Genomic DNA, 144,179 nt, shown 5'->3' with positions numbered 1-144,179 from the left:
CCGTATCAATCGATACTAAAAAAATGTATGGGTTCTGTATAGTAATAATTATTGTGTTATATAGTATTACATAGTGTTATATATTAATTATATAGTTGTAGCGTACTTATGGTTCCAATACTCTCCAGAGTATCAATTGATACTAAATAAAAAAATTATTTTTAACAGTGTATAAATGTATTAATAAATGTGTCGTCAATTTAGCCTGCTAATATGCAGGGAAAAGGGAATGATATACTGACAAACAATTCTGAAGGAAAATTTCCTCACAACCCCCTTCCTCTTTTCCTCCCCTTCTTATCCACCCCTCTTCAGTTATATAAAAAAAAACAAGATATACACCCAGCTAACTTCCAAAGGTTTCGTGATTTTTTTGTGGAATTGATTGTTACAATAGCCAGGCCTGGCTAATATGGACCTCATTTTTTGGTCAATTTCTTTATCCAGTAGGAGGGGAGGGGATGAGTAATAGGGGTGTAAGGGAGTATTGTTATTTTAGCCAGCTGCGAATATCCATTATAAGAATACATGAAAATTTGGTGCAACATCCAAGTAATAATGTATCGATTGTATAAAATTAATTATTCTTACCTTGGCTGAAGAACTATTTCTGACAGAGGAGGTAGAACTGGCGGAACCGACAACTCTGTAAATAATTACTATATGAATATAATATTTTTAATAGTTTCTAAAATTATAAATTTTAAGTACTTTGATGAAAAAAGGTTTAAAAATCATGTACTACTTTTGCTAGGTCACATTTTCAAAGACGAATTCAAATAAGATTAGGAATTCTATGTAAAAAGATTATAGACAATAAATTTTAAGAATCTTCAATAATGTAATAAACAAAATTGAAATTCTCCTAAAGATTAGAATTATTTGTGGAAAAGTTTTACACTTCTAGTTTAAACCAACCAATCAATGTCTTATAAAAATAATTCAAAGAATAAGAAATTAAATGTATAAAATTTAGGGGGCAATTATAATTTACAGTCCAACCTCACCCCCCCCCCCCTTCCCTCGGTGTACAAAACTTCCTTGCCTTGTAAAACTGCCTACCTTGTTGATTCCAGAAGTTGTCTGGTCAAAGCCAGAGTCCTTGATCTGATTACTGTTGTGGCCATTTTTATCTTTAAAGGTTTTGGGAATAAATTCTACAAATATGTAAAATAAAACAAAGATGATAAAATCCATGTAAGTGAAGCTCATATAATCAGAATGTCAGACAGTCGAACATTAACAAATGTAAAGTAACAGCGCATTCAATATTTAAAACTATTAAAAAATATGAACAGAATTCTGTACAAATATATCCAAAAATTATTTAAATACAAGATGTTTAACATGGACATACTTACATTTTAAGACTTTAATTTAGAATAGTTACACTTCAATTCTAAAGTACAATCCATAAAATAACCTCTGAAGAAAACTGAAAGTACAAATATCAAAAGTGAAACTTATGTTTGGGTTTGCAATATCATAAATATCAAGGCATTCAAGAATCAAATTTTTTTTATTCTTATGACTTATTTAGTAAATAATTTTATAAAGCTTATATAAATGTATCACTTGGACCGCACTCAGAATTAAATTCAAGCATGTTAACATTTGCTTTAACACATAAAGTTTGTAGGCCTGTAGGGAGATAAATCTTATAATACAGGTTTTATTGGAGGGGATACGAATTAAACAACTTATTATAGTATCGTGTACTTTTATACAAATTAAATAATCTATTAAGAGGTTATGGAAGGATGGGAGGGAGGGCATATTGGAATGTAAATTATACTTATTTTATAAAAACATTATCTCATTCGTTAGCAAAAAATTAAAGAGGGCTTTTATTACATCTTGATTGGGTTGTACAAACTAGCAGTGTTTCAACTTTTCCACAAAAGATTTTTTTACGGAGAGGGTATTTTTATTTATCATAATTTGGATTGTTCATCAATTTATCGTCAATTGGCTTTTGTCTTAAGATTACTGAGTTTTAGACAGTAGACCGTGGTCACAAAAAAAGTATATCATTTCCATCAATTCATAAGGAGTTTTGTCTCATACAATTGTCCAATTAAGAAGTATTGTATCGACAGACTCTTGCAGATTTAGGATTAAGAAGTAAAGGGCGTTATCCTCTTAGAACAACTATTTTAGGTTAGGTTAGGTTTTAGGCTAGGGAGCCGAGCGCTGCGGCTAGGCAGGCAAGGGGGCCGAGCGCTGCGGCTAGGCAGGCTAGGGAGCCGAGCGCTGCGGCTAGGCAGGTTAGGGAGCCGAGCGCTGCGGCCAAAAGTTAATAGCTCCCTGTCGGGGGGGGGGGGGGGGGGGTTACTCAAATTTTCAATATTGAAAAAAAAATTCTAAGAGGATAATACCGTAAAGAAGCTATGGCTGACATATTATTAGCATGCAATTATTTTAATGCTTTAATTTTGATATCATTTTGTCCCGATAGGACAAAATCACCTTTTTGTAACCCCACTGCACTGGTTTCCTCAAACCGGGCGGGGGTAGGAAAATAGTCGGTAGGAATCATTCCACAATTAAAAAAATCACGAGGTTAATTATGGAAAAGTTTTTGTCAACCCGGCTTTCTTATCATCTTATCGCGCTTATTTCAATTTGACCATGGGAAGGAGTATTAAGTTTAAGGTTAAGAATTAAGAGAATAATACTTGAAGATTGTGAGTTATAATGATTTCACTAGGGGTTGCGTGAAGCGAACACGAAAATATAGTCACGCACCCCAATTAAATATAAGGGGGTTGTAAATATTTATGGAAGTGTAGACCTTTGACAATTGGAGTGCAGGGAGGTGTTGGGGGGAGAGGGTGTATCCAACCCCCTTAATATTCAATGCTGATACATAATGTTTTATAAAAGTGTTCTACAATGCGTTGGCTTTAAACTATTTAATTTTTGATTGGTTGGTTCAAGCTAAAAGTATCCAAACTTTGCAACCAAAAATTTCAATCTACAGAAGGGGTAACTTTGTCAATGATGTGGAACGTAATATCAATTTATCATCCATTGTCTTTTACCTCAAGATCCTTGGTCATAATAAAATCTAATAAGCTATACAAGATGACATACTTAAGGATTATTTACAATGTCAAAAAAGAGCTTGCTATACATTAATCAATCATTATCTTATGAACACAATAGTCCTTGTTTTTTTCTAAACCGTGCGTCGGAGTATATAATATTTTGTAACTTTTATTTGATATTCTTTGTTCAGATAACATTTTTGCTTTTGTATATAAAATCAGTTTTTTGAAGTGTTATGTAATCACTACAGTGCAGGCTTAACCCATAGCTTACAGCCAAGAAATCCCATGTCATTAAGCCTTTACCAAACCCTAGAGCAACTTCCCCTGTAATATAGTTGACCTACAAGTAAAGCCGCTTATTCTATCTTAGACTACATACGGAAAAAATATGCAGCATTAGCCACTAACTGGGACATTTGAAGACGAAAAATTAATCTAAATTAATTAAATCGCTAACCACTGAACCGATCGGGTTCTCCTTAACAGGGTATCTTCTCATAGGTCCCGGATAGGTTTACAACTATTTTGGGGGAGGGTACCGCCACCCTCCCAAGAGAAATAAAAAAAATCGAAAAAATTAAATATTAGAGAGACTTGAACGAAACTTAAAGAGATATCGTAGAATTTGAAAGCAATAAAGAGGTATCGTAGAGACTTGAACGAAAAAACATTTAAAGTGCCACTAGAGGCCTCTAAAGGCGTAGCCGCTAGTCCTAAATAAATTGATAAACTAATTATACATTCATATTTATTACAATAATAACGAAGGAAAATTTTTGTACATTTTAAATGAAGTTTTACATAAAAAATATACAATAGGTATTTAATTAAAACTTAAATTTCATAATTAATATACATAACTACCAAAGAAGAAAATAATTTAATATTAACCCGTTTATAATGTGAAAAAGATTTTGGAGAAAAAAATAATTATAATTTAATTTTACCTAATTTTATCTAATTTATCTATAAGTAATAGATGCAATGAATTGGCAGTAATGAATGGATGAAGATAATTTACAGATCGAAGGGTAGCTCCACGAAAAGGGTTCATGTCCTGTATAGTTTTTAAAAGCGAAGCTTTTCAATAATTAGGGTTGGTCCGTCCGTACGTCACAGTTATTAATATATATATGTGAGTTAAAAGGGAATGTGATTCTGACAAACAATTTTAATTTAAAATGTCCCCACAAGCCCCATCCCTTTTCCTCCCCCTTCTTACCAACTCCCCTTCAGTTCAATGAAAAAACAAGTTTTACGCCAACAAAATATTTAATTTTAAGCAATTTCAAATGGAATTCTTGACTGTAAAATAATATTCTAAAATTCAACATAAAATGTAATTTTAACAATTAAAAAATTATTCTATAATTATCATTCATCTGAGTTATATTTAAAGTAATGAAAAACACTTTCAAACAGCTTAATTTGATAAAAAAAAAAACAATATAGAACTACCCTTTAATTAAAAGCAGGCATTTGTTTCCTATAAATGTAATATTTGTATTATATGAAACATGTTACAATATTCTATTTTTGGCATAAATAGTTTTATAACTTTTAATTTAAACTATTGAATTTCATATTACAGGTTTTGGATAAAAATATCTTTTTATATTTTTCCTTAAATTTAATTAATTAATTAAAGCATTCATTGCTTTTCCTAATTTCTTATTAAGTCTTTTATTTTTTATTTTTTATATTTTATAACTTCTTAATCACTTTAAATTTTCACAATTTTTAAGGCAATATATATATTTGGTTTATGTCTTTCTTATTTGGTTTCTGTTGATATTAATGAATATTTTCTTTGGTATTATTTTGCTATTGTCATTTTTCTTCTTTGGTTTTTATATTTTCGAGATAATTTCATCAAATTTTTCTAATTTTAAATTTGTTGAAATTGTGCCAGTTTCATCCGAACTCACAGACATAGTTCTGTTTGAGGGTGCACATCTTATTTTTCCACGAGAAATCTGGGTAACAGAAGTCAACACACGAGGCTCGAGACCTGAAAATAAATAAACGATTTTAAGATTAACATTAAAGAAATTATCTTAGGCCAAATTAAAAATTAAATAATGGGCCTGTTTAAGATTTAAGAAACACCAATTCCTAGTTTTGCCTAAAAATTTTTAAATTATTTGGCCCTATGATTAGCAATTAAGATTTATTTATCTTTTTAGAGTTGAGCAATACAGCTCAAGACAGCATTTATAAACTATTCTCATATACTGTACAGGTCATTAATATAATAATTGAGGATCTCATTTTGCACAGACATAATGGCATATAATGTCGTGGTTATAGAGTAGATCCTAATAAAACAAGGATGACAACATCCATAAAAACGAAGCACTGAAATGGTAGGACAAACAGACATTAACACTTGTATAGTGTCAGAACTGAATAATCAGAAAATAAAGAGTCGAAGCGAAATTGTAAGTAATTTTTTTGAAAACTGCTTGACACAGGATAATGTTTATGGACATACTTAAATTTTTAGAACTTGATTTTAGAGTTGCTTCGCTTATAATATTGTACTTTGTTGTCCTAGGAATCAATATACCAAAAATCAGATCAATCGGATAATTAGATCAAATAAAAATTTGTTGTTAATAAAGTAAAAAAAATCAACATGTTTAAAATGGACATATGGACATTCTGGTAATGATTATAGAGTTGCTATGCTTTCTAAATCGTACCTAACTACTAAATTAACTACCATGCAAAGTTTGAAATCGATAGGACAATTCTTACATGCCTAAATTAACGAAAAAAGCTATCAGTTCCGGACGTTCGGACGGACCGTGTAATGATAGAAAAGCTTCGCTTTTAAAAAGTAACATTGAAATTGAAAGTTATAACTTTTAATGTTTCCTAACAAGGAGGTGGAAGGAGGTGAACAGAGGGGGGGGGGGATATAAATTGTTGATTCTGCGAAATAAAAATGGCAAAATTATATTTGTGCAAGGTGTGCCTTAGTCTCCGCGATTTTTTTCACATTATCATAAGCACCGTAAATTTTCATTACAAATTCCCCCTTTCACAATTTAAAACAGCAGGAAAGAAGGGAACATTTGAATACAAATTATACTGATACCCATGGTTTTTTTAACCTCTTAGTCTTAATCGTTAATATTACTTTTTTTTTGCATTTTTGTCTATTTGCGAAATCAAATGCACACCCATCTGCAAAAGGTTAGAAAGGTGCATTTAGTTTTGAGGATCAAGGGTATCATTCTAAAAAGCTACAAAAACTTTCGACTATAAGAGGCTATTATAGACAGAATTTTAGGTATAAGTAGTATAGTTATACTTATCTTTTAATATTAGTTAACTTATATTTTGGGAAGAAGACGGTGGCGTGCATGCAAATTTTCAAAGAGGATGTAAGCCTCGAAATGACAAAAAATGGCAGGCCCATTATATTTTACGGGGGGTCAACTACTCGCCTGCACAAGGAAATAATAAATCCATATTTTATATCATGTGCCTAAATCTCAATATTTTGTATTCTGTAGGTAAATAATCCTGTAGCTAGTTGCATTTTGCCCTAATGCAATTAATTGTTTTAAATATCCGTTTCATTGACCACTAATACAGACAGGTAATCAGAAATCTTAATCCATTTGGATCATATAATATGAATATTTGTAGTTTATTTTCAGGGATAAAAAAGGACAGGACAATAGGCGATAAATTGATGTACATCCCCAATGATGATACACAAAATAACCCCTTCTGTAGATTACAATAAGTAATTAAACCGTCTAGGCACTCAACTCAATGAACCAACCAATTAAAATAGAATAAAAGACCTTAAAGTTAAGCCAACAGAAAAGAAAACTTCATAAATAAAAATTTTGGGAGTAGTGCAATAAACAACCCAACGTCCCCTCCCTTCCTGTCTATTTTCCACTTTTCCAACCTTCATTTTGTTTTATAATTGAAAAAAATACCTTTCCTAAAGATCTAATTTAACACAAATTAAAATGACTGAATATCTTTCCCAATCTGTGAAACCAACTTTCAGTTTATATTATAGAGAAACATCAATACTTTGGGGTTATAACAAAGCAACCATTTTTTTAACCAAGTAAAGCAAAGATGCTGGAAGATTATAACTGCTTATTTTCATAAAGTTCTCTATTAGAGGATGGTTTGAAGTCCTCATACCCCACTTAGAAAATACCATAAAACTAGCCCATACCAAAAATCATTTTTTAAAATATGATTCTTATTCAAAAATAATTCTTTGTGATCTACTTTTTATTATAGTCAAATTACCTAATTTTGTTAAACTCATATAATGGAAAGTAATTAATTAAGTATAAATGGATTGTTTTTCATTAAACTTGTTAACAACAAATTTATCCGTTTTTTTAAGAACACTATCCCATTTTTGCATTGTTTTTGACACAGTTTTTCTTTTTTACCTCTCCCCCCCCCCCCCTAAATTTGGTTATGAAATACTCATTATTCAATTGATTCTATTTGAAACTTTTGCAATGTTACCAATGAATTTAGACAAAGTTTGGCAGTTAAAAACTACTGGAATTTGAAAAAGCTTATAAACGCCTTTAAAAAAAACAATATTATTGTTTGAAAATCATTAGGGGTGTTCATAATATAAACTAACCCCCTATAAAACCTTTAAGTAATGCAAATGATAGAGTTATGTGAATGGTTGTTTCAAAGACAGAATCAGAAAATCAAACTATACTTAACTATAATTTTTAAGTCACATATGTATTTAGTATAAGACATCCGTGGTACCTAACTATACCTAATCTAAAGATAACCCTATTATCCTTATCCCTGGTAATTGTGGTGTGTACTACTGTGGTATCTAACATTACCTAATCTAAAGTAACCCTATTATCCTTATCCCTGGTAATTGTGGTGTGTACTACTGTGGTATCTAACATTACCTAATCTAAAGTTAACCCTATTATCCTTATCCCTGGTATTAGTGGTGTGTACTACTAAGGTATCTAACATTACCTAATCTAAAGTTAACCCTATTATCCTTATCCCTAGTATTTATGGTGTGTACTACTATGGTATCTAACTATACCTAATCTAAAGATAACCCTATTATCCTTATCCCTAGTATTTGTGGTGTGTACTTCTATGGTATCTAACCTTACCTAATCTAAAGTTAACTCTATTATCCTTATCCCTAGTATTTGTGGTGTGTACTTCTATGGTATCTAACCTTACCTAATCTAAAGTTAACTCTATTATCCTTATCCCTAGTATTTGTGGTGTGTACTACTATGGTATCTAACCTTACCTAATCTAAAGATAATCCTATTATCCTTATCCCTAGTATTTATGGTGTGTACTACTATGGTATCTAACCTTACCTAATCTAAAGATAATCCTATTATCCTTATCCCTAGTATTTATGGTGTGTACTACTGTGGTATCTAACATTACCTGATCTAAAGTTAACCCTATTATCCTTATCCCTGGTAATTGTAGTGTGTACTACTGTGGTATCTAACCTTACCTAATCTAAAGTTAACCCTTTTATCCTTATCCCTAGTATTTGTGGTGTGTACTACTGTGGTATCTAACCTTACCTAATCTAAAGTTAACCCTATTATCGAAAATAACTTTGTGCCAGCCCTCCCCCCCCCCCCCATCTCCCCTCCCCTTCCAGATAAATTGCATAATTTTGTGGTATTTATGCCGCTACCACAAAACACAAAACTGCAATTCTTGATTCTTACAAATCACGAGAAACCACAGTACAAGGATTCATTCTTAAGGGAAATGAAATACCATTTTACATATATAAATAATACTTTAAAGAGATAGGTTAATTATAGATAGAAAAATATCTATTTTGATTTTTTTCTCAGAGGACTTTTAAGGCATAAGGGGTTGCGCAAACTTTAAACTCTCTTAATGAAACAAACCTTTAACTATGATCCTTTTCCGGGTATAGTCCCTTTCGTGGCAACGCTCCTTCGTTTTTTTCACAGTAAATTTTCTCCTATTTCTAGCCCCTGCGGGGCCAATTGTCTAACCCTGTGGGGCAATCACATAACCCAATATAACCTAACCTAAAAATACGACGAATCGCCCCTTAAGTGGCGTTGCCAAGAAAGGGACTATCCCCCCTTTTCCTTAAAAGCCTACTTCGTTAGGATTTTATTTTTATGATAATGATTAAGTGAATAAAGATAATAAAATAAAGTTCTCATTGTTCCAGTATGTCTTTGTAACTGATTAATGTCCTCTGGATTAAAACCGGTTCTCAGCTATAATGAAAGATAATGTATAATATCTTATTTCAGACTATTTTCCACAAATAAAAAAAAAATTGATTAGGATAGGTTTTCGGACCCTCAAAACTGGTTGTAAGCTTATAATATTCATTTTTGTATCGTCAGATAGCTGTCTATAATATGAATAACTATTACCTGTTTTTCGGATACCCAGACTCCCACTCTGTGAAGTATTGGCTCATTACAATATTTGATACATTCCATCTAAACGTCATGTCTGACATATCACTCTGAAATAGAAAATTTGTTAATGAAATTTTATAAAACATTATTTAATTAAATGGATATATTATTACTTGGATCTTACACCAGATTTTAATGTTCATAAAGATAAACTTGTAGAGGTCCAAAATAACAATTCCCCCTTCAAACCCTTTACCTCCCATGAATGAACGAAAGACCAATAAACATGGCAGATGTTAGCAAGTTAAATAGACGACAACTTTCCACGTGTAATAATATCTACGTCAACTACTCATAGGTTTTTAAATAGTTAATTTTAAAACATTTTCAAGAAACTTTTGTCAGCAGCATTTTTTTTTATCAATTTCCAGAAATGTTGCTCTAATTTTGTTTAATGGCTAAGGTGCACTGATTTTAATCAATTAAAGTTAAGCAATATCTGCCTAAAATGAAAATCTATCTGGTATCCTCCCACCCAGAAACAGACAGGACTATGTCCACCAGAAGTATAAATCCTACATGGCATCCTCCCACCCAGAAACAGGCAGGACTATGTCCACTAGAAGTATAAATCCTACCTGGTATCCTCCCACCCAGAAACAGACAGGACTATGTCCACCAGAAGTATAAATCAAACATGGCATCCACCTACCCAGAAACAGGCAGGACTATGTCCACCAGAAGTATAAATCCTACCTGGTATCCTCCCACCAAGAAACAGGCAGGACTATGTCCACCAGAAGTATAAATCCTACCTGGTATCCTCCCACCAAGAAACAGGCAGGACTATGTCCACCAGAAGTATAAATCCTACCTGGTATCCTCCCACCCAGAAACAGGCAGGACTATGTCCACCAGAAGTATAAAGGCCTACAACATCAGTCTGCTTATCAAAACCTGTAAATAAAACTATATTATTACAATATCTATTTGCACATTTTGAATTATACAATGTTTTTTATTATTAGGGGGGGGGGGGGTATTTTTGAAAGGGTGGACAAACCTTCCCCCTGAAGTGTTAAAATTCCTTCCCTGGACCTATGAGAAGCTTCACCCCCCCCCCTCCCTTTGCTACTGTTTTTGGTAAAATAGCTACTTAAAAAATTGGCATTCCAATTCTATAATGAAAACTGAACTTATGACTAACTTAAATCTACTAATTCTATTAATCATAAACTCTGTGTTTTTTCCTTGAGATATAGGACAAATCAATTTATCAAAAATCTATGAGTCAACACAATAAAAATGTCTGATTTTCAATCAAAGATATTTTACGTAAAGTTGAGAAATAATAGCAGAAATAAACAAACAAAAAATACTTCTTTAATATTACACTGGGCTAAAATCTAATATTAAATTCATATTGAAAAAACGTTAATCTAACTCTTACATACAAAAGTAAAAATTATTAAGTTATCAATCATAGTTTGCTTTTTCTGCTTTTATTCTGGCCTTTAATTTAACTTTTTTCTAATTAAACAATTCTAAAACGTAGATAGCACAATGGGCATTATAATCGAATTCATGAAATTAGATAACCTTTTAATAAATCTTCACTAAAGCTCATAGTATTGGAGTAATTACTATTTTAAAACCTTTAGTTAACTATCCTAAATCGTCAAAATACAAGCAGTATAATTCATGGAGGGAGCTATATAATGAACAGAAATTGGTCTTCAACATAAGCCAGGAATAAAACGAATTAACAGTCAAAAATAATCTTTCTACTGATAACAATATAAGATTTCTTTAAAAAGTAGTACAATATAGAATAAAAGGAGAATTTGTCGTCAATTTAGGTTGCTAATATGGAACTCATTAATGATAATATGCTAATATGGTCAGTTCGTTTATCTAGTAGAAGGGAATGGGGTAGGCGTACAGGGCGTTGTTTGGGGGTATTGTTATTTTAGCCAGCTGTGTGTATCACTTTATTAGAGGACATGAAAATCTGGTGTAAGATCCAAGTGATAATATATCGATTTAGTAGTAGAAACATGTTATTTCTTCTGGTTTTAATGAGTAAATTTAATAAGGAAATAGTCTAATCACTAATAGACTTTATATTAAAAACATATACAACATATGTATATGTTTATAAATGTTTTAGATAGAAATTTTTTATCAGATCGTATTATAGACAGCTTTCCTCGGATATTAAAATGAAAAATTATAAGATAAAAAGCAGTTTGGTTAGTAGCTTTTTATTATAATATTCGTGGAAAATTGTCTGTTATGGGATGCAGTACATGCTTTTTCAGTGTGACCGAGAGCCGGTTCTAATCCAGCAGATATTGAGCGGATTCGAGCTATACTGGAAATGATTTTCTTCAGTTGTACTATCCATCCTATTCTAGGTTCGGGAACCTTGAGTAGAGGATTGTTTACAACTTCAGGTAATACAATTGTAAGTTCAAGGTTCTTCCGACATGGAATCCAGGTAATATACAAGGTTCAACAATTTACAAATTGTCAGATTACAACACATACACCAATATGTTATATCATTTTATCCAATTACCTAAGAAGACATTTAGTACACAACTAATACAACTATTAAAAATGCATTTTTTAGATACCATCCAGATATATTAAAAGGTTCTTGCCTTAAGACACTTTCAAGAAATAACTCTGGTTTTAGAGCTAGGTTTATAATAATAACAGACTTTTTGCATCTATAACAAAAGTTTGCCCGTTTCACTGTATATTCTTGTATATTACATTGTTAACAAAGTACATCGCTCTCAATGCATTCCCATTGTTTGACTATTATCAAATATATTCAAATTGCTGTTTATGATCATTAGAGCTTCCAATTAGCTGCCATTTTCTATATATGGTAACCTATCCATATAAAAAAATTTAAAAGAAAGTTTAATTTAGCTATTGGCTGATCTTTTTAAAATCCAAAACACCAATCATTGGCCTTATAAAGTGATTTATTTAATAATATTGAAAATCAGAACAAAACTAGTAATTTTCCAATTATAGAAAGTTGGAGTTTTATGATTAGTATAACCTTGATAGTCTTGCTTATAGTTATAATATAACCAGGGAGGGAGGGGATATTGATAATTAAATATTTTTCACTAAATACAGTGTGTTTTTTTATGAGCACTTTTTTGAAAGCAATTTTACCCCACTTATAGTTATCAGAATTTAATGATTAATGGCTTATTTTCTTCGTTTTTAAAGGGAAATTATGAAACAACCAAAAAAAATTACAGTTTTTGTTGAAAAAGTACAGTAAAGTTGAAAATTAAAAACTTAGGTGTCAACATCTAAAAATGGTTTTAGCGCATTTTTCTTATGTTCAAATATTCTACCTTTTGCAAGAATGGCTGCAAAACGCTTCAAAGTTGAGATATAGAGCTATAAATTTATACAGATACTATTGGGGACATGTACTAGAATAGGTCAAAGTTTGAAGGCCATATCTCAATCAGGGAGAAAGTACTGGCCCCCCGAAGTCGACTACTGAAAATCCAATTTTGAGCATAAGAAAAATGCGCTAAAACCATTTTTAGATGTTGTCACCTAAGTTTTTAATTTTAAACTTTACTGTACTTTTTCAACAAAAACTGTAATTTTTGTTGGTTGTTTCATAATTTCCCTTTAAAAACGAAGAAAATAAGCCATTAATCATTAAATTCTGATAACTATAAGTGGGGTAAAATTGCTTTCAAAAAAGTGCTCATAAAAAAACACTTAATGTATTTGAAGCCTAAAATTAGAATCATTCAGGAACTTTATGGGAAGATAAATTTGTACTGCATTGTTCATTCCTGTATCCCTGACTAAAACACAGCGTCATAGCACCAATCTTTTATTCCCCCGCATTTTTGAAAATTACATTGTGTACCTACTACAACCAATTTTGTAAAATGTTGCACATAAATTACAACAATCAAATCAAAATGTGCTAATTTAGTTCGATCAGTATTTATGTTTTTTTCTAGTTTAGCCAGGGAGGTAGGGGACATTACATTTTAAATTGTGCTGGCTCCCCAAGTTCAATTAACCAGGGAGAGATGGGACATTGGGCTGTTTATTGCAATAGTCCCCAAAGTTTTAGAAGAATGTTTTCTTAATCGTTGATTAAAGAACTTTTGAAACTTTTATTGGTTGGTTCGATAAGTCAAATGTTTAAAATTTCAACCTTTAATTCTAAAGGAATATTTAGTTTATCAATTTATCAGCCATTGTCATATCCTTTCAGATCTCGGTCAATAAGCACTGCTTGTTAAAATAAAACTTTGGGTACTTATACTAATTTTACTAAACTAAGCAACTGAAAATTAGATCCGAGCCATATCTTGAAATAAAGGTTTTTCTAAAATTCTTATTTTTTCAATTGAAGATTTGTGATAAATTGTGAATCGTTCTCAATTTTCAATTGTTTTGTCATGTTTTAAATTTACTATTAATCATTTCTTGAAAAAAATCAATGGTAGAAGATGATAATATTAAATGGCTACTAAATGTAATATTTTCTACATGGTTTAACATTTAGATGGTATACAGAGTTTATTATACAAAAGTTAATTTTTAAAAATACAAAATAACTTTACTTATCACCATTTTAGGGTAGTGCGGGGTTATTCCGGTCAATTTTTTGCTTCAACTTAAAAAAAATCATACTTCCCAAAAACTTTTTCCGGTTTTTAAGAGTGCAAATGAACGATATGGCAATAACGAAGAAGCCTGTCTTGGTCCCATTAAGATCTCGCAACTAGAAGTCGGTCAAAAATCGGTTTTAAGGGCGGCGGTTGGCCTATACCGGAATAACCCCACCGGTGGGGCTATTTCGGTCAGTTGACTTTGGGGGGGTGGAACACACCCCGTAAAATATTTTTTTTTTAACATTTTAAACTATGAGTAGAAAGCTGAGGTCATTAGCTTTCTAACGGTACTAGTCGCATGCAGATCAGACAATTTTTTGACCACATTTTGCCCATTTTAAAAAAGTCGGTAAAATCGCAAAAAAAACATCGATATTTTTCATGCAAACTTTAAAAAAAAAATCATACTTTTTATTATATGATTAGGTTTTTTTAAGCTTTATACATAAATTAGAGGCAATTTCTGATTCGCAGGTCTTGGAATTTCTTGAAAAAAGTGATTTTTTTCCCAAAAAATTTTTAATTTTAAAAATCCTGCCAGTTTTGACAGCAGTTTTTGATACATTTTTTCTTGTCTCAAATTGGCTAGGATTGACCTACAAGGGTGGTTAAGGTGTCTAAAGATGCAAAATTACATGCCTGACAATTAACTCGAAATGATATGGGGTCTAACTCTAATATTTCAACACATTTTATGCAACAGGAATTTTGAAAATGCAAAATCTTGAATATGTACTCTAAATCTTGGAGACAGAACCCATATCCTGGGGAGCTTTTGTTAGGACATGCAAAGAGCTTTCTATAGACACCTTAAACACCTTTCTAGCTTAATCCTAGCCGATTTGACATAAAAAATCCAAACCGCGCAAAAATCGCAAACATCCTCTTATACGAAAAAGATGCAAGGGTTTCATATGGAATTTTAAATCTTCTAGCAGTCTTTCTAATAGACCCCTTCTTACAGCAGCTGATACATCTTCAGGAAAAAATTTAAGGCGTTCCTTTGGGTGATATACTCTTCCCATTACTATAAAAATGTGTCTGAAAAATTTTTAATGTCTTTACAAATTGAAAAGCTTAGGCAACAAAACATGACATAATACAAGCAGTAAAATGACTAGTAATGTACATCACACAACAGGCAAGGCAATTATTAAAGCTTAGGTCATGCATTTAGGTTGTTTATGCTTCCAGATCACCTAAATAAAACATTAGGGTATTATACAGTTATAAATACAGTAATAAAAAAAGTAAAAAAAGTGACCGGAATAGACCCTTTTTTTGAGACGAAAAAAAAATTATGAAAAAATCAAGTTAGAACAACGCCTCCAATTGCAAACGATAAATGAATGCCATATCTTTCATTTTACAAAAACCCGGGGGTCGATAGGACTTACCATTTTTCACAATTTTAGATTGAACATGGCCTATTTTGAAATTTTTTTTTTGCAAATTTTTTGCAACTTTTTGAGGGCAAAAAAATCATAGAAGGAGTGATCTGACAAAAATTTGCTGAAGTAAACGTTTAGAACACCGTTAAAAAACGGTTTTAAAAAAGTTGGTCGAGTGACTGGAATTAGACCCCCCTACCGCATTAACCCCGCACTACCCTAGTATTGATAGAAATGTTCTATAGATTACAAACCTTGAATAAAATATATAATTCTTCTATTAATGATTTAAGAAGCGTAGCAACTCTATAGGTCAGGATATCCGTATTACAAATTGATGTACATCCTCAATCGTGATAAACAAAATTACCCATACTCTGATTTTGAAAAAGGTCATAAAAGTTGTTGAGCTAAAAAAGAGAATGTGCTTATAAGATTCTTGGTGCAAGTATAATTTTAAGTTCAATGCCCCCCCCCCCCCTGGGTATTTGCAATATTTTACTTTACCGATAGGCATGTTATAAGCAAAGCGCATACATATCTTGAATTATAAGCAATTTTAAAACAAACCAATAATAAATAAAATCACTTTTGATAACAACTTTGATCCTAAGTAATTATTACGTGTGTAATAAAAAATGATCTTGTCATGCCAATTATGTTCAACCAGTGCTACCAAGCATACCAGGGATATAGGGGTAAATATAATATGTTATTGTCATGCCAATTATGTTCAACCAGTGCTACCAAACATACCAGGGATGAAGGGGTAAAAATAATATGTTATTGTCATACCAATTATGTTCAAACAGTGGTACCAAACATACCAGGGATATAGGGGTAAATATAATATGTTACTGTTATACCAATTATGTTCAACCAGTGGTACCAAACATACCAGGGATATAGGGGTAAATATAATATGTTATTGTTATACCAATTATGTTCAACCAGTGGTACCAAACATACCAGGGATATAGGGGTAAATATAATATGTTATTGTTATACCAATTATGTTCAACCAGAACTACCAAACATACCAGGGATATAGGGGTAAATATAATATGTTATTGTCATACCAATTATGTTCAACCAGTGCTACCAAACATACCAAGGATATAGGGATAAATATAATATGTTATTGATATACCAATTATGTTCAACCAGTGCTACCAAACATACCAGGGATATAGTGGTAAATATAATATGTTATTGTCATACCAATTATGTTCAACCAGTGCTACCAAACATACCAGGGATATGGGGGTAAATATAATATGTTATTGTCATACCAATTATGTTCAACCAGTGCTACCAAACATACCAGGGGTATAGGGGTGAATGTAATATAATATTGTTATACCAATTATGTTCAACCAGTGCTACCAAACATACCAGGGGTATAGGGGTGAATGTAATATAATATTGTTATACCAATTATGTTCAACCAGTGCTACCAAACATACCAGGGATATAGGGGTAAATATAATATGTTATTGTTATACCAATTATGTTCAACCAGTGCTACCAAACATACCAGGGATATAGGGGTAAATATAATATGGTATTGTTATACCAATTATGTTTAAACAGTGCTACCAAACATACCAGGGATATAGGGGTAAATATAATATGGTATTGTTATACCAATTATGTTTAAACAGTGCTACCAAACATACCAGGGATATAGGGGTAAATATAATATGTTATTGTCATACCAATTATGTTTAACCAGTGCTACCAAACATACCAGGGATATAGGGGTAAATATAATATGTTATTGTCATACCAATTATGTTCAACCAGTGGTACCAAACATACCAGGGATATAGGGGTAAATATAATATGTTATTGTTATACCAATTATGTTTAAACAGTGCTACCAAACATACCAGGGATATAGGGGTAAATATAATATGGTATTGTTATACCAATTATGTTTAAACAGTGCTACCAAACATACCAGGGATATAGGGGTAAATATAATATGTTATTGTCATACCAATTATGTTTAACCAGTGCTACCAAACATACCAGGGATATAGGGGTAAATATAATATGTTATTGTCATACCAATTATGTTCAACCAGTGGTACCAAACATACCAGGGATATAGGGGTAAATATAGTTTGTTATTGTCATGCCAATTATGTTCAACCAGTGGTACCAAACATATCAGGGATATAGGGGTAAATATAGTTTGTTATTGTCATGTCAATTATGTTCAACCAGTGCTACCAAACATATCAGGGATATAGGGGTAAATATAGTTTGTTATTGTCATGCCAATTTGAATTATGTTTAACCAGTGCAGTGGTACCAACATACCAGGAATATAGGGGTAAATATAATATCATATTACCATACCAATTGTGTTCAACTAGTGCTACATACAAACATATCAGGGATAAAGGGGTAAATATATTATGTTATTGTCATGCTAATTATGTTCAACCAGTGCTACCAAACAGGATAAAGAATGTAAGCAAAATGCATACTATTTTTGTAGATTTTGTTAATTGAATAACTATGTATATGCTAACTGTTTTTATTTAAAAGATGAAAAGGGTCATCTTAAGACATTTATTCAAATTATATATCAGAAAACCCGTTGATGGCTTTTTAGCAGCTTTTAGTTTTGTTTTGTTCCATTCCTTCAGTCACCCAGTAATTTTCTGTCTACTTTGATTTTATTGCAGCCAATAAAAAAATTATAACTTCTTTTTTGTGCTCTAACCCTGTAGGGCTAACCAGTACACAACAATATAACCCAAAATAATAAACAACAAACAAAAAACAACCATTATCTCAAAATAGGGAAGAGGAGGGCGCGAGTTCTGTAATCGACAAGGTACTTTAAGGAAAACTACAGTCCTTTCTTGACTGATTGTAACTATTCTAAAATTAACCCTTAACGGTTGGGGGGGGGGCGTTGAACGCCCCCCCATCCGGTTTTTTCTATCTCATTTTCTGTGTGTGAAAGATAAAGAGCCCAAACTGCTTGACTTTTTAAGTATGGGTATGACACATAACTGAGAGTTGGAATTTTTTGAATATCTCCATCCTGGCGGGCACAGGATGCCAGCAAACCTGGAAGGGTCATCCAGGTAAAGAGCAAAAATATTTTTTTGACTAAAACAAAGCATTTTATCATACCAAAATACTAAAAAATCCTCTAGTAGTACATCCCTATATGAAATACAGGTGTTTAAGTCCCTTTCAGGTTCCAGGTATGATCCTGCAGGTCCTGATCCTCCAGGTCTCCAGAAATCTTTAAAAGGCTCCTGTGGCTGCAATTTTTAACTTAGAGACTTTAAATTTTAAACTTAAGCTTTTCTTACATGTCTACATAACGTATTAAAATTTCATGAAGATCCGCCGCCGTTTTCCCGCCGACCGCCGACTGCGGCGGCTGGCAGCTGCCAAGTACAGCTGCGGCTGCTGAAATTTATAGTTTGATATTTCTAATGTAAAATTTACATAAAGATAAACATTTTCTGGAAAAAAATTTTTCTTCTAGCTTCAAAAATAAGAAAATTACAGCTGTTTGAAATTTTTAAGTAAAAAAAGACCTAAAAACAAAGGTTGTTAAATAAAAGGGTGAAGGAAGCGAAAATTGACTTAGACTTATAAAAGGTCGGAAATTCTTTATCAAACAGGGGACTTGCACAAAAAAATTTAGCCCTCTAGCTCTAATAGGAACTGAGATAATAAGGGGGGGCGTTGAACGCCCCCCCCCCCCGACCGATTAAGGTGCGGCAAGGGGCCCGACCGTAAAGGGTTAAGTTAAACTTATTTACCCCTCCCTTTATGCCTGAAAACAAGGAGCATAAAAAAGGCGATAAAAACTCGCATTTAAAAAGATTTTTATGTTTTAGTCAAAAATTTTGAAATACCTTTTTTGCAGGTGTATTTAGCATATTTTTATAGCAAAAAGTTTGACTTTGCCGTTACAGTATTTTGTATTTTATTTTCAAGGCCGTTTTAATATCATAAATTTAAATACATTAAAATAAAAAAAAAAAATGATCCGGTTAAAATCGTTACATCGATTTCTAACTTTACATGATTCTTTTAACAATAAGGTACAACACATAAAGCGTAGCAACTATGTACATGAAAATTAAAACATTTTGACTCTTACACTCTAGTGAAACATATTTTTCACATGATAAACTTATCTCATCCATTTTGGAATGGCAATTCATATAATGATAAGGCACAATAATAAATGCGAACCATCTTTATTACTATGTATCTTAATAAGTATGTCCTAAAGGCTAATTACTTCTATTAAAAGGGCTAAAGCTGTTAATGTTTGTTTGTCGAACTGTTTTATTTGCTTCGAATTTCGAATGAAGCTTCGAATTTAAGTATGTTGTCATTCTTGTTTAATTTTAATATAAAGATATTGTGACACTATTAAGTTTTAATCTAGAGCAGGGACAAATCTTCATTAAGAAAAGTTATTTCTATTGCTAAATTAACAAATATTTACATTGACATTATGCCCAACATTAATCATAAGTATTCATGATTGTAACATTGAACATAATGCTATTGTTATTATTAAATATACAAATATAATATGATTTCTCGTATTCATTCGAATCCGGTGAATAGGAACCGGTTCTCATCCATACGAAAAAACTATGTCTAGCATCGTATTATATTCAGCTTTCTACGAATATAAAAATATCTGAATAAAAATCCCTTTCTCTGACAACTTGTGGCTCCTTATTTGAATATTCCAACCCTTCTACAAAATTTATGTAAGATAGATAGATAGTAATGAATAACTAGATAGATTATTTAAATATTCCACCCCTTTTATAAATTTTATATTCGTGGGAAATCTAGGGTAAGTCCAGTGTAGCCTTTACTTATTACCATAAAATTTTAATCCAACAAAAATATTTTCTTTACATGACAAATGTTCTCTAAAGTTCTTAGTTTTCCCCACCCTGCTATCCACAAGTATTTACTTTTTGTCTACACTCTACAGTTTGTGTATATCTTTAAATTATCAAATATTGCAATTTAGTAAGGCAAAATTAAGTTTAATGTATATAACATTTAATAATTGTGTATATCATCGCATTATATACAGCTTTCCGAAAATTAAATTGAAATTATAAGATTAAAACCAGTTTTGTTAGCCCCGAGGGGCGAAGTCAAGGGCTAACAAAACTGGTATTTATTTATTTGTCTATATTAAAAATAGCGGTCTCAAAAATTCAATTTTCCCCATAGCCTTTTGGGTGACAAAGTGAATTGTGTACTAGCTTCAATGTCAAAAAAAATAGGGCAATTATTTTTTAAATTTTAATTTTGATTATTTTAGGTGTTCCTAGTAGGTTAATAAGACTTTAACGTAATTTTAAATATTTATGTTATGTTATGGTTCCAAAATAAAAAGGGTTCTCCCCTCCGAGAGGATTCTACTACAACACAACTTTATTTCATGGCTTTATATTTGTCCTAGAGAATTTAGAATGTGGGAAATTATTAAATATATGCTACGCCAAGTGTCACGCGATAAACAGAATGGCCAGGGAGGGAGTGAACATTTGAGTAAAAATGATGCATGTTCTCTCATTCGTAGGCTTAAAACCTTTGGGAACTTTCTAAAAATATTGAATGGTTAGTAAGTAAAAATAGCAGAGTCCAAACTTTTCAATAATAAATTTAATCTACAGAAGGTTTAATTTCATTTATTATAATTGTGGATGTACATCAAATTATTGCCCATTATCTTATTCCATAAGAATAAAATAAAATAAAAAAAAGTAAGAATTTTACATAAATGAAAAGGGGGAAAGAACAAATTATCCTTCATTGTCATATTCCTAGATCTCTGAAAGATAAAATTAGTTTTTGCCAACCCCTTATGATAATTTAATGTTTCTTAATTATTCATAAACAAAAAAAATTTAAATCTATAGAGAATTATATTTAATTATGAAAACAAGGATGACAACATCCATTAAAGGGAAGCTCTAAAATCAGATGAAAGGACAAACGAGCAATACCTATTGTAGAATGTCAAAAAGATAATAATTAGAATATTAATTTAAAGGTAAAAACAAAATAATTGTATCAAATCCTTGAAATACGGACTGACCGACCCTATTTATAGATCAGCTTCGCTTTTAAAAAGACAGTTTCTGATATTGTAATTGATATAAATCTTGTAATGTTTTTGTTTGTGTAATAAGTTCTTCCCTACATCCTACTTATTACACTCTCATCTTTATTTATAAAGTTCCTAAATCAATGAGTTTTAGTTCTAATCATTAATAAGATCTTTTTTTCGCCTCCAACATTTTCGCTAGTCAAAATTACGAGTTCCTCTTGATAATCAAATACAGCATATATTTGTATATAAATTATCACTGGTTAATTATTGGAAGTTCATTAGATTAATCATTTCTAGATATTTCAAATTTTTTTTAAAATATGATTTCTTTACAAATTGATTGAATGCATGTCTAAAAACATTATTTTCTAAATTATTGTCGTGTTTATAGTTTTTAAGAAACCAAAAAACAAGCCACAAACATTTACTTTCATGTTTTTTATTAGACTGTATAAGGAAAAATTAATACATTAATTCGCGAAAACTTATTTTATGAGGGGAGATAGCAATGATGATTAAATTTAACTACAATCTAATTCTACATTCCCTTCTTTTCTCCAATTTATTACAGAGGCTACAAATACTTTAATTTGTACCAGAATTAGGAGGATAATAAGATCGCCATGATATTTAATGTCATTGGAACTAAAAATAGAGAAATTTCAACCTTTAAAGAATTTAAAATAATTTCAAATGTAAAAATAACAAAGAAAATTTGTGAACCTAAAAAATATAAATAAGTCAACCCTTGAAAATTGACAATACAGAAAATACAAAAGCCAAGCTCTACTCATTATAAAGTATTCTGTGGTGATAATTAATCTAAACTGTCACAGAAGCAAATAAAAACTTTTTTCTTCATCAAGTTAAAAGTGCATAAAAATAACCACAGCCGAGAAAAAGTAAAAGATACAATAAAACATGGATAAAGGAACATGTTCATTGGTATAATCTGATTTTTTAAATATTCCTCAATAAATCACTTTGTCCGTTCGTCTGTCCTTAACTTTATCGTTGCAATTTGATTTCTGTAGGGGTAATTTGATATACTCTACTGCACTATGAGATAGGCTTCTAAGACTACTTGTTAATAATCCCCTGACCAATAAGCATCTACTCTATGGCTCACTTTGTGCGCCCGTCTAAAAATAACATTGTAGGTGTAATCAGACTTCGAATAAAAACCAAAACTGCAATAGACTAAGTATGAATGTAATGAATGCATAGTTTTATTATTGATACAGCCAGATATTATTTAACTTGGTAACATTCATGAAATACTTTTGTACTTTTAATTAGAACATTAATAATAAATAATTTTAAAAAAAACATTCATACTTCAATTAAATATATTCTAGCCATCTTCTTGGTATATCCTATTGTAGGGGGACAAAGCGTCTAAAAAAATCAGCCATGTGACGCATAAATATGAGAGATTATTCATCTCTTTTTTAGGGGTTTTCTTTCACACTTCTCCTCACTTATCTAACATCTTTATAACTATATCTGACAATAATCTAAATATCTCCCATGAATCTTCACTTACATCTAGCTATCCTTAAGCTCTCTATCTATCCTCTGGAATAACATATCTCAGGCTAACTACCTACTAGCTATCTGGAGTCTTGACGTACCTGCTAGCTCAGCTAACCGGCCACCTCTCTCCTTGCACAGCAATTGTGCTTCCTCCCAACTTTTCTTGTCCTAAAAATATTTTAACGTTATTTGATACTATGGGGAGCAGAAAAATGGATTAAAACCATTCCAAAACTTAAATCTATTTTAAGAATAACATAAACATCTCCTCGTATCTATATCATGCCTTTCTAAAGTAGAGAACTAAATCGGTATACGTATAGAAGTTAGAAAGATACTTCACTACAAACAAAAAACTTACTCCTGTATATAGTATAATGAAAGTTTTGCTCAAGAATAAGTAATATGGTATCCTATGGAAAACTATTTTACGCCAACGCTACGCCTTAACAATATTATGTGGATTTCTGCATCTTATTGCACAATATTATGTTGTAAGTTTTTCTTAAAGTGTCCTATCCCTTGTCTATATATAGAAGCGAGCTACAATAACAAGGTTGGACATTTAAAGAAGTATTCTTTATTAAAACTCTAATTAAACTGCTAAACAAAACGTGTTATAAAAAAGACAATTTTATTTATTTTTTTTGCGTTGTTTGTTTGTTATGTAACATTTGGTTCCCAGAGATAGAATCTTTTTTTTTTAGAATTAAAACAAATTCTTGTTGCAATTTACACTTTCTCAACTTTAATTTTCTACAAAAAAATCTAACATAATTTCAATAATTATTTTGGCCTTGATTATCAGTGATATAAAAGGGTAAGACAATAAATTGATGAACATCCCAAATGATCATCCAAAAAGTTACCACAATCAAAATTCCACAAGAGCTTCCCAAAGTTGTTAAGCCAACGAATAAGAAACGATATTATAAATCTTTGGGGACCAGTGTAATAAACAACCAAATGTCCCCTGCCCCCCTGCTTGTTTATGCAGAGTAAATGAAAATCTGGTGCAACATCCCAGTGAAAATTACCTGAAAGAACTGATAGCATCCAGTCTCTAATCTGGTCCACGGACAATAATCTAAATAATTTATATTCATTCACTCGTTCCATAGTCATTTGGATTCAAGAATGCAAATTATCCTTGATTATAATGTACAAAATAGCAAGATTCAAACATTTCCTCAAATATTTATAATAGTTTTATGGTGTAATTTGTTAATCTTGGGTATTATCGTCCAATATCATATGCCTCAATTAGGATTCATCAAAGAAGGTGAAAAATCAGCTCGATTAGAACCGGTTTTCAGCCATTTTAAAAATCATGTATAGCATCTTATTGGAGACAATTTACACGAATAACAAGACTTGTAGAGTACCTATGTAACCCCAAAATAAAAAAAGAACTTACTCATCAATATTAGAAAATAGTATACTACAAAGAATATGGCTGCTCCAAGTCCTAAAAATAAACAAGATTAATTGTCACATACATTTTAGTTTTTGCAGCAATTATTAATTGCTTGACGTGGGCTTTCTCTCAAACTGCCTATTAAGCACTGAATCCTCCCAACTATTCTTATTTTTTAAGTAAAATAATAAATAGGGGAAGGTAGAAGGTTCATTAATCGACTAGTCACTTTGAATAAAATCGCCGAAAATCATTATCTGAACAACTATGATTATTAATTGACAAAAGTAGGAGAGATCTTAAGTATAAAATAGTGTTTAAATGACTTTTTTTTGTTCTTGTTTTTAAATGATTAGAGAAAAGTGACAATAAAAAAGCATTTGTATTTCAATCAAAAACCAAAAATAATGCGTGTCTTTGCTACAGCAATTATTTGCAAATATTTGCAGTTAAGACTATTTCAAGTGCTATTTTTTTGCGGATATAAATTAACACCCCAAAACAAAATAATTTTGTATTTTTGTAAATTATGTTATTAGGTTAATAAATATGCTGAAAACGGAAATGAAAATTCATGTTATCATACTAATTATGTAATTTCCCTTTAACAAATACCATGTTATTTTAGTAAATTAATTAGTTTTGTTACAAAATGGGTCAAACCAATCGACCAATTTAAAATTAACAGCTCTGTGCAAAAGACATTTAATAAGCGATTCTATTCATTTCTTGTAAAGATTTTTCTGACAAATAGCATCTCATCTATAATTCACGGTATACGTCCGTCGGTGATTTTGTTTGTTTCAGTGCTTTGCAAAGAAGATAAATGGTGCTTTGCTACTTATGGATGTTGTCAACCTTGTTTTTAATGTTTACCTAATGCTATAAGAACAGCTAGTACTACTGTAGGAATTACACATCTGAAAAAAAATAAAATTAATTAATAGTAGTTATTTATCGCATTGTATTATAGACAGCTTTTTGCGGATATTAAAATAAAAACTTTAAACCAGTTTTAAAACAAATCTATATTAGCATTATCTTTAAACAACTCTTTAATATAAAATTGAGTGGCTTACTATTGGGAATATTTACTAGACTATATTCCAAAAATTAAAAGAAATACCAATAAACCAACTTGCATATTGTTATTGGGGGAGGGATATTGTATCAAAAGAAAAGTATTTAACTCAATGACTTTTTTAATAAAGATAAAATAATTAGTGTTAAGATCAACAACTGTTTTTCTACAACAATTCTAAGAGAATTAATTTTGGTACAACATTGAATTGAAATTGTTTATTTGTTATTAAAAATTATAAGGTAGCATAATAACTTTTTTAGTATGGCTTCGAAAACGATTATATCCGCTGGATTAGAACCAGTTCTCAGCCAGATGTAAAAATTATGTATAGCATCGTATTAAGACATTTTTCTTCGAATGCTAAAATGAAAATCATATAATTAATACGAGTATTGTTAACACGGGTCTTCGGCCTCTCAGGTCTAACAAAACAGGTTTTAATTAATATCCGCAGAAAGCTGTCTATACGATGCATTAAATAACATCTTCAGTCCAGTATCCTACCCCTGATTTATACCAATAAACCAACTTGCATATTATTACCCAATGAATATTTGAAATTCAATTGCAAGCGAAGAAAACAAATATTTCCTGCCCTGCCATTCCTTTCTTGCTTCTATAATGCTTAAACAATTGAATGGTTCAGAGATAAAATAATTGGTATTTGAGCAATTAAAGCATTTAAAAATAAACGACAATTATTTGAATGATATAGTTGAATTGCAAAACTATAACTATAAAAGAATTGAATAAGCAATAACTGGTTGGTTTTAAACTAGTAGTGACCAAACTTTTAACCAATGATCTAACTCTACAGAATGGGTAATTTTTTTTCTCGTATTCATTTGAATCCGGTGGATAGGAACCGGTTCTCATGAATACGAAAAAACTATGTCTAGCATCGTATTATATCCAGTTTTCTACGAATATAGAAATGTACAATCATAAGATTAAAACTAGTTTTTTTAGCCGGTGCCTTCGGCACCACGGGGCTAAAAAAACTAGTTTTAATCTTATAATTGTACATTCTATATCCGCGGAAAGCCGTTTATAATACGATACGATAAATAACTATTCTCACTATTGAGGCTGTGCATCAATTTATCGTCCACTGCCTTATTCCTGACTTTGCAATAAGTAACATAATATGAATTATTTAACATACAGAGTGATTCAGAATAAACTGAGTTTTCCGATTTTCTGATACAACCAGAAGGAATACAGAAAAAATAATTATACATCCTTGATCTCTATAAAAAAATACATCAAACTTAGAAAAGGTCTTATTCAATATCTCTGAAAATAACGGTGCATTTTAGAGCATAAATATTTCAAAAGGTGCATATAATGCTTTTTTTCTGGTACAATTTTGTGCTTTAGGGTTGGTTTTCAAAAATTATTTACTTATAAACAACATCTTAACATGGCCAATAAAATATTCTACCAATTACACTAAAAATTTTATTTTAAATTCCCTCATTGAAAACAAATATTCAATTTTTCTTTTTGTATACCTAATAAACATAACCTTAAAAATTGCTTTTGTTATACCGTGTATAATTTTTGTAAAATAATTACATAAAATGCTATGATATGATTTAAAACCTCTTTACTTATTATAAATTCCTAAGAGTTTAAATTTCTTAGGTAATCAATGATATTTCTATTTCTGGTCACGCTTTTGCACAACTTTCAATAAGTCAAACTGATTTTTTAAAAATACATTCCTTCCAATCGACAGTTGATTACATAAACCTCCCCCCCCCCCCCAAAAAAAAAAACCCAAACAAACAGTATGTGTGTCTGTATGTGTGTTTGTATTGATAGATCTGGCTATTAACCTAATCGATATGGTTCTCCTTTACAGTGAAACTTTTTATCGATTATGGATTATAAACGCCCCAAAGATTATTCGCCTCTAGAAAATATCTTCACAACCTCTGTAATTTAGACATTAAAATTTAAAGTATAAGGTAGACCTCCCCATCCACCCACCTCTTAAAAGTACTGCTGAAGGTTTTTTGTTAGTTAAGACCTCGCTAACAACCACTGAACTGAACCGATTGAATTATCTATTCTATGAAAGCTTTACATAGCTCCTTGGGTGGTTGTAGGGTTTCTTTCACTTTAAAAAAAAGAGCCTCTAGATACTAGGTGTAAAGATGCAAGTTTTCAAAATAAATATCACAAGTGGGGAGGGGGTATGAGTGCTATACTCTTGCCTTAGAAGGATATTGTCGTTTCTTACTCGATTATGAAGTTGCAAAAAAATGTGGAAAAAAACATTTTGTAAGTAAGAACAACAACAAAATCAAATCCATAACAAATTTAACAATTAAAATTTGAAATTTGTTGGTTGAATATGAATTTTGACAGACGGATAAGTATGAGCAATGACAAGCTTGGTTAAGTTTTAAATAATCAAAAGAATATTTGATAAATTCTTTGAGATATGTTTAAATTTTGCATTTGATTTCTAATATGCTTTCACTTGTACTTCGATACAATGGTTTTACACAGAGATTATTCAAGGGAATGTTTTTAGGCATCAAAGTAAAAGAATAAAGGGGTCACGCAAAAGCTATTTATAACTCTATTTACGGGGTGCCGTGCCGACTTTCAATTGGGTCTTTGAATATTATCTTAATTTTTTTTTACCAAAGATAACTCTGCTTTTTGCACGTAAAATGACTTAAAAATATGAAAAATTTAGGACTGTTAAATTTGAAAACAGTTATGGAAAAATGCCCTAAAGCAAGATAACCTATTAAATAATATTATTAAACAATAAGTTATATGTAGATACTTTAACAATGAAGATGAAAATATTATTGCATTGTCAAGTATTTGTGGTTTTTGATATTTCTCACCAGGGATTAATATTAATCATAAAATTTAATTTTAGATTAATCTGTAGATTATAATGACTAAAATAAAAAATATAATTCCTATTTAACAAAGCCACAAACTTAATGTAATTTGAAGGTGCATCGATGAAGATCTTTTATTCACTGGTATATCTCTAACTAGCGGCTACGCCACTAGAGTCTCTTTTCAAGTCACTACGATACCTAGCAATGTTGCGCTGAAGTCCACGAATATTTAAATATTTTTCGATTTTTTTGTGATTTCTCTTGGGAGAGGGTGGTACCATCCTACAAAATAGTTATAAATCTTCCCCGGACCTATGAGAAGCTACTCTGTTAAAGAGAACCCTCTCGGTCCAGCGGTTAGCCTTCGGTACAAACACACAGACATGTTACTTTAGATACACAAAGAAATAACTTTTAATTCTTGGTATACTTACATATATGTCCTATAATCTGTTTAGACTTGTAAATTTCTTTGCTTCCATTATATTTTAAAGCTCCATGTATCTTAAAATTGATTTAACTTACTATGTTCCAAATAGCTGGTCAGTTTTTATGAAAATAGTCCTTATTTTTACTCTGAAAACCAGGTACATGAAATAAAATCTTACCGTCTGCTAAAGGCATTACTAGAGGTAACATCCACTAAATTTTGTGACGGCTGTTTGCCCGCCGACTCTGGCCGGCTGTTGGCTGCTGGCAGCACCTTTTCAGGTGTGTTGTTGGCCTCCACGTCCTGCCGACTCTCACGGCGGCTGCGGCGGGCCTCGCGGTCTCGTTTCTCTGACATCTCACCGTCTTTAGGCTTTTCTCTGTCCTACAACAAATATGATAGTTAAAAACCAATCAAAATTAAAATTATTGATGGAAAAGTTTGAACACTGCAGTTTTCCAACCCAACTAACATTTAATAGAAATTCCGAAAATTTTGAAAACAGCGAATGACAGACCATGTTTATAAAACTTTCTAGTCCACATCAATACTACATACATAAGAAAATATAAAAGAAAAAGTTAAAACTAATTACTATTTAGATAAAAAAAGGCTTTCTAATTTTGATGTCTGGTTTTTATCAGAAATTAAAATTATCAATAATCATTAGAAATGACAACTTTAACCCGAAATTACTGCCGAGTTCTTTAATCACTTATATTGATTTTATCTCTATTCGCCTTTTTAAAAACTAGTAAAGAAGACTAAAATTGCAAAGCTATTCTATAATACAATTTGTCAGTTCGTCCTTTAGTAAATTTATATGAAAAATCATGGGTTTTTTTTAAGATACCCTTTACCAATTTCAGTACATATTTAATTGTCTGTCTGTCGGTCATGCTTTATAAACCACTTGTTTTTAAGTTTTTGTGATTTTCTATGAATTATTGCATTTTCAATCTCTTAATTTTTTATGACAACTGAACAACTGCTCTGTAACTCATTTTGTCTGTTTGTCCATCAACGAATATTTTTTAAAATTTAAATGACACAGTAATCTATTTTCTCGTATTCATTCGAATCCGGTGGATAGGAACCGGTTCTCATCCATACGAAAAAACTATGTCTAGCATCGTATTATATCCAGCTTTCTACAAATATAAAAATGTACAATCAAAAGATTGAAACCAGTTTTTTTAGCCGGTGCCTTCGGCACCACGGGGCTAAAAAAACTAGTTTTAATCTTATAATTGTACATTCTATATCCGCAGAAAGCCGTTTATAATACGATGCGAGAAATAACTATTACTTAATGAACATAGTTTGATAAGATTAGCTCTTTTCCTTTAACAACAGTTAAAAACTAAATTTCTCACATAATTATCTTTATCCTTTACAGTTTATCTTAAAAGTTTGAATATTTCTATGAATATTATAACGATTAACACATTTATTTATTTTAGAGCATTTAATACTAACATATTTTTTGGTATTTTTCAATTACATGTAAGTAATGATTGATTATAGATTTAAACTATACCCTCACATAGAAAGAAAAATGCACACAAGCAACCCTTCAAAAAAGCGTCCATTGTCTAAAAGGTCTTGTGACAAGTTTCAATTCCTTCCATCCACATCTTGGAATTCTCTATGCTATGGCTAGATTAATTTTAGGTATATAAAATAGCAGCATTAGGTGCAATTTTTACAAAGAAGATAAAGTATAGAATAGAATCCAGGTAGAAGATTCTGCCTGGCTAGCCTGAAATAAAATTGGAACTTTTGAAAGCCCTAAATGGCTACAAGGCTTGTAGTAAAATCATATGATTTCAGATATTATCGAGAAATGATATGAAAAATAAATGCCTTTTTTAATAGTATACTAAAAGCCATACAGCCAATCGTCCAGCCATATTTGTCCTATTCACAATAGATTAAAACCTTATAGTATTAGCAAAACTTTAAACAAAAATTCATTTCAACATGAATTTAGTAAAAAAAATGACTTTAGAAATATTTGGTTAAGAAATAATGATCACGGCATTTGTATTAGGGTTGCGCATGAATTTGTTTACAAAAAATCCTTAGCAGCTGATTTTTAATTCTTTCAAGATCTGAGAGTAAAAGATGTTTATATCCAATTATATATTTTTAAGTATTTTAATTTCAATTATCATAAATTATTTTATTAATTGTTGAGTTATACGCAAGTTACGTTTACATTTCGTAATCGAGTGATTACGCAAGTTGCGTCATAAAGTACATTGACAGTGGTGAAATGTAAACAATATTAGATAAACTTAAATTTAATTTCTATGCAGTAGAGACATAAAGTTAGAGGAAAAATCTAATACTTTTCGATATATTTTTATTAAAAAGATATTATTTCAGTTTTGTCCCAACTTGACATGTGTACCATTCAAGTTTCATATTATGTTTTTATTGCGCATGCGCAACTTTTCTTCAATATTCCCTAAAATATTTCAAGACAATATTCCCTAAAAGATTTCAAGACAAACTGGAAGGTAAGAATAGAAGAGTAGCTGCGCAGATGCTACTAAAAACTTTACCTTACTATCTCTGTCACCTCTGTCCCTGTCCCGATCCCGTTCTCTCCGCCTCCTTCGGCGCTCATCATCCTGGGCACTCCATCAAACCAATCAATCAATCACTCACACACAGTATAGATCAAGATCACGTGACCAAAAGCCCGGGAAAATCAATAAGTCTTTTAACTTCAATTTAGAAAATGTCACGTGGCATTAGGCGGGAAATTTGGCAGGATCAAATCTATTTATTTATTTTGTGAAATAATTTGAATTAATCACATTCATTCAACTTAATGCACCAACCAATGAAAATTCAATGAAAGTCCCCAAAGTTAGTAAGCCATTATAAAACTTTGAGGAATAGTGCAATAAACAGCCCAAGCCCTACCTCCCTAATCTGCAGGTCCAGACATTAATTATTGACATACATTTTCACTGTTTCAGCACCAAAACATACAATATAACTTTACATACGATAGCCGATGTAGATTTTGCTAACATGCGTTAGTTCATACATACGATAGACGTGCGGATATAATATATTCATATAGTAGCTGTGTTACAAAAAATGAATGAAACAAATTGTAACACTTGTTGTTGACATTAATAAAATTAAGAAAATTATAATTTTTTGCATGACCACTCAAGCTTCAAGCAGAGTTGGGGGTCGGGGGTTGGTTGGTCGGTAGTGATCGGAGTGGGGTGGGGTGGTCGGTAGTGGCCATGATGACCTGTGGCTTGCGGTTTATACTTTAAACATTTGGATTGGGGTATGATTAAATTAGCTTTAAATTGATTATTGATAAAAGCAATTGTGATTTTTAAAATGATATTACCAACAAGGACAATTATGATGATTCGATGCGCAACAAAGACAAAAAAGAATAATGTAGCTGAATTATAGCAGTGAATGAAATTCGCAGGATTAGAACTTGTTCTTATCAAAACAGAATAATAATGTATAGCATCGTATTTCAGACAATTTTCCACAAATATTAAAATATTTGGAACCTGAGGGCTAATAAACTGGTTTTAATATTTTTCATTTTAATATTCGCAGAGGTTGTCTATAATACGATGCTAAAAATAACTATTAGGCTAATACTGTTCCTTTCACCCATGAGGAAACAGTATATAGTGATAACAAGTTTACAAATAAATGTCATAATGCCAGATTATTAAAACAGAATTTATGCAATTATCAATTAATTATAGTTCAGAGCAGGGGACACATTTTCATTATTTTTGATTGACTTAAATAATGTAATGTAAATATAAAAATAAACGGATAAATATGTGTATGGTAAAAATTTAGACCAGTATGCTGGTCCCTAGTGACCCCCCTCCCCCTTAGAAATAATTTTTGGGATATCTCTGATCTGCTAAATCAAATTAAATCCCCCCCCCCCCCCAAGAAAAAAGTTGCTCCAATATGCATTACCCACTAAATTTAAAAATTTTTACACCACAAAAAATAAAAAATTAATAACTTTAAAATTTGTCTCTATTCTTGACAATGTGTAACTATATGCTAATAAGATATTTACCAAATAAATCAATCACTACAAAGGTCATTATGATAAGGTCAAATAAGAATTGAATCATTATAATACGTAATAAGAATCATAAAAGTAGATAAATTCTTTCATTTCCAAGTAACGAAGCTACTCTATAATTTCCTTTAACGCTATGGGGGGATAGTTATTTTCTCGGCTGATAAATTCAAAATTCCCCAAAAAAAATTCATCCAATTCCGTAAGACTTTTCGAAATATTGTCATAAAATGCAGGGAGTGAGGGGACATTGGATGTTTTTTACACAAGTCACCAAAGTCTTATTAAATGTTTCTTATTCGTTGGCTTGGCAACCTTTGGGACTTTTTAAAAAAATATTGATTGGCTGGTTTATTTAGTTGAGTGTCCGAATGTTTCAACAACTAATTGTAATCTACAGAAGGGGTTATTTTGTGTATCATCATTGGGGATGTACATTAATTTATCGGTCATTGCCTTAAATGTAATTATGAGTTTTTGTTTCCAAATAAACTATGGTATACAAAGAATGTAATGAATGTATGACATGCTATTTTATATAAACCATTCTATGCTCTTGTTCAATCAGAGATAGAGGGAAAGCCAATGAATAAAAAAATGTGAACATTTTAATGAATAACTGTTTAATAAAGGTAGAGAGGGTTTAGTTTATTATTTTACAAATCTTAAATTTTATCATATCCCATGTAGCTAAAATTATGTCCCTGGCAGCAGCTACTATAAAGCTATTTATTCACATTATTCAGGTAAGTCCACAAACAAATATCTGTTCACTGCTTAAGGTAATGTATAATATTAATTTTCTTCATTATAGGTTTTTTTTTCAATCTCGTTATTACGTTTTTATAAAAATTAACGCTTCATTAGTTATGATTGTTGGTCGAAAAGTTTGGACACTGCAAATCTTAACCAACAAATTAATTGTGTTATTAAAAGTAAATTAGTTTTTTAGCCACTGAATGAGAGAGAACGTATGTTTATACATGTACAGTCTCACATGAGTTTTTAACTTATATACTTAAATAATTTCTTGTTTAGTGTTTACATAAAATTCGTCTAGTAAACAGTAATGTGTTTGTGACTCTAACAATCATTCTTGTTGCTAAAATTGGTTTATGACACTTTTCCACGCCATAATAATAAAATTCTTTGTTTGTTCAAACTCGTAATTTATATTTAGAACATTCATATTTCAAATGTTTTTATATGCAAAGCTTTTCTACATTTAGGGGGCGTTATTGCGTCTAAATGTCCGTCCGTCGGTCTGTAAGAAAGGTCATATATCAAATTCAAACAAATTAGAATCGTTTTTTCGATTTTAAAGTTTAAAGAATGTTCCAATAACCATACGGAATAAATTATGCCTAAAGATTTTTAAAAAATTGATGTTTGATGATTGATTCCCATAACATTTAGGCATAAAGTTTCAAATAATTTAATTCTGTATGTATGTACAAGGAAGGTATATATATTTTGGGGTTGGACAAAATAAATTACCCCTGAAAATATGACCCCACACCAAATTTAAAGAAGAAGATCGACCCCCCCCCTCTCCATCTCTTTCAAGTGCCCCTAGAGGCCTCTAGAGGCGTATCCACTTGTAAATAAAAAAATAATAATGAATATTTATGATTATTATTAGCATAATAATCAATTATCCTTGCTAAACAAATGTTATTCAAAATTCCCTTTGGAAAAAAACTTTTTCGATTCCCTCATTTTTTCGCCTTTGTAAATTTTTCAATATTCAGCCCAAACATTTAGCTGTGTCAAAACGGTTTTGAATACTTAATTTATCCAATAAAACGAATCAGGACATGTGTGTTTAAAAGTGGTGCAAGATCAGTATATTTAGGATCAATTATACTGCTTCTTTATAACTAAGTCTGTACTTCCTTTCTTCTATCTGTTTAAGTATTTTAAGAATCCTTTCCAAAAAATAAAAATCAATCGATTAGAAATGATTTAGAAAGATTTCTAATTTCTTTTAATTTGGGACTGATAATTAATAAAAGTTATTAGTTATTGCATTGCATGAGTAAAAACTTTGTTATAACGATAATCTAAGAATAATCGTCTAAAACTTTTAGCAATATATGGTTCTTTGTAGGGATAGAGGGATAGATAATAGAAGAAATATGTATCTTTTCTCTATGATAATAATTACCAAATATTTTTAATCTACCACAATTAAATAATAAAAATTCTGCCGACCATTTGACATTAAATAACCTAATAGGGACTAAATTTGGAGAGTTAGATTAGATTATCTTCCATTGTTCCATCCCTGTATTACTGATTGCTTGTTTGATCAAACTTACTCCAACTTAAAGATTGTTCTATTTTCTTTGAACATTAATATGCAGCAATAAACATTTATGCATTCTTTTAATTATTTGTAGCAACGCTACTCTATATCAAAGATATGTCTTAAAGACCGTCCGTCCTTCTACATGAGTAAGTTGACCTACATGAGATTTTCTAGACCGTTTCATAAGATAAGTGTCTGCTTTTATTACTGTAGAAACAACATTAAGATTGGGTCTTTTATTTTTTGTTTTTGTTTTTGTGTGAATTTCTGAAGAAAAACAATAGTTAATTTGTCCCTGATTTAATTACTTAATATTCATTTTATTTTACGCCATAATGATAAATTTTTTTTTTTTGAGGCATTACAATTTGAAAAACTTTTACATTTTTTTACCAATGTTAGCAATATCCATGAAATAAATGATAATACTTTAAAAGCAAGGACTCTAAAATGTCCCCTTTGCATCTTATATTATTTTAAAAATAGTTCAAAATACTTTTGAAGTTTTGACTATATTTTACAACAAAAATGATATCATGAAAATTGATTAAATGGCTACAGGGCAATAATCCATACAACAACAAGTGGATAATTAGAGGATGTTACAAATAAAAAAAAAGCATGTAGAAAAATCAACATTGGATAATTATTGATAAAACTACGTATTTTTAGCAGTGCAGCTAATGTATGTATTATATTTGTATGTCGGTACGTCCATCTGTACCTCTAAGTCGCTTAAGGTTGAGTCTATAACACAGTAAATCGCTCTAATTCCATTCTGTAAACTCAAGCTTTTATTCATAGAATTACATATCTTTAAAAGTGTAAAAAAGAAGATAAAATTGATCATCTGAATTACAGTTCACTAGTCTTTTTAAAAGCGAAGCTTTTCGATAATCAGGTACGTCCGTCCGTTTGTACGTCCGTGACGGATAGCTTTTTTTTGTTTATATAGGCACATTAGAATTGTTCTATCAACTTATAATTTTGCATGGTGATCCCTGTAGTAGTTAGGTACAATTTAGAAAGCGTAGCAACTCTATAATTGATACCAGAATGTCCGTACGTCCATTTTCAACATGTTGATTTTTTAACTTTTTTTGACTACAAATTTTTATATGATCTAATTAACCGATTGATCTGATTTTTGGTATACTGATATCTGGGACAACAAAGTACAATATTATAGGCGAAGCAACTCTATAATTATGTCCTAAAAATGTAATTTAATCCTTAAACATTATCCTCCATCAAGCAATTTTTCAACAAATTTACTTACAATTTTGCTTGACAGTGAAGAAGAATTATTTTTCAGCTCATTGTTGCCACGCTACTCATGGACATAATTGTTCCTTGCATTTTTCTCTTAATCTTCGGTCCTGCCTTTTTAGGGGAAGAACTGGGAGGACAAATAGCCTAAAACCATCTAAAGGCCTTAATTTAGAAATAAAAACTATCCTAACCATACGATGCTATGAGGCTATGTTGAGAACTCAATCGGTTTAGCGATCAGCGAGATCTTAACAAACCAAATAACTTAACATTTTATATAATAGGATTTAGATAAATTAAAACAAAACTTGATGTTATGCATGACAATAATTAAAAATGATACAGATTTTTAATATATTTTTCACGCAATTGTGGTAAAAACAAAACCTAAATATGGAACACATACACAGCCACATTTATTTTTGCAATCATGCTATCTACAATAAAAATTATTTCACAAAATTTCCTGATTTGTAAGGTTGAAAATTACAGTGTACGCAAAAGGTTAAAAATCCGCGAAAAAAGTTGTCTTTTACACTTTTGCCATGAAATGGTATTATTACAACTAGAGGGATTTCATGATTCTGTATACAACAAGCATATCATAACCATGAGAAGGGGACCATAATAAGGGGTCGTGGGACTAACAGGGGGGGTTGGGTAAAGGGTAAACTATGATGGAAGGCTTAAAGGGAAAGTGAGAGTATGGCGGGGGGGGGGGGGGGATCAGGGGCTAAATTCCCGTTCGTCTTGAAAATTCATCCAAAATTTTCCCCCTCACTAGTACACACTTTTTCAATGACAGGGGGGAAATTAGCGGATGATATAAACAGCAATGTTGAAAAAAAAAGAAAAAATGTTGGAATGGAAAGGATATTATAATAGGTAAAGAAAGGAGCTGGGTTCAATGTTGCACAAGTAAAAAGGAAAATTTTGGACAATAAAGATTGTGTTAACCAGTAATGAAGGAGTAGGTAATAAAGTTTGATAAGCAAAGATTAAATAAAAATAATTATTTAAAATCTGAAAATGAAATTGATATATTATGACACAGTTAAAACAAGGTAAAACATTCTAGACCTACAAAAAGTAAGTTATATTAAAGTAATGATAAAAAAGTTACAAAATATCCGGTAAAAGCTGTTTTTAACCAGAAATTTTGGACTTTTGAATAGTTACTTAAAAGCTGTCTCGATATGAATCTTTATTTTAAAGTGATAATATTTACTGTTTGGATAGTTAATAATATTAAATCATTAAATAACAATCTACAACATCTTATAGCTGTATGAAAAACAATGATTAACCATCTACCAGTTCCTTTATCTTTGAAGTTACTTCTTTCAGGGAAGGTAAGAAAAGGGAAAGCTTAGAGAAAGGGAACGGTGAAATCAAAAGTGCTTTATTCAGGGAACAGGGATAGAGGAATGGATGAAAAAATTATTTCCACCCAATTCTTTATTGTTAAATTATTTGGTAACAGGTCGATAATTGTATTTTATTTTACACGTCATTATCACCTCCATCCCTGGCTTTACTATACTACTACAAACCAAGGAACCTGAGTTTTGGGTGCAAAAATAAATCCACGAGTGTAGAAATTGCAAAAAATAAATCCGCAAGGGGTAGAAATGCAAAGTTTGGGTAATTTATTAATACTTATGTCAACAGAAATTGAAACAAGATTAGTATTCTTGTGCCTTTATTTTACAACCATAAAAATAGCTTAAAACCATACATGGACATATGTGAAGCTTGCATAAAATAGACAACTCAATCGATTTAGAAGTTATTAAAAACTCAAGCTACAAACAAAAAAACATTACTGCTTTATATAACAGGATATATAAAATCAATGGGATGACTAAACATTTTTTTAAGCCTGTTTCGTTATAAAAAAAAAGTTAAAAGGTGAAAAGACATACCAAATTTTTAATAGCGAAGAATGCATTGACTTTTTTCTGTTTAACTTATTCTAAATAAATTTGACTGATATTTCTTGTGAACATTAACACGAACACTGTAATATATTCACTTAGTTATTTTATTCGCTTTTATGCACTTTGTCATTCTTAGTTTGATAAAATTTGCGCACATATAAACGGACGGTTATAATTATTTTTGTAATTGGCGAAAAAGTTAACACAATATGCCTTTCCAAAGGCACAAAAAAGACATTTGCATATCTTTGTTGGTTTTCTAGTGCATTTGTTTGAAACATTATTGACAAAATGAAGGGGGAAAATTGATTTGAATATCTAAAAATTGTGTCATTCTTGTCTGACTCATAAATAGATCACTGGTAAAATTATTTGATCATTGTTTTATTTTATTTAAAATTTGAAATGTTCTACTATACTTTAACAATTAAGCAGTTTCGGAGATCTTTTTTACAAACAGGCGTAGACAAAAAGATAAACAATATATTTTTTTTTGATATATATTACATGCAGACTAAACTACATAATCATATCAAATTGCTAAACTATTAAAAAGAGGCCTTAGCTGCTGATCGATTTCATAAAGCAGCTCAACTTCAACTAACACCTTTTCTTAATGTTGGCTGTAAATTTAAACAAGGATGACAAAATCCATAAAAGCGAAGCTCTGAAACGATATGACAGACGAACATTAACTCTTGTGTAGAGTGTCAGAACTAAATATACAAAATATGAATATATAAGTTTTGACAAAATTATACGTAAATCTGTTGCAAAACTTCCTAAATACAGAATTCTGTTTAAGGACATACTGACATTTTAAGGACTTGATTAAAGAGATGCTTCGCACGAAATATTGTACCTTATTGTAATAGGAATCAGTAATCCGAAAATCAGATCAATCGGATATTTTATCACATAAAAAATTGTTAATAAAAAAGTTAAAAAATGAAAATGTTTTAAATGGACGTACGGACATTCTAGTAACGATTATAGATCTGCTACGCCTTCTAAATCTTACCTAACTAAGTTTTAAATCGATAGGACGATTCTAACATGCCTAAATTAATGAAAAAAGCTATCTGTTAGGGACGGACGGACCGACACTAATTAATAAATTAATGTACATCCCATATGATAATTATCCATAAAATTATAATTATTGGTTGAAAAGTTTGACATTGCTAGCTATGGTTTTGATGAAAGCCAACGAATTAGAGAACGTGATTATACAACTTTTTAGTACAATGTCGCTATTTATTTCTATTACGAACCAATTAGAATTGGTAATTAACCATAAAAAAGTGGCTGCACATTTAAAAATCGCCAGGCAGCTACGAATTCGGCTTTAAATCATTTTTTGAAGTGTATAACAGATATAATTAAAACATGATCAATATACAGAAAAGAACTCACTCATACATACCAAGAAGGTAGGGGACATTTGGCTGTTAATTACACTAGTCCCCAAAGTTTTTAAAATAACGTTTTCTTATTCGTTGATTTAACAACTTTTGGGACTTTTATTGAATTTAATTGATTGGTTTATAAGGTTGAGTGTTTGAATTATTATCTTCAGATGGAGTACTTTTGTGCATCATCTTTGGGGATGTACATTTATTTATCGGCCATTGTCTTATCCCTTTAGATCCTTGCGTAAAAGTACTTCCTCCAATATACAATATGTAGACAGTAAACAAAACTTTTATAATTAAAAACAATTTAACTTTAGGCAATGCATTTAAATCTATTATACAACTCTCCAACACGAGTCCCTACATGAGTGGAAACAAAAAAATGTATTTCATTATGCAATATCTGTTGTTAGTTTGCAGTACTTTATGATCAAGTACACTATGGTAGGTACAAGTTGGTTTACTTCAGGGATACAAGGAGTGGTAAATTTGTTATAAATCAATCTTATTTCCAGTTAAAAAGGAAGATTTTATGCATTTAACTGCTTTAATTCAATCTTCCTAAACAAACAAAAAAAAACTTGTGTTTGAAGAGATAAAAATAATCGGGTATAGTCCCTTTCGTAACATCGCACCTTATGGGGCGATTCTTCGTATTTTTCACAGTAGATTTTCTCCTATTTCTAGCCCCTGCGGGGGGCTCTAACCCTGCGGGGCCAATTACCTAACACTGAGGGGGCAATCACCTAACCTAACCTAAATAACCTATAAAAAGCCATTTTAAAAATACGACGAATCGCCCCTTATGGGGCGATGTTACGAAAGGGACTATTCCCAAATAATCTAATTTGATGTATCCCTGTATGGGTATCTATTTAAGACATTGTATGATATTGAAAGTATAGAGAACATGATTTTTGGTCTATGATTAAAATACTCAATTCTTCCCGCCAAATCGAATATAAAAAAGACTTCCTAAACAAGCTCTGAAACTCCACTGATTTTTAAATAAATTGGAAATAATGGGGGAGGGTAGTTTTTAAGGTAGGTCAGGATCTGTTAGGATTTAGTGTGTACTTGATAGCCCCACAGGGGTTAGGCAAAGGGGAAAAAAAGAAATCTCAGCCCTTATTTCAAATTGTTTTTAAAATATATGGGGAGCAGTTTTATTGCTTGACAGGAAAAGTGAGGGAAAGCACAAAAAAAAAATTATTCCAATTTTTTAAATTGTTGTAAAATTGATCAATAAGATATAACTATCACTGCATCCCTGGATATTTTTGAGGAGGTTTCCGTGAGGGTAAGGATAATAGAGGCGTGGCCTGCAGGGATCTAAAGGGATAAGACATTGGCCCAAAACTTGATGTACATTCCTAATGATGATACACAAAGTTACCCCTTCTTTAGATTATTATTAGTGGATGTAACGTTTGGACACTCAACTTACTTAACCAAACAATCAAAATTCAATTAAAGTCAACGAATAAGAAAATGTTATTACAAAACTTTGGAGTCTAGTATGATAACCAGCCACTTTTCCCCTCCCTCCCTGCGTGGCGTGTACCTCTAAAATTGGCAAAGACAAACAAAGTTTGCAGAAATTATTTTTGACTTGTGCTGTCTGCTTTTATAAGTACTAGTATTATCCAGAGATTCAGGGATATCACAATGGATTATAGATCCGCTTATTCTCAAAGTCTTTTGGGTGGAACTCTACCTTTGGTAGCTAATAACATTTAGGAGAAGAGAGGGCTTTAAATTGATAAATTAGACTATATATTATTAACACATCAAGGAGAGTAATACCAACATGCAAATTATTATCCACCCAATCAATAAGGTGTTTTCAACACTAATAGGTACCAGTAAAAGTTACAGTCAAATGTCCCTTCCCTACCTCTTTGGTAAATATATAAAGAAAATGCCAAAAATCTAATAAAAGTAAAATAACAAGAAGTCAATAAAAATTTAATTTTTCTACAATCTTTCTAAATATTTACCATTAACCAAAGGCATAATTTCGCATTTGGAATTGGGCGAATGATCAATTTATCACTCATTGTCCTCTGCCTGTATCCCTGGACCAAAATACTGCAACATTGGTATAGAAATTTGCTGTGTTTATAAAAAGTTCTTGTAGTGCAAATTACATAAACTGTCCTCTCCTCCCAGGGATCCTAAGGGATAAGACAAAAAGGATATACTTTTGTACTTCCCCAAAAATGATAAACCAAATTATCCCTCCTTTATATTAAGATTATTGGTTTAAAAGTTTTTGCACTTCAAGTTTGTAACTAACAAATCAAAATTCAATAAAAGTACCCAAAGTTTTGAGCAAATGAATAAGTTCATGTCGTTATGCAACTTATGTTACCAGTGTAATTTGAAGTCTAATGTTCCTTCCCTGGCTTTTTCCTCAGTGTCCTGTCTTGCATTTCAATTTAATATTTAGGTACATAATAAAAGATAAAAACTTTATTTTGTTTGTTTTTAAAAAATTAAATGATATATACTTTGAAGTTTTTCTCAAAAAGCCTAGTCGAGCGGATAAATAAACCCCGATCCCCCTATTTTTGGAATAAATTAAAAATAAGAGGGGAGGGAGGGGGGGGGGGGCAGCATAATTGTTTTAAAATTCAACTATAAATCTTGGCAAAAACTGTTTTTTCCCTACCTTTTTAACTTAACAAAAACAACCGCTCAACCTCATCTCTATTTTTTTTTTACAAATGTCATATGTATTATGTAGAATGGGGTTAGTATGTAATAAAAATTGTTTCATCATACAATTAAACAGATTAAAATAAAAACTCATAGCTTATCTTTGACTGCGATAGAGGTTTGGAAAGATGTCGTTCAATTACACACATTACTTATGGAGTAGCTTCGCAGAAAAAATAAAAATTTTTGATAAGTTACTTTTTTATTTGGTTTTCTTGTTTTGTTTTGCATGTAAATTTGATAATATGAAACCGCGGCGAATAACATTGAAACCGCAAAATTCGTGACATAGGCCTAAACTTTATATGAAGTGTCACAGGGGGTGAATTCTGAAATAATAATGAGATAATTTCTAAATATAAATATAAATTCTTTGCTATTCTATTATTAAAACAACCAAAAAGAAAAGTAAAATTAAACTGTAAAGTATAGTACCAAAAGACTGCCAAAGTTGGAATAATTTGTTTAGTTGCTCCAAACCAAATTCACAATGATGCACTTACAATTTCTATATATTATACCTGGCGCTAGCTTGAGCCCTAACACATTCCCGACATCTAGCGAATCTTTAGAATCTAATTCCATGATTAAGCATGAAATTGTTGTCCTTTTTAAGCATTCTATTTTAATTCATATTTCGCAAATCTTGTTAGAACTATCAGGGACAGTGGTAGATATTCAGCTGTTTTAATCGGTTGAGTTTTTTATAGCAATTTCCGTAAACCCTTTCAACATTTCTTAATTTTTTTTAGAGCAAAATTTTCAATACACATAAAAATTAAACTACTCTTAATTTTACCATCTATCTTATTTGCAATAACCTATACTATACATTTGTAAGGTTTTTTTGTCTGTAGCTAAAGTTCTTGGAAGTGGCTGTTTTTAGGTTTAGGTTGTGCTTTGCTCGGAACCATTAAATACATTGGTATGGTTCTAGGCTATTTTTCTGACATATCTCATCCCCTAAAGTAGAAGGGCGAAGCAGATATTACTTATTCATCACTTACTACTTAACGAATATCACAGTAGTCCTAAATGTTCATGTTTGTGCAAAATAAATGGTAATTCTTTTTTTAACAAACCAATTAAAATGTTGAATTTTTGTTAACACTATTTGTATACATGGTTAGAAATGAGAAAATTAATCGACCTTGCTCAGATTAAAACTCCATCTTTCAAAAGTGATAATCTAGGCTACCCATATTTCTCTAAGATGCCATATTACTTACATTCTTATATAAAAGAAAAAGGATTCGTGTCTGTCTGTCTTTCTGTCTGTACCGAAGGATCTCTGTTATCTCTGAACTGATATTTACAACATAGCTCCTCATAGGTTCTAAGAAGGTTTGTACTATTTTTAGGGAGTGCACTACCACCCTCCTGAGAGAAATCGTCCCTAGAAAAATGCCTTCCAAGAAACATTTTTTGAATTTCCAATTGTAAACAGTGTACAAACATATTACTATGCTTGCTTAGCGTGAAAAGGCTTCTCATGATATCCTAACCTAGTAAATTTACATTTTTAATTTTAATTTTATAATCATATACCATAAGATGTACTTTATGACAAATATAAAAAGAAGCCACAGGGCTCTGAATTATACAGGTATTAGGTAACCAAAGTTTCATGAATACTTTAGTTGGCTTTAAAAAATTTTTAGGACTTTTACACCATCTTTTGTGATTCGTTAAAACTTGAGTGTCTAAACTTTGAAGTCAAACATTTGAGTCTACAGAACGGATAAATTTTGTTTATTATCAGTGTGAATGTATCATTTATCGTTCATTGTCTAAACCTTAAAGATTATTGGAAATTAGACAATTAAGAAATAAAAAGTAAAACACCAAACCTCTCATTGAGACAAAATAAAAAGAAATTTATACAAATGAGTAGGAGTAAAACATATAAATGTAATACTACCCAATAATCATCACTGACAGCCGCCAAATAAGCCTCACTTTTAGCTGCGAGGCCATCCCCTGTAGTAGCAACCGTCAGCCTATGCCACCCTTAGTAGCAGCGTCATTCGGCTATAGCCGCCCTTAGCCGCAGCCACAACCATTTCTTAGGCCAAAACTGCAGATTTTTGTAAATATAATCTATACGAAGATATTTTAATTTTACTAAAAGCCATTAGTTTGTTTAATTATTAGCTTAGACTGAAATTCAAATATTGATATCATCAAAGAATTATATTTTAGAAGACATATCATTCTTTAATACTGCCTTTGGTATCGAAATTCATATTGAGGACACAGTTCTTATTTCAAATATATCAGAGAAAGTATAATGTTTTTATCTGACTTTTTTATCCAAATCCAAAAATAAAAAGGGGGGGGGGGTGGTTACGTTTGAGTGTTTATTTCTTTATTATTACTTAATTATTTCATGTAAGGTTAGGTTATAATTGGTAATAGGTATTCCAACACGGTTGGGGCCTCCCAGTTATAACCCTACAGGGTTAGACCCCACGCAGGGGTTATGCGAGAAAAAAAACTAACCCAATTTAGTCAAAAATAGGAGGGAATGGGAAAGTTTAGAGATCGAAAGAGAATTTGAGAGAAAGAACCATTTATTGAAATTTCTGAATTCTTTAAAATTAATGATATGGTTTGATGGGTACCTCATTGTTGCTTGGTAACCAAACTCACAAAACTAAAATGTTCTTTTTTGTCACTATTTAAATCATTCACATATTATTTTAATTAATCAATGTTCTTAGCATTATTAAGTTTTCACTTATAATTTATTTTTAGTCACTTTACATTTTGAGTTTTATTTATATAGAATCTGAAACAAAAAGTTGTTTTATTAGTTTGGATTCATTAAGATATTTCTTTGTTAAAACTGAATTCTAAACTGAACGACGTTAACTATTTAAATGTTTGTAACAGACGAGTGGACAACGTATTTTGAGAACTTTTTTTATCTAATGGCATGAAAAGGCAATATGACAAATAGATAGAGAGGTAGATCGACCGACAGACAAAGTAAAATATAGAGCAGCAGTAGAAAATGTAATAACTTGATATTTTTTTTATCTTATGTTTACTATGAAAAATCAAAAAAAAATCTAATTAAAACAAAATTATTCACACCAATAGTGTTAAAAATTCACACAAAAATTCAACAATTCATACTTACATGTGACAAGCACCTGTAGCACCTGTATGTATGTTATTGTTTAACTAAAATATAATGATCGCAGTTACAAACATAGCTATTCTTCTATTCAAATATTCACATCACACAAACAATGAAGATACAGGGATATGACAACTATGGAAAAAATGATTTGCCATTTGTACATCAATATGGCTTGACCCCTGCACAATAATTTTTGGCAACGCTCAAAAATATGAAAGTATGAAGAACTGACAATAAAGGTAAGTAGCAAAACTAACAGAGATACAAACATAACTTGATGTATGGATGATTCACACAAATAATTATCGGTCTATCTTAGATAACAGCTGAGAAAACACATACTTTCTATTAAGATTTGGTGTATTCCATAGACTGACGGACAAAGTGATAAATAGAGTAGGTTAGTAATTAGGATATCATTTTTTAGAACATACAAAAATTTAAATTTTCACAAAAAATTATTAATTTGACTGTAGTAAGCATTTGTATAAAAATACTTTCGTTTTATTCAGACGCACTAGCCCTCCAAACCTTGATAAACACTAGAAGCACTTTATTGCCATGCTGCCTAATTCACACTTATTCTAAAGCCACCATATATAAATGTGTATTGTTTAAAAGTTCTCTTGGTGCTTACAGCTAAGCAGATCAATTACGACTGATAAAAAATTCATGAAAATTAAATGGTTGCATAAGTTTTCTGTAGTAAAACTTTGGTTATCCCTTTAATACCTCTTTGTATAAATACGAGGGGATTGAATTGAAATTATGGGGTGTCTGTGTGGTTGTGGGGATATTTAGTGCAATTAAAGTATCTATTCTAGTGTTGTAGGTATGCATTTTCTTTCACTGGGAACAAGCAACAAGTGGGTTCTTCATAGAGAATGAGAGAGAGAGAGAGGGAGAGAGAGAGAGAGAGAGAGAGAGAGGGAGAGAGAGAGAGAGAGAGAGATAGAGAGAGAGGGAGAGAGTGAGAGAGAAAAAAGAGAGAGAGGAGAAGGAAAGAAGAGAAGAGGAGAGAGCAAAAAAAAGATTATTCGACCAGAAAATTAAAACACAAAAAAATATTCAAATATATGTGAGGTCCAGAAAATATTTTTAAAAATATTAAAGATATTCGGCGATTTTAATGGGTTTTAAAAAAACATTTTTCAGCGGACTTTTCTTTATAAGCAAGGATTTGGAATCAAAACATAAACAAGGACAATTTTATCCACAATTAAGACAGCAGAAAAAAACCCTATCATCGTTTTTGATCAAAAAAATGTTTACAAGCATAGAAAAAGAAACTATTTTAAAGTCTAGTAATTTTACTAAACATTAGTTGACCGTCAGTCTGTTGGAACCCCTAAGTTATAGAGTAGCTGCACCGATTACATTTAAAATATTAAAATTAAAAACGAAGAAAATCTATGGATATTGAATAACTATCCTCTTTTTGAAGAAAAAAAATGTATTCTTTCTAGAAATAAAGAGAAAAAGCAAAATATCTAAACTATACAAGGATGATAACGTCCATAAAGGCATAAAAGATAAAAAAAGGAATTATATAAGAAGTGTGACACAATAAAAAGGTTAATTTGTTTCAGCTTTTCCACGGCCAAATGAATATGAAACAACGACAAAGATATAATACTTAGTTTAACAGATCTAAAAACTATTTTACTTATTCTTAAATCTAATTAATTTGCTTAAAATGAAGAATATAAAACTAAGAGATGCCTCTGTGTGTCATACAATAGTAGAGATACACAAAAGGACTGTCTGCTATTTAAAAAACAAACATATAACATGAATTTGTATTAGATATAAATTTTTTAAAAATACTTTAAAGTACGTGAAAAATTATTAATTAACAAGGATGAAAACATCCATAAAATCGAAGCGCTGAAACGGTAGGACAAAAGGACATTAACACTTGTATAGTGTCAGAACTGAATTATCAGAATATAAATGTATAAGAGTCGATGCAAAATTGTAAGTAAATTTGTTGAAAAACTGCTTATACAGAATAATGTTTATGTACATACTTACATTTTTAAGATTAATTATAGAGTTGCTTCGCTCACAATATTGTACTTTATTCTCCCAGAAATCAATATACTAAAAAACAGATCAATCGGATAATTTTATCACATAAAAATTTGTTGTTAAAAAAGTAAAAAATCAACATGTTTAAAATGGACGTACGGACATTTTGGTGATGATTATAGAGTTGCTACGCTTTTTAAATCGTACCTAATTCACCATGCAAAGTTTGAAATCGATAGGACAATTCTAACATGCCTAAATTAACGAAAAAAGCTATCCGTTACGGACGGACGTACGGACGGACCGACCCTAATTATAGAAAAGCTTCGCTTTTAAAAAGCAAGGGGTATTAATCCCTATTTAGCTTAGTTGACCATACCCCGTACCAAAACCTCCCCAATTAATTAAAACTTTTGATATGCTAATAAAACCCCTATTTAACCTAACCTAACCAAAAAAGAATAAAAACTAAGTTTTGAATACTGAATATTGAAACAAAAGAATACTATTAATGTTAAAATGGTGTTATAAAAACTTTACTGTCAGAAAAGTAACAATTAGCAAAAAGAATAAAACAATAAGAAAGCAAAAAATGTTCTCAATAAAAAGACTTACAGAGCAGTCTTTTTACAACAAACAATGCGCGTGAGATTTATGGAAGCTTTTTTTATACTCTTAAAATCGATGCTTTTCTACAATTAAGATGTGTCCGTTATTACGTCCGTACATGAAAGTGTATCAACTTTAATCATTGCCAGAATGTGTCTTTTGAAAGCTAATTAAATGTGTTTTAAAATAATTTAACATAACAGAATTTGTCTTTGAATTGAAGATTCTTATGACGATTAGGATTATTTTTTAAGAGTTCCATCTCTATAATTACTAATTTAAAGATTGTACGTCGTAAACATTGAACTTTCAAAGCAATTTAAATTTGATGGACAACTCATTTTTGTTCTGACTTTACCTATATTAATTAGCTTCTTCGCTTTTGTGGATGTTGTCTTCCTTGTTTATTCATTGGAATCATTTCTCTGTTTAGTGTTAGATTGTTAGATTCTGCTTATTTGAATGTCAAAAATTTCAAGAAAGCAAATTACTTAAGCTGTAAAAATTTCAAAGTACATAAATTAATTTTAGGTGTAAATTGTTTGTAAATGGTATAAAGAACATTTCAACTAATTTTTTCCTATCATTGTCATAAATCACTAAATATATCATTTTCGTTGTTAAAAATTCTGATTTATAAAATGTATCAAATGTTTATTAACAAAAAATAAATTAATAATATAGTCTTTTTGTAAGTGTTGTTCACGTCCAGACGGACAAAATAGCTTTAGAACAAGCCCCTTTATAGAGGAGCTTTTATGCTTTTGCATTGAATACTTTTTCCTTTTACTACTGAAAGATTTTCTAATAACACACAATAGCTTTGTCCATTTATTAAATTTCCTCATAAACTTTGAAGTAACATAATTGATTTTCTTGGAATAATTCATCCTTTGTCTTAAACATGTAAAGCCAATAATATATAAAATTTAAAATTTCTTTTTCTGAAGGAAATAACATTATTAGAAGGAACAAAGTAAAAATATTTCATTTAGAATCGGTCCTCAGCCACACTGAAAAATTAGGTCTAGCATCGTATCATATCCAGTTTTCTACGAATATAAAAATGTAAAATCACAAGATTAAAACCAGTTTTTTAGGCTGTGCCTGGACATATTTATATCCGCGGAAAGCTGTTTATAATACGATGCGAGAAATAACTATTCCTTACTTATTGTTAAATAATACGCTTAATAGTTATTTAACGCACCGTATTATAGACAGCTTTCCACGGATATTAAATTGAAAAATTATAAGATTTTTATTACTCGCCCTGTAGGCCCGCCATGATAAAACTGGTATCAATATTATGATTTTTATTTAATGTTCAAGGAAAATTTTCTGTAATACTAAGCTAAACGTGATTTTCAGTATGGCTGAGAACCAGTTCTAATATATTAATCGGTTTCGAAGACATGCTAAAAAATATTCTAATAAAATTATTAAAGAAAAAAAGTTTTTAAAGCATATTAAGTTTTGGGTCAATACAATCTATTAAAAGTACAAGTAAAAAAATACGCTTTTATTCTTTTAATCTAAGAAAATTGTAATTATAAAGGTCTGGGTTAATGTCTAGTTTAGCAGAAACTATGCATTTGTACAACACAAGAAATGCCAAAGTAACATTAGCAAATTATTGGCAAAATTATGAATAGATTGTTTGATATCGAGAAATAAATGCAAAGAATTATAGTTTTATGCATTTTATAGACAAGATAAAGTGGCTGTATCAAAATGCAAAATATTATAATTTTTTAGATTTGTATCTTTTAAAACGTGCTATTCAATTTTCCATAGCGTAGCTACTCTATAAATAAAGTCTATTTTCCCTTATGACAAATAATAGAACATTTTTCTTATAATCATACCTTTTCAAAAATATTTTTCCCCCCTCAAATTAGCTATTGAGCACAGAAACCCTGTCCTTATTTTTAAAATAAACTCAAAATAGGGGGTAGGTGTAGTTTTTTCTATGACTAACCCATCTGGTGAACTCTAACCCTGTTAGGCTACCTAGTACCTAATAAAACAATATCTAACTAACAAACTAACAAAAACTATTCACAATTCCCTTATTTTCAGTTTATGTCAAAATGATGGGGGTGTATAATATGCTCGACTAGACACTTTGCGGTAAACTGCCACTTTTACTTTTATAAATCTATTCCAAAAGATTATTACACCAAAACATAATTGTAATAACAAAAACAGATAACTGAATTTAGAAAAGTACCAAATTTTAAAAAATACTTTCTTATCCAACAACAAATGAAAGGTACAAGATAAATATTTTCTAACAACGTAAATCCGTGGTTGCACTTTCATTTATTTATCCGATTAAAATCGAAAAATATTTCAAGTTAGACTTTACAGTACTTTAGATATGAAATTGAATTGTTACATTTAGCAAAGTTTCTTTAGTATGAAGTTAATACTATTTTTGTTTTAAATTTGAAACAACCAAAAAATCCTTTTATTTTGTCTATCATAAACTAGTTCTAGGGTTATTTCTTTTTTGGAGGGTAGAGATACCCTCCACAAAAATAGTCATAAACCTTTCCTGGACATATAAAACGATTCACTGAAAAGGAGAAACAAATCAGTTCAGCGGTTATCGTTATCCTTCACTACAGACAAAAAAAGCTTACTACTTTATATAATAGGATTCAGATTATGTATATAGCATGTTCAAAGCACTAAATAAGAATGACAAATAATTAATTTTACCAAGGTTATAACAACCATCCTTGATCACACTAAAGGACACAGGAATGGAACAATGGATAATAAATTAGTCTTCCCTCAAATTCTCAGTAATAACTTTTGACTCCTGTTAGTGAATGCTATTGGGGGAAGCCAGAGATGTGCATTAACTTAACCTCCATTGCCCTCCCCCTCCCCTGGTCACACTAAACACAATCACAAATGGTTATCAATGTTTATTGAATAATCCTGCACTGGTTATCAAGGTTAGAGTTATACTACAACTTTTGTATTGGTCATACTATCATTACTATGGTCCTATTGCATGAATAAAAAAAACTATGAATATACAATTAAATAGTGAGAAAAAAGGGAAAGGTAGGATGGCAATAAAGGGGAGTGATTTTGATAATAAAGTTAAAGGCTATAGAGGGACAATGATAAAAAACCTTTATTGCAGTAACCCGAAAAAAAACTGTTAAATAAAGTGATATAGGGAATTGTATAGATTCAAAACGGCTTTCATTTAATTTTTTAGTCTTTCAAACTGTCTCGGTAATAATTTATCATTACCATTTTTTTACTTTGCATATATTTTTATTTTCTTCTGCTATAAAAGGTTAATTGTATATACCAAAAATACTTTATTTATGTGCATCTATTCTCATATATCTATTATTGTGCTCAACAATTGTGCTGTGTGCTTCTCTTTTATTCTTTTTTAAAACTTTGTATAATTAGATTTTCAGGGCTTTTTAGGCCAAAAGTTTATTTTAATGAGATCATAAATAAATCTATGGAACTTGGACATTTCAGGGGATTTCTTTTTGAAATTATATTTTTTGTTTAATTTTGTTGTTGTTGATATTAAGCCCTGATTCATTGGAACAATTATCCAATGTGAGGAATAAGATTGTGCTGCTATTTTTATTGTAAATAATCAATCATTGATTTATTTCATACTTGCCATGACTCCCCTACTCTCTCTAACCATGTAGGAATCTTAAGGGATAAGACAATAGATGATAAATTTATGACGTACCCAACTATTGTTTATAAGGTCTGGTGACTGCTACTTTGAACTAGCCAATCAAGATAGTTCCCAAAGTTTTTAAGTTGACGAATAAGTTATGAAATTTTGGGTAATAGTATCAATCACAGTTCAACGTTCACTTCCTTCCTACTTATTGCACAAAATTATGTAAGTTCATTGAAAAATTTAATTGATAAAAAAATAAATCTATTGCCAAATGTTGTAAAGAGTCAATTAATCCAACTAAAATTTGTATAATTCTGAGAATAAGAGTCGCTTTGCTCAAGATATTGTTGTTTTGACACAGAGACTTAATTAAGCAACTCTATAGCTCATTATTTCCTTCCTATTTACCTGAATAATATCAAAATATGTCTTTAGGAAAAGTGGAGTTTTTTAAAATGATTAATTACAGAAGTATCAGAGTACAATTTCTATTCTAGCATATCAAAAATGTTGAACCAACCAAAATAATCTTGTTTAGTTCATTTTCAACATCATACCTTGCTGGTGTTTGTATAGATTATTTTCAGTAACCTTGGTCTGCTTGAAGAGTAACTTTTCAGCGGCATTGTGCACAAGTACCCCAAAGTCTTAAAAATTATTCAAAAGTTTCTATTTTCAAAAACAAATGACAACCACAAGAATGAATTCTAGAAACATCATCACATCTCTACATCCCTGTATTTTTTCAATATAGAAATGGTATATAAAAAAAACTTGCTGTAACAATAAAATGGTGCATAAAACATTTAGTGATAATTAATTCTTATTATATATACATTATACATAAATTATTAGTGCTTAAATGATATAAAGTTTAGTAGATAGAATGAAAATTATAAAAATGCACATATTTGCCTATTAGCCTACTTTCTTTGTCATTCACTTCACGGAATGACGGATAAGTAACTAACTCATAGAAATCAAAACGCATTAAAAATAAAAAGTTTAATAAGATTAATTAGAATGAATTTGAAGCTAATTTTATAAGTCTCTAAAATATTTTCTAGATAAGCAAACAATTTTTTTGCAATTATTATTGCACCATGTACGATTACGGCCGATAGTTGATAAGGGTTTTGGTTATAAGCAAAACATAATGGAGTACATGAAAATATAAGAGAGAGGGAGCAATAAAGAAAAAAAAATGAAAAATTTAAATGATTAGTGATATGAAAATCAGGCCAGGCTAGTTCTAGGGAAATAAAAACAGCTACTAAATACTTATAGAGTAGCTTTGCTACTAAAAAGGGATATAATATGAATGAGGTGATTATGGTGTATTTTTCCTTAATTTAAATATAAATCAATTACATATCCTTTAATCCGTGTGAACTCTACTATGATTTGTCCAAAAACTTTGTTTGTTTACAAAACTTAGGAAATCTATTAGCATAATTCTATGTAATTCCCTGTATTTCACTATAAAAAAGTAATAAAAAAATCAATGACATATAAACACTTTTATTCACTCTTAAAAATCAAAACATTTTAGCAATTTCCCTTTATCTAAAAACTAAAAGTACTCTGTTCTAATAGATATATTATTAGTTGGATCTTATACCAGATTTTTATGTTCTCTAATACAGTGAAACACATATCGAGCTAAAATAACGATTCCCCCTTACACCACATTTACCCACAGCCCCTCCCCTCATACTTAATGAATGAACTGACCAACAAAGAAGTTCCGTGTTAGCAAGCTAAATTGAAGACAATTTTCTTTCTGTCATAATAACCATTTAATTTGAGAGTGCTTAAATAAGCTGCAGAATATTGAAAAATGGCGGAAGGCTTGTAGATTGTTCATTTACTGGAGGCTTGAAAACTGCTCCATAGTTTTATATTTTCATATGAAATGTAGGAAATATTTATCTAATGATTCATTATTAATTTTGTTGAAAAGTTGTAATTATCAAAAAATTTACAATTTCCCAATTCTTGGAATAATAACAAGCTTCGTTGATCTACAAACCACGTAGATGACATCTTAGAGTTTTTTATACATTCAACTTCTTTTTAGCTTTCATTTAAAAGTAACAGGATGTCTGTTTGTCTGTAGCAAAGGATCTCGTTAAACGCTGTACTGATATATTTCTCCTTTAGAATGAAGTTTGAATAGTTCAAGCTGTATAACTTTTTTGGGGAGGGTACCTCCACCCTTCCAAAAAAATAACTCTGGAAAAAAAACTCTTGAATTTTTTCTTTAAAAAAACTAAAATTTTAATTGTAGTTTGGAGGATTATTTGACCCCTGTGAATCCTTATATAAAATCCTTATTGGGGGATGGTATAGAAAATATCTCAAAGTACCGCAAATCTGCTGTATGACTTACTAGAATTCCCTTAATACAATGGTGTCCAGTCTTTTCCTTTAAAAAACAAAATCTAAAGTTGTGGGGTCCACTTTCACCCATCATCCTTCAACTTCCCATTCCCTAGAGACCTCTTGTATTATTATATAATATATATGAACATCTCCTAGATAAGGTACTGTGCATGCACCTGTCTTGTTTTGATATCAGCCATGAGTTATCATTAGTCAGAATGCAAAAGAAAAAAAAAGAAGAATAATAAGAAATCATGTCACTGGAGTCTTACAAATATTTTAATGCCAATTCATTAAGGCAAACCCACACCCTAAGCATTGTAAGTGAATGAATTGCCAAACTGTGATTCATTATTTTTTCTTTTCTAATAATTGTTGTTTAAAATTCACCGTCATCAGAAAGTGCAATAATAATCTATATTTTGGTGTAATTTTAATAGAATGGTCTGTCGGTAATGCTTTAGCTCATGACGTCACACAAAATTAATGCTGCCTAATAGTATAGCCCTTCCAAACAGTTTTAGCCAGGACTCGGCAGCCGTAGCAGTTCCCTCTAATCATTAAATTATTTTTAGCTGAAGCGGTGTGTATCAACAAAAAAGCTTCAATTTTAGTAAAACCAACTTATAAATAAAATATAAAAGTAACATGATCTCTGTCTGTACCAGTGGATCTTGCTGACCGCTAAACCGATATGGTTATCCCTTTCAATATAGCTTCTAATAATTCCAGGGGGTTACTTACCACCCCACCACCCACCAAAAAAAATAGGGGGAGATTTTACCTTTCTTTTTGAAACCAAAATAAAAAAGGTGATCGAATTCCACCGTCTGCCACCTTAAGTGCCCCTAGAGGCCTCTAGTAAAGATACAATAGGAAGCTTTAAAAAATATTCTTTGAAGGATATAAAACAGTAATAACGGTCAGTAGTGGAAATATTCAAATTAAAAAGTTTTTATTAATTACTCTCAATTACTTTTCTTTTTAAACTTTATGAAATTCAGGAATATAAGATTAAGTAAATCATCTAAACAAATTACTAAGTTAAATATTCCACTGAATGACCTGATATCTAATCTTATATATCAGAAAATAACACCCCCTAATTTTTTGGCCCCTCGTCAGCCGTCAAAGTTTTAATTTTCAAAAGAACGCACATATTGACTAAAATAAAAGTCCTAACTATGTTTAAAGCATTTTAATTCCTAGAATATTTTCCTATTTCTATATCCTAGGTCACAATAAAGTAATGATCTTGAATTTCAATGTTAATGATGAATAATGATGAAGTCACCTATTTTTATTTTTAAACTAATTAAAGCACAATTAAATATGGGGTAATTTTGTTACATCATCAGCATATTTTGCACTGTGTCACATACTCTTCAAGTTTATTGCTATTTTAAAGGGTCTGGAGGTAAGTCGATGCAAAATTTCGGGAAGAAATAAAACCCCTCTAATTGTGACTTTTTTTCTCATTTATGAAATTATTTTATAAATTTCAAAATAGAAGGATTATATCAAGTTAAATATATCGTTTCAAATACTCTTAAACTTTGCCTCTCCTTGATTAATCAATCCAATTAATTTTGCTTTCATGGTTGTTGTCATTCTTGTTTAGGACATGAATATTGAATAATATCACTAATAAACCATTTTTATAACTTAAATCTTTAGTTTTAACTGATATATTTTATTATACCAATGTTATAAAAAGACTAAATGTTCAAATATTCATCAAAAATGAGATACTTTTTGCATAATTTTAAAATTAAGGGGAAGGTTGTGATGAAAGAAAAAAGGGGAGGAGTAGTATTAAGGAGATATTCAGAGAAGGGATAAATTTCAGTGGCGTAGCTAGGTAATATTTCAGCTGTTACTAACAATTGAATTAATTAGAAAAAAATTAGATTACTCCAAGCAAACATTTTGTTTTTCAAGGAATAGAAAATTTTTCAAAATTGAATAAAAATCCTAAGAGGATGATACAAAATGCTTAGGCAATGATCTTTGATAACTAAAATTATTTTGAAAACATGGAGGATGTTTACTCCGAGCTGGCTGCGCATATTTTCAACAAGATAGATTAGAAATGCACTGGTAGTTTTCCTTGAATTCTCAACTTGGGCCCACTAAATCTGACCTCAGCCTACCTGTAGATAAGATAGACTTATAAAACTTGCAGATACATAAGCAAGACACTAGAAAAGACTCTATCACAGTTAGCTCCGCCATAGTACTGCAGCAAAGTGAAACTTAGATAGATAGGTAGATTTGGAGATGTTAAAAATCCTCAGTTATAAGGGATATGAAACCTGGCCATTAATTAGATCCCGGCCTAATTTTCAAAGGGATAATGCAACTTTTACCATTTCCTAATTAAATGACATCAGTGGCGGACGGCTCCTATTGGCTACCGCCCTAAACCAATAGTGTTTGGTAATTTGTGCTTGTTTTGTACCAACCAATAGGCAATTGGCGGATGGCAATATAAAAATGGGGCAAAGTGCACATCATAGATCAATTTCAAAACATAAACAAATTTCCGCTTCTAAAATAATAATACTAAAACATAAACAAGTGATGTTTGATCACAACAGCTTATTTGCAATCCTGCTTAGAGTTACAAAATCAGAAAAATAACCCATAGAAAAAAACAAAATAGGAGGAATTATTTTTTTAGAATGTAAGTATCTAAGAATTTTAATTTAGTAGTTTATAAAGTAACTGTTGTATTTGGTCCATTCAAATTTTAAAAATTTCATGCAGAAATGATAACCCCCCTTAAATGAATACAAACACAAAACTAGTTCTGTATATAAATAAAAGTGTAATTAAATTCAAAATTGTTTTTATATTATTTTTATTAATTTTGTTATTATTTATTACACAGTTATTTAGGTATTTCTGTTTATTTTAAATGTAAAATTAAGTTTTTGAAGATAAAATTTAGTTATGTCTAATCTTGACATGGAACAGTTAATTTATAGAATGTTACAGAGGTACTTTTTCACTTAGACTTTATTTAATTATTTTCGACTTTAAATTTTATTAAGCAATGATAACAAAATGTTTTTAAATTCTATCTTACTCATAAATAAATTGCAAACAACACCCTAAAATTTGTTTCAGGCCAATAAGTCGTCTAAAATATTCAAATTAGTACAGTAAACAATATGAATTTTTTTTATGAGATAATACCATAATTGAAATAAAAGCCATTGACATATTTGTTCTATAAAAAGTTCTATTTTTACTTTAGACTAGCTACCTAAATTTTATTCTATACTTTATATTCTTAAGGCTTATTTAGCTATTTCATTAGAGTTGATAACAAACTAATGCACCATCCCATAACTGGTTTTTTAGGCCTAGGCTTGAAATAGGCCTGAAATAATATTTTCCTATGTTTCCCATCCCTTGTCCCTGAAAATCCTAAAAATCTGGTTTTTGACTTCATGGGCCTGTAATGAATTTTGAAACAAGTTGTCCTTGTCCTTCCATTTCAAATTCTTCTTGTACTTTTGATATTAATATTTGTTCAAAAATAATTGAGCTTGATTTTATTTGTTCTGCAAATTGGATTTAAGTATTTGTTGAAAAGAAATTTGATAAAATTAATCTTGACTTTTTTTTATTTATATATTTCCAAAGAAAAAAATGATAAAGCTTAATTTTTTGCGGCAAATTGGATTAATGTGTTTGTCATAAAGAAATTCAATAAAATTAATCCATAGAACAAATATTGTATTATTAATGTGAGGCTTTCAATGTAGACCTTACTTAAATTAAAAGTACAATGTAGATTATAAAACTGAACCTTTAACAGTCAGGCCCCTTACAGACCTTACCTCTATATTTCACATACAGAAAATAAGACAGATAAATCTGCAACTTACCCCCCCCCCCCCCTACACAGAGTTACAAATTAAATAATTATTATTTTTTTTTGTCTAGAATCATATCAAATGGCTCTTAGAATTTACCATTGTAACTTTTTTTCCAAAAAATTGTTATAGTAGTTTTTCTTTGAGTGAAGACACATAGGGAAGTTTGTCCACCACTCTTAATGTTGAATGATCTCTAAGTGGCTTGGTTTTGCTCCAGGTTCAAGACTTCTCTTAATGTTGGAAACAACACCCTACTACACAACTCTATTAAAACTCTATCTGTTTATTTAACAGAGTCTTAAAAAAAATACTTTTAGTTTAATTGTGTTTGAGCCTTTCACCAATTTAGACTTGCCTTTTAAATATGAAGTTGGGAAAAATTGTTCAATATCTTGTTGTTTCAAAGACATGGCCAGTAAAAGTATGTGCAGATGGAAAACTGAAATCAAACATTCTAAATCCTGTAACTTTAGTAATCAATATGCTATATATAGTTGCTATTATTGCTGTTATTTACTTCAGTGCAATAAATGAGATTAGGTTTGAAAAGTTAAGCCATGTGATTGACTCATTTGTAATGCCAATCTTTAGTGGCTTTGGAGTGTTTCCATTTTTCCAAGCCTTTCTGACTGTAAGTGTAAGCAGATTGGAAACGAATATATTAAACTCAACAGCTAACTTTTCAACATGCTCACTAATGACTGTGTTTTTGGTTCTATTTCTCTTCTCAGCAAGTATGATAAGTTTTCAAATTAGACTAGTTAAGTTTAAGACTGATCTAACAGATGCTGAACAACTTTTTGCCTGGATTGGTTTAATCTTTGTGGATTGTTTTCACATTTACATAGAGTTTGGGTTATTGTTTTTCTTCACTCTGTGCTGTACTTTGTTAAAAGATAAATTGGTTGAAGTTAATAGTCAAAATTCACTGAACCAGGGTGATCTAAAGAGCATAACACATTGTGCTAACCTTGTAAATGCAGCATTAGACTTGACCTGTCCCCCTATATTCTTTGTCCTTCAAGTTGCCATCATATCTGCTATGTACTTAGTAATTGTTAACATGAAAGTTTCATTTCCTTTCTCCTCAGTTATATTTTGCCTATGCCTACTGATATTTGTCAATGACTTCTTGAACAAACTTGATGAATGTTACATACTTGCTGGAAGTATTTCCTGCAGAGCTAAAGAAGAATTAGCTGGTTGCAAAAGTATGTCAGAGGTGTTGGCAATGCAGGCAGCTATCACCGAATTGGAATCATGTTTCCCATTTACTGCTATGAGATACTTTTCCCTTGAAAGAAGCACTCTGATTTCATTAGCAGCTAACACACTTACCTATATCATTGTTCTTGTTCAATTTGGAATGGAGTAAGAATACCCATGTTGACCTAGCCCTTTACACTTTTATGTTATTCTATATGTTATTGTTGTAATTGCTTTTACTATTATATAGACACATTTGTTTAAATACCTTTGTAATTTTTTTATTCTGATATTTATATTCATAATATTTTTGTTTTGTTTTTTCTTCAATTAATCTAAAATACTTGTTTTAAAATAGAGATGGTTTTATATGTATATATCTGTTCATTTATTGAATTTTTATGACCTAACTAGTAGAAGTCAACCAATTTTGGTATTTAACTGTTCATAAGTTTAATTCATAATTGACCTGTTTGCTATATATTATATAAATATGTGGATATTATGAGAGATTCTAGCGCATCCTGTTAAAATATTTATCTGAGCCAGCTAATTTAACGTTCCCTACCCCTGTTTCCTCACATGATTATGGAGAAATGTATTTACCAATATCCGATACCTATATTAGCAACCTAAATTAAAGACAGAAACTCCAGTACAAAAAATCCAAATGGTCTATATCCCATAAAAAAAATGGACCTTCAGACTTATAGGGGATTGTATTAGTAAAATAGATATTGAACGTCCTGTATAATAATTGCAACTACGCCCTTGTGACAAGTTAGTTGGTGCGGCGTGTGTGTGCCCAACAGACCAAACAATTTATAACAACAGGTGATGGATGTTTTTTTTAAAAATATTTAGCACGAAAACTTTTTACCACATTATCATTATTATACGTAGTTTTTTTACATTTACGCAAAAATGTTTTGATTTACACAATTCTTTGTTGGTTAAATATGATTATATACGCAAAAAGTACAAACAAATTTTATTTATTTGTTAGTACAAAATTATTTCAAAGTAAAAACATAAATGACTAATAATCGAACTAGCACCCCAACTAATATACAAATCTCAATGAAACCTGATGGAACTATGTAAAACGTTAATTTATCTAATCCCTAAAACATAAATAACTCCAACGTCTGAAAAAGTTTTGATTGTCAACCAGAGATTATTCTGCATATTATTAATTCCTGAGACTATTAGGATCATTTTTCTCGTATTCATTCGAATCCGGTGGATAGGAACCGGTTCTCATCAATACGAAATAATTATGTCTAGCATCGTATTATATCCAATCCAGCTTTCTACTAATATAAAAATGTACAACATAAGATTAAAACCAGTTTTTTTAGCCCCGAGGTGCGGATGTATAATTGTACATTCTGTATCCGCGGAAAGCGGTTTATAATACGATGAAAGTAATAACTATTATAAGCTCTAAAATCAAGTCTAACAAGGATGACAACATCCAAAAGTAGCGAAGATAAAACAAGTATGGATGGATAGGCATGCGGAAAAAAATGAGCAATTGAGCAATGTCATAAAAAAAAACATCGAAAAACCTTTGAAAACTTACTATAACGTGAAAACTTAGGACTCGATCTAAATTTATGTATGTATGATTAATTTGAAGCATCCCATATTCAATTATTTTTTATACTATTAAATATTGTTAAATTCATCAAATGCATTGACACTTTAGATTTGTTCGGATATGGGCTGTCATCCATGTTTTATCTTAGGCCTTGTTTTAGCTGTATTCAGGTAAGCTATTTATTACCTGTTGAGAGATATTAACCGTATGAGGTCTTAAGGTAGGTTAATATGATGACTTGACACTAATTGTGCTCTTGTTGAACTTTTACAACGGTCGCCATGACTCACTTATAATATTTTTTCGATGTAATGATTAGTTATTTTATCGCACATAGTATTATAGATAGCTTTCCGCATATATTAAAATGATATATTATAAGATTAAAACCAGTTTTGCTAGACCCGAGGGGCCAAAGCAGTGACATTAATTTTAAGATTTTAAAATATAAGTAAAAAATTGTCTGTAATACAATGCTGTACATGATTTTTCAGTATGGCTGAGAATATTTTCCGTGAAGGAAGTAGGGTAAAATTACAATTCTGAGATACACTACTTTAATCTGTGTGTATAGATGTCTGAATTAGGGCTTTGCGACCAAACATTGTCAAAAATATTTGCAATATTTTTCTGGTTGATTCAGTTTTGAAAGTTATGATATGGAAAGATGTCTGAATACACTGCATACTAGAACAGAAAACAACATTCTCATTCATATACAACTAGCAGATTGCCCCTAGAGGCCTCTATTATGGGCACTTGAAAAATGGGGGTGGAGGTGTCGACCTTTCACTATATATCTTAGTTTTAAAAGAAAAGTACATTTTGTTTTGAATGGGGGGCTATTTTTCTTTCTAGGATGAGTTGAGGCACTTTCCCCCAAAATAGTTGAAATTCTTGCCTAATCATGAAAGAAGCTTTATTGTAAAGGAAAACCATATAAGTTAATCGGTTAGCGAAATTGTACCTAACTATTATAGTAATTACCATGATAAGTTTAAATTCGATAGGACAATACTAACGTGCATGAATTAACAATAAGGGCTAATTGTTACGGACGGACCGACCCTGATTATAGCAATACTACGCCTTTAAAAATATTTATAACATTTAAGACATATATTTAAAACATACACACTAAATATAAACAGATAGAAAAACAGTAAAAAATATATTATCACAAGTAATATGAAGCAGTGAAAATTTTACTATTGTAGTAGCGCAGTTATTCTACAACTAGGACATGCTATGTCATACCAAATGACAGTTTCAGTAAATTAAATTTTTATTTAGGTAGCTTTTCAAAATTGAAAAAAAAGATAAATTGCTTAAATATATTACAATGCATAATCATATGCTACGAAATCGTTTCGATGAATTGACAATAATTTTAAGAATTCTGAGAAAAATATATTGTTATTGCTGTACTAATACTTGTTATTAACATAGACGTTCTAGTTAAATATTTCAACTCAGAGTTTTATAATATTTTTTTCTTATTGTAGATAGATGATAAATTTATCTTACAAGCTAACATTAACAAACAGGGATACAGGGATGGGATAAGGAGCAGTTAATTCAATTTCAGATTTATCTAGAAAAATTGTCTGCTAGTAATTTGTGTTGATTATGTTCAGTAAAATGTGCCAGCTTTCTATGCGCCAGTCCACAAAGTCTTGAAAACTAGCCGAAATAAGAAAAGTTGTATTGTTTCGAGTACCCAAAGACCAGGACAGCCAGCAATATGAATTTTAGATCCATTGGCCAATCCCTAAACCCCCAAATTCAGCCAGAACCAAATTAAGATGTTAAGCATCTAAATTCTACACATTGTGTTTCACTATACAATTGTTAATATGTTAACTTTAAATATTTATACTTTTTGGGTCAAGTACGGTTGACGATAAAATGTTACTGGTAACGAATACCTCCAAAAATGTATGAACTTTAAAGGCTGCTAAAGGCCAAACAGAGGAACGTATAGATTTTTAATAGACAAAATAAAGCCTACAAATAATATAGATTAGTCATTAATGAAAAATGCACAGTTATCACGAAAAAGTGAATGCACGAAAAAGACTTAATTTACACGTTTTTTCTTGAGTTAAGCTTTCATTGTGCATGATTGGATCTTGGCCATTCGATATTATTTGTAGGCCTTCTTATGCCGCTCACCACGGTGTGCTGGCATGTCATGTACGTTCAGCCGTTAAAATCCATAGATTTTTGGAGATATTCGTTACCACTAACATTTTACCCTGAACTGCAGTAGATCCATACTTTTTAAATAAAATCATGTCAAAATATTCATTTTCTTATGCCTTGAGACAATAAATTATTAAATAATAATCACAAGATTAAGTAAAAAAACATTAAAGTTTTAAGCCAATGAATGTGAGAATGTGTTTGTAACATTGGATAGTGTAATTTTTTTATTTTTATTTTAATATTTATGGAAAGTTGTTTGTAATACGATACAGTACATGATTTTGTAGTATTGATTAGAACCGGTTATAATCAAGAGGACAATAAACGGTTTCGAAGCCATACTTGGAAAATATTTCTGCTGGTTTTCACCTTCATAACAAATAAATTATTTCTATTAACATTGCTCTTGATATTGAGATGGTATAATCAATAAATCTGCAAAGTTGCCTCTTCTAATCCCATTCACTGAAATATAAATTTTGTTTCATTTGTTCATGTGAAAAGGAGTAGAGCTATAGATGATAAAAAAACTACCACTTTGGTTGTATAAAATTTGGAACTACAAGTTTTAAACCAAGAAATCAAAAATGAAAAAAAAATCAAATTGGATACCAGTGTAATTTACAATTGATTATCTCCTTTCTCCCCAAGTAAAACGAAAAACTATGTCCTAATGAATGGGGGATTAGTTAAAAGATTGGATTTATTATTACCTGGATCTTACACCAGATTATCATTGTACTCTAATAAATTAAAAGTTGTAGCCGACTAAAATAACGATTCCTTTCCCTTCTACTAGATAAAAGAACTTACTAATAAATGATGTCAATGTTAGCACCCTAAATTGACGACAATTTTTCCCTTGTCAATATATCCACGTGTATCCTATATCCTTTATTATTATAACTAAAATATTTACCCTGGAGGAATGTCGTCTTCACTGGCCTCGTCTCCAGCCTCCCCGTGGGCTCCATCGACCACCTGAAGCAAATACAAATTTAGCAGATTTTCATAAATTCATGGCTTTAAAGGTGATTTTAAGGGATAGACGTACAATTGTGGAGGTAAAGAAGTGTTCCCGTCCCCTAAAACTTTGAAACCCTTCATTTCAACCTCCTAAAACTTTTTTAAAAATACATTAGATTACCCCCCTTAAACGTTTAAAATCTCTTATTCTACCCCTCTAAAAATATTAAGCTTGGACGTTCATGCTTAAGGGAATAAACAATGGACGATAAATTGAACATTTAACTGCAGATTAGATTTATTAGTGGAAAGTTTGGACATAAGATTAATAAAATCCTTAAAGTTATTTTAGTCAACGAGTAAAAGAACGTGTTGATTAAATTTTACGGACGAGTATGACTTTTAGTCCAGTGACTCCTTTATATACTTTACAGTTTTTAATAAAATGTGTAATTTAAGCAGTCTTATTCTTGTTCTTTTTTCCTATCAGCTTTTATTAATGAAACAGGGTATCTATAAATAAGTTTATCTGTAAAAAACAAGCTTGCTTAGCACTCTATACGGTGAAAAATAGTTCCTGGAAAAAGCCATCGAGGTAGCACCGCTATTTTACGAAATGTAATTTCAAGATAATTTTTACCCCTTTTTCACCACAGAGGAGTGAGAAAAACGTGCATTTAATAAAGTATAAATATATTCATAAATTATAGAACACATACTAAAAAGTCACAAGATTATGTAATCTTAAAAAAAAATATTTATCTACCTCAATATTTCCAAGTAAATCTCTTAGGGCACCGACAAGACTCTGAACAGAGTTGCGGAGGTCCACACCTCCCTCAGCCCCGCCCTGTGCCTCCCCGGGAGGGGGCAGGGGCTCCTCAGGGTTGAAGTTGGGCAACAGTGACCGGAAAAACAGACGCAGCGAGCTGGGATCATCTAAAAGATAAAATATTCTTTCATTTCTAAGTTTGATATCGCAGAGTTTCATCAATTATAAAAAGTATTGATTTTTTGTCTTAAGCTAAAGATCTCGTATTGCTGGTCTGAAAGGTTTGGGCTTCTAGGTGAAGCTTTAACAATGTCTTGGATCTTCCTGAACATCAAACCCTCATCTAGATGGTATTTGAGAAGCAACTATTTAACTTCAATAATGTATTCCGTATTCCTAAAATTTTTAATATCTGTGGTTGACTGAAACACAGACGGTCAGAAAATTTTACTTTTACTTTTTTAATAATTGGCGGAAAAAAGTTTAAACAATAAGCCTATAAACAAAAAGAAGTAAAAATTACCCAGAACAGTCTGTTGCCTGGGTGGCGCAGTGTATGTGTTGATGCTATCCACTGGAGGAACAGGGTCCCAGGATGTGGCCGCTGCTCTGGTAAGGTTGCCAGGTAGAGCAGACACCACGCTGGGAAATTCAGACATAATCACATGTCTAAAAGAGAAAATTGATAAGTTGTTTAATAAGATTACATACAAGGAAAATTATGTTGATAAACTGCACAGCAAATATATCAACAAAATGAAAACTGTAAGATAAAGAATCCTTTCATTGCTTAATTTACCCATCAAAAAAAGAAAGTTTTATGGCAATATCAATAAGTTAGTAAGAAAATAGATGTAGAATATACGTGGATATTAAGTCTAGGGAAAAATTATCATCAATTTAGATTGTTAACATGCGAGGTCTTGCATTGGACAGTTCGTTCATCTAGTAGGAGGGGAAGGGGTAAAAGGGTGAAGTGGAAATCGTTATTTTAGCCCGAGGCGTGTATCACTTTATGAGGAAACATGAAAATCTAGTGTAAAATACAATCATCCTAGTAATAAAATATCCATTACTAAGAATGGTATTTTATGAATAAGTATGATTTATTTATTACATTTTATAATCAGCCAATAAACATAATTATATTACCTATGAATATTTCTTGGAAGTCCCTGGTATCTTATCCTTCTATGTTCTATACTTTGTGTCACCCTCTCAACCTAAAAATAAAAAATATAAAGCTCAGGTATTAATTTTAGGTCCGTAAAAGGTCCAAAATGATTAACCATTTGCAATGAAGGATAATAATATTCGTGTAAATTAAGTAACAGATTAAAAAGTAAAATAAAAATTTGGCGGCTTAAAGTGCCTAGTCAAGCACAGAACCCTTATTTTTAAATAAATTGGGAATAAGAGGGAGAGCCTGGTAGTTTTACGTTTGTTTGTTTATTACATATTAGGTCAGGTAATATTCGTTACTGGGAGTGGGTAGCCCCATAAGGTTAAGGCCTCCCTAGTCGGTTTAGCATAAAGAAAAAAAATATCTCCCCTAGTTCTCAATCTATTTCAACAATAGTTGGGAACAGTGATCGATATGCACTTGGAGGGAAAGCATGAAAAACTTCCAAATTAAAATAATTAATGAAAGTGTTACCTTCTTATCAATAAGGCTTATAACAGCAGTACAATTTCTTTCTAACCAAGGCAAAACCTAGAATACAAAATAAAAGGTTAAAAAGGATAAGTAATTTCTGTTTATCATGAAATTTTACAGTGGCCAATTTTATTAATTTAATCAAAGAAATACTAATATAAGATAATAATATCTTAATCTAAACTAAGAATCCTTATTTTGGTTTGGTAATTCAACATTTTCAAAAAAAAACTTAGTTACAATTCTTTAGTTTGAACATGATGCATCCCTTTCTTTACTCCTTTAGATTTAAATTATTTGTTTAAAAGTTTGGCCATTGATGTTTGCACAACTAATGAAGATTTAATTAAAGTACACAAAGATATTAACTTAACAATACAATTTAAAACCTGGATACAAGGATAAAGTCAGGATATACCAATGTCCCCAAAATCACTTCAACATTAATTACACTAGTTCCCAAAGTTTTAAATTAACGTTTTCTTATTCGTTGGCTTGGAAACTTTTGGGAACTTTCACTAACTTGATTGGTTGTTTTTTTCAGTTGAGTGTTCAAACGTTTCGACTACTTATTTTATTTCACAGAAGGGGTAATTTTGTGTGTCATCATTGGGGATGTACATCAATTTACCGGCCATTGTCTTATCCCTTTAGATCCCTGATTTCCATGTCTCACCTCTGGTTCTTTCCAGCAGTGATAAGTCCTGTGGACATACAGGGAGCATAGTGTAGCCAGAGCCGCGGGGGTTGATCTTGTGTCCATGAAGTAGGTGTGAGTGCACACGTTCATGGGCACGTCGATACTGCATTTGTCTGTAAAGAACAAGGATAACAACATCAATAAAATTGAAGTTTAATTAATCAGTCAGACAAGAACGATAAACGAACATTAATAAAGAGTAGGTAACGACTCATTTAAAAGTTTAAAATTACTCAAAGTAAAGGGCGCTTCATTTGAAAACAATTAAAGACTTGATTATAGAGGTACTTCGCATAATACCGAGTGGTGTTCCTAGGAATCAATATTCCAAATATCAAGAATTATTATATAGCATGAAATATTTCGTTTAAAAAAGCATAAAATCTAATTCTGACGTGCCGAAATTGATAAGAGCTATCCGTTACGGACGTACGAAGTAACCCTAATTATAAAAAAAGCTTTACCTTTATATAGATTCAAAGGGATTGTAAATGGGGGTGTTTATACTATCCAAAATAAATAAGAAAACACATAAAAATTTATTTTGCCATTCTTACTAAAATGGTATCTTTTCCATAATTCATACCTAGCAGAGGGAGAAGAACATCAGGAAAGCTGATAAGAGCATCCTGTAACAGCTTATCAGCTGTTTCTAACAGCTTATCATCAGCCAGCGACAGCTGGAAGGTGGCGAGGGCAAGGCTGTACACCAGATTTGGGAGCTGATTCAAGTTTCTAAATAAAGTTGTAATTGATTAGATTCAATCTTTATTAATGAATAGTTTTGTCAATTATTGAATCTTATTTAATTCGTACTTTTTGCTGTACTTTGTTTGATTATTGATAGTTAGGTCTTTCGTAGCTTATCTTACAACTACCGGCTACGCCCCTAGAGGCCTCTAGGGGCACTTGAGGAGGAGAGAGTCGAATTTAATAATTCAATTTCTTATTTTAGATTTTAAAAGAAAAAGTTAAAAAAAATTTACGTTTGACGTTTATTTTTCGTTGAACTCTCTTTCTAAAATTGAGAAATTTAAAAAAAATTTAATTTCTCTAGGGAGGGTGGTGGTACCCTCCCCCAAAATAGTTATAAACCTTCCCGGGACATATGAGAATCTACCCTGTTAAGGAGAACCCGATCGGTTCAGCGATTAGCGAGATCCTTCGGTACAAACATACAAACACACAGACAAACATCCTGTTACTTTATTATAAGGATTTCCAAAAAGCGTAGCTCCATATTTAAATAAGTTAGCTTCACTCTTATTGGATGTTTCTCTCCTATGTCAAGATTTTAAAGAAAGCAAAGTGTTTCATCTCATTAATCTATAGACAACAACCCATTTGACTTGAGGGCAACCAAACTAAGTCTGGAAATTTAACTGAATAGGTTTTATTTGTTGTTATTACTGCTATGCCATACATCTGACAAAGTGACGTAGATAGGGCACAATGTGTTACGTGTATAATTAATGTTATGGCTCTGTTTTTTAGAAGATTCGAACCAATTAACAGATGTTAAAAATATTATTGAACCAACCTCTTCTTTTCAAGAAGGGTATAAAAATCTCTGAGCCACTGGTATTCTCTTGCCCTGAGAGCAAAGAAATCCACCATCAATATTCCAGCCATAGGGTCCTCTTTTGGGTCAAGATTTAATAAAATCTAGAGAAAAAACAACTATTTTTATGTATTTTAATTATTTTTTTTAGAGCAAAATAACAAATTAAAGATAGTATATAGGTGCTAACGACTTTTTTGTTCTAAAGCTTGTAATAACTTGTAAATTTGCTTTGCCAAAGAGATTGGTGTTATTGTAAACTTAAAGTTCTCAAAATAGCCTAAAACCTGCCATTAAGCTTCCCTGAAAATTGTTATACAGTATTAGCCTCAGTTTTTAGATCTTAGCGTAAATACAATTACAGAAAATATAACAGCAGTTCTATAGCATGCTCTGGAAGATACAAAACTGATGTGATGGAACTGGTCTAACCTTTGTTAGTTCTAGGGCAGTTCTGTAGCATGCTCTGGAAGATAAGAAACCGATGTGATGGAACTGGTCTTACCTTTGTTAGTTCTAGGGCAGTTCTGTAGCATGCTCTGGAAGATACAAAACCGATGTGATGGAACTGGTCTTACCTTTGTTAGTTCTAGGGCAGTTCTGTAGCATGCTCTGGAAGATACACAACTGATGTGATGGAACAGGGCTTACCTTTGTTAGTTCCAGTGCAGTTCTATAGCATGCTCTGGAAGATACAAAGCTGATGTGACGGAACAGAGCAATGAAAAATGATCGGTTTTCTTGACGCCTAAAGAAATTTTAATTTAGTTTTCTTGAAAGCAAGTTTTAAAAGCAAATGAACAAACTTCCTAATTCTATAATATTCCAGTAATATGGCAAATTAAAATACAATGACTCGTATGAATAAGAATTATTAAAACATAAAATCATAAATGAAATTATCATTTGGCAGTGTTTTTCAAGTTTTCTATCATAATCAGTTAAATAAAAACAAACAAAATAAAAGTTAAATAGCACAGTTATTTTCAAATCAACAAATTGTAAGATACTTTAGATTTATATGCTAACAAGGATTGGTAAGAACTTGAGGTATTATCCTCTAAGAAATATTTTTTTTTCTCAATTTTTTTGCCTGCCTAGCCTCAGCGCTCGACCCCTTGCCTGCCTAGCCGCAGCGCTCAGCCCTCTACCCTGCCTAGCCGCGGGCGCTCGGCTCCCTAGCCTATAACCTAACCGAAACTAATTGTAAAAAAATTGTTTTTCTCAAAATTGAAAAAGAGATAACGCCGAACTTGATAAAAAATGTAAGTAGATATGCTTTAGATTATTCTTGACTTCAACAAGATTATAAAAATTAAAATATAAAACTTACTTATAATCTAGATGACAATTAGTGTTGGCTAGTGAAAATGAAAAATGGAACGATGACTCCAGGACGTATAATGTTCTCTCTGAAAATAAAATTGATTCAAAATAAATAAATATTTATTAATTCTTGTATATATATTTTATGAAAGCTTCTCTAAGATTTCAGTATTTCCACCGCTTAGGAACGCTTTAATCTGTTTAATGCACTAATTCTGAACCATATCTCTTACATTTCTCTTTTCAATTAGGCTCAGTAATTTTTGTCATAAAAGCTACGTTTGTCATTAAGGTACATTTGTCATGAAAGGTACAATAAGAGAATCTTACCTATTAATTCAGCCGCCATAGCCGAATCTTCTCCCATCTTACAAATCTCTGAAAGCTGAAGCATGCTGTCTATGTGCATAGGGTTCTTGTTCAGTATGTTCATGATCCGCCTGTGGTCCATACTCTCAACAGCTGATAGAAACTCCATCTGTACAGTCTTTACAAAAAAATGAAAAGAATTAAGTATTGAAATATTTGTTTTAAAAGAGTTTAATACTACTAAAATTTAATTTATTAAATTCATTCTGTTGGGTAATAGAAATGACAATGCCAATGAAGATTAGGCATACTGTGCTAAGCAAACTTACCGATATCTGTCTTAAGGTCTGTAAAACATGAACATAGACAAAAAAGGTCACATTTGTACCTGGTACTGTGGTGAATGGTCCCAGGTAAACCAGTTTCCATCCTGGTCACTTTCTATATTCCTCATGGATACTCTAGAGTTATTGTTCTTAGTATATAGTATACTAACCTGGTACTGTGGTGAATGGTCCCAGGTAAACCAGTTTCCATCCTGGTCACTTTCTATGTTCCTCATTGAGAGTCCAGTTCTAAAGCAAATATTAACATGAGAGTAGGTAATGAATTTGCGAATGCAGCATTTATTTTTGTTTGATTAATTATCAATATATCACACTAGTTTCTGAGCCCAGGCATCTAGGGGCTCTGTATTCAAATAGATAGAAAAGGGCAAAAACAGCCTAGAAGAGGCTAGAACCATTCCAAAATAAAATGGCCTAAAACCATCCCTAGACCTAAGTCAAGCTTCCCTAGAATGGAGAACTCAATAAGTTTAGTAGTTATTAAAATCTTATGCTACAGCCAAAAAATCTTAACTACTTTGCATAATAGAATATGTTGCTAGTTGAAGTAAAACTATCTTGGTTGTATTTTTATCAAGAATAAATTAACTTACTTTGGGTTTGGCCAAGAGGGCTTTGGTGTCACAAGAACAGATCCACGTTGAAGGGTTCGAGCACCTAAAATCAATGATTAATATTAAGATTTCTATTAAGAATGTTTGTCATTTTAAAGTATTTAAATAGGGAGGGCGGATGTGCCACTTTTAGAAACCAAAAGTAAAACGCGCATGATCTCAGCCCATAAAAGAGTTACAGCTTTAAAACTCGGCACAGCTGTTGCTTTTGTGGAGAACAATATGGAACTATGAAGAAACGGCGACGTAACCGCCGCTCCCGCCGAAAACAGCCGTTTCCCACCGAATTTTTTTTATGCCTTTACTCGCCATAATAGACAATTTTCAATTATCTGAGATAAACTTTTTTTTCATAAAAAATTCCCTTATATTTTCTCTTGACACTTGAAAGATTTTACACTTTACATTTTTTTTCTCATAATTTTTAATTTGAAATATTACAAGTGTCACGTGAAAATAAAAGGGAATTTTTATGAGAAAAAAAGTTTATCTTAGATGATTGAGAACTGTATAATTTGGCAAAAAAGGCAAAAAAAATTCAGCGGGAAACGGCGGCATTCGACGGGAGCGGCGGTTCCGTTTCTTCACAGTTCCATATTGTTCTCCACAAAAGCAACTGCCGTGCCGAATTTTAGAGCTATAAATAAGTCTTTTATGCACTGAGATCTTGCGCATTTTACTTTTGGTTTAAATAAGTGGCACATCCGCCCCCCCCCCCCCCCCTAGATATACCACACTTTTCTGGGATCTTGCCAGATCAAGTATCAACTGTGGGGAATATCAAAGGATGACTCCATGCAAAATTTGAGCCTGATCCGGCCAAAACCGGCCGTGATTTTTATAAAAAACCGGTTTTTTCCCGGTTTTTAGAGGGTATCTGTAGATCGATTCAGCTGGAGCAAAACCGGTTAAAGATACAAAAAATTTTACTTCACATGAAATTTAGCCAATGCAATTGCCTACAAAAATGTACTTCATCATCAACTTGATTTGACAACTCTTTCCCCTCCTAAATGTCCATTAAAACCTCGGAAACGGCAAAAATCGCCAACAATCACGCCTTCGGCGGTGAATAACGGCTAAACGGTCAGCCTGAGGCGAATCAAACATAAGTAAAGAAATGTCCGCCTCAAAAAGTTGTTCAACATTAAAGAGATGCTTGAAGTCTCTAAAACGACTCCTTCCCCTCCTTTAAGGGGAAAAACTGAAAAAACGGGATTTTCAAAAGTATGACCACTTCATGGGTGTGGGGGGCACTTAACCCGTCACCCCAGGGTCACCAAATATAAAGTCTAGGCGGCCCACAATGCTGAATTTTCACCAAGTGAAAGTCTTGTGTCATTATCTCTTATGAGAAAAAAGTTATTAATTAATTAAAATTTCAAATTGTGATTTTTTGATGGATTTCTTTGATGAAATGACAGGCCTGTCAATTTTTAGGCCATTTTTTGCGGTTTTTGGCCTGTCACGCCCAAACGGTTTGATATAATCTCACGGGACCTTTTGCCCAACCTAAGTCTGGTTATTTGTGAGGTCTAGGGAAAAAAATCAGACTTACGCAAAAGATTATAATAATAATCTTTACACAGAAAAATGGCACAAGGTGAGGGTTTCAGGGGGCAAAATGAGCCGACCAGCGATTTTTGACGGTGCGCAGCAACGTCGTGCTTCATCCAATCCAGGATTTTTTTTTCTTAGACCTCACAAATAACCAGACTTAGGTTGGGCAAAAGGTCCCGTGAGATTATCTCAAACCGTTTAGGCGTGACAGGCCAAAAACCGCAAAAAATGGCCTAAAAATTGACCGGCCTGTCATTTCATCAAAGAAATCCATCAAAAAATCACAATTTGAAATTTTAATTAATTAATAACTTTTTTCTCATAAGAGATAATGACACAAGACTTTCACTTGGTGAAAATTCAGCATTGTGGGCCGCCTAGACTTTATATTTGGTGACCCTGGGGTGACGGGTTCAGTGCCCCCCACACCCACGAAGTGGTCATACTTTTGAAAATCATGTTTTTTCAGTTTTTCCCCTTAAAGGAGGGGAAGGAGTCGTTTTAGAGCCTTCAAGCATCTCTTTAATGTTGAACAACTTTTTGAGGCGGACATTTCTTTACTTATGTTTGATTCGCCTCAGGCTGACCGTTTAGCCGTTATTCGCCGCCGAAGGCGTGATTTTTGGCGATTTTTGCAGTTTCCGAGGTTTTAATGGACATTTAGGAGGGGAAAGAGTTGTCCAATCAAGTTGATGATGAAGTACATTTTTGTAGGCAATTGTATTGGCTAAATTTCATGTGAAGTAAAATTTTTTATATCTTTAACCGGTTTTGCTCCAGCTGAATCGATCTACAGATACCCTCTAAAAACCGGAAAAAACCGGTTTTTTATAAAAATCACGGCCGGTTTTGGCCGGATCAGGCTCAAATTTTGCATGGAGTCATCCTTTGATATTCCCCACAGTTGATACTTGATCTGGCAAGATCCCAGAAAAGTGTGGTATATCTACCCCCCCCCCCCATCTTTAAAATGAAGTGTTTAAATCCTACCTAATCAAGTAGAAAACCACTGCTCTTTTAATAACCTTTTTTTATTGGGTATCTAACCGTTTGCCTTCTCTTAATCTCCCTTTCTGTATTACATATCATTATGATTTATTTAAACAAATAAACTAACAACCATCCTTGAGCCCATTTTAAGCTTCTTTAAAAGTTCTGTAATTCTTAACGGAGAGACAATAAACTTTACCACTTTTTCTCTCCAAGATTTTGTTGCTGCACATCTTTTAGATATTGCCATTCTAGTTATTAATAAAGTTTCACCTCTTTGTTTCCTTGAACGATTATTTTCTGACTGAACAACTCTAAAACAAAAAAATAAAAATCAACATTTAACATTCCGTTTCATCAAAGTTTCATTCTAAGGTTAATAACATTAAAGGAAAGCAAGTTATTACATCTCATATATGATTTTGCAATGCTCCTATGCCCTAATATCTCCGATTGAAAATTACCCGTACAAATCATAATGTACATCAAGTCTAATACTATTTTGTCCTCTCATAAAAAAATATGGATGAAATTGTGTTTTTACAGGGAAAATGTAATTTTCTAAGCTGCTATAAGATATGGTGATTCTTTTCACTGCTTGGCGTCAACTCTGTAAATTACTTTGTCCGTCTATAATGCGGCCTTGAGGCTTCATATCTATGCTTTAATACTTATGTATGACGGAATCCTTGATGTAAAAATATAAGTACAAAATCTTGCTAGTTAAAATTTAAAATGGATGTAGAATATAAGTGGTTAGTTATTATAACAAGGGAAAAATTGTCGTCAATTTATGTTGCTAACATGGAACTAATTCATTGGCCAGTTCGTTTATCCATTAGAGGGAAGCGATGGGGTAACGGGGGTCGAAAGAAAAATCGTTATTTCAGCCCACTGCGAGTTTCACTTTATAAATTATAAGAGTATATAAAATGTTTGGTGTAAGATCCAAGCTATGTTATATCAATTGTAAAAGACCTACCTGGACCCAAATATTCTCTTCATTTCATTCTCCGGATTAAGAAACTTATTCTCAACTCTGAGAAGATTTGTAATAAGATTATCGTCCTTAGTTTCATAGCTATCTCTCTGTTGCACTATAAAATAAAAGTTCATTAGTATTTGATTTAGGCAAGAAACTAAAGGGATAGATAAGACAATGGTCGATAAATTGTTGTACATCCACAATAATGATACATTCTGTAGATAAAGCGTTTGGACACCCAACTTAATGAACCAATATCAGAATCCCCCAAAGTGGTTAATTCAACAAATAAGAAATCGTTAATAAAACTTTGGGGACTAGTGTAATAAATAGACCATTGTTCCCTCCCTTCATCACTGGATTTTATATTTTTATTTATAGTAATAGGATATTCATTTGTTGCATCAATTTCTACCGGATTCAAACAGGTTTTCGAAAAGAAAAGTCTCATCGCTTTATTTGTAAGGTGTCTAAAAAACGCAGATAAATGATAATAACTTTCACAGTATTTCTCCCCTTTAGCTCTACTTTTATCATTAAGATTACCTTCATTAGCTACTGGTCCTAATGTGCTTTCCACCCATCTTACACTTGCTTCAACCTAAATAAAATATTTTCTCGTTTTCATTCTAATCCGGTGGATAGGAACCGGTTCTCATCCATACGAAAAAACTATGTCCAGCATCGTATTATATCCAGCTATCTACGAATAAAAAAATGTACAATCATAAGATTAAAACCAGTTTGTTTAGCCCGTTCTTTCGTCACCTTGTAGTTAAAAAAAAATGTTTTAATCTTATAATTGTACATTCTATATCCGCGGAAAACTGTTTATAATACGATGAAAGATATAACTATTATTATTCTTCAGTTTGACTTTAATAAAGAGGAGTTTTTTAATGCAGCAGCAACCATCTCGTAATCAGTGAGCAAATGGCACTTAGAATTCGAATTTCGATCTGAACTTTTGCATGAGTAATCCTTGTTAGGTCTATTTTCCCTAAATTAAACAAAAAGTTGGAAAAGTAACGGCTGGCGGCTCAGCCGTTTTTTGCCTATTTTCAGGGTAAATCCATCATCAATTACGTAGGAATTAACTTTTTAAAACATATTTTTAGTTTAATTCATGTTAAATGATAGCAATAACCATTTTTAAAAATTCAAGTACCAACAGCTACCGTCTAGAACCGTTTGATAGCGTTTTGGAGTGGCAAAGAGTATTATGTGGAGATAGGTTTCGTGACAAATTTCCACTATATAGATACAAAAAAATGGCAAAACGGCTGAGCTGCCAGCCGTTACTTTTTCAACTTTATGTTCGATTAAGGGAAAATAGACCTACAAAGGATTACTTATGCAAAATTTCAGATGGAAATTCGAATTCTAAGTACCATTTGCTCACTGATTACGAGATGGTTGCATTAACCCCCCCCCCCCCCTCCAAAGAGTTGATTGAAAATCATGCAAGTATTCTTTTGCTTACCTTGTCATTCTTTATTTAATTTCACTTTGAATTTTGAGATATACAAGTTTAGATAGTGAAAAAATCAATTTCTCAAGTAAAGAGTTAGCTTAAGTTTAGTAAGGTAAGGTTTATTTTAGTTATTAGTTAGATTGGAAATTGGATATCACCATGCCTTGATTGTCTATTTCTGTCCAATGTACATAAACTTTCAATAAAATATAGTATCTGTTTACCTCATCTAAATCCAGATTATCTTCACTACTCCTGGCTCCAATACCCTTCTTGCCAGGAGGCTTTTTCTTCCTACGCTTCTTTATCTTTCTAAAAATACAAAAAGAAATTAAATATCTACCTACCTAGATAAGAGTTAACACAAAACACAATTAAACTTGAATAAGGTTTTAGAGGAAGATTAGTAAGTTTAAATAATCTTAATTCTGCAAATCTGGATTAATAAATCTCTTTTGTTGTTCAAACTAACAGTATTCAAAATTTTCCAGTAATAATTCTTGTCTAAAAAGCAGTGTTTCGGAGCTGGCGCCGGGAGCCGCCATATTTTGCTGGAGCCGGAGCCGTAATTTTCGTTAAAAAACGGCTCCGGACTAGATAAATAAAGAGATTTTTTATAAATCATAATTTGGTAACTCTGTTTTGTCATGTGCAAATGCCCTTTTTAAGTTTTTCAAGTCTATTTTTATCAAAAATTGAACTTTTAAAACCTTCAAAAGTCAAAAATAAAAAAATATTTTTTATGGGGAAAAAAAATATGTCGAGTTTTTCTTGATTTTAGGTCGGAGCCGGAGCCGCACCAAAATCAAACGGCTCCGAAACGCTACTTAAAAGGGATAATTTTGTATATTTTAATTTCATCAATAAACTTTAAGATTCCTCTGTTTATACCACATCTTTTGCGCGCAACGGAAAACCTTTACACAAACGAAGCTACTCTATAAGACTTTAAAAAATGTAAGTGCTTACTTTGTTGTCTCTTGTTCTGTTTCATGCCTCGAACTTTCATCTCCGTCGTCTTCCTTCACCTCCGTATCGGAACAGGAAGCTCCAAGCAACTGAACAGTAAAAGAAAAGTTAATGAACTAAAGCTTTTCCTTCTGCTCCTTTCAAATCATATTCGTAACACTAAAGTTTTCTATTAACCATTTAACACTCTTTTGGAAGGTATCAAACTTGCTTCTAATTTTACCGACATCTTTTATTTTTACTAGCTTAATAAAGCATTAAAATCAGGGTTGGCATATTGAGGACTTTTTTCGATAACGGGCCGCCCGATTGCCCAAAAGGGTTTGGAGCGGGTTTTGGACTAATGTCGTAAAAAGCATAAAAAAAAGATATAAAATAGCCTAAAACAAAACAGAGACTTATTATTAGAAATAAAATAGCCTAAAACCGTCTCAGGACCTATAAAAGCTCCACTGGAAAGGAGAACCATCGGTTTAGCGGTTAGCAAAATCCTAGATACAAAAAAGCTCTTTTTTACCCCCCCCCCCCCTCCCCTAAACGGGGGGTGCCCAAATCTGCCCAAAAGGACCGATAAATGGCGGCCAAAAACCGCCCGCCCGATATGCCAACCCTGATAAAAATGTTTTCTCCTACTTGTAGATAATGATTTTTCTACCTAATTTCATCCAGTGTACTATTTACTGTAAATTTGTATTTCAATCATTTTGCAAAAAAAAACTTTATTATTAGGTAGGTATGGTTCAAAATCGCAAAATTTTATTTTAAAAACTCAAGTATCTAACATATAATATTTTATTTACCAATGAAAATGCATTTCTGGGGGCATTAAAAGTCCTTTGAGGGACAACATCATCCTCGCCCTCATCATCAACCTCAGGGGTGGGGAGGCCTAGCCCACCCAACCCCTGGGCCTCCTGCAACCTTCGCATGGCCCGACTAGACATTTTAGTGCATTTTTTTACCCTGAAAAAAAATTTAAAAATAACAATACATATCTATAACGTTTCAGTTATAGGATCTTTATCATCTTCAAGTAGTTCAACAATTCCAGTTTTGTCCATATGGCTATAAAAATCTATTGAAGTATCACAGTCGATGCTGTCTATGTTTAGTTGCAGTGATGTTGGTGTAAAGTGACGCTTCTTTGTCTTGATAGCGCTGGGAGGAAGGATGGGAGGGTTGAAGGCCATATTGTCCATGGAAAAGTTTTCTAAGATTTCTTGGTGTGGCTTCTTTAGATCCTGAAAGTAGAAAAATGGTCAATTTCTTATTAATATATAAAGAAAATATTTTCCATAAAAACTTAGGTAAAGTATTGTTTATTAAAAAAAGTCATCGCTAAAAGTCCGAAAACAAGGCAATGATACAACAAAATGGAGGGGATTTTGTTATGATCTTGATATCCAAATAAATAAGGGGGGGGGGGGGAAGTTTTGCCACTTTCGCTTACTCCGTGATTATTGGGCTAGGTATTAAAGTTAGACTATAGGTTATTTGGGATAAAAGTTTACTTTTGGGTAGTAGCTCACGTATTTTTAATCATTTTTTGGATAACCCCACCCCCTAGCCCCCCGGGGCTCAAAAACCCACTAAAAATGAACCTAACCTTAATTTTCTCAGGAACAATTTGACCAATAGAGATGATTTTTTAAACTTAAGCTTTTATGCTTATAAACTAACTTCTAGTTTAAAAGTCACCCCCCTGCCGCCAACCCCTAGCCCTCTGGGGCTCCAAAAAACCCTAAAAATGAACCTAACCTTAATTTTCTCAGGAACCATTTGACCAATAGAGATGATTTTTTAAACTTAAGCTTTTATGCTTATAAACTAACTTCTAGTTTAGAAGTCACCCCCCTGCCGCCAACCCCTAGCCCTCCGGGGCTCCAAAAAACCCTAAAAATGAACCTAACCTTAATTTCTCAGGAACCATTTGACCAATGATTTTTTAAACTTAAGCTTTTATGCTTATAAACTAACTTCTAGTTTAGAAGTCATCCCCCTGCCGCCAACCCCTAGCCCTCCGGGGCTCCAAAAAACCCTAAAAATGAACCTAACCTTAATTTTTTCAGGAACCACTTGACTAATAGAGATGATTTCTTAAACTTAAGCTTTTATGGTTATAAACTAACTTTAAGTTTAGAAGTCGCCGCCAACCTCTAGCCCCCCGGGGCTCAAAAAAAACCCTAAAAATGAACCTAACCTTAATTAAAATTTCTTATTTGAAGAGTTAGAGGTACATTTATTAAACCAAATATGCTTATTTTTGGATGTTATTGACATATTTGCTAAAAAAATTAGAATCAGCCTCCAGGTTCAGGTGCTGCAGGCCTCCAGGTCCAATCTGGAGACAGGTAAAATTAAAATTTCTTATTTGAAGAGTTAGAGGTACACTTATTAAACAAAATATGCATCTTTTTGGATGTTATTGACATATCTGCTGAAAAAATTAGAATCGGCCTCCAGGTTCAGATGCTGCAGGCCTCCAGGTCCACTCTGGAGACAGGTAAAAATTAAAATTTCTTATTTGAAGAGTTAGAGGTACACTTATTTACAGGGCGACCACCGCCTTTTTGATATTAATAATGAAAATAACGTACTACAAAAAAATTACAATGAACAAAATAACGTACATTTTTTTAAAAATAACGTACAATAACGTACCATAAAACACATATACATCTATAATACAAAGTAGTATGATGTCTGTCTGTCTGAAGCTTAAGATCTCAGTAACCACTGAACCGATTGGGCTCTACTCTTCAGGGAATATACCTACTGGTCTTGGGATGGTTTTAAGTTATTTTCTTGGGGGGTGGGACACCCCCAACCCCCCCCCCCCCAAAAAAAAAATACCCCCCCTAAAAAAATTTATTTTTAAAACTGTAATCAAAAAACGTAGATTAAGTTTGACTATCCTGCCTCCCCCCCCCCTCCCAAAAAAAAATTTCCTCCCCCCCCAATTTTTTAAAAACATTTACTTTATAAATCTAAGTAAAAATATGGGAAGACATAATTGAAAGTTTATGTAAATTACATGAAATCTTTAAAATGCGCGCGAAGCGCGCTGAAAATTTTTCTACCCCCTGAAATCTGTTTTGGGTGTTAACTACCCCCCCTTAATTACCTCCCCTAAAAAAATTTACCTGAAATAGTACCAACTAATAATGAGGTTTATATTCATTTATTTAAGTACGATTAAATATTCCAGCATCTTCGCCCCTAGCCTCTAGGGGCATCACCAAAAGAGGTATTGTAAAGTTTTTTTTAAAGGGAGTTTCCCCACCTCACTTACTTGTTATATTTTACAAAAAGAAAAAGAATATTTTTTTGGAGGGGGGGATTCTTTACCTAAAACCACAACAGGACCAGTAGGTATATTACCTGAAGAGTAGAACCCAATTGGTTCAGCGGTTACCGAGATCTTAAGCTTAAGAAAGACGGATAGACAGACATTGTTCTACTTTGTGTTATAAAGAGTAGTATCTCATTCCTGTAAGTACAAGAAAACATAAATATAAACTAAAAATTATCTTGCTAACTGATGAACAAATATGACACTCTTTTAAAGTGTAACTTCTTATATGTCATAAGGTTTGTTATTGGTTTAGAGGAATTTTTTTTTTATATTTACTGAAATGCTTGATTGTTTTTATTTTATTTTATGAAAGCTTTACTATGACGTCATAAATCCCAGGATAAATTGGAAAATTTAATGATTACTAATACTAATCATACATTACAGAAAACGTACAATAACGTATGCTGAAATGTTCATATTGTACACAAAAATCAATAACGAACAAAAACGTACCAAAAACCTAAAAGTGGTGTTCAATATGAACATATTGAACATAACGTACATAGTGGTCACCCTGTATTTAACCAAACATGCTTCTTTTTGGATGTTATTGACATATCTGCTTTAAAAAATTTAAATCGGCCTCCAGGTTCGGGTCCTACAGGCCTCCAGGTAGACACTGGATAGGTAAAAATAAAATTTCTTATTTGGAGAATTAGAGGTTAACTTATAAAACAAACTATGCATTGTTTTTGATGTTAATAACATACTTGAAGATAAAATTTAGATTGGCCTCCAAGTTCAGGTGCTGCAGGCCTCCAGGTCCACTCCTGAGGCAGGTAAAATTTTAAATTCTTATTTGAAGAGTTACGAGGGCAACTTATAAAACAGAATATGGATCTTTTGGCTGTTATTACTATTTCTGGAGAAAAATATTAATTTGGCTCCAAGTTCAGATATTCACCTGGCCAGCTGCAACCATCGGTCACCAAGACGCAGGTAAAAGTGTCCATATCAAAAAGTATCAATGAATATGATACCTAACATGTCTTAAAAAACTGAAAAAAAAAACAGCGAAAATATCTGAAAATACCCCCAAAAAGCCATCTGGAAGCCTGCAGTACCTTGAGGCCGATTTTATTTTTTTCTTTAAATATGGTAATATTATCCAACAAGATGCTTATTTTCTTGTGAATTGACCTCTAACTCTTAAATTAAAAATTTAAATTTTTTCATGTCTAGTGTTGAACTGGAGGCCTACAGCACCTGAACTTGGAGGCCGATTTAAATTTTATCTTCAAGTATGTTATTAACATCAAAAACAATGCATAGTTTGTTTTAAAAGTTAACCTCTAACTCTCCAAATAAGAAAATTTATTTTTACCTATCCAGTGTCCACCTGGAGGCCTGTAGGACCCGAACCTGGAGGCCGATTTAAATTTTTTCAGCAGATATGCCAATAACATCCAAAAAGAAGCATATTTGGTTAAATAAGTGTACCTCTAACTCTTCAAATAAGAAATTTTAATTTTCACCTGTCGAGAGTGGACCTGGAGGCCTGCAGCACCTGAACCTGGAGGCCGATTCTAATTTTTTCATCAGATATGTCAATAAAATCCAAAAAGATGCATATTTGGTTTAATAAGTGTACCTATAACTCTTCAAATAAGAAATTTTAATTTTTGCCTGTCTCCAGAGTGGACCTGGAGGCCTGCAGCACCTGAACCTGGCGGCCGATTCTTATTTTTTCAGCAGATATGTCAATAACATCCAACAAGATGCATATTTTGTTTAATAAGTGTACCTCTAACTCTTCAAATAAGAAATTTTAATTAAGGTTAGGTTCATTTTTAGGTTTTTTTTTAGCCCCAAGGGGCTAGAGGATGGCGGCAGGGGGCGTCTTCTAAACTTAAAGTTAGTTTATAACCTTAAAAGCTTAAGTTTAAGAAATCATCTCTATTAGTCAAGTGGTTCCTGAGAAAATTAAGGTTAGGTTCATTTTTAGGGTTTTTTGGAGCCCCGGAGGGCTAGGGGTTGGCGGCAGGGGGATGACTTCTAAACTAGAAGTTAGTTTATAAGCATAAAAGCTTAAGTTTTAAAAATCATCTCTATTGGTCAAATGGTTCCTGAGAAAATTAAGGTTAGGTTCATATTTAGGTTTTTTGGAGCCCCGGAGGACTAAGGGTTGGCGGCAGGGGGGTGACTTTTTAACTAGAAGTTAGTTTATAAGCATAAAAGCTTAAGTTTAAAAAATCATGTCTATTGGTCAAATGGTTCCTGAGAAAATTAAGGTTAGGTTCATTTTTAGGGTTTTTTTGAGCCCCGGAGGGCTAGGGGTTGGCAGCAGGTGGGTGACTTCTAAACTAGAAGTTAGTTTATAAGCATAAAAGCTTAAGTTTAAAAAACGTCTCTATTGGTCAAATGGTTCCTGAGAAAATTAAGGTTAGGTTCATTTTTAGGGTTTTTTGGAGCCCCGGAGGGCTAGGGGTTGGCGGCAGGGGGGTGACTTCTAAACTAGAAGTTAGTTTATAAGCATAATAGCTTAAGTTTAAAAAATCATCTCTATTGGTCAAATTGTTCCTGAGAAAATTAAGGTTAGGTTCATTTTTAGGGGGTTTTGAGCCCCGGGGGGCTAGGGGGTGGGGTTATCCAAAAAATGATTAAAAATACGTGAGCTACTACCCAAAAGTAAACTTTTATCCCAAATAACCTATAGTCTAACTTTAATACCTAGCCCAATAATCACGGAGTAAGCGAAAGTGGCAAAACTTCCCCCCCCCCTTATAGGAAGCTAAAAATGACGATATGGTCTTCATTTCTAGGTTATAAATTTTTCTCATTTATTACATTCAAATGTAATTTGTATATGTCTCGATTTTGTATTAGGCCTTTAAAATCAGCTAATAGTGCGTGTCGGATATATAAACATTCGAGAACACAGACAAAAATTGTCTCCACCACTTTGGTCAGGTACTTTATTATACATCTATACTTAAACACTTATTATCACTATCTACTATTTTTTTCCGAATCTGTTTGAAAAATAAGACATAACCAATATCCTTTACACCAGGATGTCGCTGCCAGAGGTACAGCCACTAACCTTATAACGATCTTTTAACCAAATTGGCTACGGGTGGCCACGCCTATTTGTGATCTTTAAACCACAACCATTTTTGAATTTTAAGTAAAAATATGAAATAAAATAATAATAATACCTAATACGTAAAAACTTCAAAAATTTTAAAAATCCGTGTTTTATTGGCAGCACTGGCAGTGGCTACGGAAACGGATACAACTACGGAAACTGATACATATTTAAAGATCCAGCGCCGCGCTGGTATAAAAATTGCATAAAACTTACCAAGGGAAGTGCCGCCACACCTGTTACTGGACACATGGAGGCAATATGATCTGCCAGCCTGGAATAAACAAGAGTTTTCATAAAAACTGATGAATTTTTAAAATGAATACAGATTACTGTCCTATTGTATAGACATACAAGTCCATCAATATCTAATATAGTTATTTATCATCGTATTAGACAGCTTTTCGTGGGTATAAAAATTAGAGTTGGCAATCCGAATACGTAATCCGCCCAATTTTTGGACCCATTTTTGATCCAAAATCCGAATCCGCAATTGAAATTGCAAATTCGGATTGTTAATTTTTATGACTTTTGTAGCACTTAAAATATTTTTTTAAAATGTGGCAGAAAAAAACAAAAAAAAAAGTATTTTATTGTTTGTTAACTTCAGATAGAATGGTGGGTAGCATTCAATGTTTTATTTTTACAGTAGCTTTTCATGCTTATTTTAGGCTAGGTTAGGTTAAGTAAGGGTTAGAAAATGGCCACTGTAGGGGCTAGAATTTTTTTATTTAAAAAGACCTTTAAAAATATTGCTAGAATCTGCAATCCACAATCCGAAAATCCGCAAACCACGGGTTAATCCTTTTTAGGCCTTTTTTTCAAATGGCACAAAAATATTACATTAGTTTTCTTGTAACTTGTAGCCCTGCTTATATTCAAGGAAAAATACACTCATAAGTAGCGAGGCAATAACAAGCAAGAAAGTTTTGTTAAAAACAAGCAATGAAGTATTAAAAATAAAATTTATTCATGTCTTCAAATGACAATTTTTAAAATTTTGTCAGTTGAATAAGGGGGAGGGGGGGAAGTTCTGACACTTTTGCGTAAACAGTGATTATTGGCTTTGTCTTTGGACTGAGAGGATAGGCTATTAGGGATAAAATCATTCTTATATGATGAATTTCCCCCAGATTTAAGATTTTTTGGATAGGCCTCCAGGTTCCGGAGCTCCAGGCCTCCAGGTGGTCTCTGTACAGGTAAAAATTAAAAATAAGATTTTTTTTTTGAAGAGTTAGAAGTTAACTTATAAAACAAAATATACTTCTTTTTGATTGTTATTCACATATTTGAAGAAAAAACATACATATTTTGTCTCATAAGCTGACATCTAACCCTTAAAAATTTTTTTTTTTTCATTTTTACCTGTAGAGAGACAACCTGGAGGCCTGGAGCTCCGGAACCTGGAGGCCTATTCAAAAAATCTTAAATCTGGGGGAAATTCATCATATAAGAATGATTTTATCCCTAATAACCTATCCTCTCAGTCCAAAGACAAAGCCTATAATCACCGTTTACGCAAAAGTGTCAGAACTTCCCCCCCCCCCCTTAGCTTCCTATGTATTAAATTCTAAGTCCGCTAATAAATAAGGAATTAAAATAGGCACCTTTTTGTTGGTTGATGATAATGATCGTGTAGCAATGACAACTCCCAGGCAGTTGTGTTGCTAGCACTACAGTGTTCAGGGTTATCCACGTACGGGTCAAATACCCCAGAGCCAACCTAAATAGAAGACAAGATTACTTTTAATGAAAATAATGCTTTTTTTGGTGGAGCCTGAGCCGTATTTTTCGTTAAAAACGGCTCCGGCTCCAGATTAGCTAAAAATGATTTTTTAAAGTAATATTATAATTTGGCAACGGTCTATTTCCATATAATAAACTGAAAAACTATTGTTACTTAACAATTAGACACACATCCTTTTACTTTTATATAGCTTTAATCAAATAAAAGCAAAATATTTTTTATTACTATTTATTTTATTTTATCAAATTCAATAATGAACAGAAATTGATATATAAATTTTAAGGTAGGAGCCGGAGCAGGAGCCGGAGCCGTATTTCCAGATACGGCTCCGCGGAGCCGGATCAAAATTAAACGGCTCCGACACGCTGCTATACATTATTGCGATTTTGTTTGTGTACCGAAGGATCTCGCAAATCACTGAACCGATATGGTTCTCCTTTACATAATAGCTTCTCAAAGATCCTGAGGTTTTTAACTATTTTGGGAGAGGGTACCACAACCCTCCTAAGAAAATTAACCCAATAATAGTTTTTCTAACTTCTTTTTTCAAAAAGTACATTGGAAAGTTGGTTAGTCGACTTTCACCTTACCTCAATGGCCCCAAGAGGCCTCTAAGGGCGTAGCCGCAAATATGATAAACAGTAATACAAACATTGGATGCTTTAGTATATTCTTTATTATTAAAAGATCCTCACCACTTGGGCCAGGTAGTTGTCTGGATTATATATCTGTGACACTTAAACATTTATTGTCAGTCCTTCAACAAAGTATTTACCTCATGTTCACTATCGAGCAGTTGTTGGACGCTCGCGTGATTGTTGCTTATCTCTCTAACCAGGGCCAAAGCACTGGCTGACCCGTTGTGCAGCATCTGTAGTGACATGGTGCACAGCCGCTTGGCAATGGCCAGGACCCGGCCCTTCGACACTCGCGACTTGCGCTTGATGACCATGTCGGAGATTGTGTTCAACGCTATTGGTAGGTCGTTGTAGCTCCTGAAATTATTAGCTACCTATATATTTTTCTTATGGTCAATGTCATCTTTTTTTAAAGAAAAGCAAACCTTTTACAAGATTTATCTAGGGTTATACTTTTGAAACGAAACTGAAATGGTTTAGCATCTTAGAGAATATACCTTGGTCTTATTGTGCTTTTAAGCTTTTTTTCTCTAACACTACAAAATAAATTGCAAGAGAATCCTCACTCCATCACTAAAGAGGGGCGACGCCACTGATTATCCTATTTTAATACTGAACGGATTGGCTTCTTCATTTTAAAAGGAAGCTTTACATAAGCCCTTGGGTAGTTTAGGCTATTTTAATCTTAGATTCAAGTATTGGTTTGGTTATTTTCTGTTATCTCTTTCCCTTTCGAATACAGAGCCCCTAGATGCCACTAGCGCATCCGCTAATATTTTATGCAAACCAACCTGATATAATCAATGCTGAACAATGTTTTGTACATGTGTGTGTAGAAAGATGATGGATCAATATTCAAAATTTCTCCCTGTCCGGTCAGAATTTGAAACACCGTATTCACCAACAAAAATCCGTCTCTGAAAATATAATATATTATATGAGACAAGGATGATAGATGCGAAGCTCTGAATGGTAGGACAAACGAACATTAGAGTGCCAGATTTAAAAAGCAGAATAAAAATATAATAGTATAAGTCTAAAACATAATTGCTGCAAAACTACTTAAATACAGGACACTGTTACATACATTTTCAGGAATTGATTAGAAATGCTTTGCTTGTAAGATTGTACATTGTTGTAACAAGGATCAGTATCTTACCTGTTAGTAAGAAAGTCTGCTTCAAGTAAATGGTTGAATACATTAACCAAATCACCAAAGAATTCTATGTTGATCAAATGGGCAAATTTAGCCAAGCCTTCTAGTACAGCTCCTAAATAAACAATATTAATATTGAGAGATAGTTTACTACGGATAAGCATTTAAAATCATATTCTTATAATAAAGTAAAAGGATCTCTGCTTGTCTGTGTGTGTACCGAAGGATCTCGCTAACCACTAAGCCGATACGATTCTCCATTACAGTATACTTATAGGTCCTGGGCAGGTTTAAAACTATTTTGAGGAAGGTAAAACCATCCTCCCAAGAGAAAATCTTACCCATGAGACTACTTCTGGGGAAAGACTTGAGAACCCTGAAGAAGATGGTAAAGACAATCTTGGTGGCGTCGGTGAAGTACATCTCCTTCTGCTGCTTGCTCTCCTCGCCCTTGGCTTCCAACAACTCTTTGTCAAGGTCTGCCAGCTTCTTCTTATGCTTCTTTTCCTTCCTGTTCACAACAAAGCAGTTGAATTATTGGAAAAAAATAACAATGACAACATCCAATAACGCAAAGTTCAAGAAATCAAAAAGGACCAACGAGTAATGAAATCACTTGAATTTGAAGAAAAGTTATATGTTAGATAATTGGTTTGATGTAAAGGGCTGTCTTGGTGTATAACTTACAGACAAAGGCAAGACAATCAAAAAGTTGGTTGTCTTTTATGTATACTTAGAGTTGTACACTTTTTATCAAAGCCACCTCAAGCTTTAAGTTAATTTTGTCTTAATATCTTGTGAGAGCTCCCAGTTATTACCCGCACATTTTTTTGCGATTAATACCTTTAGGCACAGTTAATAATAACGTAGGGCCAAACCTTTATAGTTCGCCCCTGAGTTGAGTTGCATCTATTTTGGGACAAGAAATTCCCCCTATTCCTACTATTAATGACGATCTGACATACAGTAGGTGTACAATTTTTAACGGTTTGTTAGGTATGCTGCAGTTTGGTCGGGATTCGAACTGTACTAAATAGAAATTATGAAATAAAAATAATAATTCAACCATTCCTTGATAGTGTTGCTCTTTGAATGAGAGCCCGCTTCCGGTTCTCCATTTTCTTATTCTCTATTTCACGTTCTTTCTCCATGTCAAGGTTAACATCTTTAATCCTAAAAATTCATAATCAATAAAAGAATTACCTGGGTTAATCATCGGATACTTTCTATGCAAATAACAATAATATAATCTGAATTAATCTTTAATATTATCAAGATACACCTTAATAATATTAAAGATTAATTCAGATTATTAACGTATAGAGAATAAGAAAATGGAGAAACCTTGTATTTGGAAGGGAAATGGCAGAAAAATAGCCTTAAGGCATCCGAGGACTTTAAATAAAATATCTAGCCAAAATCTAGGTAACTATTTGAAGCTTTAAAATGGAGAATTTGATCGGTTCAGTGCAGATGTTAACGAGATCTTAATACTAATAGACAGACAAAAACTCTTAAAGGATAAGACCAAAAATGAAAACTTTACCTCAAAGCCCTGAGGACATCAATAGCTTCAACATTAACCTCATGCTTCCTACTCTTGACAAGATGATTGATTAATCTGGTCGCCTCCTTAGATATCTGCCCTCTCATATCACCCTACAAATAAATAAATAACTATTATCGCATCGTATCATAGACTGCTTTCAGCGGATATTTAAAAAAAATTCTAAAATTAAACCAAGTTTTGTTGCCCTGGAGTGCCGAAGGCCCGGGCTAACAAAACTTTAAAACTTTTATAAAGGGGGAAGTAGGTTGTGTTAAAATTCCGTAAAGGTGTGAGTTTTAAGGCTTAAAAACAGTAGTCGAACGATAATATTCACTATATTGTAGACAAATATTTTTTTTAAAAAGTTAAAATAAATTTTATCGTTCTACTACCTACTGTTTTTAAGCCTTAATACTCACACCTTTACGGAATTTAAGCACAACCTACGTTGATATAAATGATTTTTCAGTATGGCTGAAAACCAGTTCTAATCCAGTGGATATTAATCGTTTTCTAAGCCATAATGGAAAATCATTTCCAAAATCAAATTTGTAGCTCACATCGTGAATTTTGGTATGGAGAAAGTATCCTTTCGATATAAAACTGAAGTCTATCACGAAAGGATTATTCTAATGATTTTATGATTGAAATGATAATAGTATTTCGACTATACTCGATATTTGAAGTGTGTGCAAAGAATGAAAGCTTCAGGTTCAAATATTTTACTATTTTTTTATATTTTTTGAAATCGTTCTATAGATCTGACATTGCATCAAAAGCAATGCATAGGTACTATTTATCATTTTGAGCTTCACTTTAAGGGATGTACTCATTCTTGTATTAACTACCTACTAACCTTAAAAATCTGCTCAATGGCGTTTTTGACAATAAGCCTGGCATTTGGTATGCTCGAGTCGAGGACGGGGGTGATGGCGTGCAGGATGTTGAAGCTGTAGTTGAAGGTGGGATGGGCCACGAGGAGCTCGCACATGTAGGTCAGGAAATATTCGGCCTGCTTCAAAACCAGCTCGTCCTTGGGCATCTTCCTCTTTCCCACTGAAATGATAAGGTTAAGAATGAATTAATAACTGTCTCATCTCCCGAACCGGCAATTGCCCGATAATGCCACCATGATCTTGTTCGATCAAAGACTTAAAGGATATAAAAGAGAATAGACTTCAAAATTACGTAAGAAAACTATTTTTTTATTTTTTATTAACAAGACTAACGGCCCGGTTGCGTACCTTTGATCAGATGAAATCTGAAATGAAAGAGATAGACAGAAATATAACCTAAAACTATTTCATTCAATACATAAAAAAATATCCCAAAAAATTGTGTCTAATCTCTTCACGACATGGTTCAAAGTCCTTAGTTTTTACATATCAGGGATAATCTTTTTTTTTTTGGGGGGGGGGAAGGAGGGGAGCTTTTGAAACTAAGTATCCCTCCCCCCCCCCTAAAAAAAAACACCAAAAAAGCTAGACCGTCCTTATAGTAGTAAATACGTTATAAAAATAAACGACTTACATTTCAAGTAATTAACATACTTCTCCAGTTTGAGCAGATATGCTTTGTAGTGCTTGAGTAAACCATTTTCATAATCTTGCAGTGCTATGGTTTCTTTTTTCTGCCTTTTCTCAGCCGTCTACAAAAAAAATATTATAGCAGAATAGTCAAACTTAGTCGAGACATTTTTACATAATGTTAAGCTAAGTTAAGTTAGCTGACATAGAGTTATGTAGGGAGGGGACTTTTGGCTGTTTATTTCAATGGTTCCCAAAGTTTTATAATATCGTTTTCTTAATCGTTAAATTTACAACTTTGGGTACTTCTAAGGAATTTTAAATGGTTGGTTCTTTCAGTCGAGTGTTTAATACTACCATCATTGGGAATGTAATTGTACATCAATTTATCGGCCATTGTCTTATCCCTTTAGATAGATCCCGGCATAAAGTTACCTGATGAAAAATCCTGTATTGCGGTGTAACATCCTTGAGACATTCACACACACTCGCTGCCGCCAATCTTTGCACACTTATCTAAATCAGATGAATAGGATATTTTTTATATCATACAAGAACTTGTTAAAAAAGGTAAAATCAGCATGTTTCACTTTCTGGTAACGATTATAGAGTTGCTACGGTCCTTAATCGTAACCAACTATTATAGGAATCATCATGCAAAGTTTGAAATCTATAGGACAATTCTAACATGTAAAAATTAACGCAAAGAGCTCCCCGTTAGGGACGGACCCTAATTATAGAAAAGCTTCGCAATTAAAATTAACATTATTATTTATTTTTACTTAAATAAATATACCTATTAAAAGTAACTGGGTAATTTTATGCACTAAATTTGTACAATTTCTATCCAGTAACGGGGTCGGATTAATGTTACTCTATGTTACTTATAGGTCCATTTAAATTGATCATCTAATCTTGATATATCTATTATCTAACCTGAATAGAATCTGCCTGTGGCATATCCACCAGTTTAACAAGCTTCTCCAGGTGAGATATCTTGGTATGCGGCTCTTCCAGGAAAGTTGCGGCCAGTGAGCCGATTTTTATCTTCATCTCACGTAACATTTCTTTTCGTCTAAGAATTTAAACACAGATTGTTTCAAATTATACCTCATTAAAGGAACGTCCATGCCAAATTTTAGCGTTGTAATCAGTCTTAAAACACATAACTTAACAGCAAATTTAAAAGGCAAAAGCGAACCCACCCCCCTACAAATCTTATTAGATGTATTTTAGAGTAACCAAGATGGGGGGAAGTTTTGACACATTTGTGTAAACAGTGAATATAGGCTTTATCTCTGGACTGAGAGGATAAGTTATTAAAGATTAAATCATTCTTATATGAAGTTTTAATATTTTTTGGATAGGCCTCCAGGTTTAGGAGCTGCAGACCTCTAGGCTCAGGAGCTGCAGGCCTCCAATTAGTCAATGGATAGGTAAAAATTAAAAATTAAATTTTTTAAGATTTAGAGGCCAACTTATGAAACAAAATATGCATCTTTTTGAATGTTATCTAAATATTTGAAGAAAAAAGATGCATAGGTATTTTTTTCTTAAAGATAACCTTTATCTCTTAAAAAAAATATTTTAATTCTTATTTTTTCTGTACAGAGACCACCTGGAGGCCTGCAGCTCCGGAACCTGGAGGCCTATACAAAAAAATCTTAAATCTTGGGAAAATTATTCATAAAAAAATGATTTTATCTTTTATAACCTATCCTCTCAATCCAAAGATAAAGCCTATAATCACTGTTCACGCAAATGTGTAAAAACTCCCCCCCCCCCTCTTGATATCAATTTTAGTGTTTCAGGCATGCAGATGCAGTAGTTAAAAATAAAAAAGTATCAGAATGTATCTCTGTCTGTATCGAAATATTTCGCAGGATATACATCTTATAGTGATTCTTTTATTGCCTAAATTACTTTTTTAAAGCGAAGCTTTTGTGATAGGTCTGTCCGTTCATACAGAACGGTTAGATTTATTCGTTAATCTTAACAAATTAGAAATGTCCTATCGATTTCAACTTTGCATGATGATTCTTGCACGATTTAGCGTAGTAAGGGGGGGGGAAGTTCTGACACATTTGCGTAAACCTGGTGTATAGGCTTTATCTTTGGACTGAGAGGATAGGTTATTAGGGATAAAATCATTCTTATATGATAAATTTCCCCCAGATTTAAGCTTTTTTGGATAGGCCTCCAGGTCCCGGAGCTCCAGGCCTCCAGGTGGTCTCTGTACAGGTAAAAATTAAAAATAAGATTTTTTTTTGAAGAGTTAGAGGTTAACTTATAAAACAAAATATGCTTCTTTTTGATTGTTATTCACATATTTGAAGAAAAAACATACATATTTTGTCTCATAAGCTGACATCTAACTCTTAAAAAAAAATCTTTTTTTCATTTTTACCTGTAGAGAGACCACCTGGAGGCCTGGAGCTCCGGAACCTGGAGGCCTATCCAAAAAATCTTAAATCTGGGGGAAATTCATCATATAAGAATGATTTTATCCCTAATAACCTATCCTCTCAGTCTAAAGATGAAGCCTATACACCAGGTTTACGCAAATGTGTCAGAACTTCCCCCCCCCTTATTTACCTACTCTGATTATAAAAAAGATTAGCTTTTAAAAAGGTATCAAATTCAATATTATTTTATTTCAAAAAAATAGAATCAAAGAAAAAACTTACTTTGCGTATAATTCAACGACAGAAATTTTATCCCCGGCAGAAATATCCTCTGTGACTTGATCTCTTATTTCTTCTTCCTTCTCCTGATCAGATCCGCCACCATTCTCTTCTCCTTCTGTCATAGTACATTTTGAATGGAAGTTGGAAAATTAAAGTAAAAGAATAGAGAGGGGACATGAGCTTTAAGTAACTCTTCCCTCAAGTTCGTTGATCATGTCCCGATTTTTTTATAGGGTTTTTGAAATAAGATAATTGCGTTGGAAAATATCAGGGATAAGGGATGGGAAACGTAGGAAAATATTATTTCAGGCCTATTTCAAGCCTAGGCCTATTTCTAGCCTAATAAACCAGTTTTGGGATAGCGCAGTGGTTCGTATAAAATGCTAATGAAAAAGCTGTGTGTGTGTGTGTAGATAAAGTATAGAATCAAATTCAGGTAGCTAGTTTAAAGTAAAAAACATAACTTTTTATAAACCTATATATTAATGGCTTTTGTTAAAATGAAGTTTTTTCTCTCCCAAAATTTTTTATCTTTTACTTTGGTAATTTGAACTGTCAGAAAGCTATCGTTGGGTTTCCCTCAGACAGATTTTAGTTTGTATTATTTGCATTTTTATTAATGAGTAAAAATTTTATTTGAAAATTTCATTGCTAATTAAAATTCAAAATAAATAAATAAATATGCACTTGGGTAACATTCTATCAAGTTCTTTGGATACTATACTGGATATAATGTAATGATATATCTGTACTGTGTTGTATTGTACAAAAATTAGGGTGAAGGTGTTGTTTCAATTCCGTAATAAATTTTTAAAATTCAAAATACAACATCTAATTTATCAACTACCAAATGAAAATTCGTAGCTACCTTCTTTCCAAAAAAATAATCCCGTTATTTTTGTTTTTTCTATGTGGCCCTTTTTTAATGTTTAACTCTAAGCAGATTTAATAATTAAACTAATGTGATCTAACACCATTTATATTTATTTTTTCGTAGCAGACGAAATCATTATTTTTTCTATAATTGTCTGCTTCTAAAATTTCCGCCATCTGTGATTTGGGCTTGTTTTGTACAAAACAAGCCCAAATCACAGAACACTATTGGTTTAGAGCGGTAGCCAATATGAGCCGTCCGCCAGTAAGGTCATTAAATTAGGCAAATGGTAAAAGTTGCATGATCCCTTTCAAACCCAGGCCGAGACCTAATTTATGGCCAGGTTTCCTATCCCTTATCCCTGGAAAATATAAACACAGCCGAGTCCCTACTAAGAACAGAAAGCAATTTGCTAGCAGACGAAAAGGGTCTCCACCAACCACTTAGGAAAGGTAGTTGTCTATACTGTACATCTCTATTTTTTTACATTTATTTTTGGAATAAAGCAAAAATATCGACGTTGAGGTTTCTCACGACCTGTGTCAAAATCAGGAAAGTATTTTTTTCACAAAATCGGATAATGGTTTTATGCGGACTGTCAACATATATTGGATAAATACTATAACGGAGAAGATTCCGAAAGAATCGCAGCTAAAAAATTCAGCTTTCACGTATTGAACTTATTTTTTACCATATAGCTTCGAAACCGATTGCTATCTACTAGATTCAGACCAGTTCTCAGACATACTGAAAAATTATGTATATCATCGTATCATATCAAGTTTTCTACGAATATAAAAATGTAAAACCCTAAGATTAAAACCAGTTTCATTTTATATTTGTACATTTTTATGTCCGCGGAAGCTGTTTATAATACGATGCGATAAATAACTATTACAGTATGGCTTTGAAACCGATTGTTAACCGCTGGGTTAGAACCAATACTAAGCAATACTGAAAAATCATGTATACCATCGTATTATAGGCAAATTTTCATGTCCGCGGAGAAATAACTATTATTAACTTCCGTTTCAGATCTACTGTGCCTTCATATTCATCCTCCTCTGGTTCAGATTCTTCAGCAGGCTTACCCTCCACTTTTACACTACGATCCTTCCAGCCAGCCTTTGTCTTGATAGGCAGCATGAACTGTACATTTTCTTGGCCACTAAAAAAGGATATATTATACGTGGATATTTTGACAGGGGAAAAATTGTCGTTGATTTAGGTTGCTAATATGGAAATCATTTATAGGTCAGTTCTTTCATCCAGTTTGAGGGGGGATTGGGTAAAGGTTGAGAATGAAGGATATCGTTATTTTATCTAAGTTTCATTTTATTAGAATACATGATAATCTGGTCAAAGATCCAAGAAATAATAAATCCATTACATTTAAGCTTATCCAATTTTAATTTTCAAAATCCAAAAAAAGTGAATATTAAGAAATAACTAGCAATAGCCAAGATTTTCAACAAATAATTTTAACTTACAGAGGGAATTAATTTGTCTGTCATCATTTGGGATGTATAAATGTACGAACAGATATTCCTTTGTAACTGCTACACGAAGAATAGTTATTTATAGCATCGTATTATAGACAGCTTTCTGCGGATATTAAAATGAAAATTTTAATATTAAACCAGTGAGCTCTGTTAGTTGACTTTTAATTTTTTTTGTGGAAAATTGTCTGTAATATGATGCTATATATGCTTTTTTTATTATGGCTGAGAACCGGTTCTAATCCAGCGAATATTAATCGGGTTGGAAGCCATACTGAAAATCAAACTAAAACCTACTTCTTTTCTTCCTCTATCTGAGCATGAATCCTCTTGAGAGCTCCTTCCTCCAAGTCAGATCCTTCATCGTCGTACGATCTTTTGCTAAATTAATTCAAATGGGTTATTCCTCTTTTATACTGTTTTTAGTAGCAAAACTACTCTATAATTCACTTTATCTGTATAGCCGTAACGCAATGGGGTAAATGTGATATACGGCTGACTTTCTTTATAAAGATTTCCTATACCAAAGAGCATCCAGTATGTCATTCATGCAATAAAATATAGGGGGGGGGGGGGTTAATGCCACCATCTCGTAATCAATGAGTAAATGGTCAAATTCATCATTAAGGGGGGGGGGGGAAGTTTGTACACTTATAGGAAATGAATTTCAGTACCAAAGTTTGGGAGGGTCGTATGGGCTTGTTTTTAAAGTTATCAACCTAATTCTTTTTGTAGGCTCTCTTATATGACTTGATATACACGTATTTCTTTGAAAATTGAATTTCGGTACTTTCCTTCTAGGGGCTTGTGGAGCAAAAGACCCCCCAAAACACTAAAAATATGAGTTCTGACCTTATTTTTAAAGATATCGACCTTATTTTTTCTTTATAATACTTTTTTAACATACCCCAATCAACGAACCATTACAGATTTCATTTTGGGACTTTCCTTCTAGGGGCTTGTGGAGCAAGAGACCCCCAAAACACAAAAATATGAGTACTGGGCTTATTTTTGAAGATATCGACCTGATTTTTTTTATAATACTTTTTTAACTTAACTGAATTTACGAACCATTACAGATTTCATTTCGGGACTTTCCTCTTAGGGGCTTTTGGAGCAAGAGACCCCCCAATACACAAAAATATGAGTACTGGGCTTATTTTTGAAGATATCAACCTGCTTTTTTTTTATAAAAAATAATATTTAAACATAACCGAATCTACGAACCATTACAGATTTCTTTTTGGGACTTTCCTTCTAGGGGCTTGTGGAGCAAGAGACCCCCAAAAATCATAAAAATATGAGATGTGGGCTTCTTTTTTAAGATATCAACCTGATTTTTTATATAAAAATACTATTTTAACATAACCGAATCTACGAACCATTACAGATTTCATTTTGGGACTTTCCTTCTAGGGGCTTGTGGAGCAAAAGACCCCAAAAACACTAAAAATATGAGTACTGGGCTTATTTTTAAGGATATCAACCTGCTTTTTTTTATATAAAAATAATATTTTAACATAACCGAATCTACGAACCATTACAGATTTCATTTTGGGACTTTCCTTCTAGGGGCTTGTGGAGCAAATGACCCTAAAAACACTAAAAATATGAGTTCTGACCTTATTTTTAAGTTTATCAACCTGATTTTTTTAGGAACACTTTTTTTAACATAACCGAACTAAGAAACCATTACAGATTTCATTTTGGGACTTTCCTTCTAGAAGCTAGTGGGGCAAAAGACCCCCAAAAAATATTTTTAGAGATATTGAGCTGATTTTTTTCATGAAAACTTTTTTCACATGTTTGAATTAGGTAGCCACTAATAATTTCATTTTGGCACTTTCCTTTTAGGAGAAAGTAGGGTAAAACACCTTCAAAATAAATTGAGTTCTCAGGTTATCTTAAAAAATATGCTCAGAACTCATATTTTTAGTGTTTTGGGGGTCTTTTGCTCCACAAGCCCCTAGAAGGAAAGTCCCAAAATGAAATCCTTAATTGTTCCTTAGTTCGGTTATGTTAAAAAAGTATTATTTTAAAAAGATCAGGTTGATATCTTAAAAAAAACGCACAGAACTCATATTTTTAGTGGTTTTGGAATCTTTGCTCCACTAGCCCCTAGAAGGAAAGTCCCAAAATGAAATCTGTAATGTTTTCTTAATTTGGTTATGTTAAAACAGTATTTATTTTTAAAAATCAGGTTGATTTCTTAAAAATAAGCCCAGAACTCATATTTTTAGTGTTTTTGGGGTCTTTTGCTCCACAAGCCCGTAGAAGGAAAGTCCCAAAATGAAATCTGTAATGGTTCGTAGATTCGGTTATATTAAAATAGTATTTTTATATAAAAAATCAGGTTGATATCTTAAAAAAGAAGCCCACAACTCATATTTTTATGATTTTTGGGGGTCTCTTGCTCCACAAGCCCCTAGAAGGAAAGTCCCAAAGTGAAATCTGTAATGGTTCGTAGATTCGGTTATGTTTAAATATTATTTTTATATAAAAAAAAAGCAGGTTGATATTCTTAAAAATAAGCCCAGTACTCATATTTTTAGTGTTTTTGGGGTCTTTTGCTCCACAAGCCCGTAGAAGGAAAGTCCCAAAATGAAATCTGTAATGGTTCGTAGATTCGGTTATATTAAAATAGTATTTTTATATAAAAAATCAGGTTGATATCTTAAAAAAGAAGCCCACAACTCATATTTTTATGATTTTTGGGGGTCTCTTGCTCCACAAGCCCCTAGAAGGAAAGTCCCAAAATGAAATCTGTAATGGTTCGTAGATTCGGTTATATTAAAATAGTATTTTTATATAAAAAATCAGGTTGATATCTTAAAAAAGAAGCCCACAACTCATATTTTTATGATTTTTGGGGGTCTCTTGCTCCACAAGCCCCTAGAAGGAAAGTCCCAAAATGAAATCTGTAATGGTTCGTAGATTCGGTTATGTTTAAATATTATTTTTTTTATAAAAAAGCAGGTTGATATCTTCAAAAATAAGCCCAGTACTCATATTTTTGTGTTTTGGGGGTCTCTTGCTCCAAAAGCCCCTAAGAGGAAAGTCCCGAAATTAAATCTGTAATGGTTCGTTAATTCAGTTAAGTTAAAAAAGTATTATAAAAAAAATCAGGTCGATATCTTCAAAAATAAGCCCAGTACTCATATTTTTGTGTTTTGGGGGTCTCTTGCTCCACAAGCCCCTAGAAGGAAAGTCCCAAAATGAAATCTGTAATGGTTCGTTGATTGGGGTATGTTAAAAAAGTATTATAAAGAAAAAATAAGGTCGATATCTTTAAAAATAAGGTCAGAACTCATATTTTTAGTGTTTTGGGGGGTCTTTTGCTCCACAAGCCCCTAGAAGGAAAGTACCGAAATTCAATTTTCAAAGAAATACGTGTATATCAAGTCATATAAGAGAGCCTACAAAAAGAATTAGGTTGATAACTTTAAAAACAAGCCCATACGACCCTCCCAAACTTTGGTACTGAATTTCATTTCCTATAAGTGTACAAACTTCCCTTATTATAAAAAAAATCAGGTCGATATCTTCAAAAATAAGCCCAGTACTCATATTTTTGTGTTTTGGGGGTCTCTTGCTCCACAAGCCCCTAGAAGGAAAGTCCCAAAATGAAATCTGTAATGGTTCGTTGATTGGGGTATGTTAAAAAAGTATTATAAAGAAAAAATAAGGTCGATATCTTTAAAAATAAGGTCAGAACTCATATTTTTAGTGTTTTGGGGGGTCTTTTGCTCCACAAGCCCCTAGAAGGAAAGTACCGAAATTCAATTTTCAAAGAAATACGTGTATATCAAGTCATATAAGAGAGCCTACAAAAAGAATTAGGTTGATAACTTTAAAAACAAGCCCATACGACCCTCCCAAACTTTGGTACTGAATTTCATTTCCTATAAGTGTACAAACTTCCCCCCCCCCTTATGTAGGAATCAACTTTTACAACATATTTTTGGTTTAATTCAAGTTAAATGATAGCAATAACCATTTTTTTTAAAATTTCTAGTACCAACAGCTACCGGCTAGAACCGTTTGATAACGTTTAGGAGCGGCAGAGAGTATTATGTGGAGATAGGTTTCGTGACTAATATGCCCTGAAGATAGCCAAAAATGGCAAATCGGCTGAGCCGCCAGCCTTTAGCCGTTACTTTTCCAACTTTTTGTTCGATTTAGGGAAAATAGACCTACCAAGACCTACTCATGCAATTTCAGATGGAAATTCGAATTCTAAGTGACATTTACTCATTGATTACGAGACGGTTGCATTAACCTCCCCCCCCTTATAAACAAGTCATAAAGGTTTTGTGATAATTTTCTCCAATATATTGATTTTAACAAATTATAAAATGCAATTTAAATCCTCTTGTGTGTATTCCCATCCATGATTGTTATGTGCTTCGCTACCTATAAATGTTGTCATTCTTGTTACCTCAAAGGAAAGTGCAATGTCAGGTTTAACAACAAAGGATAAATAAGGGAAACGATATCTAAACACCCGGGTATAATGTAACACCCAACCAAACCTTCGATTGAATGACATTTTTAAAAATAATCCAAACAAGAAATCAAAATTCACACGGATTTCGGATTGCCACGCTGCCCTTTTACAATGACTTACTTGCTTTTGCCTGCCATCTGTCTGATATATTGTAGGTCCTCCTGATCCATGTTCTCAACAAGCTCGTCGTATGCTTCATCGGCATCCTCATCAAGACGAGATTGTTTTTCTTTCTCAGTTTCTAAGCAAACGGATATATTATAACTTGGATGTTAAACAAGTTTTTTATGTTCTCTTAAAAAGTGAAACTTGTAGCTGGCTAAGATAACGATTAAATTAGTTCATCTAAATCTTAAGCTACAGCGAAGAACAAACTGTTAATTCTTTATATAATACTAGCGAGCCTTGTCCTTAGCATCTAGGGTTTCTGTATTCAAAGGTGTAAGAAGGATCATAAACATCACCCCAAGGCCTAAATCGGAAAATATAACAGCCGAAAACCTAGGATGCATGAGAAGCTCTTCAACAACAAAAAGTAGATCTCAACCAGTTTAATAGCTTTTGAAATCTTAAGCTTCAAACAGAAATACCTTATTACTTTAGATAATAGGATAAGATAGGATATACTAATTAAATTTACCCTGTAAGCGATCTTTGTTCCTCTCCATAATTTGCATCTTCTTCTTGTAGGCTCTAGAAGTTGGCCTCTCCCATTTAGCCCCAGGCATAAGTGCTTTCCCTCTCTTAACATCCTTGTTTAGGGTGATAGTCTTCTTCTTTGTCTGAATAGTAAAGTTATGCATTAATAGATATATTATTACTTGGATATTGCACCAGAATTCCATGTACTCAAAAGTGATGCTCGCAGCTGACTAAAATAAAGATTACCCCCATCAACACCCTACCCTCCTACTTGATAAACGAACTGACCAATTAATGAAGTCCATATTAGCAAGCTAAATAGATGAAAAATTTTCTCCTGTTAATATATCCCCGTATTATATCCTATGTCCATTATTTCATTGTAATTTTAGTATTAAGGGGGACTTATGCATTAACAGGAGCAAGGCATTTTGGCATGTAGATGAGAGGAGAAGTAGCTTTTTGCTGATTTTTCAAATATTTTTTCACATCTATAGGTAGTGTTTTTGGTACGATTTTTTCTGGAAAAATGTATCAGCTACTATTTTCAAAAGGGTTAGCAATCCGTATCCGAGGCCGAATCCGCCCAATTTTTGGTCAATTTTGGAATCTGAATCCGGAATCCGTTTTTTAATAGCGGATTCGGATTCTTAATTGGTAGGCTAAAATTAGCGGCTTCAGTTTTTTCTTTCAACTTCCCCTTTTTGAAGGCAAAGATTATCATCATCATATATATAATCTTTTAAAATCTGGTTCGATTCTCGGAAGTGAATTATAGAAAACACCAAGAACATTAATTTTTAGGACATATGTAGCACTTAAATTTAAAAAAAAGGCCTTTTAATATACTGCTAGAATCCGGAATCCGAATCCGCCAAAAATAAGAATCCAGAATCCGCCATTTTTTTATGACGGATTCTTGTAAAAATCCGAATCCGGTCCAAAAAATTGACGGATTGCCATCCCTAATTTTGAATACACTTAATTTCCTCCAATAGTACTTACATGAGAAAGTTTATGTGTCTTCTTAGTAGATGTTTGTGCTTTCTTCCCCATTTTGTCAACTTTTTATACCATGAATATCTCTGAAAGAACATGTTTGATTAGAAAACAAAAACTCCTCTAATACACAATGCAATTTTTTCATAATTTTTTTCTTCAAAACATAATAAAGAATGTTATTAGTTGACTGCAGGGATCGAGGGATAGGTAAAAGATCTAAAAAAAGAAAATAATTCCCCGATTTTTTAAAAAAGAACAATTTAAAAAACAATAATCTAAGAAAATACAACTACAAATTTGTATCCATAGTCCATTGTCTTTGGAAATGAATATTATATAAATAATACATCTTTTTTCATTCATTTACTCATCCCTGGATCCCTGATTGACTGCGTCCAAGTTAACAATGCAAATTGAATCACTTTTACAAATATCGCTAGAGAGATAGGTTCACTGTGTTTCATTCAATCATGCAAATCTTAAAATTCACAATTACAGCAATTTTTTTTATTCAATAGGTAGGTACTTAGATTATTAAGCTGTACAAAACTAAGGCAAAATTCTTATTTTGGGTATGGCACAAAATTTTTATTATAGTAACAATATATGATTGCATTTGAAGAAATGCACAATTAGATGAAACGCAGTGTAGAACGTTGATAGGGGGGTAGTTAGTTAGTTTACAGAAAGCAGAGAAACAAGGGACTTTGAGAGGCTTTTGGTTATTTATTCCTATATTAAATATTCTATTTTAGGTAGGTAATACAACATTGTATACCATTTTGGACAAGAATTTAAAAATAATTTCAAATTTTAACGACTAAACAAAATGACTAAATTTTCAGTGTTATAAAAGTTTTATGTAGTGTATATTATAAAACAAGCAAAAATGTAGAACTTTAAGTAGAAAAATTACATTATTTTTTAACAATTAACAATTTGATTTATTTTATTTTTTTTAAAACCTATGTCATTAAAATGTTACCCATATATTTTAACAAATCTCTTTATAACAAAAAATAATCATGATATATTAATATTATTAACACAATTATGACATAGGCTTATTATTTTGATATAAAATCTACACCTAACATTAATACCAAAGCCATAACTTATCTTAGAGATTTAATAATGCCAAAAGAAAAATAACCAAAATTAAATATACGACCTCTTTAAAAACCTACTAACATTTCTGATTTCATAAAGAAAAATTCTGTAATAACAAGACACTAAAAACAAAAAAAGCCCTAAAAATTTCAATACATATGAGAGCAAAAATAATGAAATCGGTGAACTGAAAAAAAACATCCGAAGCGCGCTCCTTCTCCAAAATTTACACTCGCAGGAAGAATACACTGCCATGTTACTCTACGTCAAGCTCAAGGCTGCTGGCAGCTGCTTTGTCAGATGCGCCGGCCCCGGCCATCAAGTTTGACATCAGTGAGGCAGACGCGTGGCGCCGTACTCGGTTTTGTGCTTCCTGAAAATTTAAATCCTGTTACATGAATTAGTAAGTTTTTTTTTGCCTGAAGCTTAAGATCTCAATAGCTACTGAACCGATTGAGTTCACTTGTTTAGATAAGCTTTTACATAGCTCCTGTGATGGTTTTAGGCCATTATATGTTCAGATTAAGTCTTGAGATGTTTTTTGGCTATTTTTCTAGCCCCCCTCTGCCTCTTAGAATACATAGCCCCTAGAGGAAATGGGCTTAGCCGCTAGTATGTCATATAACGCCAGAAAGGCAGGAGATAAGGGACTGTAATGCAAATTATACTGTTAAACAACGTTTTAGAGACAGAAACACGTTAAATCATTCGTTGGATTAGACACTTTAATTTTACTTTCATTTCATCTTAGGTGGATTGTGCAATGTAACAAAGAACAAATTTACAGGTTTATAATCAGGGGCGTCCAAGCTTTTTTTTTGGGGGGGGGTAAAAAATTTTAGGGGGGGGGGGGGTAATTCGTGTTTGGGGGGGGTAAAATGGCGCGCGAAGCGCGCCGAAATTTTTTTTTACCCCCCCCAAAATTTTTACCCCGGGGGTAAAATTTGATTGGGGGGGGTAATTACCCCCCCTAAAGTCTGTTGGGGGGGGTAAATACTCCCCCCAAATCTGTTGGGGGGGGTAATTACCCCCCCCAAACTAATTTACCCCGGGGGTAAAATTTTTGGGGGGGGTAATTTAATAATGTAAAAAAAGCACCTACCTAATCTATTAAGTTAATAAGTACTATCCTATAACATAAAGTAGTAAGTAAGGTTTATTTGACTAGGGTAACACGGGGTAAATGCGGTAGGGGGGTCTAATTCCGGTCACTCGACCAACTTTTTTAAAACCGTTTTTTAACGGTGTTCTAAACGTTTGCGAGAGATCTTCAGAAAAGCAAAGTTGTAGTTTATTGCCTATACTTTCATTTCTTACTTCAGCAAATTTTTGTCAGATCACTCCTTCTATGATTTTTTTGCCCTCAAAAAGTTGCAAAAAATTTGCAAAAAAAAAATTTCAAAATAGGCCATGTTCAATCTAAAATTGTGAAAAAATGGTAAGTCCTATTGACCCGCGGGTTTTTGTAAAATGAAAGATATGGCATTGATTTATCGTTTGCAATTGGAGGCGTTGTTCTAACTTGATTTTTTCATAATTTTTTTTTCGTCTCAAAAATATGGTCTATTCCGGTCACTTTTTTTACTTTTTTTTTATTACTGTATTTATAAAGGGAGGGGGCGAAAGTGACACTTTTTGAAACCAAAACTAAAAGTTAAAGGAACTCAACTAAAAAAAGAGTTACAGGTCTGACATTTTGCATGGCAGTTGCTTTTTAGGGGTACAATATGGAACTGTAAAGAAACGGCGTCGCAACCGCCGAAAACCGCCGAGAAAAGGCAAAAAAAAATTCGGCGGGAAACGGCGGTTTTTGGCGGTTGCGCCGCCGTTTCTTCGCAGTTCCATATTTTACCCCTATAAAGCAACTGCCATGCAAAATCTCAGACCTGTAACTCTTTTTTTTAGTTGAGTTCCTTTGTTTACTTTTAGTTTTGGTTTCAAAAAGTGTCACTTTCGCCTCCCCCCTTTATAATACCCTAACTTTTTTTTCAGGTGATCTGGAAGCATGAACAACCTCAATGCATGACAAAGGCTTTAACCTTCCCTTGCCTGTTGTTAGATGTACATTATTAGTCATTTTACTGCTTGTATTATGTCATGTTTTGATGCCTAAGCTTTTCAAATTGTAAAGACATTTAAAATTTTTCAGACACATTTTTATAGTAATGGGAAGAGTATATCACCCAAAGGAACGCCTTAAATATTTGCCTGAAGATGTATCAGCTGCATTGGCTCATGTAAGAAGGGGTATGTCTAATAGAAAGACCGCTAGAAGATTTTAAATTCCATATGAAACTCTTGCATCTTTTTCGTATAAGAGGGTGTTCGCGATTTTTGCGCGGTTTGGATTTTTTATGTCAAATCGGCTAGGATTAAGCTAGAAAGGTGTTTAAGGTGTCTATAGAAAGCTCTTTGCATGTCCTAACAAAAACTCCCCAGGATATGGGTTCTATCTCCAAGATTTAGAGTACAAAATTTTCAAAATTCCTGTTGCATAAAATGTGTTGAAATATTAGAGTTAGACCCCATATCATTTTGAGTTAATTGTCAGGCATGTAATTTTGCATCTTTAGACACCTTAACCACCCTTGTAGGTCAATCCTAGCCAATTTGAGACAAGAAAAATTGTATCAAAAACTGCTGTCAAAACTGGCAGGATTTTTAAAATTAAAATTTTTTTTGGAAAAAATCACTTTTTTCAAGAAATTCCAAGACCTGCGAATCAGAAATTGCCTCTAATTTATGTATAAAGCTTAAAAAAACCTAAGCATATAATAAAAAGTATGATTTTTTTTTAAAAGTTTGCATGAAAAAAATTGATGTTTTTTTTTGCGATTTTACCGACTTTTTTAAAATGGGGAAAATGTTGTCAAAAAATTTTCTGATCTGCATGCGACTAGTACTGTTAGAAAGCTAATGACCTCAGCTTTCTACTCATAGTTTAAAATTTAAAAAAAAAATATTTTAAGGGGGTGTTCCACCCCCCCAAAGTCAACTGACCGAAATAGCCCCACCGGTGGGGCTATTCCGGTATAGGCCAACCGCCGCCCTTTAAACCGATTTTTGACCGACTTCTAGTTGCGAGATCTTAATGGGACCAAGACAGGCTTCTTCGTTATTGCCATATCGTTCATTTGCACTCTTAAAAACCGGAAAAAGTTTTTGGGAAGTATGTTTTTTTTTAAGTTGAAGAAAAAAATTGACCGGAATTACCCCGCGTTACCCTATAGCTTCAGATTTCATTACTTTTAATACTGAGTTCTCCTTTTTAGGAAAGCTTCACATAGATCCCATGATGGTTCCACACTATTATAGGTCAATCCTTTGAGTGGTTTTAGGCTATTTTTCTCCTCCCTTTTTACCCTTTAGAAAACACGAGTTCTTAGATGCTAAGGGCGCCACTACTATTCAAATATATAGTAGTATCTCATTCTTTAGAACATAAAAATACAATAATTAACTCACTAACCAATGAACTAATATGATTATACTTTAAAGTGAAGCGTCTTATAGGTCCTGGTAAGTTTTATAACTAGTTTTGAGACACCCTGACATCCTCCCAAAAGAAATCGCCTATAGAAATTCTTTTTCATTATTTAATGAAATATTTAATTTAGTTAGGTATCTATTTTATGGAATCTTCAGTGCTTTACAATTACATCATAGATCCCCGGGATGGTTTTAGCCCTTATAAAGGCCCAAGCAAATAAAACATGATCAAACTATTAAATTTTTTGTTATCATGGTTAAGAACTGTTTTAACTGGTTGGACTATATTGGGGTATAGTCCCTTTTGTGGCAACGCTCTTTAAGGGGCGTTTCTTTGTTTTTTTCACACAAGCTTCTCTCCTATTTCTAGCCCCTGCGGGGGGCCAATTGCTTAACCATGTGGGGCAATCACCTAAACCAATATAACCTATCCTAAAATAAACCATCAAAAGCCATTTAGGATAAACTTTTCATTAACTATTAGGAGACCAAACGAGGAACATAAAATATATTACACCTCAAGGCTCGAGTCACACTATGACTTTTTTTAGGGGGGGGGGGGGGGGAAGGCGGGGATTACTCCCTCCCCCCCCCAAAAAAAATTTTCAGTAAAATTTTTTTTTAAGAACATTCAATTTGGGGGGGGTAAATACCCCCCCCAAAAAATTTTTTTTAAAGAACATTTATTTTGGGGGGGGTAATTACCCCCCCCAAAATGGTTTGGGGGGGTAAATACCCCCCCCAAAATCGTTGGGGGTGCCTACGGCACCCCCAAGGTAGGGGTAATTTTTTTTTGGGGGGGGTATTGTTCACAAAATTTTGGGGGTGCCTACGGCACCCCCAAAATCGTTTGGGGGTGCCAAATGGCCCATTACCCCCCCCCTTGGACGCCTATGTTTATAATAGTTATTTATTGCAGCGTATTATAGACAGATTTACGAGGATTACTAATAAATTAAAAATTATAAGATTAAGACCAGTTCTGTTAGCCCCGATTATGTGATTTTTATTTTATTTTTCATGGAAAAACGTTTGTTATACGATGCTTTATTTGTTTTTCAGTATGGCTCAGAACCGGTTCTAATCCAGCGAACATGAATTGGTTTTTAAGCCATACTGGAAATCTATGTAAGTTTACCTCAAGATTCTGTAAGAGTAGATGATAAATCTGTGGAGGTAGAGTGCTCTGGAACACGCCCAGTAAATTATGAGGCTGACCGCACACGGCTACGGCTAGGGCTAGGTGCTCCACGCCGTTTTGAATGTCTCCTGTGGCCAACATTTCCTCGCCAGTTTGGACGGTCTGTAAATAAATTAAATATTTCTTACTTTTTTAGGATTGGGGTTATAAAAATGTTAACAATATGCCCACAAAAAAAAACAATAACTTAATTCTAATTTTATTGTAGCAAGTACAGTAAAAGTTTTTATATAGGTACATACTTAACTATCATTTGAAGTACCAAACTGTCATTAATAGGTAGACTTTCTTGAGAAAAAAAGATCAGTTGAACTTAAAAACAAAACTTTCTTATTACTACTAAAAACTACACTACATCAAAACTACCTGGAAGAAAAATCTTTGCACAGCCTCGTTATCAGTGAGGTCAGGTAGGGCAGGTCCAGAGCCGGTCTTGCCGACCTTGTTGGCAGCTTTCCTCTTCTCACGAAGCTTGCGCTTGAAATCTGGGTGGGACCTACAATTATGCATTACAGATTTACTTTTCAGCTTTATAATTCTAAATGCTATTATATAAAGTAGTACGGTTTCTTGTCCATAACTTAAGATTTTGAACTAGTGAACTAATTGAGTTCTGCATTTTATGTAAGCTTCTTATAGGTTCCTGAATGATTTTAGGGTATATAATTCGTATATCTTAGTCTGATTTTAGGCTATTTTCCTGCTTTTGTTAACCCCCTCAAATATAGATCTCCTAGATGCTAGGGGCGCAGCCGCTAATAAAATTTTAAATTCATATGGACTCCACGATCGTCAGAAAATTCTATACATTAAGATAAAATTTAAAAAATCTATTAGGTATGTAAATTATTGGGGCAGAAATGGCACAAAAATATTGTTTGCCCAACTCTTATTGCCCAGCGTCATGCTTTGAGTATCGATTAGTATCTTTAAACGGTAGGTTACTATTAGTGCTGGAACTTGTTCAGACAGACACATATAAAAAGGGAAGCTACAATCAAATCAAAATGTAACTCACCTCCTTTTCTTATCAAAATAAATGCAGTATCCTAGGAAGGCGGCAGTGCCCAGACCAGCCCACAGACCAATAGACCTGCTCGTCAACTCCATCATTGTGCTCTGAAATATGCAAGATTTTCTTTGATTTATTGCCATAAAGGACAGGGGATTGGACATCTGAAAAATAACTTAATTATGTAAATTTTCGCCAGTTCAAAATATCATAATATAAAAGCAAAGAGGCAGTAATTTCTCAGTAGTGCAAATAAGACAATATGAAAATAAAGTTTGCTGGTGGTAAGTTTTCCTTTGGGTGTTATATCATCCTCTGCCCTATTTATGATAGTAATTTTTAAAAGGAAGTATTTATAGGTAAGAGATATTCAATTCAACCAAAATTAACCAAATAACAGACTATGTGGAATTTTTCATGAATAATCCCCTTGATGACCAATACAATTATACTAGAATGTCAGTCTTAGTTTCTGACAACACAATTGAACATATGATATAATACAACATGTATAATATGTCAGGGATCTTAAGGGATAAGACAATGGACGATAAATTGATGTACATTCCCACAATCATAACAATTATTGGTTGAAAAATTGGCCAATTAGCCAAGGAAAGAGATAATAAAACTAAGAGAATCAGTGTAATTTTATTTACAGTCCAATGTCCTCTATCTATCTGATTATATGTACAGAAATAGATAGATAGGTATGATATTTTTGATATTTTCACAGCCATTACTATAGTATTAGCACCAATAGATTTACAGCTATATGTGTTTTTTCTTCACCAGAATTATTTCATCTAATTTATATATCTAGGTACTAAATTTATTTTTTGGCCTGCAAAGCTCTTCCAACTTTGGACATTGTCTGTCTGCCCAACTGATCAGATATAAATTTCCCAGCTTCTGCTACTTTGTTAAGATCCACACCAGTCTTCATGCCCAGACCGTGTAACATATAAACTACGTCTTCTGTGGCAACGTTTCCTGAAAATATTTTTAATAACATAGAAGTTCCAACGGTGTATATTTTCCCACAAAGTTCAATTTCATCCTCCCACTTCCCATTTTTTTCCTAGTTTATTTCATGAAAAAAAGGTAAATATTCATAGTCATACTAAAAATTTTTCCTCCCCTCGTGATTATGGAAGATACAAACCCCTGTTTAGAAAAATAACCTTAAAGAAAAGGTTCTGTGATAGGAAAAAGACTTTAAATTTATTGGTCATTAACGCATAATCGCATACTTTAACAATTTGGGATGGAAAATTCATTATATTTCAATGGTCTATCACTTTATGTTCTATCTTAAGTTAATTATCACCATTGGTTGTGGTTGTTAATGACCAAAGCCTTGAAGAATCCGTGCCATTTATACCTGAAGCTCCTTTAGCATAAGGACAACCACCAAGCCCGGCCGTACTGGCATCCACCACACGGACACCAAGCTCTAGGGAGGCCAGGATGTTTGCCAGTGCCTGTTTTCAAACATGCATTACTTCTTGATTGTTAAAACTTAAGAAAATTCAGAAGCCAATTCTACAAAGAGAAGAAAATTTTATATTTCTCCACAATAATATCCAATTCAACTCACAATGGCATAGACTCGAATAAAGTATTACCAAACTTTACCAATAAACTGTAAACAAATATGATAAATATACAAGCAAAATAACAAGTTAATGTTGAATTTCAATTCCTTCTCGTCCCTTCTTAAGCATAAAATAAATTTGAAAATTTTGAAAATAGATTTTAATTTCCTTATAAGGGTGTTGTTTTTATATGTCGTCTTTATGACAGGTAAATATTTTATAAATATATTTCTTAAATTATATATAAAAGAAAATATTATACAATAATATCAAATTAAATCAAAAGTATTTCAACTTGTTTTATTTTTTTTGGTACTAAACTCATCCCTGACTTGAATGAGAGAAAAAGTTTGTTTTGAATCAGATTGCAGAAAGAACATAATATTAAAATACACAATATTCTCTTTGTGAGTTTAAATTTATAACATTATTTTTTGTTAATGAATTAATAAAAATTATTTTGTTTAAAATTTGACTAAATGACATCTCGTATAATATACTTTACATTCCATCTTAAAAATAAATCTGTAAGGTGTATAGTATATATATGTTTAGATATCTGTAAACCACCAATTTATGACTATTGATTTTTGATCAGCTGTAGGTTTCAATACTAGATGTTTTTTAAGTAGCGCAGCTACTCTAAATCTAGAGAATAAATCTAATTTTGCTTAGAATTTACTTTTAGGTGTTTTGAACATTGTAAATTAAAGATTTTATATTAATAATTAATATTTTACAACAATATCTTCTAAAAACTGTGAGGAAGTTTGATAGAATTACGTTTATTTTGCAAGCTTGTTTGAAAATATTTCATTATTTTTATAATTCTGACAAAATAGATTTTCTGTTTAAATAAATAACATAGCCACAAAAAGGTTTAAGTAGTTATTGAAATATTTTATTACTATTCTTGCTAATTAAATATTCGTTAACTATGTTTAATTTGCATTTTTAAAATAGACAAGAAAAATATCCTACTTAAATGCTAATTTTATGAAGTTATCTTAAACCTTTTCCAAAAGTTTGTTTTATAAAACTTTTTTTATTTTTCATTGATTTTATTGATTATATAGGTTAAAAATATCAAAAGTATTTTTCAAAGGCTATAGATAAATTTTGATTAATTTCGATTTTTGATTTTTTAAATTTTTTTAAAATCTGCAAGAATATGCATGTCTTTTCAAAGAATAGATTATATAAAAAACAAAATTAAACATTGATATTCAGGCTATCAAAAAGCAAAAAATATTCTTTTTTACCATTAAATCGCAAATATTTAAAATCATTAGATTTTAAGCTTATTTTGCATGGAAACACATTCTTTCAGTTATTTTTTCTCAACAATGGATCTTAAATGATTATTACTGAAAACTTTTATGAAAATGTTATTATCCAAAACTAAAAATAAAGGAAATAATTGCCGTTTGCGAAAATGTGTGCAAAAAGTTGCCAATATCTCGTTAAAGGGGACTTAATGGATTTAAATTCTTACTGCTTACGAGTTAGTGGACTATAAACTATTAGAAAAGTATCACTTTAAGGTGAAATTTTGAGGGTCAACTTTTTTTCTTTTAAAATTCGCAGTGAACTATCGAGTTATTCAGCAGATTTTCAATGATCCTGTGCCGTGTAATTCGGACATTAATCTTTAATATCAATCAAGAAAATCAAGCTTCAACAAGGTTATTTTTTAAATTGGAAAAAAATATAAGATTAAGCAAGCATGTTTTCCTGTCCGTATGTATCATGACAATGTACCGCCAAGTTCTGGACAGGTACAGCCTGTTGTACAGCTGCCAACATCTGGCGGAAGGAGCCAGGGGTGCCAACACCGATAGTGTCACCCAGTGAGATTTCATAACAACCCATAGAATACATTTCTGCGGCAACCTCGGCCACTTTCTCGGGTTTTATAGGGCCTAAAATAGGAAGGAATTAGAAAAATATTATTAGAAAAGATAATCTTCAAAATTTCCAATATTCTAATCATTTTTGATTACAATTTTCCAAAACTCGAAAAATGTTCAATAACAATGAATAACAGTGTTTTTCATTATTTCATTTTTTCCAGGGAAAAGGGAATGTGATTCTGACAAACAATTCTAAAGGAAATTTTCCCCACAACCTGCCTCTCTTTTTTTCTCTCCCTTTCTTACCCACTCCCCTTCAGTTACGGATAAAAAAAATTACTCCAACTTTACTCCAACAAAATATAAAATTTTGCTGCATTTTCAATTGGCTGAATAGCAGCCCCTACCTGCATTATTTCAAATAGAGTATGCTATTGCAAGCTAATTTGAAAATGCAGTAAAAACAGTTAATTTTAAGGTGCCATATGACCAAATAAAAACATTAATTTGACATCTTTGTCATAAATATTTGTATTATAGAATATGCTTATTTATTATATTTATCGCATCAATTTTAGATAGCTTACCGTGGCTCTTCCAGTTTTTTGATATTTCAAAATTGCTGAGAACCGGCTATAATGCAGCGGATATTAAACAGTTTCTAAGCCATACTGGAATAGCTTTTACTGAACTTACCTTCATACGGACAGCCAACCACACAGGACACGTACCCACGAACTTTAACATTATTATTCTTTGCAGCTTCCATAACATCACTAAATCTCTTCAAACTAAACCAATTGTAATGTGTTGTTTGACTTTTTAATATGGATTACTAGGGATCTAAAGAGATAAGACAACGGCCGATAAATTAATGTACATCCCATTCCCCAATGATGATACACAAAATAAGATTACAATTAGAAGTTAAAAAGTTTGTACATTCAACTGAATAAACCAACAAAACAAAATTAATAAAAGTCCCCACAATTTTTAAGCGAATAAGAAAACGTTATTATAAGACTTTGGGGACTAGTGTAATATACAACCCAATTTCCCCTTCCTCCCCGATGGATTTCAGATAAAATAAAATGGATTTTGTTGTTATATATTGACAGATCGTTTAGACTTAAAGGGATGAGATGAACTAAAAGTAGTAAATAAATGCATTAGGAACACATTATAAAAGCATATCATTCACATTTTAATAAGATTTGACAAAATATCACAAAATAACTGTATTTAAAGCAAAGTACATGTAAAGACTGTCAAGTTTAGGTAAATTGAGTGCATGTTAAACTATCTCTAAGCCAGAACTAATGCATTATTTTGTTTAAAATGTACTCAAAGAATGAAAATCATGTCAGAGACAAGGATAAAGAATCTGAACAATTTAAGCAAATAAGGTAGTTTCAATACCAAGAAAAAATCCCTTAGCCAAAAGAACCAACATACCAGAGAAAAAAGTATGGGTTTTTAAGCATGTCATAGTAATGTCTGAATAAATATGTAAAATTCATATATTTTGTTTGTAAATTAACCTCTTAAATATTTTTATTTCTATGCATAGGTAATATTTTATTTTTAATACAATAGGTTTATTAGGTATGAATTATTTATCAATCTAATATTAATGGATTTATTATTTCTTGGAACTTACACCAGATTTTCACTACTCTAATAAAGTGAAACTTGTAGCTGGCTAAATAACGCCCCCCCAGCCCATCCATTTACCCCATCCGCTTCCTTACAACTGGATAAAAGAACCGACTAATATGAGATGTCCAAGTTAGCAAGCTAAATTGACGACAATCTTTCCCCTGTGTAATAGCCACTATATTCTATATCCATTCTAATATTTTGTTTTTGACTAACTTTGTCTCCATGCACGTTTAAAATCTTGTAAACAACGACACTTTCCTTTCCGCTATGCTACAATTAATATTTTTCCGGCTGAAACTCTCCGAGGCCGCCCCGAAGATGGCTATTTCTTTGACCCCCAGGCTGAGGGCAGACTGAAAACCTTGACAGCTCGAGTATTCAGATCTTATTTATAGCATTCTTTACGCGTATATAAATTGCTTCAAAAATTTATAAAGGATTAATACTTAAAAAAGGGAAAATACTGTCCATAAGTATCGCAGCAAACAACATTCACAAAAAAAAGACATATTCTTTTCTAACAAACCCAGGATGAAAGTTGACAATAGACTATAAATCATACTAGTCCCATAAGTTTTATAAACACATTATATAATTTGTTGGCTTAAAACTTTGGAGACTTATTTCAAATATTGATTGGGTGGTACAAACCAAAATTATCCACGATAAATTATGATCTACAGAAGGGTTAATTTTTGTTATTATTGAAGGTGTAGTACATCAATTATTGTCTATAGTCTTATCCCTTAAGATCCCTGGGACTTATGTAGTGCTTATCATTTTTATAACTAGGGACATACGGAAGATCAAGTTAGTTAAAGAGTATATAAACAACAAAAGGGGGGAGGCGGATGTGCCACTTTTTGAAACCAAAACTAAAAGTCAAAGGAACTCAACTAAAAAAAAGAGTTACAGGTCTGAGATTTTGCATGGCAGTTGCTTTATAGGGTTACAATATGGAACAGTGAAGAAACGGCGGTGCAACCGCCGAAAACCGCCGAGAAATTGCAAAAAAAAATTCGGCGGGAAACGGCGGTTTTCGGCGGTTGCGCCGCCGTTTCTTCACAGTTCCATATTGTACCCCTATAAAGCAACTGCCATGCAAAATCTCAGACCTGTAACTCTTTTTTTAGTCGAGTTCCTTTGTTGTCTTTTAGTTTTGGTTTCAAAAAGTGGCACATCCGCCTCCCCCCTTTATTAAACTAAATTTTTTTCTGAATAATCTGGACCAATCCTAAGCAAACACACCTTTAATATTAGGCACAAGCACCGGGTAACTGACAGAGGTGTAGGGCAGCTTCATCACTCCCGCCAAAATTTCTTTGTGATCCCCCATCTGGGGCACCCACTTGGGAGATACAAAGGAGGTAGCCTCAACATGGGATAAACCAGAACCGGCTAAAAATAAAATAGAAATTAAACATTAAAAACTAAAATGGAATATTCTTTCCAGTATGGCTTCGAAACCGATTAATATCTACTGGATTAAAACCGGATCTCAGACAAACTGAAAAATCATGTATAGCATCGTATTACAGACTACTTTTCAAGATTATTAAAATAACATTATAAATACCTAGACATGTTTTCATTAATCATTTTCTACCTATCATAGTAAGATGTTTAAAAATGACAAAACCCCATATTTTTCAAATAATTTACCTACCTGTTGATACAACGAACATAGTTCTTAACATATAGATACCATTGGAAAAACTTCTAAAGGTTATTATTAGTTTAACTAATAACTTCAATATTATAATTCACTTACCTAGTCTTGAAATAAAGTCTAGTTTGACATCTGTAGGTACTATTTCTTTTTCATTTTGTAAACCATCTCGAGGTCCAACCTAAAAGAAATGTTACTGTTAAAATTAGGGTTGGCAATCCGAATCCGGAAGCCGTTATTTTAATATCGGATTCGGATTGTTAATTGTTGGTCTAAAATTAGCGTCTTGACTATTTTTGGTAAGAATATTTTCATTTCACAGTAGCTTTTCATGCTTATTTTAATATATCTCAATTTTAATGGCATTTCGCCGGAACTAATGTTTTTTTTTTAGATGAATTATGTTTTTTTATTGATGTAAATACAGGGTGGGCATACAAAAAACCCACCCAAAAAAACCCACCCAGGGTTTTTTTAAAAACCCATTGAAAAAAAACCCAAGGTTTTTTGGGTTTTTGGAAAAACATTGAAATTTCACGTTAAAATTTACAAATTAAACCTCTATTTACTCAAAGACTAGGATCTAATAACATTTTAAAGCAAATTTTACCTAAAAAACATAAAAAATATAAAGTAATTATATAAATGATGCTCTACTTATTGTTTAAATGTTTATGAAATTACTTTCTCTCAAAACTTAATTTCAGAAAACGCTTTGCTACTAAATTGATGATATATAAATTGTGTAAATATAGAATAATTGATTTTTAAAACTAAAACATAACAATTTATGAAAGGAAATAGTTACAGTGGCGTGCAGAGGGTTTTATTAAGGGGATGTAAAAAGGAAAAGACCTTAATAATTTCTGGGAGGGGGGGGGGGGGGGGTTGACAGCTTAAGAATAGAGGAGTAGGTTCCATGTTTTGAAGCTTTTAACCTCCCCTCCCCCTTAATAGAATATTTTGTGCACCATTGCTAATAAGGGTTTATAATTGATCGGAATGCCAGCTTTCTTCATTATCTATCTTGTTTATTGTGAAATCTTGCTTACCTTTTACCTACAACAACATAAACATTAATATTTCATCAATATATCAAATGTATTTGACTCCTAAATGAAAAAACCCAATAAAACCCTAAATAACCCATAAAAACCCAGGGTTTTAAGGGTTTTTACGGGTTGGGTTGGGCTTTTTTTAAAAAACCCTGGGTTTTTCCCCACCCTGTGTAAATAGATTTAGTAATTTTAATTATGTTTGTAAAAAATATTTTACTTAAAAAAACTTTACCTCAACAATTCTAACAGAATCTGTGGCATTATTTGTTAAATTTCTGTTTATCTGAGAAAACCATTGTTTAACTATTCTTGATTGGTTTTTATTTATCAATTTTGGTGATTGTATTAACATTTTATATATAATCTAACAAATTACAAGATTAAACATTAATGTAAAATTGAGTAACGATTAAAAGCAGCGTTGTGGAGCCGGAGCCATCATATTTTGCTGGAGCCGGTTTCGTTATTTTCGTTAAAAAACGGCTACGGGTTAGCTAAAATAAGAGACTTTTATTAATTAAAATTTGGTAACTCTTTTTAATGTCGTGTGCAAATGTCCCTTTTAAGTTTTTCAAGTCCATTTTTAAACTCTTTAAAAGTAAAAAATAGACTTCTCGAGAAAAATATGATGATTTTTTTTTAGGTTAGGTCGGAGCCGGAGCCAAATCCGGAGCCGATATCTTCATATGCGGCTCCGCGGAGCCGCACCAAAATCAAGCTGATTAAAAGGCGAAAGCGAAAATTTGAACATATTTGTATGTGTTATTAATAACATTTAAATGCAGACTCCTCTGTAACGATGACAAGATATCGGTCTTATGTACAACCTGGCCTTAAATAAATTCAAATTACGGGTTTAAAGAAAAACTAAAAAACACTTACGATTTAAGCGCATGAATCCAGTAAAAATGTCACCTTTAAAAGTTAAATAGTTTGTTAATAGACACGTACTTGATACCTTTAATTAATGGACCTCTTGGTTCGCATGGAATTATAACAATTATATCAAATCAATTGGTAGACAAATAGATAAAGTGTATTATATAAGTTTAATAATTTCAATTAATTAACACTTGATATATAATATTCCGATCCTTTAATTCATTGTGTGTTTTTAAACTTGTTGACTGAAACAAATATAATCTTAAAGGAATCTTTAATATTACCAAAAAATACTACATTATCACCCTTACATTACAGACTGAAAGACAAAGTGAATTATTAAATAACTTCGTTAATGAATAGAGATGAAAACACATTTACTAAAATCAATTTAAAACCTTAGCTTTCTTTACAAAACAAGTTTTTAAAAGTACAAAAAAAATATTTTAAAAAATGCAACATTTCCCATAGAATGTGTTATTTTTCACGTAAATGCTGTCACAATTAATATCTTTTTTTAAAAGAAATTTTCACACAAAAAAAATCATGGTGTATAGCTAAAATGCTATATTATTCTTTTAATATTATTACTTTCCAAATGCAGTTATTTAGCCTAAAAGAAAATTGACATAATATAAAAATCAATTGTTAGTTGATTTTTTTGTCAAATAATTGATAGAAATACACTAAAACTGTCAAATATGCATTTTTTACGTCAGAAACTAATAATACAAAAAATTAATTTTTTCGTGTCTGAAGGTTTTCATTTTCCTTCGTAATAATTGGGGAAAATTCAAAACAAGATTGAAAAGGGGAGGAAAGGGGTGCAATGGTGATTGAGTATAGATTAATTCTATATTGTGTTGGATATGTTGAAACCGGTTTGTGGCCATTTCCCTCTCCCCCTTTATGGCCTGAAAATGGGGAACACTTTCGCTTTCATGAAAAATCTTAAAAATGGTTTCAATAAGTGGGCTCGTATTAACCCCTTAGCTGACGATAACGTGAACAGTCTTAAATAATTTATTTTAAAAATGTTTTTTTTATTTTCATTTGGGGTTTATGGTTTTTAGTGTCGTTTTTTACGATTGTAATAAGTTTTTTTGTATTCATGTGATATTAATGAAATTTCATACAGAGACTACCAACTACTTTAACTAGCTATGTTTAAAATTTCATCGATCTACATTGAAAGGCCAACGAGTTAACGACACTCAAAGACAATCAACATTTTTTATTTAATAGTATAAAAAAAGATTTTTTTAAATGTAGTACCTACGGACAAAGATTGCAAAATTAAAGGGATTTAAACGTAAAAATCGATCATGAAGCATGAAAAAACTGCGATTGTCATTTGTCTAAAGAATCTACACAAAAAATTTCAGACTCCTATCTTTATTTTAAGTGTTTTTTTTTTGCACGAAAAGTTAACGTTAATTTTTTGAAAGGAAAAAAATAATTTAAAATAAATTTAAATGAAAAACCTACGGACAAAGATTACATAACTATAGGGGTTTAAACGTCAAAATCGGGCACAAAGCATAATAGAACTGCGATTCTTATTTGCCTAAGGAATCTACACAAAAAAATTCAGACTCCTTTCTTTAATTTTAGTGGGTTTTTTTGCACGAAAAGTTAATGTAAATTTTGTTACAGGAAAAAAGTAATTGATCCGAAATTTAAACCTAGTAAATGAAAACTAGCATAAATCCTGCCATGTGGGTCTGCCCCCAACCCCTTACCCCTTACAAATAAATGAGGTCCATATTAGCAACCTAACTATACAACATGTTCTACCTTGTAAATATTTCTATGAATGAGGGATCTTTTATTTTTTCAGTACAGCTTTGCAACGGATAAATATCCGCTAGATTAAAATCAGTTCTCAGTCATACTGAAAAGCATCATATTACAGGCAATTTTCTCTCTATTAATAAACCTATAATAAATAAGGCAAACAATATTAAATCAGGACTAATTGGTACCCAAACTTTTATAACCATTAGTAAAAATTGGTTTGTAAATTACATTTGGTACCCAAAGTTTTATAACCATTTGTAAACATTGGACTGTAAATTACACTCAGTACCCAAAGTTTCATAACCTTTAGTAAACATTGGACTGTAAATTACATTTGGTACCCAAAGTTTTATAAACCTATATGGCTATATCCGCTAGATTATAATTGGTTCTCTGCCATACTGAAATGCATCATATTACAGACAATTTGGCACAAATATTGTAAGTAATTTAATGGCTTTAGAATCGTTTTACACGTTGTTTTTATGTTAAAATCGTCCAATTTAACAATACTTTTCAACAAATATTATTAGTAATTTAATGGCTATAGAATAACGTCTTTTTAATCCTTTTTTACATTGTCTTTACGTTAAAACCGTCCAATTTAACGATACTTTTTATAAAAATATTTTTAGTAATTTAATAACTATAGTATAACGGTTTTTTTAAATAGTTTTTTACATCATGTTTACGTTAAAACCGTCCAATTTAACAATATTTTTTAACAAATATTGTTAGCAATATAATGGCTATAGAATAACCGTTATTTTAATGAATTTTTTACGTTGTTTTTACGTTACAAACCATCCAATTTAACGATACTTTTTAACAAATATTGTTAGTAATTTAATGGCTATAGAATAACGTTTTTCTCTTCGTTTTTAAGTTTTTAACTCTTGTATTTCTATTTTAATATCTGCGGACAGCTGTCTATAATATGATGTGATAAATAACTATTCCAGTAAGGCTTCCAAACCGATTTATATCCGCTGGATAAGAACCTGTTCTAAGCCATATTGAAAAAGTCATGTATAGCATTGTATTACAGACATTTTCCCACAATTACTAAAATAAAAATCCTAAAGAATAATGTCAGTTTTTTTGGCACAGGCCTTCGGCCATTTGGAGCCCACAAAAATGGTTTTAATTGTATAATTTTCCATTTTAATATCCGTGGACAGCTGTCTATAATACAATGCAATAAATAACTATTCCAGTATGACTTCCAAACCAATTTATTTCCGCTGGATAAGAACCGGTTCTAAGCCATACTGAAAAATCATGTTTAGCTTCGTATTACAGTCAAATTTCCACATTTTCCCATGATTACTAAAATAAAAATCATAAATAATAATGTCAGTTTTTTTTATCACAGGCCTTTATTACAAAACTGGTTTTAATCTTATAATTTTCCATTTTAATATCCGCAGACAGCTGTCTATAATACAATGCAATAAATAACTATTCCAGTATGGCTTCAAACTGATTTATATCCAATGGATTAGAACTGGCTCTAAGCAATACTGAAAAATTATGTTTAGCTTCATATTACAGTCAAATTTCCACGATTATTAAAATAAAAATCATAAAATTAATGTTATTTTTTTTTACCACGGGCCTTAGGCACATCAGGGCCCACAAAACTGGTTTTATTTGTATATTTTTTCATTATAAATAACTGTGGAAAGCTGTCTATAATACAATGCGATAAATATATATTCCAGTATAGCTTCAAACCGATTTATATCAGATGGATTAGAACTGGCTCTAAGCAATACTGAAAAATCATGTTTAGCTTCGTTTTACAGTGAAATTTCCAATTATTAAAATAGAAATCATAAAATAATGTTTAATTTTTTAGCATGGGTCTTAGGCACCTCAGGGCAAACAAAACTGGTTTTATTTGTATATTTTTTATTCTAAATAACTGTGGAAAGCTGTCTATAATACCTATAAATACCTATTCCAGTATGGCTTCCAAATCGATTTATATCCGCTGGATTAGAACCGGCTCTATGCAATACTGAAAAATAATGTTTAGCTTGGTATAACAATCAGATTTCCACAATTATTAAAATAAAAATCATAAAATTAATGTTAAATTTTTTAGCATGGGCCTTAGGCACCTCAGGGACCACAAAACTGGTTTTATTTGTATATTTTTTCATTCTAAATTACCGCGGAAAGCTGTCTATAATACAATGCGATAAATACCTATTCCAGTATGGCTTCCAAACCAATTTATATCCGCTGGATTAGAACCAGCTCTATGCAATACTGAAAAATAATGTTTAGCTTGGTATAACAATCAAATTTCTACAATTATTAAAATAAAAATCATAAAATTAATGCTAATTTTTTTACCATGGGCATTAGGCACCTCAGGGCCCACAAAACTGGTTTTATTTGTATATGTTTTCATTCTAAATAACCGTGGAAAGCTGTCTATAATATGATGCGATAAATTGATTAATTTAAGCATGTTAAAATTGTCCTATAATTTTCAAACTATGGATTTCCAGCCAAAAAATTGTTGATCAACAGTGCAGTTACTCTTTAATTTATTTGCCTTGTGGCTTTTCTTGGATGTAATTAAATATATAGGTTTACAATTCAAATATTATGCTTATTTTATTCTAAAATCTTTTTATCATTTTTAGTCTTTTAAAATCGCTAGGATTTGTAGTTGCACTGAAAAAAAGAGCGAATAATGAGATTTTCCTTTTATTATTGTTATTATCATAAACCAGTTAGAAGATATATTTTTCATGTCAGATATACTTTATCTACAACCTGCAATGGTAATGATAAAAGGGAAAGGGGACGAAGTCACACGATATGCGAGAAATGCCGTGACTTATTTTATGACGTCATCAAAATAAATTCCCTTGCTAGCAGACGAAAGTCGCCTGTTCACATAAGTATTTTAATTTTAATACGTTAGGAAAAAAATTTATTTTGCTTTAATGGATCTAAACTTTATCATTATTTTAACTATAGTTTTATAGTGTGTCTTTTTAATGAAAAATTATATAAGAGTATAAAGGAAAAAAATCTGTTTGTTCAAAAAAGGAAACTGAGTTTTTTTTTGAAAAATCTATAATTTTAATTGTAATGATTACAATAGATGAAAGCTTTAACCTGTGACATGGTCAATTCATATAATCAAAAATATTAGAACAAAACAAGGGAGACAACAGCCATGAAAGCGAAACATAAACAACATTTAAAAATTTCTTATGCTTCTGATAATTTTAGATATACATTGGACTGAAAATTATACTTACCCTAAAGTAAATAGAGTAAACATATTTTGGACTCCAAACAAATCTATTCTGTAGTATTATTGTTCAAACTTTCCACTAATCAATTTTAATAGAGATAAACATGTTTTTTTTATTGGGTGGCCATATTTTTCGTCCATTGTCCCAACCCTTCACAAAGTCAATGATAAACAACTGAATATTCTTAAGTTATAATAACTTATAACTTAAATTTAAGAGAAAAAGACTTTATGATATTAGAAAATCTATGAAAAAAGGTAAACTTTTTAGCTCTTTAATACTCAATTTATGTAATGAATCATAAAACTACATCATCATATTAAAAATACTTATTATACAATTTACCATAACGCAGTATTGCGTATTAAACTGTTTAATATAATGCTTGTGATAATTTTCACAAAAAATGATACCAATTTAAATAATTCACAAAAGACTAAATATGGCATATTTCACTAAAAGAAAACCTTTTTCGTAAAATTTTACTTAATAAAAGACCACAAAATCCTATTCCTAATCTATAATACAAAGTATAATGATGTCTGTCCGTCCGTCCGTCCCTTAAGATCTTGGTAATCACTGAACCGATCGTATTTTACTCTTTAGGGAATATACCTACTGGTCCTGTGGTGGTTTTAGGCTATTTTCAAGGGGGTGGGACACCCCCAACCCCACCAAGAACAAAAAAAATCCCCCCAATTTTTTTTCCTGAAGATTTCCTGGTCTTTTTACGAATTTTGCCTTCATTTTTTTTTATCACTTCTTGGGCAAAGCCCCTAGAGGCTTGGGTCGAAGCCGCTAGTATAATAATAATAAAGAAGTATAAATAGTAAAGTTTTTGTTTGTCTGTTTGAATCTTTAACCAATGAACCAAATTTAAAGTTTCTATTTTAAGAAAGCTTCCTATGGGTCCTGGGATAGTTTTAGACTGTATTCTTTTTAACTTAAGTATTTAGGTGATGTGAAGTTAATGTACAAACATTGAGAACAAGTCGGGATTGTTATAAAAGGTATTTTGTAAATATAACATTAGTATATGATTTCAAAACTCAAAGTAATTAATCGCAATACTGGTAATTATAGAGTGTTTCATTACTATGAAAATACTTGAGGCATATTTAAACTAAGGAAAGCTGAACCTTGAACATTATAATACTAGAAAAACACAGGGATAAAGGAAAGGTCAAATTCAGGAGAGAGAGAAAAAAGTGAAAGTGGTTGATTTTTCCCAAAAAAATGCAAAACACAGAGCAATAAAAATGTTTATTGAAATAGACTTTTGTTAATTTTCAGTATCCCTTATTTCTGGGAAAAGATCTTTATCAAGAAATTCACATTGCAGTAAATTTCAGTTGAAATGAAACCATGTCATACTTTCCAACCACAATTTCATGCAAATGCGTACACCACACCCTGGAAACTGAGTTTGCAATCTGTGAAAGAACTTTAGTTTAAGTAATAACAAAAGATAAAAATGGTTTATCTAAAGGAAAGCTAATGGCATTTTTTCGCCAGTCACATGAATTAGTTTCCTTAATTCAATTATCTAGCACCACAGACAACGTTATATGAATGGATATAGAAAATACATGGGTATTATGACAGGGGAAAAATTGGTTATTTACATGGACATCACTTATTGGTCAGTTCGTTCATCCAGTAGGGAATGGGGCTTTAGCCAGTTTCAAGTTTCACTTTATTAGAGTGTAATCTAGAGTAAAATCCATATAATAATAAAATCAAACAATTTTGTAAATATTTTTCTACTAGCAAAAATTGCCTTAAAGTTACGGTGAAATAGCTGAATCCTTCTCTTGCCCCTGGTATATGATAACCAGTGATCTTAAGGGATAGGATAATAGACAATAATTGGAAGTACATAACCGATGATGATAAACAAAGTTTCCCATTCTGCTTCTCAAAATTATCGGTTGAAAAGTTTAGTCATTGCTGGGTTTTACCAAGCCAATCAAGATTGAAGTAAAGTCCAAGTCAATGAAAGCAATTTGTCTTGTTTATAACTTGTTATGCAAGGTTTTGTTTTTGATTCTAAATTTCTTAGGGGCAAAAATTTTAATGAAAAGTGTTATTGGCGAAAAAGACCTGGGTATAGTCCCTTTCGTGGCAGCGCCCCTTAAGGGGCGTTTCTTCGTATTTTTACAGTAGCTTTTCTCCTGCGGGGCAAACACTTAACCCCATATAACCTAACGTAACCAAAAATAACCTATCAAAAGCCATTTTAAAAAATACGACGAATCATCCCGGGATGTTGCCACGAAGGGGACTATACCCAAAAACCTTAAAGTTATTGTTTAAATAGCTTAAAGTAAATATATAAATGTATTTGCAATGTTTAATCTAAACTGAAGATTTGTAGCTAGCAAGTATCATAACCAGGGACGGGAGGGACATTTGGCTGTTCAATACACTAGTCCCCAAGTTTTATAATAACGTTTTTATATTTGTTGGCTGGCTAAAATATTTTGGGCACTTTTATTTAATTTTGATTGTGAATTATTAAGTTGGGTGTCCAAATGTTTCAATCAATAATTGTAATCTTCAGAAGGGATAATTTCGTGTATAATCATTGAGTATGTAAATAAATTTATCGGCAATTCTCTTATTCTTTTAAATCCCTGGATTATTTCTGAGAGTTCAAGTTCGGTTTCCAGGGAGTGGTGTTTATAAGAGAGTTGATATGAGGGGAAGAATAAGAAGTTAGGTGGACATATCATATTGGAATATTTGCAAATATCATCAATATTCATAGAACAAATTTTGTGCAGATTTAAATGTAAGTATTTTTATTTGAATTTTATTAGAATTTTACAGATTCCATTAATTTTTAAATAAGCTTTATCCGGATAGACAGCCATACCTAAATCGTTTTACTATATTTTTTAGGAATTTCATATTATTTTTGACGAAGACTTTATTTTTTTGTTGTTGGAATGTTACACAATCATTTCCCTTAAAGTGCCAGCGAGCAAATTAACACCAATCCCCCTTATTTCTTCAAAATTGAAAATAATGGACGGAAGATAGTTTTCATTATTAAACAATGCGGGGAGCTATAACACTACAGGGCCTTTACTAGTACCTATCCATTCTGAGGCTAGACTACAACTCTCCGTCCTACTTTAATTTTTTTTCAAAATAAGGGAGGGGGTTTTATGTGTTCGACTGGGCAGTTTCAGAGAATCAGCCAATTTTACCCTCTCTCTAAGCCTCAGATATATCTGTACATGAATAATATATAAACCTTTAAATTTGTGCTTTTCTTCTACAAGTATTTAGACCAGAGTATTATGACACTAGAGCGACTAAAACATAAATTAATTTGTCCACATAAAAGTATGAGTATCATAAGTTGGTACGACCGTATGCCTGTTTGTTCTAAATTTCGGAAAGTACAAGTTAATAATTTTAGTATAGTCTAATTTTACCAATTTACAACGACATTCGAACCTCTATAATATGATTTTTCTATACCAGAACGAAAATATATATTTGACATTTAAATCTGTCCATAAAATTTGGAAAGTGCTTTCCTAGCTTATTAAAGATTTATCATCGACCTGGTTTCATTTCTCTCTGAGTCATTACACTTTTAGTTATATCACATATTTCAGTTATCAGACAGTTTGCACTTTATTTAATAATCATGACAATATCTCATGTCCTAGCGTAAAAATAACGTGATGTCTGTCTGTGTATTTTTACCAAATTGCATCGCCAAGTTTTTGATAATGTTAAAATCTTTTACTTAAAAAATGAAAAATTATCCTATTATATGAAGTACCAAAAATATCTCTCACATGGAGATACGATTGAATTATCAATATTAGGGAAGCTTCACACAGGTTATGGGATGGGTTTAGGCTGCTTCATCTCCTAATTAAAGCCATAGAAGGATTTTATGCTACTTTTCTTACTCTTTCTTTTCATTAAAGTTCTTAGATGGCAGCTAGGGGTTAGTTTCTATGAAGTAAAACACATTTTTTATATTTTTTAGGGAACGATGTTCCAACCAAGTATGGCTTTTAAAATGCTGACTTTAATATTATGCACTGGCCTTCTTTCCTTGTCTAATAGCCAACAGGTTTTGAGGTAAGATTTAACAATAAATCGGACTTCTATGTCCCATACAAGTAGCGCAGCAATATAAATTGTATGCAATTTTTTTATTTGTCGACAGTAATAGCATGTGTTTAGGGTCGGCAGTCGTCGAAAATGCTCTCATTAAAACCCGTTTAGTTATTTAAAATTACCTGAACGCATTGATTGCCTGAATAGGAACAGGTTTAGATATCCAGCTAATTTTTACAGTGACAAATAGCAAATTTCCTGTGACTTACAGGTGGATGACAAACGGCTGCTGAGCCCTAGTTTCATTTAATGTGAGATTTTTCTAATTTATTTGCTTATAACAGACAAAATTGTTCTTGATGAATACCATACAAACTTAAGGTACCGTCCAAGTTCCTGTAACAGCCTGGAGCCTGTGTATGTTCTGGAAAACTGGCAATATCCTTCTGAAAATGATAATCTTGTACAAGAACAGGTTGAATAAATAGTTTTATGCGATGATTAATTATTAATAAAATCAGTAGGACAATTCTGACATGCCTAAATAAACGTATGTAACTCACGGATTGTTGTCGGAGAGGTGTCAATAATTAATAATTAGAGTAGGGGGAATCCCTTGGCCCATAAACAGGCGCAACTCATTATCATGCACAGTTATGACTTTTAGACAAAGGTCGTACAATCGGTGTGAATGGAAGCTTTACACTGAAATTCAAGGGGCGTGGAGAGTTTTATAACACGAAGCTACACTAGAGTATAAACCAACGTATATCTATAGCGGACTAACGGACAGACTCAGATAGAAAAGCTTCGCTTATAACCAAATAAATGTATCTTTTAGATTAATGGAATACCTCAGCGACCGCGAAGGTCGCGAGACCGGTCCCCACCCTTCCAAATAAATGTTAATTTTGACCAGTACAGAAGAAATAGAGAATACACAGGTAGGGTTGCAAACTAACTAGTGATAGGACAATACCTTTCATTTTCTGTGTGCAATTAAATAAAAGGAGAAATTTATTGGACACAACAATCAGGTAATGAATGATAAACAAGGATGACAACATCCATAAAAGCGAAGCTCTGAAACGGTAGGACAAACGGACATTAACACTTGTATAGTCTCTAACTGAATAATCAGAATATAAAAGTATAAGAGTCGAAGCAAAATTGTAAGTAAATTTATTGAAAAACTGCTTGATACAGGATAATGTTTATAAACATACTTACATTTTTAGGACTTGATTATAGAGTTGCTTTGCTTATAATTTTGTTCTTTGTTGTCCCAGGAATCAGTATACCAAAAATCAGATCAAACGGTAGAAAGGGAAATCGATAAAAATACGGATGACAACAACTTTAAGTAGTGAAGCACAAAGCATTATAGATTTGCAAACGGTCAAAGTGAATTATAGAGTAAATGTCCAGTGATATTAAAAAAGAGAAGAAGAAAAAAGATGAAAAAATAAAATTAAAGAGCTTTGTACATAGAAAAGGAAAATAAGCATTGAATGATTGGTAAAAAATACATGAATCAAATCTAAATTAGTAGTCTTATCTAATTTATTAAACTTCAGTACATTTTATTTGTTCATATAATTATCCTAATTTATCTGTAGTTCAAATTTCAGTTATGTTGGAATGTTTCGAACATTATGATGCCTTCATGCTGCAGGCTAGGGGCGAAATCTCTCTGAATGGAAATGTTAGTTTGGTGGGGGAGTTTGTGCAGAAGCCTGATATAGCCACATATGTTACTTGCCAAGATAATCAGGTAAAATGTTCATAACTTTTGCAGACAATGGGAAGGTTGGACAAAGTAACTTACAGAGTAGATTTGCTACTTAAAGCATATTAACACAGAATAAAGTCCCCAAAGTAATCAAGTATCGGAAATGTACTGTACATGTATATACAGGTAGTTCACAGCACACAATAAAGCGCGGAAAACTAAAATAACGCGCGTTTTCTTCTGTTGCGCCAATTAGAACATTTTTTAAAAGACTCGTTGCATGGTATAGTTCATATATTTCAAAAATATCATAGATGAGTAAAACAATTTTCTAAGACATAGTTTATTGAAAAACACAAAAAAAATTAAAGATTAACTTCTGTTATGGTTAAAAGGGTTCTACCCAAAAAATATAAGAAACGGATTCATAAAAGATGAATAAGAATTCTAACATAATTTAATTGACTTGCATAAAAGAAGATTAGCTATTAACAATAAAAATAAAGCCTTAATGAAAAGATTAATGACAATCCAAATTAATATAAAATGAAGCTAATGTTATAATATTGTATCTTTTGTTAAGCAGAACAATTTTTAAAGGTTACAACAGTAGCGGACAAAGGACGACCAGTAAAATTAGGAAATCTGACCTTTGTCTGGAAATCTCCGATGGAGGAAAGCAAATCACTCAGATTTGTTGCTTCTATAGTTGCAGGTTTTTATTAAGGATTTGAAGCGCAGCTACTCTATAACTATAATTTCCTGTCCATACGTCAGTTCGTAATAACGCAACACAAAATTAAAGATATTTGAAGAATTACTAAAGGGACTATTCCCTATTATTCTAATATGACGTAATTCGGTATTTTTTGGCCGAAAGCTTTTAAATTAATGCTTATTAAAAAGGACAGACAGACAGATATCCTGAAACTTTAAAATAATGATGTTTTCTAGGAGGTGAATACCATCTGCTTCAATCTAGAGAATTGACATTTAACAACTTTCCAACATCAATAAGGTAAATATCATTAAAATTTTTTTATTATACTATATAACTTTAAAGAAGATGATTAAAGTCCCTCCACAGCAAGGACGTCCAGGGAGGGGGGGGTAAATTGGGGATTACCCCCCCCAAAAAAAAACAAACTAATCCCTAACAAAAAAAAATTTGGCGCGCTTCGCTCGCATTTTTAATACTAAATATTTAATAGTATTTAAATTACCCCCCCTAAAAATTTTACCCCGGAGGTAAAATTTTTTTTTTTTGAGGGGAGGGGGGGGGGTAAAAAAAATTTACCCTTGCCAACAGATTTCAGGGGGGGTAATTACAACCCCCCCCCCAAGCAAATTGTACCCCCGGGGTAAAAATTTTAAATGCATGATATAAATGCTGTGGTTAGAAATATCCTTTCCTTCTCAAAAAGGGTGAGTTTGTGGTTTAAAAATATTTAGTAAAATTTATAAACTTTTTCTCTATTTAGTGGGTGTGGCCTAACTAAAACCTGTTATCGGGAGTGTATGAGCTCCCCTACCTGCCCTGTAGAAGATTCTAGCTTCCTTTCAACTATCACAATTCAGGTAAAAAAAGAATCAAAGTTTCCTTAAAAGTAAAGTCATAAACAAAAAAGGGCAAAATAATATCTAACAACTATAAAGTAACATTGAGTACCATTGCTTTGCTTTTTAATTTATCCGGTTAATAGGTCCTGCTGGGAAGGGTTATAACTTTTTTTGATGGATGTACCCCAAAAAAGTGGGGAGGGGGGGTATTCATAGAATAAGGAGGAATAGAAATGAAAACCCTAAATATTTCTGGGAAATTTGAAGGAATCTTTGACTTGCGCAGTAAAGACAATAATGATATAGTACAAATTACAATGACTAGTTGGACAAAACTAGAAAAGTTTAATTTGTATCAACATCTAATATAAGAAACATAAGAGCGCAACCTAGTTTTATAATATAAATACTGAGACCAATATTTTTTTTGTAAATTTTCTTACATAATTATTTTTTTAAGGCTTAATATGCACATTAAATTCATTTTTAATCCATTGTGAATAGGGAAGAGGAAGCTGGATTCTTGGCTACATGGCTTTTAGTAAATCATTGGAAAAGAAATTTATTTTGAATATTTTTTCTGAATAATTACTGAAATCATGTTATTTACTAACAGCCTTGTAGCCGTTTTGGTCTTTCAAAAGTTCCAATTTTACTTCAGGCTAGCCAGGCAGAATCTTCTACCTGGATTCTATTCTATACTTTATCTTCTTTGGGGGTATTTTACCTTTCATTTTTTAAAAACTAAAATAAAAAGTACCTTATAGGCCTTTAGTGTCGTAGCTGCTTGGTAATAACTAATGTAAATGTGATAATAACTATGAAATTTGCAGGGAGATGAGGCTGTATTTAATCTTGGTGGAATAGTTGACATGGAAGAGGTTATATTTATTTTATTTTTAAGTTACTGTGAATAAAAGGTCAAGTAGATAATTCTCATTCCAATTGAATTAGCATGAACAGTTTGGTTTATATTATTTTGGAATACTTGTGGTTTGTAAAAAAATACTAATATAACACAGTATGTAAAAAAATTTAGAAACCTTATTGATTTCATAATTTATATTTTAGAAAAATAAGCACGACATAAATGTTCTTGGGACCTAGTAAAGACAGTTTAGTTGTAGTAATGATTTTATTAATGAATAAATTTTTCAATCTTTTCTTAAAAGGGAGGGGACATTGGACTGTAAATTACACTGGTATCCAAAGTTTTAAAATATATTCTCCTATTCCTGGCTCAAAAACTTTTGGTACTTTCAGTAAATCTTGATTGGTTAGATATAAACTAGTAGTGTCTAAACTTTTTTACCACTAATTTAAATCTTCAAAAGTGGTAATTTGTTTTATCATCATTAGGAATCTACATCAATATATACAGTATTTCATAATATATAATTTTAAGCCAACTGTATTTTTTTTGTAATCTACAATAAATTTAGAAATATATTGGTATGGGATTAAGTGATGATAGGAGCACTCTTAGAAATCTAGATCTAGCTGTATGTTACAGGTATAGTGACTAAAATATGAGGGTATAGTCCCTTTCGTTTTAACGCCTCTTAAGAGGCGTTTCGTCGTATTTTAACAGTAGCTCTTGATAAATTATTTTAGGTTAGGTTAGGTTAAGATAGATTAAGTGATTTCCCCGCAGGGTTATGCAATTGGCCATGCAGGGTTAGAGCCTCCCGCAGGGGCTAGAAATAGGGGAAAAGCTACTGTGAAAATTTGACGAAACGACCCTAAAGAGGCGTTGCCACGAAGGTGACTATATCCAATATAGTTTTGAGTAACAAAGCAACTCTTAAATACAATTAGATTAAGTCCGTTCGTCAGTCCATTCGTCTATAAAATTTTATATTTTCATGTGCGATGCATGCTATGCACCAAATCAAAACCATTTGGAATGTCAAGGCATAGTACCAAAGACGTCTAAGCTTTTTAGGTTATATTGGGTATATGGTTGCCCCGCAGGGTTCGGGTACCGCATGTACATACCCTGCAGTAAGAGGAACTCCAGGGGTAAGACATAGGGAAAAGTGTGATAGCACTAAATATTCTATATTTTTCAGGGAAGGAAACCAGACAATGTTAAAGCACTACTTGGTAGAAAATAGAGATTCTGTCCCATATGAACACAGGTATATAAGAAAAAGGGGCTAGCAAAATGCGTGGAAGCCCACTTCTGCTAAGTAAATTTGTGATAAACAGCAAGAACGTACAATGAGTGTGTGTGTGGGGGGGGGGGTGATTAAACCTTATACAGTTTTGGACAATTATTATACTTTATCTTTTTCTAACTCTCTCTATGTATGTTGTATATCTTGCCTATCATTAAAACACCTTCCCAACTATTGAAAGTTATCATCTTCGTGTTTTAGATCAGACCTCATATTAGAGAGAGCTGATTATGACCCAGAAACTATGTTTGTTTGGTGTCAGTTTAGAAGATCACTGAGGTATAACTATTATTATACTTAGAATATGTTTGGTTTTAGTTTAGAAGGTCACACAGGTATAAATATTATATTACAGTTTAAAAAATCACTGATCTTCCTAGGAATCTATAATACAAAGTAAAAATAAAAATTCCTTTTCTTCTTCAAACTAAAATTAACATATTAAGGTCGACTCCACCCCCCCCCCCCCAAAAAAAAAAAAAATTATTTAAAATTTTTTCTTTTAAATCTATAATATGAAAAATTAGGTTGATCAAACCTCTTGGGGCAAAGCCTCTGGAGGCTAGGGGCGAAGCCGCTAGTTATTTATAAAATAGTGTGATCAACACAGTCTATTTAATCATTTGTTTTAATTCATGTAATGTTTGGGGTCAACAGGCTTATACTTGTAACCTTGAATTTAAACAAGGGTGTTTAATTCCATTTTTTGTTTGACCAATAAAAAGTATCATGTCCAAACTTTTCCACCAAGGGGGTATTTTGTTTGTCATAATTGAGAAGTACATGAATTTATCGTCCATTGTCTTGTCCCTGATATTATGTCAGAGTGGCAACCTCAAATAAATTAAATATATTCGACATAATTCATTAAATCCTCATCATAAAGTAAAAGGATGTTTGTCTGTCTCTGTGTACCGAAGAAACTTGCTATTTACTGAACAGATTTGGTTCCTCTTTACAGGATAGCTCCTTATAGGCCCTGCTTTACAGCTATTTTGGGGGACGGTACCACCACCCTCCCAAGAGAAATCGCAAAAAAATATAACTAACCCCAACTAGCGGTAAATTTTTTTTTGAGTAAACAGCTGATCTTAATATTGATTGAAAAAAAAACATTCAAGGTGCCCAGTCACTTATAGAACTGCTATGAAACCCATAATTAGAATACAATGAAACTTCGTGTGTGTTATTATTTAAAGCGAAAAGAGAAGAGAAGTAGAGAGTTTATTTGTTAGCTTAACAACCTTGGGCATTTTTAATGAATTTTGTTTGTTTGGTTCATTTAGTCAAGAGTCTAAAAGTTTCAAACACTAATTGTAATCTACAGAATGGATATTTTTTGTATCATCATTGGCAATATAGATTAATTTATCGGCCGTTGTTTCATTCAATTTACTGGCCGTTGTTTTATCCCTTCAGATCCCTGTACAAAAATACACATTCAACTCAATTTATTTCTAGCTATTTAATTAATTCTGAGCCAGTTAAATTTGTTGAAAGTGTTAATTCCAATGTTCATTTGTATGTTGATTAGAGCCTCTAAAACGGCAAGACTAACACAGATCACCGTGTATTGTTCTAAATGAGTATTTGGTTCAAAATTTCAGTGTCCAAACATTTCAACTTATACTTATAATCTACAGAAGGGGTAAATTTGTTTATCAACATTAGTGATGTATATTGTACATCAATTGATCGCCCATTGTCATATCTCTAAAGATACCTGGTATTTACTCTATAAATAAAATTAGTGAAGAAATATCAGAAAATCTATGTCTCCCCATCTGATTACCTAAAAAAAATATAAAAATCTAATTAAACTTGCTAACCTGAAAGATTTTTTAAAAACAGAAACAAAGTATTATTTAGACCTAATACAATATGGGATATGGAGTTAATACAGCTACTGTAGTAGTTTTACTTCAATAGGAACTATAACAAAGTATTATTTAGACCTAATACAATATGGAATATGGAGTTAACACAGCTACTGTAGTAGTTTTACCTCAATAGGAACTATGACAAAGTATTATTTAGACCTAATACAATATGGGATAAGGAGTTAACACAGCTACTGTAGTAGTTTTACCTCAATAGGAACTATAACAAAGTATTATGTAGACCTAATACAATATGGGATAAGGAGTTAACACAGCTACTGTAGTAGTTTTACTTTAATAGGAACTATAACAAAGTATTATTTAGACCTAATACAATATGGGATATGGAGTTAACACAGCTACTGTAGTAGTTTTACCTCAATAGGAACTATAACAAAGTATTATTTAGACCTAATACAATATGGGATATGGAGTTAACACAGCTACTGTAGTAGTTTTACTTTAATAGGAACTATAACAAAGTATTATTTAGACCTAATACAATATGGAATATGGAGTTAACACAGCTACTGTAGTAGTTTTACCCCAATAGGAACTATGACAAAGTATTATTTAGACCTAATACAATATGGGATATGGAGTTAACACAGCTACTGTAGTAGTTTTACTTTAATAGGAACTATAACAAAGTATTATTTAGACCTAATACAATATGGGATATGGAGTTAATACAGCTACTGTAGTAGTTTTACTTCAATAGGAACTATAACAAAGTATTATTTAGACCTAATACAATATGGGATATGGAGTTAACACAGCTACTGTAGTAGTTTTACCTCAATAGGAACTATAACAAAGTATTATTTAGACCTAATACAATATGGAATATGGAGTTAACACAGCTACTGTAGTAGTTTTACCTCAATAGGAACTATAACAAAGTATTATTTAGACCTAATACAATATGGAATATGGAGTTAACACAGCTACTGTAGTAGTTTTACTTTAATAGGAACTATAACAAAGTATTATTTAGACCTAATACAATATGGAATATGGAGTTAACACAGCTACTGTAGTAGTTTTACCTCAATAGGAACTATAACAAAGTATTATTTAGACCTAATACAATATGGGATATGGAGTTAACACAGCTACTGTAGTAGTTTTACCTCAATTGGAACTATAACAAAGTATTATTTAGACCTAATACAATATGGGATATGGAGTTAACACAGCTACTGTAGTAGTTTTACCTCAATAGGAACTATGACAAAGTATTATTTAGAACTAATACAATATGGAATATGGAGTTAACACAGCTACTGTAGTAGTTTTACCTCAATAGGAACTATAACAAAGTATTATTTAGACCTAATACAATATGGAATATGGAGTTAACACAGCTACTGTAGTAGTTTTACCTCAATAGGAACTATGACAAAGTATTATTTAGACCTAATACAATATGGGATATGGAGTTAACACAGCCACTGTATCAGTTCTACCTCAAAGGATCCAAAAATGAATCAGGGTAAAATTTTTAGAAGAAAAGCTACTCTATAGTTCTTTTTGTTTGCCGTCCATCATTCTTTTACTCTATTGAGGAAATGTGAAAGACAACTGATTTTTCTATATCAATAAGCATCCAGTATATAACTTGGTTCGTCGGTCTGAAATGTTAATTCAAGTGAAAGGTTTTGTGTTTTTTTTCAGATTTTTTCTTGATTTATGCTCTTTCGCGCACAATTTTTCTACTCTTGGCAAGACTTTTTTTCAATTTTAATTTCCAAAACTGACGTATGGACTAACTAACATAGGTTACAGAATAGTCGAGTCGAAATATGATTTAAATTTAAACAATTTCAGAATCTTTATGCCTGAACGTGGAAACATTAAAGCTCCTGGCAGTAAGACAAACATAACCAATATTATCAACTATATCTCTTTTAGGTAAACTATATTGCTTTAACATTAAAACATATGTTCAGACGTTTTTTGGCAAATGGATCATATCCTAGTTTGATTTTAATTGATAATTTTCATTTAACCAACCTTCCTCAAACTTTTCAACGTAGCTATTAAATTTCAAATAGCATATAGATGTTGTTTATATTTCCAAAAACTGGAGCTAAGAGAGAACGATTCTAACGGTATGTGTGATAATTACTAATATAATTATCACAAACCGCGTAATTCGTGTTAAAAAAGGATGCATTTTTTTGCAACCCTTTACTAGTGTATTACTTTATATGGTAAAGAATGTGATAAATGAATTACTTAAAAAATTTAAGTATCTATTGAACATTCTTGACCAACTATACCATTTCATTTCATATGTAGGCCTCTAGGGGTTCTTAAAAAGAGGGGAGAGTCGACCATTTACATACTTTTAATTTCTGTTTTAAAATAAAAAGTTATCAAAAAAATTCTGTTGGCGATTTCTATTAGGAGAGTTGGAGTTCCCTGCCCTAAAATAAATATAATACTTCTCTGGACATGTAAGAAACTTCTTTTTAAAGTACTAGCGGATACGCCCCTAGAAGCCCCTAAAGGCACTTAAGGTAGGAGGGGAAAAAGTCGACCTCATCCCATTTAAAATTTGAGTTTCAAAAGAGTAAAAAAAAATTATTGGGGGGGGGAGGGGGGTAAAGACACCCTTCCCAATAATAGTTTAAAACCTTCCCAGGACCTATAAGAAGCTTCACTGTAAAGGAGAACAATATCGGTTCAGCGGTTAGCAAGATCCTTCGGGACAGACAAAAAACGCTTACTACTTTATATTACAGGATAATCGTTTCTGTGGTTAGTAGGATCTTAAGATACAGAGACAGATACACTTGGGTATCCTCTTACTTTTATATAAAGATATAAATACATTAAAAAACATTTAACATTCGAAACATGCTGATTTTGTATGATATAATCAGGGTTCGGAAGCCGCGCCTCAGCCGCGCATAAGCCTCAGTTTTAAACCTGCTTGTGAGCAAAAAAAGAAATTTCAAAAAGAAGGATTGTCTGCTAAAGAGCAGGTTTTGACATCTAGCTGAATTTTAGAGTGATAAAATGACGATTTCACTGAGGCTTACACGCGGCTTACGATCCCTGGATTAAATTATCATATTCATCTGATTTTTGGAATAATGATTCCTAGAATAACAAGGTACCTATCATAACGAGGCAAATATATGATAAAAAATATTAAAAAATAAAGTATGTCCTTGTATACTGCATCCTGTATTTGAATTACAAAGTAATGTTCTGCTTAATTTTGACAATTATTGTTTGTTTGTTCTTCTTTATGATTTTATTTGTTTATTTTTAGTGGTGGCTTACGAGTACTAAATGGAGATGGGGATGGAAATGGTAGTCTTAACACAATACCTAACTTAGTTTTACCTGTTTTGACAATATTAATGGTTAAATTTTATTCGTAATTTTAAAAAGGCGGTTTCTAGTTTTTAGCGAGCAAAAATCAGAGGCGGGATGGGCTAGTTTGTATGTAGTTTTGATTAAGCATAGGTTAGGTTTTATTTAGAAAAGGAAAGCCCTATTAGGGTAGGGCTCTCGCAGGGGTTAGGGGGTTGGGAATAATGATAAAATATCCTTCCCCTTATTTTCAAAAGTAATGGTAGGGGATGGGGGAGGTTTCTGAGCTCACTAGGCACTTTAAGGGAAATCTTTAAAACCAAATGAAATATTGTATTTCAAGGGAGTGGACACAAACATATAAATCTAATAAAATTAAATCACCGATATAATTTTATTTTGTGTCTATTCCCTTAATGTTTCAATTTTCATATTATTATTATTGAATTTGAATACTTTTTTAAATTTTTTATGTGAATCCCTAAACCTCATAATGTTATTAATTTAAAAATTTTAAAAAATATTATGTTTTTGGGGTGGATATTTTGTGTTACAATAAAGTGACTTTGGCTTTTGATTTAAGTTCTTTAAATTTCGATCATTTTTAAAGGATATTTTTGCCCTTTAAATTACATGAAATTCGAAATTGATATTAAAATAATATATTTTATGTTGTATGTATTGTATAGTATGATATTAGTAACAAACAATTTGTGTCGTTATTGTTGATTTTTCGTAATAAAATTTGAAATATTTTATATTGTTTATATGTTTGTCTTATTTAAATTTAAGACAAGGATGCAAGCCAGAAGTTTAGAATAGCTTTCATTGACGTTAAGAAAATTTTACCAATATAAATCAAAAACTAGATAACAAGGGCGTCCAAGCTTTTTTATTTTTGGAAGGAGGGGGGGGGGGGTTAATCACACCTTTACCCATATTCCCATTGGACGTCCTTGCTAGTTAATATCTTAATCAACAGTATTTTTGTAAATATTTTTACACCATCTACCTCTCCTAGAAAAAAATACACTTTTTGTTCAATCATATCATATTAGTAATAAGTAGAATTTTGTATTTCAGTAACTATTGAACAGATTGATTTATCAAAAATTTAAACAGATTCCAGGACGTTTTTAGGCTATTCTATTTGTAACAGGCCTTGGAATGTTTTTAGGCTATTTTCTGCCACTATTTTCTACCACTTCCCTCGCAGATGCATACGCCGCATATCCGCAGTTTCTCTAAAAACAAATCATAAATAACCCAGACGTGGGGAATCACACACAAAAAAACACATAGTACAAAAAAATTAATTTATTTTCAACGCAATAAATCAATTGTTGGAGAATTTGATTTGGGATTATTATATTATTATCAAAATTATAAGGTAAACGTGAGCTAGTACATGATATTATTGCAATAAAATCAAGTAAAATAAAGTCACATTTTTCATGTTAAAATCGAATGATAAACATAAAGTAAAGTAAATTCCAAGCTGGGCTAAGAAAAGAATTTAAAAAATTGGGCTCAAAAAATATTTAACCTATTTTAACCCTTAGAGAACGGGATGAACATCGTAGTCAGACAACCAAATGTTTGATTGTACGACCTTTGTCTGGAAGTCACAACTGTTCATCGTTATACTACAAGTGATACTATTTTTGCTCAATGTCAGCAGCAATCCTTTTCAAACAGCTATAGAGAAATTGATTATTTATTGACAACAAACTGGAATAAAGAATCAAATAATCACAGTAATCTACTACAATAAAGTTAAGAATACAAAAAAAACCTATCACGTTAAAACGTGTATTGCTTGCAACAATGTGACATTGAACAATGAATTAATTTTTCCAATAAAAATTTTGTCTCTTGTATCTGGCATTGCTTGGAAGTGAGTCAAAAATTAATTTATATATACTAGCGGCTTCGCCCCTATCCTCTTGGGGCTTTTTCCCTGAAGGTTCAGGGCAGGGACAAGGGAAAGCCATGTTAAAAGGATTGTCAGAGTTTGTCAAAATGATGTGAAGAACCCAGAGTCTAGCCTTGAGTTGACAAGTTGACTGTTCAGTCCAGGTGCAACTCACCCATGCGAAATTATCATTATCATTGTCCTCGTCCTCTTTGTGATTTGGTCAATACTTTTTTTGATAGCGTAGCTGCTCTATGGAGGAAAGTACTGCTTAGAAGTAGCTCAGAAAGAAATTTATGTGCTCTGTTGGTTTATGGCGGGACAAAACTATTATATTCTCATCTTTTAGGCAACAAGTAGCAATGATATTGATTTCTTCCATATTTTTGCTAACATCCACTTAAAATTTTTTCAAGCAAAATCCATAGATTTGTGATTTATTTCAAACCTATAGCATTAATGTAGGAATAAAAAAAGGTTTTGATACGAATTTTTGATAAAATATTTCTACAACAAATAACGAAGAGTTGAAAGATACACGAGGAATTCTCGTGACTCTACCTATAATTAATGTACAAATAGAACAAAAAATGAACTAAAAGATAAGAAAAATAGAAAGCAATCAAATAAAATTTTTGATTTATTTTTCTGACCACTCTTATTGACACAATAAAAACTGTCCCGAATTTGTATTAATTTTGAGGAACACGACTCCAGTGACGTCATATTTTTCTTTCCCGAAAAAGGGAAGGGGGGAAGAAAATCTCTTCAAAAGAGATGGGGAAAACCCCCTTTTCTCCCATCTCTTTTTTCTTCCCCTCTTCCCTTTTTTTTCTTTCCCCCTTCCCTTTTTCGGGAAAGAAAAATATGACGTAACTGGAGTCGTGTTCCTCAAAATTAATACAAATTCGGGACAGTTTTTATTGTGTCAATAAGAGTGGTCAGAAAAATAAATCAAAAATTTTATTGTGTATGATTTAGAAATTTACAACAATGGATGTAGAATATACGAGGATAATGGGATAGGAGAAAAATTGTCTTCAATTTAGGTTGCAATTTTCCATATCTTTTAATGGTCGGGCCGTTTATCCGGTAGGAGGGGAGGGGATGGGGTTAAAGGAGATGGATAGGGGAGATCGTTATTTTAGCACGCTACAGAGTTCACTTTATTATAGAACATGAAAATCTGGTGAAATATCCAAGTAATAATATATCCATTTTTATAACCTAATCACTATTGTAAAATTTTATCAATATTTTTCCAAGTTTTAAAAATAGATCATATTTTTTTAATAGTCGAAGTTGAGCCATCAAGAAATTAATATTGGAAATATTTTATTAAAATCAATTGTTATGGGTTTGTTTTAACTTTTAAATGCATAAAACGTTTTGAAATGTCATATTTTTTTAATAGTCGAAGTTGAGCCATCAAGAAATTAATATTGGAAATATTTTATTAAAATCAATTGTTATGGGTTTGTTTTAACTTTTAAATGCATAAAACGTTTTGAAATGTAAGTATTCGTTCAAAATACTTAAATTTCTTTATATATTTATTATAGAAATGTGATGATTAACCCTTGCAAAATTTTCTAATTTTTGAAAAGGTACAATTAAAAAAAAAATTAAAAGAATCAACATGGTGAAGGTGTCAGTGGGGATGGGGGTGTCCAATTGCAAAACCTTAATGTCTAAGAAAAGAATCATCTTTTAAAAAGTAGTGTAAACTTTTTCAATTATAAGGATAGGACTATGGGTATGACAAATTGGAAATATCTTCAATATTGGGTTTATCTATAATACAAAGTAGAACGATGTATGTCTGTCTGTTTGTTAGTACCGAAGGATTTCGCTAACCGCTGAACCGAAAATATTCTTAAGTGCACCTTTCTAAATTTACTAATCTTTTAACATCTTTACTTGTTATTTAATTGGACTGTAAATTACACTGGTACACTAAGTTTTCTAACCACGTTATTTTATTCGTTGGCTAAAATCTTTGAATACTTTAATTGAATTTCGATTGGTTAGTTGAACAATAACAGCGTCCAAACTTTTCAACTATTAAATCTAATATCATCTTTTGGGATGTATATCAATTTATCGTTCGTTGTCTTATCCATTAAGATCCCGGCGCGTAGTTGATGTCCTTAGCAGTCAATCAATTTTAATTAATTCACTGACCCTGCCACTATATTAACCCCCAACACACAAGTTGGTAAAAAAGTTTATTTTTCTACAAAAAAATTCTTTCTATTCTTACAGATAGAATTTTTGGGATGGAAAATAACCCCCCCTAAGCTACCTGTATAAACCAACCAACTATCTTTTGATAAATCTTAAATTTAATAAGATTAAATAAACTACCGGATTTAAAGGGAATATAATTGTTGAATGAAATGAAGATACATGTTTAGCTCAGGGATATAAAGAGATAAGACAATGGCCGACAAATTGATGTATATCCCCATTGATGATACACAAAATTACTCTTTCTGTAGATTACAGTTAGCGGTTGAAACGTTTTGACACTTAACTTAATGAGCATCCAATCAAATTCAATAAAAAGCCCCCAAAGTTGTTGAGCCAACGAATAAGACAATATTGTAAATCTTTGGGGACTAGTGCATTTAACAGCCCAATGTTCCCCCCCTCCCTGTGTATAGGTGGTGTATAAATATATATCATGTATACAATATAGAATAATGTAAAACGGAAACAATAGCCAGGTTCATTAGCAAGTAATTTTTTTGTGAACATTTTGTTAACAATTTAATTTTTTATTCACCCGTCTACTTAAAGATTATTTGTCAAAATTTCAAATATTATTTTCAAAGTTGTTTTAGTAATAAAGCAAAGGAAAAAGATCATTTTTTATTGTAATACAATTATGAAATAATCAGTGGTTTTCTTCAAAGTCCCAAGCTCTGAACCCCTTTATGTTGAATAAAAATCAAAATAGGGGGGGGGGGTAGTTTTTCTGTGTTTTTCCTCAGTCTAGGTTATGTAAGGTTATATTGGGCACTGCAGGAGGTTAGGCACAAAGAAGAAGAAGAAAATATCCCTTCAATTTATTTAAAAGATAAGTAAGATGGAGGGGTTCTGTGTTCGCTAGGCTTTTTTCGAAGAAAAGCACTAAATAAACTAATAAATTTTTTTACATTATGTAAATTTTGACAAATACTAATGAACTATAAACAATAGCTAGAGTTCAAGTAGTAAACAATCCGTCCAACCAAACAATTATTTTACATTCAAGTGATTAATATACTTTATATTTAAAGACATGCAGTTATAATATAGTTTTCTTACTATTAAATTCTTATACTCAACAACTTGCTTATACATATTCAATTAAATAATAATAGGTACATAATTTCAATTCTAGTTTGGCCTCGAAACTGATCCATATCCGCTGGATTATAACCGGTACTTAGCCTTACTGAAAAACCTTGTGTCGTATCGTAAATAAATAAAATTATAAAAATACTAGTTTCGTTTGCCCATGCATATGGCCAGACAGCCAAAGAAACTAGAAATAATGTTTGAATATTTCTTTTTTTCCATCCGCGAAAACCTGTTTTTAATACGTGCAATAAATCACTATTCTTGATTTTGATACAGAACGATGGCAAAAAATGATAAATAAACGTTTACGACAAAAATTGTAATGTGATATTCTGCCTTTGGAAGATATTTATTTTAAAGGAAAAATGAATTTAATATTATTTTATCTGCCATTACCCCCTCCCACTTCGGACATCCTCTAACATTATTTGCTGTTTGGTAAAATGCACCCTAAGTTGGTAATGCTTGCCGGCTGTTCATGAGATCTTACTAGACTCAATTATAATATATATAAAAGTGTATTTTGTTGACATAAAAATTTACAATTTTGTAATAGTTATAGTCTAGTTTTCCTTTTGTTTTTAAAAGTTGTGTGTAATAAAATTCATATTCGCTTGTATTTTTAGTACCAAAGCTACTCCAGAATTCCAAAAAAATTGTTTTTGGAGAAAATTTTTTATTGGATAGTTAGCTTAACTTTTTGTGTAATATTCCTTAACTAAAGAGCAAATTGCTTTATCCACTCTTCTGTCTATATTTGGACAAAACAAATGTGATTTGGTATGCTATTTGTTTTGAAGAAAATGAGTTCAATTGGCTGGTAGTAAAGATAGGTAGCAAATAAACTATGAATATCTTACTTTTTACGTTTGTCTGCCTATATGAGCTACTTATGGATGTTTATATTCTTGCATTTACAGCTTCACTTCACCTATAATAGTTTTGTATTTAACTTACATTGTTGAATACAATTACATTGTAGTATGTATATATTTGTGTAGTTTAGTGATTTGCTTACTGTCAATTTTTATATTAATATAGCTTAAATCAAAAACAATTAAATTAACAAGTAAGACAACACCTTAAAAAGCAAAGCTCAATAAATAAGATTGTTGTCAATTTTCCTCATAAAGATTTTTCCAAATTGTGTTAGGAAACAAATTTTAAAGGGAAGAAATGAGTAGGACAATTCTTACTTTTTAAATTTTATTTATTGAATGCTTTACTAGATATTTTAAAAATGAGTATACGAGACAAAATAAAAATGGATGAATTTGAGAAAAAGTTTGAAGAGGTATTTTCAGTTAAACATGAACAATTATGTTCATAAATAGCGCAGTAATAGCAAGTTACATTTTGATGAAAGCCGGACGGACGGACGGACATACACACAATTAAAATTTTCTCAGACTTTAAAAAGCAATAAGGATATAATAAGTTTATTCTACAAGTGTAAATTATTATTTACGTA

General features: G+C 31.9%; 7 protein-coding genes across 9 annotated transcripts in view; 1 reads left to right on the top strand and 6 right to left on the bottom strand.

Annotated features, from left to right (window-relative positions):
* LOC145319754 (demethylmenaquinone methyltransferase-like) overlaps positions 1 to 1,153 on the bottom strand; it is a 4,957-nt gene extending 3,804 nt beyond the window's left edge. The window contains exons 1-2 of the mRNA XM_080162092.1: positions 1,063 to 1,153; positions 592 to 646 (exon numbers count right to left, since the gene is read on the bottom strand). Coding sequence (XP_080018218.1) covers positions 592 to 646; positions 1,063 to 1,127 — 120 coding nt within the window. The 5' untranslated portion in view covers positions 1,128 to 1,153. The remainder of the gene's footprint in view (positions 1 to 591; positions 647 to 1,062) is intronic.
* Positions 1,154 to 3,787: 2,634 nt separating this feature from the next.
* Positions 3,788 to 45,584, bottom strand: LOC145319744 (uncharacterized). The gene is made up of 10 exons (XM_080162081.1): positions 45,416 to 45,584; positions 31,601 to 31,676; positions 29,209 to 29,414; positions 25,520 to 25,563; positions 24,644 to 24,694; positions 24,264 to 24,313; positions 23,325 to 23,394; positions 10,353 to 10,435; positions 9,491 to 9,585; positions 3,788 to 5,064 (listed from the first exon to the last, which is right to left on the bottom strand). The coding sequence occupies exons 1-10, from the start codon at positions 45,418 to 45,420 to the stop codon at positions 4,968 to 4,970; spliced, it is 777 nt and encodes a 258-aa protein (XP_080018207.1). The 5' UTR covers positions 45,421 to 45,584; the 3' UTR covers positions 3,788 to 4,967.
* A 16,861-nt stretch (positions 45,585 to 62,445) lies between these two features.
* Positions 62,446 to 78,727, bottom strand: Nulp1 (Nuclear localized protein 1). 2 transcript variants are annotated; one of them, XR_013880008.1, is made up of 21 exons: positions 78,584 to 78,727; positions 77,784 to 77,872; positions 77,039 to 77,126; positions 75,887 to 75,941; positions 75,338 to 75,452; positions 74,629 to 74,669; positions 71,785 to 71,848; positions 71,341 to 71,419; positions 70,866 to 71,022; positions 70,543 to 70,621; positions 69,861 to 69,957; positions 69,189 to 69,313; positions 68,235 to 68,383; positions 67,625 to 67,761; positions 66,949 to 67,005; positions 66,444 to 66,514; positions 65,815 to 65,960; positions 65,286 to 65,458; positions 64,473 to 64,534; positions 63,603 to 64,018; positions 62,824 to 63,223 (listed from the first exon to the last, which is right to left on the bottom strand). XR_013880008.1 is itself a non-coding variant. In XM_080162030.1 (20 exons), exons 1-20 carry the CDS (start codon positions 78,725 to 78,727, stop codon positions 64,006 to 64,008), a joined length of 1,941 nt encoding a protein of 646 aa, XP_080018156.1. In that variant the 3' UTR covers positions 62,446 to 64,005. The 2 variants fall into 2 exon arrangements, 1 of the variants encoding a protein (XP_080018156.1); XM_080162030.1 differs by having other exon boundaries at positions 62,446 to 64,018.
* Positions 78,728 to 78,778: 51 nt separating this feature from the next.
* On the bottom strand, positions 78,779 to 102,204 carry Noc3 (Nucleolar complex protein 3). Its single transcript, XM_080162019.1, has 19 exons — positions 102,060 to 102,204; positions 101,053 to 101,194; positions 100,533 to 100,653; positions 96,203 to 96,286; positions 95,453 to 95,574; positions 93,533 to 93,647; positions 91,782 to 91,920; positions 91,281 to 91,361; positions 90,850 to 90,967; positions 90,176 to 90,375; positions 89,317 to 89,429; positions 88,844 to 88,943; positions 88,112 to 88,283; positions 87,774 to 87,885; positions 87,406 to 87,531; positions 86,752 to 86,971; positions 85,837 to 85,952; positions 84,446 to 84,503; positions 78,779 to 79,024 (listed from the first exon to the last, which is right to left on the bottom strand). The coding sequence occupies exons 1-19, from the start codon at positions 102,108 to 102,110 to the stop codon at positions 78,779 to 78,781; spliced, it is 2,436 nt and encodes an 811-aa protein (XP_080018145.1). The 5' UTR covers positions 102,111 to 102,204.
* A 214-nt stretch (positions 102,205 to 102,418) lies between these two features.
* LOC145319737 (mitochondrial import receptor subunit TOM20 homolog B-like) lies at positions 102,419 to 109,032 on the bottom strand. Of its 2 annotated transcripts, XM_080162068.1 has the most exons (6): positions 108,875 to 109,032; positions 108,223 to 108,352; positions 107,794 to 107,958; positions 103,228 to 103,539; positions 102,712 to 102,761; positions 102,419 to 102,492 (listed from the first exon to the last, which is right to left on the bottom strand). In XM_080162068.1, the coding sequence occupies exons 1-4, from the start codon at positions 109,030 to 109,032 to the stop codon at positions 103,423 to 103,425; spliced, it is 570 nt and encodes a 189-aa protein (XP_080018194.1). In that variant the 3' UTR covers positions 102,419 to 102,492; positions 102,712 to 102,761; positions 103,228 to 103,422. The 2 variants fall into 2 exon arrangements, with proteins under 2 accessions (XP_080018194.1, XP_080018185.1); XM_080162059.1 differs by lacking the exon at positions 102,712 to 102,761 and having other exon boundaries at positions 102,973 to 103,539.
* Hmgcl (hydroxymethylglutaryl-CoA lyase) lies at positions 108,975 to 117,093 on the bottom strand. Its single transcript, XM_080162046.1, has 8 exons — positions 116,941 to 117,093; positions 115,753 to 115,831; positions 115,230 to 115,379; positions 114,243 to 114,342; positions 113,016 to 113,113; positions 112,205 to 112,388; positions 110,253 to 110,356; positions 108,975 to 109,861 (listed from the first exon to the last, which is right to left on the bottom strand). The coding sequence occupies exons 1-8, from the start codon at positions 117,058 to 117,060 to the stop codon at positions 109,701 to 109,703; spliced, it is 996 nt and encodes a 331-aa protein (XP_080018172.1). The 5' UTR covers positions 117,061 to 117,093; the 3' UTR covers positions 108,975 to 109,700.
* Positions 117,094 to 125,344: 8,251 nt separating this feature from the next.
* On the top strand, positions 125,345 to 138,203 carry LOC145319547 (uncharacterized). Its single transcript, XM_080162125.1, has 15 exons — positions 125,345 to 125,468; positions 126,690 to 126,784; positions 127,145 to 127,238; positions 127,605 to 127,707; positions 128,395 to 128,537; positions 129,096 to 129,210; positions 129,450 to 129,513; positions 129,977 to 130,073; positions 130,889 to 130,936; positions 131,498 to 131,568; positions 132,128 to 132,196; positions 132,437 to 132,514; positions 135,533 to 135,610; positions 135,946 to 136,029; positions 137,402 to 138,203. The coding sequence occupies exons 2-15, from the start codon at positions 126,696 to 126,698 to the stop codon at positions 137,511 to 137,513; spliced, it is 1,245 nt and encodes a 414-aa protein (XP_080018251.1). The 5' UTR covers positions 125,345 to 125,468; positions 126,690 to 126,695; the 3' UTR covers positions 137,514 to 138,203.
* Positions 138,204 to 144,179: the final 5,976 nt, after the last annotated feature.

This window comes from Acartia tonsa, chromosome 1 (genome assembly GCF_053477335.1).
Source record: "Acartia tonsa isolate MP-2025a chromosome 1, ASM5347733v1, whole genome shotgun sequence".
NCBI lineage: Eukaryota > Metazoa > Arthropoda > Copepoda > Calanoida > Acartiidae > Acartia > Acartia tonsa.
The sequence above is the reverse complement of the archived record's forward strand: the minus strand, read 5'-3'. Positions and strand labels throughout refer to the sequence as shown.

Bases quoted from the DNA above. Each gene is read 5' to 3' on its own strand.
- LOC145319744 (XM_080162081.1), bottom strand. The intron at 25,564-29,208 runs GTAAGATTTTAT...ATTTTTTTTCAG, and splicing joins AGTAATGCCTTTAGCAGACG to ATGTGTAATTCCTACAGTAG. The intron at 23,395-24,263 runs GTAATTTTCACT...AAATATTTTTAG, and splicing joins GATGCTATCAGTTCTTTCAG to GACAAGAAAAGTTGGGAGGA.
- Nulp1 (XM_080162030.1), bottom strand. From the start codon at position 78,727: ATGTCTAGTCGGGCCATGCGAAGGTTGCAGGAGGCCCAGGGGTTGGGT. The intron at 71,023-71,340 runs GTTAGTATACTA...TTTTTTGTAAAG, and splicing joins ACCATTCACCACAGTACCAG to ACTGTACAGATGGAGTTTCT. The intron at 67,006-67,624 runs GTGAGACATGGA...TTTGTATTCTAG, and splicing joins ACTGCTGGAAAGAACCAGAG to GTTTTGCCTTGGTTAGAAAG.
- Noc3 (XM_080162019.1), bottom strand. From the start codon at position 102,110: ATGGGGAAGAAAGCACAAACATCTACTAAGAAGACACATAAACTTTCT. The intron at 100,654-101,052 runs GTAAATTTAATT...CCGTTTGCTTAG, and splicing joins GAACAAAGATCGCTTACAGG to AAACTGAGAAAGAAAAACAA. The intron at 87,532-87,773 runs GTAAGATACTGA...TTATATTTTCAG, and splicing joins GCAGACTTTCTTACTAACAG to AGACGGATTTTTGTTGGTGA.
- LOC145319737 (XM_080162059.1), bottom strand. From the start codon at position 109,032: ATGTCCAATCCCCTGTCCTTTATGGCAATAAATCAAAGAAAATCTTGC. The intron at 108,353-108,874 runs GTGAGTTACATT...GCATAATTGTAG, and splicing joins TATTTTGATAAGAAAAGGAG to GTCCCACCCAGATTTCAAGC. The intron at 107,959-108,222 runs GTAGTTTTGATG...ATTTATTTACAG, and splicing joins TGCAAAGATTTTTCTTCCAG to ACCGTCCAAACTGGCGAGGA.
- Hmgcl (XM_080162046.1), bottom strand. From the start codon at position 117,060: ATGTTAATACAATCACCAAAATTGATAAATAAAAACCAATCAAGAATA. The intron at 115,380-115,752 runs GTAAGTGAATTA...TTTTATTTTTAG, and splicing joins AGACTTTATTTCAAGACTAG to CCGGTTCTGGTTTATCCCAT. The intron at 113,114-114,242 runs AAGGAAAGTGTC...TTACAATTGGTT, and splicing joins ATTAATTGTAGCATAGCGGA to TAGTTTGAAGAGATTTAGTG.
- LOC145319547 (XM_080162125.1), top strand. From the start codon at position 126,696: ATGTTCCAACCAAGTATGGCTTTTAAAATGCTGACTTTAATATTATGC. The intron at 126,785-127,144 runs GTAAGATTTAAC...TACAAACTTAAG, and splicing joins AATAGCCAACAGGTTTTGAG to GTACCGTCCAAGTTCCTGTA. The intron at 130,074-130,888 runs GTAAAAAAAGAA...TGAAATTTGCAG, and splicing joins TTTCAACTATCACAATTCAG to GGAGATGAGGCTGTATTTAA.